Below are 144,179 nucleotides of genomic sequence, written 5' to 3'. Positions count from 1 at the left end.
TCGGTGTCTTTATTCCTGCACTTGCTTTTGTGATAACAATATAGATAGAAAATGGAGGTGCCAATATTGCTGTAGCAATTTTCTCTTGCTCTTTTTACTTTATCAAGGGAAAGTGAAGTATTGGGAGCTTATGATATTTTAATTCTTCTCTGGTTCGTAAGTTTGGATTCTTTTTTTTTTTTTCTCCTTACAAATTAGAAGTTTTTACCACTATTTGAATAATTCTCTTTTTTTTCTTACCTTAGAAATAATAGTTCATAATGATAATAAATGATACTATTTTACCATGTTGTCTCCTGTGTCTAAGAAAGTTCATTATGAACTCAGCAGAGCAGCCAGTGAAGGGTATCATAAAAGCTAGGGCAAGTGTGTTTAAAAAAGTATTGTGATATTTCTTGAAAAAGTCTGTTTTTTAAAGAAAGAATGAAGCAGAAAGCACAGACCTCATAAAACCAAGAATTACGTTTTGAGTAACTTGGCACTATTTTTAAGCATATTATAGATTAAAAGCACTATATAATTCACTTGTTTTAATGGTCCGCTAATGTCTGTCACTTTTGAATGTGATGCATATTAGGACATTTGATTTTGCTGTTACATGTTTTAAATAAAAAAAAAGCAAACAGACTACATTTGAAAAAGCAAGTAGCTTACTAAATTTAGAATGGATGAGTTCCCTTCTAGGGAAATTAATTCTATGTGATGCTTATGCATAGGTGGACCAATGAACTAGGAACCTGGAAATATAAGAAATAACACAGTAAGATTACTGAGATCTGTGTCTCTCTGTGGACTGTTAATTCAAACATTAGAACACAAAGTTTCCAGCTGATTATCTCTTTAGGCTCCTTAAATGAAGCTTGATCCTTTTTACTCCCTTTTGCCTTCTGTCAGTTTCATGGGAATGTGTGGAAGAATGAAACCTACAGAAATTCCTCTACAGGGAGCCCTTCAGAACTTTTCACTATTATCGGACAGGATGATTAAATACATTTTTTCTCTTTTTTTGTGTCCTTTTATAATATTTAATAATGTACATTATGTCATAAAAATATAGTAAAGTACATTGTATTATATAGTAATATTTATTTTTTGCATGTCTGGTCTTGCGAATGTTTTTTCTTATTTAATTCAATGCAAATTAGAAATGCAAAGGATTATCCTGAACTAGAAGGTTTACAATTAATATAAACATTTAGTGGAATTCTCAGTCAGACCCTTTTTTTTTAAAATAGCTGACACGTACTGCAGATGGCATTTTACATAACAGTTTATGTGACCTTTCATTTCTCCACTGTTTCAGTAAACACACACCTAAAAGAATCTATTTTCATTTCTTGAACAGATGTTCCCTGTGTATGCGTGTGCAAAACAATTGTCCCAGTGAACTATTAGGGGTGTACACATTTTAATGGCATTCACTGACATGCAGCAAGACATACGCTAAAATATTTCTGAGCTAAATGCCATTGAGCTGCATATTGCTGTTAGTGTGCAATAACCAAAGAAAGTGTATTATAGTCATGTCATTAGGGAGAGAATTTGCGTAAGTACTTGCAAGGTCGTAAGTATTTAAAAAATATACAACAAATAACTAAGATATTCGGAAAGAGAGCAATCAGAGCAACACAGAGGAAAAGCTGGTTACATAAAATAGTGACGGCCTTTGATATCAAACCCCCTGAACATACTTTAATTAGGTGCCAAGACTAAAATTTGTAACTTGCGAAGGGTTTGTGTGTCGTGTGCTCGCAGCTGCTCGGAGGAGTGCACAGATGGACATACAGACTGTTGTCCAGCTAGGCCATGGGAATATCTGCAAATCAAGCATTTGGTTACTGTTTCCAAATATGGAACATACCAGTCAGCTTTCAAAATAAACGGGTCTTTATGGCCAGATCCCATTGCTGCTTATGAACGGGGATGAATGGAGGGCAGGCTGGGGTGCCAGCCTGTAGGTAGGGGATGGGATTCTACCCAGTGAGGAGTGTCAGGGTCGGACACAGCCCCAGGACAGGCACCCAGGGATGTGGCACGACCTCAACTTGCAGCTGGGACCTGGCTCAGCAGTGCCCATAGCCCAGCAGGGCAAGGGCAGTGGTGAGCCTGGAGAGCAGCAACATTACTGGGCACCCCAGAGAGTCTGACATGTAGTCTTGGACCCAGGGGTGGGTTTTGGGGGGCACAAGTGGGGCTGATCAGGGCTTTTAAGGCCTATTAGTGCTCACAGGCCACTGAAAATGGCCAGCAGTCTATTTCTTCCAATAATTGGAAGAAAGAGGAAAAAAAACCCTCTGAATAGGGCAGTCATCAGAACAATACATGCCTCCCTGACATGTTTGCCCTTCATTCTCAGCCTAATGTCCTTTTTCATCAAGGTCTTTGTCATTCCCAGGTGCTTACAATTTAAATCAAAATTTCAGTTCAATCCTGCTAATTGTACTACTTCTCAATAGTTTATGAAATGATCTTCCTTTTTTTCATTATAAAACTAATCAGAATACTATTTCCCTATTTGATGCTTCCCCTTGATCTACCAATAATATTGCCTACATCAATTGCTACAAGCCTTTTTATTGTCATTGTTATCTTTAAATGTTTCAACCATAGTGAAGTCCCTCGTCCTCGGGCAGGAATCATTTGTAGTGGATGCTGTGGAAATATAAAGGAGGATTTCTGGAGCTTCCTTTAAAGTTTCCTCTGTGCTGATTATTTAGACCCTTTCTCCAGTCAAAAATCATATTGCTGTTTGAAAGTGAAAGTAGTTTTGATGGCAATAATATCCCACCTGAAAAACCTTAAAAGAGATCTTTTAATAATTAGCGTCCTTACTTGAAACTGATCACACGCACAGTTTTCCTATACTCTGCTGTAACAAGCACAACTCTTAAGAACACTTCAACAGCATGACAGTTCCCTTAAGATGATAATATAACTGGAGAAAATTTACCTGGCATAGACTATAGCTTGTATGGTGTCCCTGGAAGATATTTGAAACATTTTTGTTGCTTCTTCATCTCACTGTCTCAAAATCAGGTATACAATGTTTTTTAAACAGTACTGAGTGTTAACACTAACTTACATTTGGAGATGAGTCCTACAGCTCGACATAGGGGCCACACAGTGCTCTGTGCAGCAGAGAGCTGTCCTGCAGATGTCTTGAGTGATCACTGAAAGATTCCCAGAATCACACAGAATCACAGAATGATATGGGGCTGGAAGAGACCTCTGGAGATCATCTAGTCCAACCCCCCTGCCGAGAGAGTAAGATTTGGCAAGAGAAAGCACTGTGGTAGGTACCTTTGGAATCTCACTATTTTTTACCTACTGGCACAATCCACAAAAGCTCTTGACAATTACCATGGATTAAAATAATCAGTTTTTCCTTATCAGTGCCAGATGCTGGACACCTGCTGTACTGGAATGAACTTAAAACAGCCAGTATAGTCTCCTCCTCAGCAGTTCCTATTTAAATATACACCACAAAAGATGAAGTCTAAAGTCTGCACATTTAAAATAGAATCATAGAATCATAGAATTTTCTAGGTTGGAAGGGATCTTTAAGATCATCTAGTTCAACCATCAACCTAACTCTGATAAAAAAACCCATTGCTAAACCATGTCACAAAGTGTCACGTCAACCCATTTTTTGAATACCTCCAGGGATGGTGCCTCAACCCCTTCCCTGGGCAGCCCATTCCAATGCTTAATAACCCTTTCAGTGTAAACATTTTTCCTAATATCCAATCTGAACCTCCCCTGGCACAACTTGAGGCCATTTCCTCTCGTCCTATTCCCTGTGACTTGGGAGAAGATACTGATCCCCACCTGTCTACAACCTCCTTTCAGGCAGTTGTAGAGAACAATAAGGTCTCCCCTCAGCCTCCTTTTTTTCCAGGCTGAACAACCCCAGCTCCCTCAGCCTCTCTTCATAAGACTCCAGATCCCTCACCATCTTTGCTGTCCTCTGGACCCGCTCCAGCACCTCAGTGTCTTTTTTGTGGTAAGGGGCCCCAAACTGGACATAGTAGTTAAGGTGAGGCCTCACCAGTGCCGAGTACAGGGGGACAACCACCTCCTACTCACCACTATGTTCTTGATACAGGCCAGGATGCTGTTGGCCTTCTTGGCCTCCTGGGCACACTGCTGGCTCATATTCAGCTTGCTGTCCACCAGCACCCCCAGGTCCTTTTCTGCTGGGCAGCTCCAGCCACTCTTCCCCAAGCCTGTAGCATTGCTTGGGGTGGTTGCGACCGAAATACAGGACCTGGTACGTGGCCTTATTGAACCTCTTACATACCTCTGTAAAGCCTTCCTACACTCAAGCAGATCAACACTCCCACCTTGTTTGGTGTCATCTGCAAACTTACTGAGAGTGCACTCAATGCCTTCATCCAGATCATCGATAAAGATATTAAACAAGACTGGTACCAAAACTGAGCCCGCAGGGACACCATTCACGTTCAGCACCACCATGTTTCTAGGTACTCTGCCTGTGCTTCTTAAAAAACAATGAGTGGCATGGGATATGAGGTGAAGGCAACTGGTGTGGGAAGAAGCTGGGGAGAATAGCTTTACGTGCAGTAACACTGGCTCCCTCAATCTCCCACCAGGTCTCTAATTCAGCTCTAGTCTCTTCCCCTATTCTTTGATGTGCTATGCCCAGTGCTTGATCCTCCCCACTTTTCAAAATGTTCAAAATGAATTAGATTTAATTATGGCACTGGCTACAAACTGACCAAGATCAGTTGTGGGAACAGTAAAGGGTTCAGGCCCTAAATAAGTTGAAAGCTAACAGATAGAGAAATGTCAAGGGAAAATACATGAACATGAAAATCTTTCACTATTAGTCATGCCACAGTCCACTGGAACTACTGTGCATATTGCATAGAGAGATGTAATATAGGTTGTTCTTAATTTTTTTGTTTAGCTATAATCAAGAACAACATCCTAATGACCTATGCAAACTCATCATAAAATGTAATCCCTACCCTTAAAGTGTCTGATGTAGTAGAAGTACTTCCATTGAGCTGTTTGTGAGTTATTACAGTTTTGCAGCTGAACATTTAGTATAAATGATTCTCTAACTTAATGGACAAAAGATCTCCTATTTCTCAATTGAACTCTTCATTCATTATGAATGATTTACCAGGCTCTGTTCCTGATTACCTGGAAGTCACAGCAAGCAAACTGGTGACACAGCTTCATTCTTTTGATAGAGTCCTTCAGTAATCACCTTTGCCACTAGATATTCTTTTTTCCTCCATAGATACTCCATTCTTTCATTATTTTCTGGATTAGGACCAGACGCTTTGTCAGCCAGTGTTTTCCAGGATCTCATCAATAATACTCTGAATTGGCAGAATTCTTTGATACCAAATGAGGTCTTTGATATTATTGCTCTCCTAAGAACATTGCCATACCCTTCCCTAACACTTCAACTGGCATTTTGTTAGCTTGTTGCACAATGAAGTGAAACCCCACAGATTTAAACCCATGTAGAGACATTTTAATTATCTTTCTCATTTTTTAACCTCTTGCATGAGAATTTTTTTTTGTAAGATAAATTCTTGGCACTCTATTAAATGGATAGGTCCTGAATATTGAAGGGCCAATAGAGAAGAAAAGTGTCCTTTTATAAAGCTTTCAACCACCTTTTGGAAAATGAAAATCAACAGCAGATTTTGTGAATAATGAATTATTTCTGGGAAAGGCTAAGCAGCTTATTTGTTATTCAGAATGACTGACCTTCTGCACTTATTCAAACTGAGCATGGAAAAAAAAATATAATTGGGCTTCCTAACAATGGAATTTAGCATCAATATATAGTTAGAGTCCTCATTACTTAAGCTACAGATAGAAATGACATTGTAGCACTCTATTACCATACTACCATACTGCAGAACATTTTGAAGTTTAACTGCAAAATAACAAAACGATTCAGTGTATAGAAAATCCATTAGGGCTGTACAATACTTGAATGAAGATGTGTTTACAAAGGCACTATTCACAACATGCAAATGCTTTACTTTATTCACAATTCAGGATTCAGAGTCAGTGCATTTCTGCATCGCCTCTTAGCCCCTAACCTTACAAATATCAAAAGAGATTTTCCTCTTAAGTCCTTGACTCTGCAGTCTGATTATAAATGTTCCTTCAAAGTGCACCAGTGAATTTCACTGTTTAAAAGAATATATAACTGCAGGTTTTAGCATTTAGCCTCATTCATAAAATACAGTCCTATCCCTATCTTGCAATTTAAATGCAAATAATATTTAAACAAGACTAATCTGGAGGGCTTTCGTGTATAGAGTGATATGTGGGAAGGAGCTGTTTAAGATTTACTACTATGATTTCCTTTTCACATCATTCATCTTTCTGCATGGTTCAACAATTAAAATGGTTCATGGCTGCAGGAACTTTGAGCACAAGAAGCTGATAGAATAGTATAAAATGTTAATTATAAGCTGTAAGCAGAATGAAATCATCAACGACCTGCTGATTATAAATACCCAATACACATACAGGAAAACATTATTGTGGTGCGGGTTGCTCATATTTAATGCTTTTTAGTATAAATCAGACACGGCCAGATCTGCTCATTGCTGGGGGAAATACATTTTTGCTTTCCTTTCTCAGCTTAGCACAAGGACATAGGATAACTGTCTTTCCACCCAGAGAAGATATTAAAAAGTTAATCATGAAAGTGGGATTTTTCATCCTTTCATAAAACAGAATTACAATGGATATGTCATGATCAGCCACATCTCTGAAACACACTGCATGCTTTTGTCCAGTTCAAAAGGGACTGCTGACACTTATTTTTCCATCTTCCCAGATGGATTCTTAGCTTTGCAGTATCAATTTAAATTGATGCTGACACAACCCAAAGAAGGTATTTTTTCCCTGTTGCAATGAGAATAGTAATTCTGAATTGCATTTAAAATTATTCTCTGCTTTCCTTTCCCTTGGCTGTAAACCAATTCTCATTATTTTAGAGTACACTGTGACTATGGTCTAAAAAATATCGTGAGTCACTTGGATGGTCTATGTTATCTGAACTGTAGAAGTGAACTGTAATATTATCACAGGAATTAAGAGATCTAAAAAAGTATTTTTTGTTAAAATTTAGAATTAGAATGGATTTTTTTTTTAATTAAAAAAATAGACCTTATTGTAATCACATTTATACCCGTTTTCTATAAATATAACCTCATTTGCTACAGAAATAGTTTTCTGGTGCATATTTCCATGTTCAGTTACTTAAATTGCTATTTAATCTATATAACAAGGTGGCCCTTTTATCCTCTGTCTCTCCTGGAGCCTCCACCTGCTGTTTTTTCCCTAAGGATGGCAGGGTGCAGCTCCACCAGCCTGCTCCAGGTAACCCTGCTTTAGCAGGGGAGTTGGACTACATGATGTCTAGAGGCCCCTACCATTCTGTGATTCTGTAACCCAAAAGCATAAGAAATTTGGTTTAAGTCCCTTAGCTCTGAAAACGAACAAGTAAGGAGTCTTTGACTAACTCTTTTTTTTTTTTTTTATCCTGTTTGTACAAGAGAAAAAACTTACAGATCAAAAATCTTCAGATTTTCTTTGAAACATTGTTTCTAAATATTAAAACTGTATTTTGTGAATCTTCCTCACCTTACAGGTAACTACAGGTCCATCCCACTCATACTTCTATCCATTACCTCTGGATTTAGGGAAAGTAACCTTTTGAACATTCCTTAATTTGCTGTGATGAGTTTATGGCAATAGCCATCTGCTCTGGTTTGGTGAATCAGTTACAAGAACTGCTTGAACTCACCTCATGTTTTCCCAGTGCTCTTAGGTGTTGCATTGTAAGAACACTTCTCAGAGAGATATTTCCATCTCTCCTGGTTGAAACCATCTAGTACAGAGGTTTTCCTGTGAGAAGTTATGTGTTCTCGCACTTCCAGGTTGGGATTAAGATTAAAGGAACAGGGGAGCTGCTCAGCATCAAAGTTATAGTTACCTTATCTTGCCTTTCAATAGCTATTTAAGAACCAAAGCTCCTAATCGTTTCCTAAAAATCTTTGAAAATCCATACTTAAATCAGTTCTGTAAATGGACTTCATAGTCTACGAACATTTTTCTATACCAGTGAGAAAAGACAGGAGTAGGTAATAATATTGTAAGTAGGTAATAACAGAATAAATCCGTAATCACTTCTTAATTCATTTTAAGTGGTCAAATTTACACTTTGATTAATTCTTTTTCTGTCATTCCCATATATTGTTTGCTTGATTTCATTGTGTAAAGATTACAGTTTATTTTTACATATTTATACACAAATCATATGTAAATAGAACAAGTTTTATTCTTAGTAGGAAAGAGATACCTGGCAGGTACAGTTATGTAGGAAATGGAAGTAAAGTCTAAAAGGCTTCATTTTATTTATATCTGCAAAATGTTATATGAGTTGCTTTCTGTGCCTTATTTGTCATTCTCTGGTAAACAGGCATAACTTTTAATTCCTCTATATAGCACTTTTCTATTTCTAGAAGCTAATACTGCTTATCAAGAATCTATGAGGAAAATGTCTAAGTTGCATTTCTTTTCTGTGTGGGCTTTGCATTTCTTCTGTGTCCAGAATGTTAGAGAAACTGAATGATAACTAGATCCTTGGAAAATTAAGGCAATATGTGAGTTAGACTTGGATGTGCTTATTTTAGTGAAAAAGGTGGAAAATAACCTTAATCATCTCACCCCAAAAATACAATTTCTTGGTAATTCTTGATTCTTACTAGACCAAGATTAGGATAGTAACTACCAATCAATACATCACTGGTGACAGTTTGGAGCTTTCCAGTGTGCTGTAACGATTTACAGAATAGCAAATATTAAGAGTCCAGAACTGTATTTCTAAAAAAGAAATAATATTTTATTACAAAATCTATAATGAATACAGAGAGGAATGCAATATTTTTTTTATTTTGACAAAATACATTCAACAGAAAAAACAAGCAGTGACACTAACAACTGATTCTTGTTGCATTATTCAAAATATATTTCTCTGGACAATAGCTTCTGTAGTCTGGGTTGCTGTTACTGCATGTAAATTATTTATTAATCTTTATTGAATATGAGCATTTAAGAATCTAAATCACACATGCACAATACATATGCAACAATACTCAAACGGCAGATTTATTGCCTGCATTACATAAGAGAAATGAAGTTCATGCACTGTGTGCACTGAAATTGTAACAAGCAATATTCTGCTTCAGGGCAGTCAATGTAAAGTCAGATCTCAATAGAAAGGAATTCTTGATTGTGTCAGTTCATCACCTTTAAAATATGAAATATGAAATTAGAAACCTTCCTTTTTAATGTATTTTTTTCATATTTGATTAGATTGCAAATAATTTGGGACACCCTTTACCTATAATGTTCACAGTCCAACTGATTTCAGGTGGAGTCAATAGATGCTTCTATGGAAAACATAATTCATGTAAGGTCCCTTGGCTTTGAAGGGACCTTAAAGATCACCTAGTCCAACCCCTCTGCCATGGATTGGAGTATCTTCCACTAGATCAGGTTACTCAAAGCCAAGTCCAACCTGACCTTGAACACTTCCAATATTGGGACATCCACAACTTCTCTGGAAACCTGTCCCATTGACTCACCACCCTCATAAAAAATGCCTCCTTACATCCAACCTAAATCTAACTTTTTTTGGTTTAAAATCGTTGCCCCTTGTCTGTCATTGTAGTCCCTGGTAAAAAGTCTTTGTCCATCTTTCTTAAAGGCCCCTTTATACATTAAAAGGCTGCAATAAGGTCTCCCTGGAGCCTTCTCTTCTCCAAGATAAGGAACCTCAACTGTCTCAGCCTGTCTGTATATTGAAGATCTTCTTGTCCTCTGACCATTTTTGTGACCCTCCTCTTGACCAACTGTAACAAGTCTCTGACTTCCTTTAATTAATGTTCATAATACAAGTTTTATATACAAATTTGAAGGTAGAATATATACAAATGAATTTCATAAAAGTATATTTCCTTCCATAGTTCACAGACTACCTATAAGAAAAATGGAAACTGGAAATACGCAGAAGCCTGTTAAAAAAAAAAAAAGTGTTTATCCTCACTCTAAGATGTAAAACTGTAGTAAACGGTTGATTGTTAGCTCTGAGTTCTACTGATTTGAAACTACTTTCAGAATAATATTACTCATGTAATTTTGCAGAATCAGCCACTGAAATAAATATATAATGTGGCTATCTATACAGTTACTGTTATTAGCAAACCAGTGAAAGCTGATAGACTTACTACTGGCTTCTTGTCTGAGAAATATTTTGCATTGAAAAGCTTCCAATGCAAATCACTGTAACATTTAAGGCAGTTGCCTGGCTGAGCTTTTAGCAAACTATATAAAAATCTTGATGTATTGCTAACTATATAATCAAGCAAACATTAGATGATCATTCGGGTCATGAATGAAAGCTACTCGAAAAAATTTAATGCCAAAGTTGAATTTGAAGTTGCTCTTGGGATGATTAATACCTGAAAGAATGTATGAGGCTATTCGATGTTTTAGAAGGCCCTTAAAAATAACATCAGTGTATGAAAGCTAATTAAATTTCTGTATTTCCTCCTCCTTGCCAGTTCGTCTTTCCAGTTCTAACATGATGCTTTTTCTTTGCTGAGGTCTTGAAAACATCCATTGCTGAAGAGTTTGCACTTGTCCTAAATGAGGCAGACATTTTTCTATAGGAAAGCAGCTATAAAAAGCAGGCCAGTTAATGATAACTCAAAACAGAAGGGTACAATAAAACGTTTCTGTTTTCACAACTACACTAGCCAGCTTCTCTCCTATTGCTATAAAAAAGAAAGTGTACAGGGATAGAGAGTTATCCATTTACCTTATTAAAAGAGATATGTTTTGGACAGAATTCATAATTAGAAACCCATTTGAAAAAAAATCTTGCATTCACATTATGAGAAATAATCCTCCTGGAATCTGCTAAGGCACATGGAAAATGAGGTGACTGGTGACAGCCAACATGACTTCATTAGAGGCAAATCATGCCTGACAAATTTGGTGGCCTTTTCTGATGGCGTTACAGTGTTCATGGGTAAGGGAAGAGCAACTGACAGCATCTACCTGGACTTGTGCAAAGCATTTGACACTGCACAAGTCATTCTCTCTGTATTGGAGAGACATGAATTTGATGGATGGACCACTTGGTGGATAAGGAATTGGCTGGCAGCACTCAAAGAGTTGCAGTCGATGGCTCAATGTCCCAACCAACAAGTGGTGTTCCTCAGGGGTTGGTATTGTGACCAGTTCTTAAGTGCTCAGACTTCTGATGAATTCTTAATAACCACAAAATCTCTTGGCTACTGAGTATTCTTATAAAACTTTTTGTAGGAATACAGTGAGTGTTTAACATCATTATTGGCAACATGGAAAGTGGGACTAAGTGCACCCTCAGCAAGTTTGCAGGTAACACCAAGCTATGTGGAGCAGTTGGCACACTGGAGGATGATGTCAAGAACCTACACTTTCACTTATTGTAGAAAGTCGCCAACCAAAAATGAGATAACAGACTTTTTTTTCCCAAAAAAAATATTATGTCTTCAAAGAGAAAAAGAGTTCCCTTATGGTTTATCATTAAGAACATGCCAATTGCTAAATTATTCTTATCTTAATACACTCTTTGAAATTCAGGCAGAAATAACACTCTCTTGTGGAAATGGAGGAAGCAAATCTGAAATCAAATATACCCAAGTGATTAAGTACTTTAATAGAAATAAGTTTCTGATTCCAGATGGCTACAAGCCAAATGATAACCTCAGAAAAAGTTTGGATAAATTAATTAAAATAAACATCTTTAATATCCATTGAATAGTATTCTGCTGACTTTGCTCTAGTATTCTCTTGGCAAACAACTTGAGTAATTAAGGTTATAGCCAAATATCACTTCCTCCTTTATTTGACATATCATTTTGGGCACTGCGTTTACTGGATGTTCAATATAAAGTAAAAAGGAATTACTGCAGGTTTAAGACGGGCTTAAACAGAGAGTTAGCACTATATTTAAAACCAAGAACCAACATCTTCCTGCTGCAACTGTAACAAAATCTACTACTTGCCTAAGTAAATTTGGCACCTATGTTTTGTATCATAGAGTTCTCTGTTTACTTATATTCAGGTTTCTATGCTTGTTAGCCCTGATTTAAACTCCTTCACAAATTGGGCATCAGGAAGATTTGTGCCCATTGTCTATTTGTGTCCCTAAGAGCAATGTTCAAGTCACAGTTGCTTTCACTGAAAACACAGACCACGCCAGCAAGCCGGGATTGGATATTTGAGGGACTTAGATTTTTTATGTCCACAGTGATTTAGAAATGTTTAAGGGACAAAGATAACTGCACAAGAAGATTGTATTGTTTTAGTGGAAATAGATGTGCCACTGGAATGTGGCTAACCTATAACATATGGGTTTTGTCCTCATCTCCATGTTGTCCCATGCTGGGGATTGCATTAAATGTACAGATCTTTCTTTCTAGAAAAGAAGAGAAAAAAAGGAAAAATATTGAAGGTCTCATTTCTTTTTCCTGTCTTGATGCTCTGGTAGTGCTCTCATTATTATAACCACTTGATAACTGGAGTGAAAAATGATAATTTTTATGACATAGCTTTTCTAAGAACACAGTTCTGCTGTGCAGTAATGACACAGTTAAATCAATTCACAATATAAAAAAGCTATCAGTTTTCCTCAGATATTTTAAGGTCTGCTTGGTACTTAATTACACCAGAAAGCAGATTATCAATTATATTGATTTATCTGTCAACTTGCTACAATGCCAAGATAGCCTAGAACACAGGTTGTTATCTTATCTTAAAAGTGTTATAAAATTGATGAAACACTGACAATACTGAAGTAATAAATAGTAAGGTAAATATTTCTTTCTCTCTTTACTACATAATATTAATGAGTTAATTGCCATTTTCATCTACTACTAGGAGTTGAGAAACTGGACTTTCTCAAGAGTTATCTCCAATATTGACATGTTAACTTTAATTTCAGGGTATAAAGAAGACATAAACTCCGTTTGCTATCAGTCTTATCCTGCTTGCATTACTGAAATTGACTGTGATTGGTAAATTCAGGTAAATTCTTCTCTTAGAGAAATTCCCAAATTCTCCCAGAATTATTTTTTGAGACATTAGAAAAAATTAGAAAAAAGAATTTGCAAAAGCTTTACACAATTCTGTTACTGCACTTTTACTACTATTTCAGAAAACCATAATCATGGACTCCCTTGTTGTGTCTTATCAAACACTTTTAATTTGACTAATTTTCATACTGAGATCTGGCAAGGCAATAACTGGTTGATATCTTGAATCTCAATAGACTTAGAGAAAAAAAAAATATAAAGAAGCCCAATTAAAAAAAAAAAAAAGACAGAAGAAAAACATTTGTCTTGAATATTCTCTGAGGAAAGAAAAATAAAAGTCTTTAAAGTATTAGACAGTAATTTGCCTGTGAAGTTTGCACAGATAAAGGTGTCATTTTGCTTTCATCTCAGTTCTTTTAATTTTGACGTAATTTTCTCTCTTTTGTTCATTTTATCTTTTTTTTTTTCTTTTTTTGGGGGGTTATCTTTTGGAATATGTAACATAATTGTAAAAAACTACCATGTTTCTGATAAAAACAGACAGAGCAACAGCAAAAAATAATAAAAAACCTGTGAAAAATCTGATTAATATTGTATGCTGTGCAAAGCAAGCTACAGTATTATACTGTTCTTCTATCAGATTCATATATAGACAACAATAAGAATGAAAAAGCATTCAGGAGAATATTTCTGGTCAGCTGTAATGAAAGCTTATAAATGTTTTTGGTTTTGTTTGGTTTTGGTGTTTTGTTGTTTTGTGTTTTTTTTATAAAACTAAAAAAGCTGTCAGATTAAAGACATTTTTATTCATGTGAGTATATAAAGGTTAGACTGAGTGATGAGTGCATTAAATACAGTTATATTTCTTACAGAAAACAGAACTCAAAAGTTTAATGCCATATTTCAAATTCAGTCTTTTGCCTTACTTGCTTGTTTATAAATTTTTTTTCCCAAATCCCCTCTCCTCTGCACACAGCTCGCAGTGTAATTAATTAAAAGAATGCAAATTTCAGCAAACCAAAAAAAAAGTCCATAACAAAAAAGGAGTAGAATAAATTAATCTATTCCTCTGAATTTCTTTTTTTCCTTTTTTTTCCTTCTAATTTTAAAGGAATACATGAACAAGCACTGAATAATTTGTACATGTGAAATAATCAACAATAGTGTACACAAAAGTCTACAAACAAATTTCAACAGGTCAATTAAAGAAAAATTTAAGGTCTAAACAGGCTTTTTTGGTTTTGGTTTGTTTTTTTTTTTTGAGAGGAGAGCTATCTGTTTACTCTCCCTTTTCATATCGTAGATAATTAATTAGATAGTAATAAATAAGCAGAGTTATAAATAAGCAGTTAAGCAGTTTATAAATCCTAATATTGCATATTCCTTTTCTAAATCTTCTCTGCCTCCATGCTATCATTAGGAATTTTGACTAATTCAATTTGAATATAATTTCACTATTTCTTTTGCACACAACTACCCCATTTTGGCAGAGAGTAAACTAAAAAAACCAAACAAAATCAAACCCCTGACACCACAGGTGTTCTTAGAGACACAATAGGATTGAATGGTAATAGCGTTTTCCACATTACTTCTTTTGATAGGATGCAACAAAATTAAATTATGGTTAATTTTTTTCAGGGTTTGGGTTTTTTTATTATTTCTTAAAATTCTGTTTTACAAGTGTTGAGGTGCTTTACTGATAAAGTCTGGAAATCACACTATAGACTTTATAAAGCATGATTATCCTATTTAACATGCACAGTATGTGCTCCCAGTAGGGTCATTTATTCTATAAGCAGGATCTTAATTACTGTCTTTATGCTGATGACATCCAAATATAATAGGTACATCAAACAATTCATGATGACTTAGATAAATCTGTCTCTAGTCTGGAAGGATAATTATTAGATGTTAAGTGTTGAGTGTCTGCTAACATTTGGTGCTTAAACCAGAATTGATTTTATTTGGCCCATTGCCTGCTAAATAGCAGTTCCTCATTTATGGTGCCATTTGTTGGGAATATAAAATTGCCTCCTCACTGAATAATTTTGGTGTTATATTTGACCCTGAAACTTGTTCTGAGGGGCACACTGTTAAATCTTCATATTTACATGTCAGGAATTCAGCAAGGTTAAGGACTTTGCTGTTTCAGCAGGATCTATGGCTCTTCATTTATGTCCTACCACATCAAGGTTGGAATACTATAATTCACTCTTTGCAGAATTTTCCTAGCTGTTTGTTGTACACACTTCAACTGTAGAGAATTCAACACCTACAGCATTTACTAGAAATCAGCTACAAGAATATCTGAGGAGTATGATGGCTGTCTGTCAAAAAGATTCTGGGATACTTGTCCATGTTTAGAAATTATGCCACTCAGAAATTTTACAGAGTAGAGGTAGTTGATGACATCTAAACACTGAAAGCAGATTCTTTACAGAAGCTTGGATAATTTTTTAATGAGTGAATTTGTGTGTATTTCCAATGTTTCTCTATATGAATTCTCCAGAATTCTCTATGCTTTTATAGAATATGATTTTAGATATTTTGAGGAGTTGCTTATTTAATAGTTTATTTAATTCCTTCAGAAATCTTTCACTTCTGCTGATGGGAATTGCTCAACCACTTGAGCTACTACTTGGAAAAGTATTTATTTAATCTGACTTAGATCTAAATATTTGATCTGAATTTCCTTTAGTTTTTGTGAAACCTCATGGTTTTAGGAAATGAGCAATGGAGTTGAAAAATGATCAGCTGATATCCAGCCTTGAAAGTCAGGAGAGACAAAGATGAATAGTGGTCCTCAGTGTCATAATGAATCACAAAATGGTGTTAAATTATACAGCATTGTACTTACCAACAGGCAAACTTTACTACTCAGAATGCATTTCAATTTTCTATTTATTTTCTAATAAACGGAATCAATAGATTCCTGTCATTATTCTCACTGGGCCTATTTGCATTTTTTTTTTTTTTTTAATATATCCTGCTGTCAGCACTGATCACTGTTGAGTATGGGATAGTAACTTTTCGGTATTTTAATAAAGTATGAAGTGTGTGTTTCCGATGCTGTGTGAAACAGGCCATTACCACTTCACCCCTACACTCCCTGAAGAATCACTGTGTCCATCAAATCCTAGGTAGGTGCCCAAATGTTGCTGATTTTGCTAATCAAGCTGCACATTGTCAAAACCCTGTGATAGGCAAAATGGAACTTACATTAGCAGCTAAGAAGTGAGTGTTAATTCAGTTAATGTTTTAACAGTCTAACAAAATACAAATAGTCATTGTTTGTCCAGTATAATACTAAAAATACCCTTATCTCAACTCTATACAGAGCAGCCTCATTAGTTATACAGTTGTAATTGTTAGACATGAAAATCTATCCAACACCTACACCTGTGCACCTGTGTCCTGGTGTTATGTTCATCCCTCCGGTGCCTTTCTGGGTCCTGAGGCTGAAACTCCAGGCATACTCCAGAAGAAGTGAGAAGCAGAGAAGTGTAACAAGTTGTCAGCACCCTGATGCCTTTGCCAAGAGGAATGATGGTGAGAGTGCCTTCTTCCTCAGTCCTGGGTCTTCTTGGACAACTTTGACATATTCTTAACTCAGTTTGCTTCTTTCCATTAGTGCCAAGCTGAACTGTGAGAGCTGCACAATAGCTTCCCTCAGGTTTAGACGACATCTAGGGTTGTTGTTCATTAACATGACCCCCTGTGTTTGTCAGGCCATTTTCCTAGATGACATTCATGATGTGTAGAGTTATAATGTCATAGTCATTCATCACTAGACAATTGTTACAATAAAAAATATCAATTAAGTTCAAGGCAAACACAGAAAATCTTGAGATCCTGCATAATCAGATTAACACAGAGCCCACAGACTTCTAATAAATAAAAGAAAGATCATATTTCAGGACTACAACAGATAAGAGAAGAGAGTGTGGCTGTAGCCTTCTTCCTGAACAATCTTTGCCAGAAAACTGCTTGCATAAGAAGGGAAATTTATTCTTTCAGTGAGATGAAAAATTTCAAAGAAAGACTGTAGAAACAAATCATTACAGCAAAGTTGGACTTCTTTGTTGGTATTCCTTTTGATGGTATACAACCACAAAAAAGGACCATGCTTCCCACCTAGAGACTAGAAATATGATCAGTTGAAATAAACTGGAGCTATTATAGTAATGTTTTATCTGTATGACATTCTGCTATGCACATTGAACAAAACCTTTGAAATAATGAGAAAAAACAATTAATTTGAAATGCTGTTTATCTAAGGAAAATTTGACCTGAATTTATTATTGATTTATTATTTGACCTGAAATATTTTTCAACTACTAAAAATTTTTCTTAAGGGCTATTGGAAATAATGTGTCTAATTCAAACCTGTCGCCTTGCTCTTTGAGTGTAACCAGCCACTGAAACAAAAGAACTAACAAAGACAGCATCAATATTAATTAATGTTTATCTGATTTTAAATGTTTCTTTTTTTATTGCCATTAAAAAGAATAAGAGATTTCTTCATTTACATGTTACTTCAATCTTTGATTCAATTAAGTGTGCTTATGTAGAATAGATGTAGCATGTCTATCCATATGTTAAACATGTGCTTACCTTTAGCATCTTTTGAATTCTTTTAAATTACATATCCATTTTGTACATAAATAGATTAAAGAAAGTGTTTGATTTCTATCCTGTGCTGGGATATCAATGTTTATGATTTTTTTTTAACAGATACTGTGTGACTGAATTGGAAACCAATCAAGCTTTAAATGTTTTAAAAGTCGTGTAGAACATTGAACCAATGAGTCAATACACAAGTATACTTATTAAGAAAATTATTCCACTTAAGAATGACATAAAGTTTAAATGAAGTCTGTATTTTTTTATTTTCAGAAATACTTGTAGCATAATAAAATAAGTGGTTTTCTCCCATCCTTTATAATGCCTCAGGAGATGGAGCACTAGCATGTCTATAAATGAATAAAATCTTCTTCTTTAGAAGAATTTAAAGAGATAATATTAGTACTTTGCTATTCAGCAATGCCAGAAGCAACTCCATGAGTGCACTGTTAAACAATAGAGACATGTTGTTCTTAACATTACATAGAAGATTAATTTTATTAGTATTATATTCCGTACCAAGTATAACATCCTTGTGAACCCAGAATCACACTCACTCAACAGACATGTTATTAGATAAAAGGGAACATGACATATCCGTATTTAGCACAATATTGAGAATACCATATGAACATTATAATGAGGATAACATGTTACTGAAGGTAATTTAGTAAAAATGAGTCAAAATTAATATTTAGATCTCCCACATCTTTCTTTATTGTGGCTTATAGAAATAATAAAATAAACATCCTAGAAGACATAGCTGTTGCATTAAGTTCCTTTTATTGTAGAATGGGAAATAAAATGCCAGAAATTTGGCTTTCTCAAAAGAGTGGAGGCTTTAAGTGCAGTAACTGTATGTTGGTAAAACACCGCATGGAAGCTGTTAACTCACTATTGCTCTTGAGAAGCTCCAGTCAATCTGAAGATATTTTTCAAACATACAGGAGTTAAATAAGAGACACAGCTACAGCAAGAAGTTTAATATATATATGAGAAGAATATTTCTGCCCCATATATAATTTTCTGCCACTGAATGCAATCGCAGTTGAAAACCAGTACCTTAGCAGCTATAACTGACTGACAGAGGTGTCATGGTAAATATAGCAGCCACTGTATCTCTTATATCTTAAGACATGCAGAAACTTGCACATCTCTGATTTCCACCATCAAATGAAAAAAAAAGGTCTCGATGTCATGCAAAACCAGTCATATGTTCATGGTGACTTCTAAATCTTTCAGTAAACGAGTGCCACATTTTCAAGAAAAAGATTGGCAATCATCTGTATTATTTGTTAATGGTAACTCCACAAAACTGATCTGACCTATTTTCATTTTCTCAATTAGCACCATATGCAGCATAAACTTCACATAAACTAATCAATATAGAATATTCTAAGTTGTCCTCAACACAATTAATTTAATGAATGAAGCTTAATTTTCTGATACTGATTTTGGTTGGTTAACTTATTTAAGAAATAAATAATTTCTGGAACTAATTGAATATGGAAATATTTCATGGAAATCCAAGGGAACCTTGAATTTAATTCATTAATTGACATTATGTTTTAATTTTTAAGAATTATTTTTAATAATTTTTAATAATTTAATGTCACTACCAGTGCAAGAAATGAACACCAAACACCAGAACACAATGTTGTTACATATTGGCCCAAAATAAAAATTTGATATTGCCTTAATTAATCTAGACATCCACTTAAAAAAAAAATAAACCAAAAAAACCCAACCGTCTTCTTAGCTAAGTTTTGGAATGATTAATTCATTCTTGTCTCCATCTCCTATGGGAGTCCAACAGGTGTGTCTTTTCAGCACTCATCAGGCTTTATCAAATTATTATTTCGTTATTCTATAAAAATACTGAGATGGAAATGTATTCAGTCAGTATGGTTAAGAAGAGATGAAACTCATTCAGTATGCATACTGTAGTATTTCACCATTATTCTAGTACAAAAGGATCAGAATACTATTGGAGGAAGAATCATCTTGGAACATAACTTCAATTTAAGTATTTACAAGACCTAAATTTGTACATCACTTTTGGAAAAAGCACATGTCATAAACGCTAAAATGCTATTGAAAATTCACACCTGAATTAATTTCCTCCTTGATACCTTTCATTCATTGACATGTTCTTTTAGTCTGAATGAATAAGATTAGCAGAATACAAAGACATGTTGAGCTGGTTTATCTCATAAGATTTTGTTATCTGTTATTCATCCTTAAGTAGGAAAACTATCCTCATTTTCTTGGATTTCTTCCAAATTTAATCTTAAAAACATTAGTTCTTAATTCAGCACCACATATTATGCTCAGAAAAGTAATATCGCTTTATTATTATTTTTCAGATACAGCAGAGATGACCCAAGATAAAATCACTGTCCTTCATACACATTTGGAGAGAAATAGGAGACTGACATATTCAAGGCTATGGCAGAAAGCGCTCAAGCATATTAAACATCCCCACCACTATCTTAAAAAATTCCCATTAGACCGTTCAGATTTACTGATCTCCACCCCTCCTTGCTTTGTGCTGGTATGTTTTCTGGTGGGTTTGGTCCACAAGAAGGCCATGTTACAGGCACAGCCTGGACATGGAAGGCAGAGAAGAGCTGCAAAGCCTTTTGGTTCCCAGCATTTCCTCACTCTACTAGTGACTACCATCCTACTCTCAAAACAGTCCATGAAGGTAATGGAGAGCTTACCTTGCTCTCCTCTGATTATATCAATTAAAAAAGAGAACTTTGAGACCTTGGGCAATTTACGTGCTAGGCCAGAATAAATGTACATGTTAGAATGGCAAACCTTACCTCTTAAAAATACTTTCTCATGATTCACTGTCAAAAACTGGATATACGAATATGATGACATATTGGGTTGGAATATCTCTATTAAGACCAAAATTTCTTATAAGGATACAATTATTTGAAACACAGTTTTATACAACTCAGAGTTCACTAGACTGTAGTATAGTCAATGGAGAGATGTACATATTTTCAAACTTTTTTTTATAAGGATGCATCATTTCACAGATATTTAAAATGAATTATTAGCAGAACTACGTAGAAAAAAAGTTTATAGACCCGATTTAGTAGATCCAATAGTTCTATTTTGAATCATGTCTAAATAAAGACTGCAAAAGTAGCAGTGCACACAGGGTATGATGTGTCTTAGGGAAATGTATTGCTTGTCATTGCATGAGAAAGCAGAAAAACAGCTTGGTTTTGAGAACACAGGATCAATTTGAAATAAATGCATATATATTGTTATTTATAAATTGACCACATTCTGTATTGTATCACTGTAAAAAATAGAGGCACAGAATACTGTGAAGGCATCTTTAAATTCAGCTTTTAGAGTAAAACTGCATTAAAAATATATTCAATTTCAGTGATGTGTGGGTTATCAAACATACTATGGCAGGTTATACCAGCCTCTGAGACAGACTATACATTATGTAGCCTGTGGTCACCTATTCAATGAAAGGGAAAGGGCACATTGAAGAAAGAAAAAAACAAATAAATAAAGTCAAAGGATTTTTAAGAGGAAAAAGCCAAATAACAATAAAAAAGATTGACACTAGACACAGAAACAAGAGGGCAAAGGGTTTGCAAAGCCTGCATGTCTGTATATGTTATGATGACTTTCAGTCTTCTCAGTCTGGTACACTTAATTCATTTTCTATTTGTAATTCTATTGGCAACCAAGTTGCTACACCACTCATTTGTCACCACTGAATTGCATTTGCTTCATGTCAGAAAACCATATATAAACACCTTCTGCTATTTTTTTGTTGTCGTTGTTTGCCACAGCTCTGAATCTTGGTGTATTGAGTGTGCAGGGAATATGGGAACAAGTATGGGTATCTTTTAAATCTTCGTCAAAGTGAGGAATGTTACGTTTGAACTTGTTATAGAGTGACTTATGTGGGGGATTTCTGGAAAGTTGGTTTGTTGGATCTTTTTTGATTTCCTGTACAATTTTGTCCTTTCTAAAATTTCTCTGAAAAATAAAAGACTGCCTTAAAGCAGATATTCTTAACTTTCTAAAAGACCCTTTTGACTCAGAAGATTCTATCTACACAGAGTATCACTTTCTATTTTTACTACGTAATTGAGATTTAGTAGAAAATGCTTTTAGTTCTGGATTTGAAAAACAGCACGGTTTGTTAGTTGTATAGGGTTTGTATATGGTTCCCAAGGGTGCTACACCACCAAATACAATCTTCTGTGAACATGATTACTAACAGGTTTAATAATGAGCTAGTCTGTTATAAAGAAGAATCAAAAGACTGTGAGTAAAACCCTGTCCTTACTGCTGTCAAGAAGATTTTGGTTACTGTCTTCAGCAGTCTCAATTTTTTCACCCCATTACATTTTTTCATAGGAAAAAGACCATGGTTTTTTATTACTGCATGACAAGAGGTTTGTTTATAGTGTGTAGAGCTAGGCTTCTGTATCAGCCCATACTTAGAAACAATCAAAACTGTCAGAGAAAAGAAAATAATAATAAAAGAAAAGGCCCTCACCCACTATGTCTACCCAATATTCAGAAAATAAGGTAAATTAACTTCCATGCGTCTACTCCTGTTAAACTACTGCCAATATTGGAGCTAATTCAAGTATCTCCATGTGCCACTCAGTTTAGAGATGATGTCAAAGATTTTGACATAGCATTTGATACCAACTAGCTTCATCCTGGATATGCTGCAGTACCCTCTATCTTTAGATGAAACTTGATGTGCAGAAAATGCAGAGCCAAGTAAACTCCTGTTTTCTCTTTTGTTGTAAGAAGTATGTCAGTGTCTGTCATATACACCATCCACTGCAATTTCCAGCTTCCGATTTAGCAAGCTCATAGTGATTAGCTCAGAAGTTGATTAATCTTTTGTGAAATAGGTAAAATCAATCAATGATGTAATTGGCATGCTTGAGTTGATGCAGCCATCAAACAGAAATACCACACTCCTCAAAGAATTACATTACAGTAGAGGAGAAAACTGTTTTAAAATTAAATAGACTCCTTTAATCTTCACTAAACAGCCCCAGTATTTCAGGTGCTCTGAGAATATCTAAGCAGACAGTTTAATAAATTAGATGTAACAAATCTTTTTTATGATAATAAGTGGGATCCATTCTATCAGAAGGTTTCCAGGTAGCTTTTTTCCTCTGTACTTCCTAAACTTTGGTGTTTTCTTTAAGAATGATGATTTTTCCTTTTTTTTTTTCCCCTACCTGAATGTGTGAAAGAACAGAAATATTTCATTTAATTGCTCAACTTCCAGGGATGGGGTATTCACAACTTACCTGGGTGACCTGTCCCAGTGTCTCATCACCCTCGTCATAAAAAATGTCTTCCCTATATCCAGTCTAAATCTACTTTCTTTTGGTTTCCAAACACTGTGCCATGTCCTGTCACTGTAGGCCTTGACAGAAGTCTCTCTCTGTCTTTCTTGTAAGCTCCCTTTATATATTGAAAGGCTGCAATAAATTCTCCCCGGAGACTTCTCTACCCCAGGCTAAACAACTCCAGTTCTCTCAGCCTTTCTTCACAGGGGAGCTGTTCCAGTCCTATGACCATTTTCATGGCTCGCCTCTGGACCCAATCTAACAAGTCCATGTCTTCCCTGTGCTGGGTACCCCAGAACTGGATACAGATCTGCACAATATATAGAAATACATGGAAACAAACATACACCAGAGAAAAAATTTGTGGTACATATTTATATCTATATATATTATAAGTAATAAAAATAAACATAATGTGTTTTCTTCATGATTATGGCATTTGAAGAAAATCTCTCATGCTTGCATCTGGGACCAAATATGGTAAGTAAAATAATAAGTTAAAAGGCATGCAACTAAAATGTAAAAAGTGAACACCTCTCCCCCCTTATATTAAGTAAAAATATAAACAGTAATTGCAGTTGGAGAAGGTTTTAAAGTGTTCTTTTCACCTTGATTCTTATTAGTTCAAGGCATATAACAACGTTATTAATTCACCAGAGCCACTATTTCTCAGACTGGCTGAGTAGTATTTTCTTCATTCCTCCACCTCATATTCCATAGAAAATACATGCAATACTTTCAGAAGAAATATTTGCATTGATAACAATGTTTATATAACATTGGGTCCTGAAGCCCGCAGCCTCAAGGTGATTATGTACCTAATTTCCACAAAAGCACTTAATCCCCACTGAAATCAGATGTGGTCTCTCACAGTAGATACTATAAATGTATGGGATTGTAAAGAACTAGGGAGTTCATCTATTTCACTCATAAATTAATATCCACATAAAAATTATGTTATTTTAGATTTAGATTTAAACTTCTGTTTGAGATGTAGAGTTTGTTTATTTTCCTTTAAAATAAAGCTAATATATGTAAGAAGTATGTGATTCACGCTGCAAGTGGCATTTTCTAGAAGCTCCTATCATTAGTACTAAAAATGCTTTACCATCTGTCTCCTTCTCTCTTCACTCATTTGTTTTGCTGTCTGGAGTCGTGCTATTTACTTATTGAAGAAAGAGAGAAAGTAAGCATAAGGAATGCAGATATCCTCGTTTCAGCAAATACCCTCCACCTTCTGCCTCCTGTCCCCTGAGTAAGCTTCTTTTGCATGAAATCACATGCTTTGATGATGCATACCATCAGTAAAGACACAGACTAAATATGACTCAAACACCAGATTGCATCTCCTGTCAAATGTAGAAAAATACCAAACAAAACCCCCAAAACAAACCCCTAAAAATCAGCAACAAAAAACCAACCGTGATTTTCTGCTTTTTCCATTTCTTTCTTTGTCCCGCTGTCATGGATGCATCTTCACAACTGTATTGGGCTTCCTCCTCTTCATATGTCCTTTAGTAACATCCATATGAAAACTATTCTAAAATTCTTTCAGGGACAAAAAAACCCTAACGTTGCAAGCACAAAGAGCAATACAGCAGATACTAAGCTGTAGCTTAGTAAGAATTAGTTGAATATTGTAAAAGATATGCCACGTTTGTTTAAGCAACTGAAGAAATTAAGTGAATCAAATAATAAGTGTATAGATTTGTAGGTTTCAAAAAAAACCAACATTCCACTCTCTGGTAAGATCTCTTCCATTCTATGAATATTAAAACTGATTGTAGTGCACTCTAAACCATCCAACCTGTATTGTCTGGGTAAATAAGAATAGATCATATTTGAAAGCCCTACTAATTCAAGCATTCAAAGTTACTGACTTTGAACCTTACATCTTGGTTAGGATTAATCACATTGTTAAAAAAATGAGACCTCATATTTTTCTACCACTGTTCACTTTTTTTTTCGTAGGTAAAACCACCCTGCTCAGGAAGAGTTCAACAGAAATCTATGATGGATATATTAAGCTTTATGTTATACATGGTTTATCAGTACTTTTTTTTTTTTTTGCTAGTAGTGAAAGGAAGATGATACAAACCTGTAAAAGTGAGTCTTTCCTTTGGTTTCATTGAGGTTTGTAAACTCAAGTACACACAAAACCAAAAACATTCGTAGTTTAAGAAATTGCTCTTTAGTTATTAGCTTCTTATATGGCAATGTAAAAGAGCCATTATGGATGCTAAAACACAAAAAATTAAAATGTGTGCACGTATACACACAGAGAGAAACACACATATACACACATATATATATGAGTTGTAAATTATCAGGAATTAGGGTCATTTTTTTTAGGACGACATAGTCCTGAAAATGTCCTGAAGAAGTCTCCGAAGTCCATACTTCTGAGATGTATATGTACATTTTTTCAGTCCTTAACCAGAATATTCACAAATGGCTTTAATTGCCTGTTTAGGCAATTAACCAGTGCAAGCTGCACTCCAGCATTCCAGACTCATTTGACTGCAACATAATAAGGTTAGCTTTCCTACTGGCTATCAGACAGTTACCCACCTCACATCTTTTGTTATTTCATCTGCTTGCAATGAGTCAACAACGAGCCTGATATTTTAAAAACAGTTGCATCCATGTGATGGTAGAGTTCAGCAGCTATCTGGTCCTTGGAAAATGAAGCTCTGGGTACAAGCAGATACTATCAGGACAGAAATAAATAAGCTTTTAAAACAAATTATTTAAAATAAAGGTCCCTTCCAACCATGAAGATTCTGCGATTCTGTGAAATGTTATTTTAATTTCTATTTTAGAAAGCTTGATTGGAATGCTCAGCTTTAGAATAAACTGTTGGAAACAAATTGCAATTTGTACTAGTACTCAGCTTGGAAGATGTTATCAAGATAATGTCACAATTTGATATCAGTTTCAAACCTGCAAGCAATTTACCAGAAACACAAGGAAAACAAACAAACAAAAAACCCCCACTGAAATCCTGTCAGGAAACCACCTGATAAGCCTTTAAACACAGGAACACAACCATGACATAAGTATGATGTTTTGTTCTGATAAGCAATATATTGGAGAACCAGCAGAGCACTTGCAAAAGTGATGAATATGCAGTGATTGATGAGGATGTGTGCTCAGAGTGTGCTAATGAACAGCAGTTCATTAGTGTAAACATATAATTTCTCAGTCATTACCTATACATTAACATTTGATTTCATATCTTGTCAACATCAGGTGGGAACTAACACATAGCTGAGGAAAATTTCATTTGGATAACTCATCAGTAGAAAAAATTAGGATAAGTCTTAAAAGAGCATAAAAGGACACTAATTTTCACCCTCCCAAGAGCTGTTCCACTGAAGGTTACGGTATTGGTCTGGTTTATTGGTAGGACAGCTTGAACTGTGTCTGCCTTCTGCATGATTACTGGACCTTATTTTCTGTTGCTGAGACTCTTCTAACCTCTACAAATACCAATTCCTTTACAGTTATTGAACCTGTGAAGATGGATATTTAGCCTAAGATCCTTTATTCCTGGGAAATAATCCCAGCAGCAATGAGAGTGAGTAACAGATGGGATTACAAATACAGAAACCCAGTTACTGACAATAGATGCTCATAATAAACACTGTAAAGAAGAAAAGAACAACCAAACATGGGGCTAGGTCTTACACTACATTTCACAGGATAAAAAAAGCATTAGTATCCCCAAGCCTCCAAATTTCTTTCTGCCTAATGTGAACATGTAGTAAAGGAGAACATTTTTTAATAAACGTTTATTCATCACAGTTAATATTCTCGGTTTCCTGGGTGGCAGGGTCACGGTTTTTACTAACTTTGCATACAAATAATTTTTTTTTCAAGTCACCATCACAGGTTTGACTAAGGTTAAATTTCTTGGTAACGAATGACTGAAACAGTTAATGACTCCAAAACATGAAATTTTAGTTGTCAAATTTTGAGATGCTGAATATATAAGAAAATTAGCAATAGTATTATATATACTACAATCAAAAAAACTTTAAAAGGGAATACTTATTATTTTGTATGCAGTCCTGTACAGAAGACTGCATTTGCTTGGTTTTAAACTGTTTTTGAGCTACCAGAATGTTAACAGTGATCCAAGAAATGTCAAAATTTGCAATGTTATGTAATGATTGGTACACTGCAGAATAATTTCTTCATAAAATAGAACTTTGTCAACAATACCATCACAAGTATATTTTAATTTTCAGACAAATTTACTATTTGTGGGTTCTGCTTATTTAATTTCTGATGCTAACCTGGGTTCTCAGTCAGCTCTTCAAAGTCAGGCCTCTTTTTCTGGCCTCTGTCAGTAATAATTAGGTCCCTAGAGAGGTCTCTCTTCCCTAACAGCAAGAAACACTGAAAGAATAAATAGGCAAAATAACTGAACTACCATAAGAAATATTAAGATCCATACTAGCCCTGTTCTGTTCTTACAGAGTGATTCAGTCGAGACTTGACTCACATGAAATTTCAATTAATGAAATTTAACTAGTGATAAATCTGACAGAATTGTACAACATGTTTCATTTGAATCTGTTGATCAGGAAATAACAAATTATCACAAGATGAGTATTTGTACTTTCAAATAACATCAAATCAATCATTCCTCATACAATTCTAGCAGATTTTGTAAAGAAGATACACTTGAAATGAGGAATATAATTGTTGTTCTGGATGTTAGAACAGTTTTAAGGGGAACAGATATCTTATTCTTCATCTGTATGCCAAACATACTTCTGCCCCCCTCCCCAAGTACCAGGTCTGTTCAGAATTTCTAAATAGTATATTTCCTTAAAGTTTGTGGACTTTGAAATTATATTTACTAGCTACCTTCTATGGAGTTCTTAAGATATCAATTATCAGATGGACTATTTAGTCACTATTCCCTAGGTTCATTTGAAATTGAAGTTTGAGAGGGAATAGATCAATGAGTCATGTAGTAAACTACACTACAAATTGATTATTGAATTGCTTCACAAAATGATGATCTCAGTTTTTCACATGGAACTGTATAGAAAAAATGGATTAGATTGTGTTCATTGGAAATATAATTGGCTTTTTGATATAGTATATAAAATGTAATTTCTTATCTCTATAAAATACTTGCAAACTGCATCATAGTTGAAACAGTATCTATTTAAAAACACTACTAATGTAGCATATTGTGGATGTACTCAGAAGTTTTAAATATTTCATATCTAAGAAGTTGTAGAAAATATTGTAGAAAGTAGTAGAAATGCAGTAGTCAATTTTCCTGTCAAAAAATAAGTAATCAATTTACTGGAATCATTAAAATTGATCTAAGATTTATGATTGCAGAAAGATGAGTTTAGATGTCAGCCAGAATCAGCATTAGTTCCTTTACTTGAAAAATAGCATAGCTGATCAGCACTGCCACAGGAGCCATGGTCCAGCCAAATCTGGCAACCAGAAGTTACTTTTTGCAAAAACAGATATACCAAAATGAGTACTTATTCCTGTTATATCCCATAGAGCAATCTCTTCAGATCTGGATCCTGTGTTTTCTTCCCAGGTTAACAAACACTCTGTGGCATGGAAACCTGCCTGAGGTTGCAGGATATTAACAATTACAATTATTTCGAAGAGTAACAGAAATATTCAAATATTGATGCAAATTTTCCATTAGCATTATTCAGCAATATATAGTATGGCTGAAAAATGAAAACAGCGTTAAAAGCTTTCTTTCAGTTCACTCTGTTTTGATGATGGCTTATCACAAAGCCTCTAAACACAGCTGTCTCAGGATCAGCTGCTGGCTATAACACAAATTTCCTACCAGAAAGATCATTCCCAGCAGTGACCCCTGGTTAACCTGCATGCAGATGTTACTGCCAGCAATCAAATGCTAATGCAGAATCGGAGACAAGAACTGAATACAAAGCAGTTTTTTCCATGTCCACCAGGGTAACCTTCTTATCTCAAGGCATAATACATTTAATATTGGGTTCTACAGCTTTTGAGAAAAAAAAAATGTAAAAGGAAAAGAGTTACTGATGATATTCTTAATGCAGAGGCACTGCAACAGTGCAGGGTTGCCCAGCAACAGCAAGTAGCACAATTTAGAGTGAAGAAGGTCCGGTTAAATGGAAAGATGAGTCAGAGGCATATTGAAATGAGCAAGAGAAGTCTATGTTCTCAGTGATCTTTGATTAAAAACAAAGCGGAGAGGCCCAAACAACTGCCTCTCGCCCTTAACTCACAAGACGTGATCGTCTATGTGCTTCTCGCAGCGAGATTGAGTAAGTTCAAGTTGCACTGCCAGGTTGGAGCTCACGTTCGCATATCAATCTTCAGGAAAATGTTAGTGCTCAGAGCTACATCTCAATTATGGCAACACTTCTCCTAATAGCAGCTGCAGCACAAACAACCTTTCCATACTGCTTCTGCAACGCGTTTCAAATTTGTTCTGTTGGGAAAACAGAAAAAAAGACAGAGCCATTCATTTTCCACATCCATTAGATCTATTATGCAATGGCCAAGTAGCCACCAGCTCCATAAAATGGAAATCTATCTTTCAGACACTGAACTGCAATTTTCTTTTCCTGATCTTCGTTCTGTCATGGATGGAAACACATCTGAAAGTAACAAAGTGAATGTAGCGCCCAATAAAGGGAAGTCATTGAATTTCCATAGAAAATTACCACTGAGTACAGTGTCACTAATGAATACAAAACAGAAAATCCCTCCATTCAGAACTTCCTACTGAAGATTTACATGTTATACATGAGACAAATGGAACAAAAAAGAGCAAGTAGACATAAGGCAGTAATACTACCTACAGAAACTATTTTTTGTCTCTTATGAACTGAAATTTAGTAGAGATATTGAGAAGGAATGCCAGATGCAAAATAAAGTGAAAAAAAAGATAGTAAAGGACGGACAGGTTAAGAAACAGGAGCTGCTGCTAGTAAAACATTTTCATCTTACATCTCTAGAAAAAACACTTACTTTGAAATCTCAGGAGGTAATATTTTAGAGCAGCAAGCAAATACAGCAAGTCAGGAAAAAAAATCAGATGCAAGAAAGCAGAGCTAGAATCAACTTGTGCGAAGGAAGAATGAAAAAGGAAAAAACAGTAGCAGTATTAAGAGCTGTTATTACAAGTGATTAGCATATCCTTCTTATCTCCCTCCCAAGTAATGTTCTTATCCAGTAAAGATTCTATGTGCTGTAACAAACCTTTAAGAAAGACATGTTTTCCTGTTATATTCATGCAAGGGCTACTGAAATTATCCTTCAAGGATATTTCTGAATTTCATCTGAAATAGAATTTAAGTTGCTTTTTCCCATCCAAGTTAGCCTCCTGGCAATGCATAAGGTGTATGTTCTGATGAGAAATCGCTATTTTGGTTATGACAAAACTGTCAATCCAGAGCTAGATATCACAAACTTAAGGCTGGCCAGAGCCAAGTCTGAAGACCTTATGATAGTTTAGGCAATTCAAATTATTTGCCGGTTCATGTAAATGTAAGCTAAGCACTTGCTTAGTTTATCTTAGAAGCAGCAACTGAGTAGTACTAACCCCTGTGCTTAAGTATTTTGCCAGATAAGGATTATTATGATAAGTTCACCTAAGTCCAAATGGCCAACGGACAAATTATAATATTTCTTTCCATCTATACAATGTGTCAGATTTCAGATGTTCTCAGAAATTAAGCCTAAGCTTAGTACTCAAGTAGAAGGCATTTTTATTGAAAGTTTTTTTTCACGTAGAAAGTGTGAGTCAGTGTTTCTGTGTGTCTATGTAGATGTGTCTATATTTGTATGTATATATAAATGTACACACACAAATACTATATAAGGACATGGAATGTAGAAAGAATTATCTCATGTTCTATTTTTCCTTGTTTCTGCTTCAGCTACTTAAAGCTGGCAAGGGTAAGGGATGTGGGCCAATGGTTTTATATGAGAGGTAATTGCAAGCAGAAGCATTTGACATTGTGCTTTCACTGTACCTGCATTTCATTAAGCTCTGTGTATAATGATTTCCCATCTACAACAATGGCAACATGAAGAACTATTTCTCCAGTCATAAATAGCCTCATGAGAGCAAAAAGATAACATTTGCATGTGTCTGATATCCTGTTGTCCTCTTGAGCTCATTAAAAGCACTTACTGAGAATTGAGCTTCCAGCCACTTGGTCAATATAAACACATTTTCCCTCTCCCATCATTTTAAAATATTTTTCAGTGTTAAATTCAGAGAAAGCAGTTTCTACAGATACGTCTCAATGCCCCAGATGGATATTTCTTTTCGCTCCATACCTCTATTCTTCTATTATTAGTATTAGCATATATTAGTATTAATATTGGTATTAGTATTAGTATCAGTATTATGCTGAAGCAAATTATCAAGCATTGCTATGGTGGGGCATGCCCTAAAATTACAAATTTTCATCAAAGTCCAAAAGCGTCTTTTAACTGAGGTTGGACTGTAGTTTGACATATGGTTACTTTTCCTGCTACCAAATATTCCATACTTTTTCAGCAGGGTAATATTGGAGTGTAGCTGGAATACAGAAATTCCATTTATTGAGATAAGTTTTGTTCCTTTCAAAGCAGCTAAAGTAATCATGGTCGTATTGAATTTTATTGTCTGTATAAAACTTGCTCAAACCTACAGATAAAATGCACAAAAAATAATAAACTTGCTTCAATGTTTCAACTTGTTAAAATGTTCAGTATGTTCTTTTTTAATCTTTGTTAGAGATATGGGAAAAGAAAATAATAAAATCTGTATGCTAGGCACAGCTGACAGTTCCCTTCAAATATATTAAACTATTTGAATAGCAGTCCTTGTTAATGAGCAAATATCTTTTTATATATTATTGTTTAGAATTACAAGGAATTCAGGGAGCCTAATGAGGTAGTGACAAAGCTGAGAGGAACTGGTGCAAACAGTTGTAAGTAATCAACTATAATTGTACTTTCAGTATAATGAGCACTTTAACAGGATGAAGAAAACCTGGCCATCAAAGTTCTGGACTTGATTAAGAAATGTCAACAGTAAAGTACATGTTTTAAAATACATCTTTGCAGGTTTCCCCTTCTATAATGTCTTTGCTGGAGAATTTTGGCTGAATAATAGATAAAATTTAAAAATAACAAAACTCATCTCTTTAAAAAGACAAAGCCCAAGTGTTCAAGTTATAGCAACCAAGAAAGAAATTGGAATAATTTGGGGGATCATTTGTATTTCTGAGGTACAGTCATCAGTATTAAATTTAAACGACCCATTAACATGCCAAATGGTCACTGCCAAGAGACCAGCTTCAGGGCAAGTAAGATTGTGCTGCGGAAGGGATCTGCAGCAAAAAAAGGCTGACAAGAAGCTCTTTTGGGGGCTTTTAAGATTATTTTTTTTCTTTTTTTTAGCTGCTGGAGAGTGTCCAGAAGAGAGCCACCAAGCTGGTGAGGGGTCTAGAGAACAAGTCATATGAGGAGAGGCTGAGAGAACTGGGCATGTTTAATTTGGAGAAGAGGAGGCTGAGGGGAGACCTCATTGCCCTCTACAACTCCCTGAAAGGAGGGTTTAGAGAGGTGGGGGTTGGCCTCTTCTCCCAAGGGAATAAAGACAGGACCAGAGGAAATGGTCTGAAGTTGTGGCAGGGGAGGTTTACATTAGATATTAGGAAGAATTACTTTACCGGGAGGGTGGTCAGGCACTGGAACAGCCTGCCCAGGGAGGTGGTGGAGTCATCATCCCTGGAGGTATTTAAGAAGCCTGTAGACATGGCACTTCAGGGCTCTAGTGCCTGAGATTGTTGGTTTTTCTCTCTCTGTGGGTGGGTGTGGTGTGTGGGTGTGTGCGTGTGTTGGGTTGGGGTGTTGTGGTTGGTTGTGTTTTGTTGGGGTTTTTTTGTGGTTGGACTCAATGACCTCAAAGATCCCTTCCAACTATGAAGATTCTGTGAATCTGTGAAATGTGATCTGTTTAGTGGATCTCAAAAATCTTGAAGATAGGAAGCTCCCTCGGTCTTCATGGCCCTTACATGCCATGCATCCAAGAGCTTCCCACACAGTGATTTTCATCAGACCAAAATTACTTAAGTTGCAGAAACAATCTTAATGGGTGTGAGTGAGACCAACTGCTTCTTAGCAATTTTATGACACACTGAAAATTGATCATAGTATCATGAGTTGTATTAGTGACAATTTGGGCTCCCTGATCAAGAGGAAATATTCATATTACTGGTCGCTATTGAGATTCATAGAGTTATAAGACTGGGAAAACCAATCTAATACTTCCAATAATAAATACATACATTCTCATAACAAAGGAATAATCTTAAATGTTCTGCATAACGGGTTTCAGAGTATGACATTTCAAAAGGCTGACAATACAAGTGTTCTCAGAAAGGTAGAGAATATAATTGTGTCATCACACCTTTTAGAGGAGATATTCAAATATAAAATGCAGAGTGCAAATTCTGTACAGGGCAGATATTTTACAGAGTACCCCAGCAAATGCAAAATCTTTCCAAAAAGATAAAAAGTCTCTAGTGGCTTCAGCCAGCTCCTTAGTTATGGGCCACAGAAATGAGTATATAATTTAAATTGCATGGTAAGTAATACTTTTATTATTGATGACTCTCACTCTTTCCTACTCTTTCAATTTAAAAAGAAAACACATTTCAACATGGTATATTATTTATCCAGAAGAAAACTATCTAGGAGAGTACCAGACATTACCTATTTGAAAATTTGAAAAGTAAAAAGTTCTTCAGAATTTGGAGAAATCCTTTCACAGAAACTATATATGGGAAGCTTAGTCTGGAAACTGCAAATTGCTTTAAGCTGTAAGCCTACTCAAAAGTTAAAATAGGACAGTATTTACCATGGAGTGCATCCATTTCCACCCTGGGATAGAAAAGATCTCTGTTTAGATGGTTAGTAGAGAGCATATGCAATTACATCTTCAATACACTTAAGATTTCCTGGCTTAAATTACATACCCTGATGGAAAATAATTAAATCTTCACCTCCTTCAAATACCCACTCTGGGTTTCAGAAAGCTCTTACCAAGTGTTTATAAAGAAACACAATTTACTATTTTCAAATGACATAGCAAAGAAAATTTTGTCCCACGGAAGACGATAAACTACTCAACATATTTACAATTTACTACACTTTAAATGCAATTATTTAGCTTAGACCATATGTTTTTGTTGTTGTTGTTTTGACTGAGTGACTGAAATCTCCGAGAAAAAAAACAATGGATGTCAAACAGCAAATAATGAATGCTGTTGTTCAAGCAGACTCTACCTTGTAAAAATATGAATTACAATGTCCATTGTCCTGGTTTCAGGTAAAGAAAGACACAATTTTCTTTTCAGTAATTTTATTTTTCAGTTGATCCTCTTCTAGGTCTCTGAAACTAACAGCATATTTTTCAGACAGTGTCTGTATGTATGTAGCTATGTGTATATATATATATATGCACATGAATATAGACACACTATACACACCTACATACAACTTAAAAGGACTGAAACAGTAAAGTTCATGAAAAGTTTTTAATTTATTCTGTCCATTCTTCCAGAAAAGTGAGATGCAAATACTCATCAGCCAGAAAGCAAGAGTGGTGCGTAACGGTGAAAGGCAAGTCTGGTAGACTATGTACATTTACATTTCAGTCAAACCAATGTTCCTGACAAAAGAACAAACATGAACTTTGACGATAAATTCACCTTATGTTGATACCTTTATGTTTCCCCTAAATATTCATTCAGTCCTAACAGTCAAAAAAAGAATAAATATATATATGGACTGCAAAATACAGTTTTACTGTTTTATTTATTTATTACAAAGAGTTGAAATACTTCCTATATCTTCCTGCCATTCACTGTACCTTTAACTAGACTATTAGGTTCAATGAAAGGAGAAGAGAAGTAAGATTACATGTCCTTTTTAAGCGCAGTTTTCTCTATTGGTGATCCCAACCGATCTGGCAATAAGCAACATTTGTAGTAAAGACATCAGTCCTGATGAAATGGATGAAAATGGACAAGAAGTTTAATATAGATCACCAAGCAATAAGAATCGGTAAACAATATAAATTTATACTAATTAAGTTGACAGATAAACCACCTCTCTTTACAAAAATAAAAAAAAAAAAGAGAAAGACTACATAATTCTCAATGGTAAACAATCTTGGTTTAATGAAACTCACTGCTTTGTTTTGCACTTCTACATTACAGAGTACAAGTTACGTCTGCTACATATGGTTGTTAATACAATATTCAGTACACTTGACTGGAGTTTCCATAAGTGACTTCAGAGATATTTATGACCTTGAATAATTTTGAATGACCTAAAGTAGCAAGGCCTGCTTTCTCTCATTCTCCTTGCCACTCTCTGCCCATTGAAGTTAAAAATGAACCAACTTGCAGACCTTTGCTTTAAAATATATTGTGGTGGCCATGCACTCTTTTCCTGCTTGTCCTGATTTGTTTTATGTACTTTACTAGCCATCCTTGTATAAATGATACGGCATTACATGAAGCAGGAGACTTTATCTTTTGAACTGAGAGCAACTTTTTTTCCTAGAATAAGTCTATTTTCTGTGAGTCAACAATGTATACTAGCAAACTCTGAATAAGATTTGAAGTTATTTGGTACATTTTTGCAGTTCAAATTACAGGGAAATACCAGTTTGTTTCCTGCTAATATCACAGCATGTATATTCAGTAAAATTCTGAAACTTCATTTTAAAAAGTGCCAAATAAACAGGAAATGCAACAAAGAATTGGGAAATGAGGAAAATCTTTGGTTTGTTATTACAAAAGTTTAAGAAAGATGTGTATATTGAACAAAGCAACATTATTCCCAAAGAGGGAATAACTATACTAAGTCAAAATGTTTTGATTTTCCTGTGAAGTTCAATAATCCAGAGAATGACTTGCTCTATAAATCAGAAAATGAGGGAATCTAAAGTCACTCTACTCTCTATGTGATATAGTTTCTAAATATGAAATTCTCATTCTCTTTTTCCTACCCCATAAAAACTCCAGATAAAGGTTTTGCCTCATTTAGAGAAAGATTTAGGAGTCTGAATTGGCAGAGAGATAAAGATGACGACTACCCCAGGGATGATATTAATTTCGGTTTTATTAATTTCGCCTCAAAGAGTTATATTTAATTTGTTCCTGTGTTCTTCATCACTTCTTATTGAAGCTACAATGAAGGGTCAAGATTTAATTTCATCAAGTCTTCAGGTTTATTAGAATAGTAATCCCAGATATTGGACTTTATTAACTAGCCATTGGAAATTCTACTCTGAAATGTTCAATGTTGGAATCTAAAATTACAGCCATAGAAGTAAGCTTGTATAACCCGAGTCCCTGTAAAGGCAGACTTGTTTTCTGTTGCCCACTTGTTCAGTTCTGTGTCTTGGTCCACTTGTAAACACGTTGAATAGTGAGGCTTCTTCTTCTCTGAGTGTCTCTATGGCAGAAGTGACATTGTTTGGACACCAGCAAAGCTTCTGACTTGTTCTAATTTATTTTGGCTTTAATTGAATAAAATACGGAAAAGACAGGCTTATTTTAATGCACTTTGTAACATAAAACTAAACTTGATTTAGCTTTTAAATATTCAAGTCAGGTACATAGGTAATTTATAGGAGATGGCTGTATACAACTGATATATACAAAAGGATATATTTTTATATCCTTTACTAAGTATACATTACTAAGAATCAACACAACTTTTGCATACTGTAAACGTAGCAGCAAACATTTTAAAATAGTTTTACTGAGGGTGGAAAATCATAATGGTAATGCGTCCAATTTCCAAAATACTACATTTCACAAAGACATAATTCTGCTGTAATATGAAAAAACAATGCACACATTCTGTTTCAGATACTGAGCTTGAATTTTATATTTCAGAAAATTTCTACAGAGATAAGGAGTCACTCATCCATGCAGGCAAAATAAGGGACAAAGAGAGGACTAAATCTCTGACTGTCGTCGAGACTTTTGCCTTCCACTGGTTTTAAACTGAAAGAGCGTAGATTTAAATTGGACAGAAGGAATATATTTTTATGACGAGTGTGTGAGTCACTGGAACAGGTTGCCAAGAGAAGTTATGGATGACAATATGGAAGTGTTTGGGGTCAGTCTGGATGTGGCTTTGAGGAACCTGATCTAGTGAAAGATGTTGCTGCCCATGACAGGGTAGTTGGACTAGATGTGTTTTGAAGGTCCCTTCCAACACAAATAATTCTATGATTCTGTGAAAATATCTGCCTCAAGAAATACAATTAAACAGAACGTTGGACTAGATTACTTCCTGAGGTCCCTTTCAACTTGGGTTTTTTTAAAGATTATACAGTGATGGGCCAGGGTCTATTAAAACACTAGCTTTGTGATAATGAATAGTATATCAAATTAAAGAAGATCCAGTGAAGTCAGTATGAAGCAAGATACAATTCAGAGTGATGATGATATTATAATCTGATATTAAAGCACAGATTTATCTGCAAATAGCATAGAATTGCTTAAAGTTAAATTATCCGTTACCAGAAAAAAAAGTAATTAATACTGTTATTTAATTATGAACATCACAATAAAGAATAATGATGAAAAATAGAGAACACTGGGAGAAGTTATATTATATTCTTGCAACTCTGTAATCTCTTTCGAGAAGCAGAACTTGCCTTAAAACAGTACACTGATAGGGGAATAGAATAACTTAGGCCAAGATGTTCATAAGAATCATGAATCAATTGTAGGTGGTTCTGGTGGTGTGTCAGTTGCTAATATCTTTTGAAGCTAGAAATTAGTCTATTATTTTAGGTAGCTTAAAAGTAAATCTTATTTTTCAACATAAAAATTAAATCCACACTTAAAATTCTGGAATATCCACACATGTACATTGTGGATTCACATATGCTCTCTGTGCTCTCATTTGTCTTAATTTGGCTGAGATTTCTGAAATTGGTAGTAAATTTTTATTATAAGAAACTAATAGGATTTGACTATATGGGAACACTTATACAGTAGTGTTGTGAAACAGCTGCATTTCATCTGATGTTTAGACCAAAGAGGCAAGCATGATTAAACTTTCAAAGAGCCTCAACAGTGACAAGTGAAAGAGCTTCTTATAATAGCCTCAAGTCTGAAACAGTGAAGGTGAGGATTGTTTAAAAAAAGCCTTCAGAACTTATTGCAACCCATACCAAATATGAGTTTATAAGCCTCCTTGTATTATGGCAAATTCTCAGAATGGAAAAACTGTTTGAGAAAAAAACAGGGAAAAAACCAATATATTTATCCTAACAGCTGTAGAATATCCACCTCATCTCTGGGTACGTGCAATGATTGGCACCAACACAACAGAAAGGACAGGAGTTGTGAATCAATTGCTCTAAGAAATTTGCTTTTCCTCTTCTATGACCTCCAACTATCTGACTACAGTTGACATTTACCACTGGGAAACAATTAGCATCACTCTGGTATTAGAAGTATTTCCATGCTAATTATTTTCATAAGAGAAATGTCAAGATATCTGCAATACCTAACACTGTTGGGAGGAGGAGGATGTCGGGAATGGGAGACGGACCCGGAGTAACGATGTAACCTCAATATGAGTATGATCATTCTCCCTTTATTTATGTTTTTACAAAGTATATATAGACAGGCAAGCAGAGCACGCGCTAGCGGTAGCTATCTGATTGGCTTACAATCTCTGTTCACGCGACCAGAGCGCTCACACAATTGGTGTAGACCCCTTGTCCACGCGCAGCAACCTTCTCTCATCTTCTGGATATGGTCCCGTTCATCTTATCTACCAAGTAGCTGCTGCTGCTTACTTCTGCTTTTCCCAAGAGAGCTCATGGTCATCTACAGGCATTTATCTACATCAAAGACTGGGTTGCTCATTGCAATTAAATCATGGCCTTTTTCACACAGCCATTCCTCCACATAACACGTTGCCTTTTTTTGTACTGAATTACATCTAACAGTTTGTTAAAATGGCACTTCAGCTTTTTGGGGAGAAATTTTATAAGGCAGAAATGAGAAATGGCTGCTAATTCTAAATGTTTCTTCTCTTTTCCTTTTTTTTTCTTTTTAAAATGCTTTTGAAAAATAACATTGTCTCTGCATTGAATCACTTGGTTGAACATTCAGATAAGAATTACAAGACATGATGCTCAAAATGACAATTTTTTATTAAGCAAGTAACAGAAATAGGAATTATAACTAAAATTCAGATGCTTACAATTGTAAGAAAAGTCATTCATCATTAAGATTCTACTGATTTTAATTCATAGTAAATAACAATTTTATGCTTTGTCAAGGAAAATTGATCTTAATACTTACATAACTGCAATCTCTTAAAGACATTACTGCTTCATTTCTCACCCTTCTTAGGCTCAGATACTAGACCAAGTGGGTGATCTTTAAAATTGAGAGCCGCCCTTAGGCAGTGATCCAACCTAACCGCTCTGTTCCAAAATAAGCACATACTGATTGTTCAAAACTAGAACCTGATTCCCAAGTAGGACCTTGCATGTCATCACAAGGGAATAGACTAATACTGGAGTAATAACACAGCAATAAGAAAATAAATGGACTGAGCTTACATTCAAACCCCATGCATTTTCCCAAAATATCTAGTCACTATTTGTATGAAAAAAGCTAAGACTGTGCTTACTTTTTTTTTCTGTTATGTTTTACCTTTTGTGTTTTCTATCAGTTCATCATTACTGGGTTGGTTCCTTGCTTTTTGTCCTGTGAGGGCTGTGGATGCCCCGTCCCTGGAATTTGTTCAAGACCAGGCTGGATAGAGCTTTGAGCATCTTGGTCTAGTGGGAGGTGTCCCTGCCCAGGGCAGGGGGGTTGGAACTTGGTGATCTTGAAGGTCACTTCCAACATAAACCTTTCTATGATTCTGTAATTTAAAGAAGTATACTCTAAATCTAATAATACTGATATGATGAATGTACACTCAGTACATTTCTGTGAAGTAAAATCCTCTGTTATACTGGTAGAACTATCATATTTTATTCTAATTGAGTAAGACAAACAATTCCATGAGCTATGATGTCAACAAGCCTCTTTGCAATATAAAAAGTTTCAGAATACTTAGAAGCAAAAAACTAGGACACTGTTAATTTAATTGCTAAGGGATAACTTTGATCAAAGCTGAAGAATGCGAAATGCATTCTTGAATATAAGAAACTTCATTTAGAAAATGGACTTAATAACAAGCACATTTATTCATTGTTGGAGACTTGTGATTATTAATATTTGATCTAAAGAGTGCCTTATATTTAAGACTCTTCTATTATTTACATTTATTATCCAGTTTTCTCCTGCCATTCCTTTCTGGCTTCCCTATTGCTAAGAAATATGTAACCAAGATAATCATATTATCTTCCATCAGTGCCACAATCTGCTTAACTGAAAAAAACATACACAATATTGCAGTGCCACTACTGACAGAGGATTTAACTAGAACTGATTCTCCACAGAGCACCTCACTCCTTTGACTTCCAAAGAAAGTTTGTTAAAACTGGGAAGCTACCTCCATTCCACAGAGCTGAAACTTGTCTTCAGCCCAAAGAGCCAAAGGGTCCAGGTAGCACAAAGGAACTAGAAACCGTTTCTGCCTGATACAAGAGTCCGTTTCTTGTGGTGATACAGCCAACTAACATATATATATAATGCTCACTGAAGATGACTAGTCCATTTTACTATGCATCTCACTAAGCTCATAGTTTATTATACTTTGGGGTTTTTAAAAATTATTTTTATTGTGCAGAGGAGCATCACAATTTAATGACCACTATTCTACACATTTCAGCACTTTTAAAGCAGTAAATATAATTTAAAATGTTTGATATTCTGCTTGGATTTTTCAGTCTCATTCAAAGCACAGCAAAGATAGTTGGAGAAATTATCAAGATTTATATGAGCAAGGCCTTTTACAGCAACTTATTTGCCTTATGACTTTTGACTGAAAAGGATTTATTTTTCTTTCTTTTTAAAAGTACTCCTTTCTGGTTTGGATACAATTGCTCAGAACAATCAGAATAACCTGTTTCTACAGCCAGATAAAGTCAATCTAATATCATAAATATCTTCTTTCTCTTAAAATTTGCCTGCTGTGTAAGATACAGTAGTTAGAAGTGAACACATCTCCTGACCTTAAAATGACTACCCGAGGGCAGCCACGGCAACAAGAGGCGATATTTGATTTGACGGGCTCCAGCAATTCCTCTGCTGATTCCTGCTGCTCTTCGGTGTTAGCTATGTGCTCATAGGAGCCCTAGAGCCATATTTTATAAAGCCCTGCAATGCTTTATCCTAGTTACAACTTCCTACTTCAAGTAGGGAAAGTGAGTTCAGAAGAAGCCTGGCAAAGACAAGTTGATTTTGGAACATTCTTGGCTTCTGCAATAATAGCCTTAAAGCATGATGCAGGAGGAAATCGAGTCCAAAAAAAAGCTTTGTCGTCTTATGACAAAATAATCATTAAATTAATGATCTCAAAATAATCCATTCTAACTTCAAAAAACATTTTTGCCTGAGAAGGGTTAGTTATGTAGTTTGTATCTATTCAACTAATTACATCTCCAGCAACTTTTCTTGGCATTAATGAGTATTTTCAATACTGGTAGATAAACAAGCAGCTGTAAGTTTTGATTTAGGCTGTAACTAAAATTTCAGCCAATTTCATGCCCTGAAGATGGTTCACTTTCACATCTAGACATGGTTACTGGGGTAATGAGTTTTATTATGTAGAGAAAGAAACAGCATCTTCTGAGATGCAGCATCTCTCCAGGACAAACTGGAGCTGGAATTATCAATAATGACCTTTCGACTTCAGAGTATATCAAACAGGTAGGGATATAAAGATGATATGGAATACACCTTCTTTTCCAAGTCATATCTTGCTACTTATACTCAGAAAAAAAAATCCTCAAGGACTATCCATTTGATAGAATAGAACTGGGAAGCGAGTTCTTAATTCTCACTACCTCCATGTTTCTGACTGAAAGAAAACAGGAATGAAACAGCTTAAACTTCTCAGAGAGTTGTATGTCTTCAGTTTTCCTGAAGTAAATTCTTAATCCTAGTAGTGCACCTTCTCTGCTCACTTTGGAAATTCCTTTTTTTTTTTTTTTTAAATAAATTACGCTCCTTTGAATACACTCCAAATAAACAATAGCTTCAGTTCTACCAACCAAGAGAAAGAAAAGGATCCACATTGTTCACAGCATGTGTATGGGGAATAGTCAAGCCTGAATCGTTTTATAGCTTCTGTCAATTATTTACTTTCTAAAAACTGTGGTTACCATAGCTAAGATTCCCAAAATAAGGTATTTTTAAATTCAGTACTCACGGAGAGAGTAAAGTGTGGCATATCAGATCAAACTGTCAGGCCCAATGAGTTATAAAGCATGTTGAGATGGAAAAAGACACCTTGATGCAGACTGACTTTTTTTGAAACTACTTTAAGTCAAACATGTTTATTGTAAATGTTAAGCAATGATCAGGGGCTAGATACAAGAATTAAGAAGTGTAAATTATGTCAAATGCTTCAGAAATTAAAGCCCTGGTTAGCTACACTCTCTCCTGAGAGCTCTGTCTCAAATACCACTTATTTCAATACCTAAATTCCATTAAATTACAGTTCTCTTGGTTGGAATTTGTCATCATGACTGTTTTACACAAAACAGAATATACATAATAATTTTACTACATCAGCGCATTGCTTTTGTTTTGCATTTAAATGCAAACAAGAAGAATTTCCATTTAATTTGAATTAATTCCCTCATAAAACCAAAGACGGGCTCACATACTGGTGGGTGGCAGGGAAAATCAAATGCATTGGGCTTTAGGACCGTGGTGGCTTCACTCTGGCTGTAGGCCAGGTGCCCATCAAAGCCACCCCATCGCTCCCCCTCCTCAGCTGGGCAGGGGAGAGAAAACAGAACGAGAAGCTGGAGAGGCTGAAAGAGCTGGGACTCTTTAGTCTGGAGAAGAGAAGGCTGAGGGGAGACCTTATTAATGCCTACAAGTATCTCAAGGGTGGGCTGAGGGAGGAGGGAACCAGACTCTTTTCAGTAGTTGCCAGTGAGAGGACAAGGGGCAATGGGCACAAGTTGGAACATAAAGGGTTCCACTTGAATATGAGGAAGAACTTTTTCACGGTGAGGGTGAGGGAGCCCTGGAACAGGCTGCCCAGGGAGGGTGTGGAGTCCCCTTCTCTGGAGATTTTCAAGACCCGCCTGGATGCAGTCTTGAGTAACATGCTCTGACAAGCTCTGGATGGTCCTGCTTTAGCAGGGGAGTTGGACTAGATGATCTTTATGGTCCCTTCCAACTCTAAAAATTCAGTGAAAATTCAGTGAAGTTTGTGGGCTGAGACGAGGACAGGGAGAGATCATTCAGCAACCACACTCGAGGTCTCAGCAAGCTGCTGAGGTCTCAAACAAGCTGCCGGTTTGGGCACAGGCTAGCCACTCTTCCTGACTTTGAAAAGCCCCAAAAAGACCCTTCGCTGGGATTTTTTTTTGCCACATTTCCCTTCCCAAGTGTGGACTTACCTGCACTGGAGCTGGTCTTCTCAGCGACTACTCCAACCTTTCCCACCTGTCAAATATTCTGCTTGGAAATTTCCTGTAAAGTAACATGGCAACTTGGATGCACAGGCCAGAAAGGGCTCCGGACTAGATGGTCTCTATGGTCCCTTCCAACTCTAAAAATTCAGTGAAAATTCAGTAACAAGTGAGAAATCTGGCCCAGGGATGCAAGCAGGGTGCACACTCAGACATGGGAAAGCAGAACCACCTTCGGGCTGTACAGTACAAACATAGCTTCATTCTTCCTTTCTGGTCAGGAACTAGGGATGGGAATCCCTCTTTGGTTGGGAATCCTCTTCGAAGAGCTGGGAACTTAAGGTTTTCATCCTTAGGAAGATTACAGCAAGCCAGATATGAAGGAGCCTAGCCGACATTTTGCCTCTTAATTTCTTCCTTCACTTTGTTTCTTAAAGGTGCCTTACCTTTGTCTGTCTTGTTTGCCGTCCTCTTTAAGTCTCCTTAAGACTAATTTTTCATTTGCCTGCAGGTGAATTTTGTTTGAAAAATCTGAAGGACATGAGAGTCACACTTATGCCCCTGATCAGTCTGGTGCCAGCATAATAATTTTCTGTCCCATTTGACTTAGACTGGAAGGGGACAACTCAGGCCTTTATTTTCTGGTGGGATGCAGTTACATCACTTACTGAGCATATCCTGGGAGATCCTGAAGGTCAATATTGCCCCCAAACCCTATTAATTCTGGCTCATATCCAGCACCCCATCAAAGATAATCTGCTACCTCCTGAACTGGATAGTTAATTTATTGGCACTGAAATTATTTTTCTCTAAGGGCGCTAGCTTCATTAAACGCTGCTAGTTGTCAATAAGTACATCAATAATAATTCATAACAGAACCACTTTTCACACATAGCTCTGCCATCCTGTCAAACCCTGATTGCTGCTGTGTAAATGTCAGGAAAATAGAGTCCAATGCCTCCTTTCAGTAGTTCTAATACAGACTCTTTTATATGCATATATATCAATTTATTGTATACATATCCATAAATTTGTATATAATTATGATATACATATATAATAAACTTATATACATATATATGTATATACATTTTAAAAAAAAACCAACAGGATTTTGACATTTTCCTTTTAACCTTACTTATTCAGTGCCTCCCTGTGTCTCGGAAAAAAAATTGTCTGGCTTGATTACAATATATAACTCAAAAAAGATAAAAAATAGTGCCATTCTTATGGAATTTCTTAGACCTTTCTTTCCTCTGTAGTGTTTTGGTTTTTTTTTTAATTTGTTTTTCTATGGGAAGCATGCTTTAAAAAGCAAAGAAACCAAAGGAGGTAAAATAACAGTGAAAACAGAGTTCCTTAAGCTTCAATTTAATAAGTGTAACAGTATACTACATAAGAAGACTAGAATAGATAAACATAAATTCTAAAGCTGAACTGGCCTTGAAAATGTGTACTTCAGGTAAAGAAAGTCCAGGCAATGATCTCTAAGGAAATAAAAATAGCAAATGAAAGAAGAAACTATTTCTCTGCTGTACATTATTCCACAATAATTAGCATTTTTTATCACTGCATACATTTCTCCAATTAGCTATCTGAAAACTGTGGTCTAAGTTAATTTATTCTGTTATAATTTGTGTAAATCTCTGGTGTAGCTGATAGCGGGATCTGGTCAGCCATATGGACTGCTTTTGATCATTCTAAGCTGCTCATTTATAAACTTACAGTAACTAATAAAAAGTAATACAAGTATTTATCTACAAAATAAGGAAAATTGAACATTTCCTGTCTTACTGTGTGTAAAAATACCATCTTAGCAATATGATATATAGGTACATATAATGAAGTGGAAGAATAAATTTTGTTTTGGAAGCTTGTCCTACGACCAGCTCACTTCCCTATCAGGACCAGCATTTTATTGAGGCTGAACATACAGAGGCAATTGGAGCAGCTTGCTCTTTGACTTCATAGCAGGCTATTGAAAAGGTTAAAAGTACTACAATAAAGCACATGTCAATAGTTCAAAGGACTAATAAGGTTTTGCCATTCCATTGTTTCTTTTATATAGCAGAGACTGAAACAAATGTAGAAGATTGCGTAACATACGAATGATATATATTCTGGCAATGGTTTTACTAGCAAAACTTCCCAGAGAGTATTATTGAAAAAGATGTTTTCTTAACCTCCATGAACATAATAAAATTGACCTTGTCTTCAGCTGATACAAATCACTGATTTCATTTATTGAAATTCAGTAATTTGATCTGTTTCTACTGAGAATGGATATTATTTATGATTTGGATGGAAATGCCACTCTGATGTGATTTTTCTGATCCTTCGGAATCTTTAGATACATTTTTGTATAATGCATACGATAGTAAATTCGAAAAACCTCCTGGTATTTGTGCTTTTCTTCTCAGACTATGGACTACTTCAAGAGAGCTCCACAACATGCGGTTTTAGAAGCAGCTAAGCTATGTTATTCTGTGATAAAATGCCTTTTGAAGAATATGTTGAAGGGTTTTCCCCTTCAAATACTCTTCTTTTATCTAATTAGCTGGAAAAAGAAAACAAATGTGAACACATTTAAAAAAATAAAATCCATAAAACCTCTGAGGCCATCGCATACACATTACTATGCTGCCTTTCTTTTTGACAGAAATATATCTCAGATTTCTACGATGAAGGGTAGTGCTTAAAGCTACTGGACTCAATAGGGATTAAACCCATATCTAACAGTTCCGTGGACAGCTTAAGGCTTCTTAACAGTGTAGATAAAATTAAATGTTACAGCAGGGACCAAGTGGGCTAAAAGTGTGATGGCAAGATATTCATCTTCCAGTTAGTATGGATTTGGAAGGCAATGTGATGAGTGGGGCTGAGATGGATGGTAAAGGAGAGGACGCTGGGGCTCTCCATGGAATAGAAATTGGGGTCTTTTTTCTTTCCTACTCCTCTTTCTTGTATTACTTCTACTTTTCTCCAGAGCTTTCCTAGAAAGACGCCCCCTTTTAGGACAACCTGACTAGGAGCAAAATTACTTTAGAACACCGGGGCTTACCATAGAGGTGATTTTGGGACGACATTTAATAAAAATCATGTGTAATTATAAAGCTGTTCTTCAATAGCTTGTTATATAAGTATCTTCTCATGAGACATATTCTTGCCACGTAAGACTGATCCAGTTACACAAAACCACTTTCTAAATTAGTATTATTTATATTTAAAGGGAAAACCACAATTCATGTTTATTTCAGACAAATATATTATAGACATCAAGAGCTATCAAAGTAAAAATCTGAATGAGAATTTTCTTTTAAATGATAGCTTGTGTATTCTATTAAAACAGACAAAAATATTCTCCTGAAGATTGTTTAGAAAATAAACAGAACAAAAAATAAACAAAAATAACAATTCCTTCTGTCAGATTGCAAAGTATTACAGCTGGCAGGAAGTCATACATTTATGAACTGTTAATGTAATTTGGTTCTGACCATAAATAATAGGGGTTGGTTTGTTACTTTAAAACTGCTAAAGCAACAGAAAGCTTCAACATTCAGAAATAGACACAACTGAGTTTCTGAAATAAGCATTTAAGGCCATTTTATGATCTTACTTCACTGAAGCAAATATCTGCCTTATATATTGATTTTTTTAAGGAGCCGTGGTTTTTCAGAAGATACAATATATGGAGCTCTTAAATATAGAGGAACACAAAATTTGGACAAATTACTTTGGTTGTTCTGTGGGAAACTTAAGCTTGTCATTGACAAAATATGTATGTTTGCTGCTGTGGTTTTTTTAACTTTTTTTTTTTTTTTTTAAACAGATGACAGGTAGAAGAAGAAACCAGTTCCTTTAACTGAGATCAGTTTTAGTAAAACCTATTAAAAAATCTCTTAAAACCCCAGATTAAATTCTCAGAGCTCACTAGTGTCAGTGAACTCTCACCTATGGGTAGGTTGGGCTCCTCAAAGACTACATTTTTCCACTATTGCTTGCAGCTGGAAGTCATGGTCTGTTAAAGAGCATGAAGGTCACTTCTCATAGAGGTCAAAGGAGAGGTCCTGCTATAATGGAAAAGATCAACATATTTTTTCTCTTATTTTTAACAGTTCAGAAACAGTTTTATTTGTAAGTTTTAACTTTGTGACATCCAAAACTTATTGAAGAGAACAACCTCTTTTGTTTTGCATTTAATGGCTGTGTTTCTGCCCATATCTGTGTGACTTTCCAATGCAAATGTGTGTATTCAACACTCCTGAGCAATTTTTAAGTAAGTACACAACTGACTATGATATTAATCTTAATTTAATTGAATTTACCATCTCACTTGAGCTTCTGTAGTATCTATAGAAAATTAAATCAGATTGAAATATGAAGCACAATGCATTAATATTGAGGAAGTGTCCTATATTTCTTTTATTCTATAATATAACCTTTCTGCTAAAACTCACTTTATTTCATAATAATCTTTCTAATACATCTCAAACAAAATAAGAAATAAACTTGAAAACAAATGGCATTTTTTATTGTTCTTAAAACTGGGTTCCATTTTAAGTGTATAGTCTTGTTAAAATTGATGGCACAATATACTTTCACCTTGAAGCGTTATTAATTATAGTCAGAAGAAATAGAGATTGAATGTATTCTGCATACGCAATGCAAATAGAGGGTTAATTTGGGGGTATATACAATAAAATTTAGCCTGTAGGGGGAAAAAAAAAACACACACACAAAAAGCAAAACACCACCTCTCTTCATTCCACAGGAATTGAAATATTGATCTGGTATATGACAGAAGTTATTTCTGTTACATTATCCTCTATGTTCTAAAGGTTTTTCTTGTAGTAGCACACACTTGAAGATTTGATCAGTTCCTTTTTGGAGAGATGCATTATTAAGTTTTCAGATCATCTTTAGCTATGCCAAGTAAACTCATAAACCATAACCAGACATTATGTTATCTCCATATGCTACATATGCTGTGGCATGACTACTTAGGAAATGGTTTACTGATGAGAATGTCTGAAAATCAGACTTAAGAGATGACGAGCTGTTATAACTCACCGTGTTCCAGGATAAAAGGGGAAAATTTTATACCTTGCTGCTAAGTTAACCATTTACCATTCTGGGGATCTGGGGTTCCATATGGTCTTGCAAATGATTTGCAAAAACATCAGATCTTAATCTTGTTATCATGAAAAAAACAAATATTCTCTGTCCTGTACCTCAGGCCACTTTAACATATGGGCTGGTTCAGAGGGGAAATATTGAATTATTTATCTGGCATATCTTTTAAACTGCCATGTGTGTTTGAGGCTGTTGGAAAGTCTTAAATGGCGTAAGCAGCTCTGCAAGAGATGGATTGGTAGGCAGAACGTATGCGAGGCTGCCCAAATTACATGATGAGTTTACTTTATTGCTAGCTACTGATTTATTGCATGTTTTTCACCAGAACGGCAGAAAATCAGGGGGGAAACTGGTTTCTGGTTGTCCAGAAAAGGCAAATTCAAATCCTCTTCTTCAATCCTGGTCAAAGCACGGTGTGCAGAAGAACTGAAATTCTACCTGAGTATCTGAGTTTCCTTCCAAAAACCAAACCAAACAACAGCAACAAAAGAAATCCACCCAAAACTAAACCAGCACAAGAAACCTAAGAAATGAAGGAATGGATTTAGTGAAAAATTGTATCTTGTCCTCAGAAGGAGTAACACAGTAAGAAGTAGCACAGGTAAGACTCAGACCTGAATCCTGAACTTTAGAAACTGCAACGTAGTTGCAGTTGTAGTCTCTGAGTTGAGATATAGGTGAAGGAAATCTTGCAGGGCCAGATTTCAGCAGCTCAATCCAATGAAGTAATAAACAGTCAAGGCTAGAAATTAATATTTCACTGTCTATAAGGACAATAAAGGACATTGTGATTCCATACTTTGAGGATAAGGGATTCCTTAGTATGTTGGTTTTTTATTTTTCTTTGAATAATATCTTGTTAAGATAGTTGAAATGGTGCATGGTAAAATACCACTTGTTCTTCCAGTTTTGGTTTCTGAGGAAGAACAGGTCATATTAATATCACCTGCATTTTATCACTTAAAAAAAAGGCCCCCAAAAAGGAAAATTTGTCATGGAAGTTAATTGAGTGTTAATATTCTGGGAAAGTTCTTTCACAGCTATGCTATGTTTTAAGAAAAAATACTGCAGTAGTCAAACACTGAGGAAAGAGATGTCATAAAAGCTATGAGCAGAGCAAATCAAATGTGTGAAATACTGTATGCAAGCGTATGTGTTGGAGTTCAGTGGATTGCAGAGGGAAACATTTATCAGATTTGTCCAATGTGTTTAAATATTATAGTAGGTTGCTATGACACTTATTGGACCAATAGGATATTTTTATAAATTCTTATTATGAAGGCTAAAAACCCCTGCATTATAAATGCAGCTTTTACATGAAACTTTACAGAACAAAGGGGTGAGAGAAAGTTACTCTGTGGATCATCACTGAAGACAGTATTTAGTACTGCCTTTTTTTTCTTGAGAATGTGCTAAGTTTACTGAAGCTTGTTTTACTCAGCTAGGGTAATGCCAATAGTCACCTTCCAACATTTTTTACTGGAAACACTACACGAACTTTATTAATTTTACAGATTAGGAGAGCAAATTAGTTTCATCCATTTGCAAGACACACAAAGCATTTTCCAACTACTCTTCAAAGGGCCTTTTAACCCTTTAGGTTTCAAGCTTTTGCATGACCTTTCCTTGAACATGAACAGCTCGTGAGGGCACATACTGATAAAGTTGCATGAATAGGAAAATACCGATTTGGGTTTGAGACCTGGCTTCAAAAACAAACAAACAAACAAACAAACAAAAGTTCCTCTTTTGTTGAGTGGGTAGAATTTAGAATGTAGAAAAGCAAGTTTCATTATTTTTGGTATTTATTACACTGCAGTGCTTCCAGACCCTTCAGAACCAGCCCACACATTCCTTTAACCATAGTGTTGTTAATATAGTGTCTGCATTAAGAGTGTTTTAAAATTCATTAGCAAATAGGTTAACTTTCTATTTGAATTTTCTTTAATTGTTCCAGAAGATTTCAGGGAAAAATTGTTGTGGATATATGATTACAATCAATGACATCGTGTAACTATATCAATGACTATGTGTAACACTACAAGATTGTTTCTTAAGCAACAACAACAACATATATATGCTTACATATATACAGAGAGAATACAGAAAGGAGAGAGAACTTCAAATTTTGCTAGGAAGGACGTAAATTTAAGACTTTGATCTACTCTGTAAGAATTGGAGTGACAAAGTAAATATAAACTGACCCAGTTCTTCAAGTTTCATAGTTTTTCTGTTGCTTCCATGGGCTAAAATTCATTGGCTAGCAACCAAAATCTTTAAATAAACTGATAAACAAAATATTTTGTAAAAATAGAAATAATTGAATATAAAAGAGGGAAGAAGACACATGCTGTGTTTAAGAAAAAAAAAAGTACATTTTCAAGGTGGTTCAGATTCCCTTGAATATGAGACGAACAGACATAAAAAATCCAAACAAGCAGTAGGCAACAACAAATGTGTTCTATGAAATACTATAATGAAATACGTCACTGTAGCAGACACATATTGTGGGAGGCTGGGAAATTGTATTTGCAATTCTAAGTGAACAAAATGCATATGAAGCAATATACCAGCCTCTTACTCCCATCATTTTGGGAACTGTTAAATGAAACGAGGGCAAAATATCCATAATTTTAAAAAGATTGAAATAAAATAAAAACTGAATAAATATGAGGAAAAAAGTGCTACAGGAAGAAAGTTGACATTCCATCATAAAAAGCATTTAACAGTAACGAAGAAAGCTTAAACAAGTGTGTTTAGATTTAGGTTTTTGCATTTACTTTGTTCTCATTCCTTCTTGTCCTATGAGTGGACACCGCTGAGAAGAGTCTTGCTCATTTTTCTACATTCCCTCCCCATCATCTTTGTGATCTTATGCTGGACTCATTCCATAATTCCATATCTTTCTCGTACCAGTGATCACAGAATTCCAGATACAGCCTCACAAGTGCTGAGTGGAGGGGAAGGATCACCTCCCTCGACTTGCTAGCAACATTCTGCCAAGTATGCCCAGAAACTGTTGGTCTTTCTTGCTGTGAGGGTACGTTGCTGGTCAGCTTGTTGCCCACCAAGACCCCAAGGTCCATTTTGGCAAAGCTGCTTTCCAGCTGGTCAGGCATCATGTTGTACTGGTGCCTGGTGTTATTTGTCCTCAGGTGCAGGACTTTGCATTTTCCTTTGCTGAACTTCATGAAGTTCCTCTCTGTCCAGTTCTCTATCCTGTCAATATGTGACTGAAGGATAACGAAGGCTAATACCAGTCTTGTAAATAGATTGTAGATAAATAAATAAATAATAATAAATAGTAAATAATAAATAGTAAATAAATAATAGATTTCAAACAACTAAAGAGAATTTTTGCTATAAATTTTTATTATAAAGATTTTAATTTTTCTCTTTTCTGTTTCTGCTAACGCAAGCCAACACTAAGACATTAATTTATCTGGATTTGACATGGTGATGTGGAACAAAGAACAGGGAATCTGCCAGGCACCAATTGAATTTACATGTTAGACTGAGATAATCCTGTCTACTCAAAATGAAAAGTACAGATTACATTTCAATGCTTCACTGCATCTGAAGATAAGATAGTTCATTTAGCTTTTTCCTATCCCATGTTAATGTCCATTTTTCACTTTCACTAAAGGCCAGTCCAGTCATAATACAATATTTTTGTAAGAGACTGGCTGGATATTTTGAGTTACTACTGTCCAAACTTGTCTAAATCGAGAGATCTGAAGCATTAATGTCCATGCTTGAAGAATGTCCATTCTACAGTTTCTGGAATGAAATGTAAGCTGTTTCATCAGCATTTCTTCCATTCTATTCCAGTTTTCTTTCATTTAGTTTTCATTTTCCTACCTTGGAAAGAAAACTCCATTAAACCACAACTTCATTTCTTAACATAATAATAGCTTGGAAATAGCTACATATAGTTTGCTTTATGTCTTTTGGGGGAAAAGAGGAAGAGAAACAGGACAGAAGTCGTATTATATTGGTTATTTTCAAAGACTTGCAAATAAACTTTATATTTTGAAACACAATGAAAAACTCTGAAGAGATTTCACATGTATTTGTTGTTCAGTAACTATACATTCTTTAACTTCGATCATTCTTATCAGTCTGTTTAAAAATCAAAGTATCTGAAGACTAAAATGAACTGAGGTGCACACCTCTTAACAAAATTATCTTAATATTAACTCTCTTAAATTTCAGTCCTAGTATCAGAGTAACTATACAAAATAATCAAAACATTTCAGATAAGTTAACAATGAAGGAGATTTTAACATCATATCTTCATATAGCGAGTTTTAAGTCAAAATTAGTTTTATCTTGAAAAAAGCTATCAAAGACCTACATATTTCAAAACACAGAATCAGAAAGGAGAAATCTCAAAAATAAAAAAGCAAAACAAGAAAGGGAAGAAAACAAGCCAGCAACAGCAGCTAAGAGACAAGCTAAATAAAAATAAATAAACAGCAGACATTCCTGTAACAGAAGAAATCCACCTAGGTTTATGTGAAGCTTAATGATTTTTCTAGTAAAATATAAAACATAGTGTTTCTCAAAAATATGAAAAAAAAAATCTGGTCACAGGTGTTCTTCTAAACTGATGTTAAGCTGAGACATGTCCTTGAACTCCAGTCTTCATTTGAAAACCTGGAATAACATTTTTGTACTCATAGAATTTTCTGGTTATGGTGTCACCACGCTTCCTACCTGATTCCAAAAAGATGTCAAAAACTCTCTGAACTACTACAGGAAAGCAATGATTGAGTCTTACTGCAGAAAAGGGATCTTTATGAAAAAAACAAACAGGGGTCACAAGACAATTAGAAAGAGCTTATTAATTTTCCTCTTTTTTTTTTTTTCCCAAACCAGCTAGGAAAACAATCAGCTAAGAAGAAACTAGCATAATATCATATGCTTTTGAACATAATAACTGAAATATTCACACTTTTACTCAGTTAATAAGGCTTATTCCAAAACCTTTTTCTTTTATTAAATTCTTGTTTTGACAGTCATTGCTATATTAGGTCCACCAATACAAAATCTGTTCCCGAATTGTTATTTTGCTAACCCGACCTTCTCAAACATGCAACATTTTGGATACACTTTCATGTATAGTTGTGGTACACCACAGTGTGATATTTCAATTGAATATGACAGTTTTACTGTGTCTCCTTCTGCCTAGGAGTAGAGTTTATGAACACAGTACAATAGCTAATAAAAATTGTATAATAAAACAAAAACAAAACCAGGCAAATTTGTCATGGGGATGTACTAAATCGCTTAAGACAAATACGTAAAAGACAAAACTGAACATGTTAAGAAATCCTGTATTACATATTTCTAGTGTTATATTAATTTTTTTTAATCATCCCATAGATATTCATAGCTAGGGTATCTTCCAGCACGCTCTGTCGCCACAAGCTACAAGCAATTATAGACAAAATATGGAATTCAACAAAAGCCTTAAGTACTGATCTCAGCAGCCATGTGGCAAAGGACACATCTCTTAAATGGAGCATCCTTAGATCCCATTTCTTGTCTCTTACTCTGATCATCTCAAATGCACGTTACATGTAGCATCTACATATGTGTCTCAGGTGAAAAAAAGAGCATTCTTTACTAACAGGCCAGAGCTCAAGCAAAAAGGACTGACATGGCTCAGGCACTCCTACACTGAGTTTATAATCTGTATGATAGCATATATTCATGAGGTACCATGATGGCAACCAGAGAATTGAAATATCTTTGTTCACTGACTCTTCATAGCTCTCTAAAATTCTCTATTCTGCTTATAAGGTCTACCAAGGAGGAAAACTATCTGAATGAAGAGAGTTTGTTGTAACAAATACGGATTCCCAGAAAGTTTTATAATGAACCACTCTTATATTGCAGGCACAGGGTTTTCTTGCAAGTCTCCCTAATTCTAAACACAGACAGATGGCATTTTCTGCTTTTTTCACAGCCACTAAACAAATACCTACAATTTTTTAGATCATTGCTGAAAGCTTCTCCACTGTTACAGAAACAATCACAGAAAATTTACTAGTTAGCTGCATAGACTGAAATCTAGAAATCATTTACAAAAAGAAAATTTAGGTCTCAGAAAAGTTAATAACTCTGATTTATGGTCCTACCTAAGACACTTAACACAATTTTATGAAACTAATCCTTCTGAAAGTAAAACCACTGTGGTGGGTAATCTCTCAGTGACATCCCCGATATGAGCCGCTGATAAACAGGAATGAAAGTGCTGATAAACCCCTGATAAAAGTGCACATCCCTAGAGAGTGCATCACGCTGGCAAACGGGTGCCTCTGTACCTCTCAGAAGAGAGTCGTCTACTGCTATCACCCATCGCCTTTTCTTGGTTGTGCTGTTATTCGGGGAGGAGATGGAGAGCCTCACTCAGCTCCAGCACCCCTCCTGATGCAGTTGGTCTTTCCTCTTCTCTCTGCAGAGCAGTGGAGCACTTCTGCAAAGGCGCCTTAGGCTTCAGGGGAAATCTTTTCTTCCTGCTGGTCTTTGCAGTTACAAGCTTCCATTCGTCCATTGCTGGCCTTTCCTTCTGTGCCTGCCAGTGTGGGAGATTTTGACTGTTTGGCTGTGGGTTGTGGGTCCAGTGCAGGCTGCGCTTGGAACCAGCTGTCTGTCTTCTGCTCATACTCCCTGATGCTACGCCTGATGCTACTCTGATGCTGCAGAAGGTCCTCCACCTGCACACAACTTTTGCAAGTCTCCTGCCTGTCTCTGCCCCAGGAGAAAGGCTGAGAGAAGGCACCTCCTGCAGTCTGAGGTCTCCATGCAGCAGCTTCATCTGAGCGGAGGCCACTGGGGTGGAGGGTGCAGACCCTTTGCCTTTGCTCTCTGAAGGACACCCACCATTCTGCCTCGAGCGTGCTTGACCCGTGCGGGTGGTCACAGGATGCTGCCCACCGGGCAATCTCCGCAGCAGCTCCCCTTGGCGACCGACCAAAATGTCTCAAATATTTTACCTCGCAGGCTGCAAGCTGCCAAGGTGGAGGCTGCCCTTCACAGTGGAAATTCATGACCTTGCAAGAATGAGATTTTTTTTTATGACGCTCATTGAAGTGTAATGCCATTAAATTAAATGTAATACATTCATTTCATTTGCATGGTAGTTTTATATAAGGTACAGTGTAGTTACATCATGGAAGGGCTAGGTTTTTTTTTTTTTGTAATTAACTCCAATTCACAGAATTGGGATGATATTTACATGGCAGATGCCTTTTTTATTTTCTATTTTCTATTTTAATTTTTAAAATAACTATCGGAGTCCAGGTTACATTACCAAGACCATAACTACACTTTATTTATTCCCATTAATATAACTGCTTTTTGGTCAAAAAGTGTAATTGCAGTGTAACTACTCCAAAATTTCTACTTGCACATTACAGAGCTGAAGAAAATGTTTTCACTGCTTGTATAATTTTTTATGGCAACAATAAGAGGCAAAAGAAGAAAGGTAATTTAAAACTTACTTAATAGAAGAGATTATCTCCACTCCCCTGTCCTTTACTTATTCTCAAGTAATTGGAAGAGCAAGAATGAGCGCTGTTTGATCAAAACTGTGAATGGACTATTGGAATTAATGTAATATAAGAGCAGAAAGATTTAAAAGGGAGAAGAGAAGCAGTGCAGTAAACAGCAGTGCCTATCTCGGAACTGAATTGAAAAATATTTTCCAGAACAATTAAATTGTTGTGCATCCATTGATTGTGTTACTTGATGCAAAAAAATAGATTGATGGTAAAGTTATCCTGAATTAAGAAACTATTAACTCACTGTGGCTTTGTTATTAAAAAAGGTATCTGATGTAGGTTGTCCATTGGGCAAAATTTTTATCTGAAGTGGCACATGAGAGAATTATGTCACCAAAATCACAGCTGGTCTGTTTTGCTAAAAAGCCCAAATTGAGCTGGGGTTATTATTTATAACTGGGCCAAACAAAAGTAGCTGATGTGGCAATCAAGAGCAAAGTTTTACCTGCTTTGTCTGGATCCATATCAAAATGTCCCTGGAACTGTGGAATGCTCTGGTCTAGAAGAAATTGTATTCTGTGGCTTATCTGAAAGACATCAAGATTTGATATGTTGCACTTTGCAATGAGCATAGAAAACTTATAATTTCATTTTTCTATTATAAAAAAAAAAAAACCCAACAGGAAAAAAGCACCTTGTTTGTTCTAAAATGCCTCTTTTTGTTGTACGAATACCATCAGACAAAGTGTAAGATATCACTGGAACCTACATCACTTTGCTCCTTGCACCGTGTTGAATGCTGTAACATTTATTAGGGAGAGCTCTGCTCTCCAGCTAGTCTTTCACTGGCTAGTTGGCTGTCCTCTGCTCTTTTAAGTAGCAGCTCATGAGCCAGCTGTTTTCACAGGCTAATTTTCACATTTTACAGGCCAATGTATATCCTGAAAATGTTCTCAATAAAATAAATTTTCATTCATTTAAATAGTGTATCAGGTCACCATAGGTTTTCTGACAATGAGAAACTACATATATATGTATAGAAACATACTACATAAACAGAGACAATTTGGAAATGTATAATGGGACCTACATCTGCAGATGGGAATATGTTTCAGAATTTAGTGGAAGGAGACAAACTATAGTAGGAAGGGTGGGGCAGGGGAGGTGGGGGGAACAAGGAGCATATTAAAGTTTGCCTGAATTGGTCTTTACATTATTTTCTCGTATGTTTTCTTGCAGACAATGTAATATAATAAGGTATTTAAACAATATTGTTGTCTTTCTTAAGAGCACCCTTGATTCTAGCTATTCATTATGACTACTATCTTTCCTTGACAGATCATAAATCATGTTTTCTGCCGACTAGCAGACCATACTATATAGGGCTGTCTGACAGCTAATTTTAGCTAAGTGGACAGTTTTGATTTGTATTGCACTGTTTACTGGTTTTGTGGACGTGATGTTACTCATTCCACCTGAGCACTCATTTCACCTGAAAAACAAAGCTTTGGAATTCTGTGTTGTTTCTATACAGCATCACTTTTGAGTTTTTTTCTATTCATAGATACTTGTACTGAAAAAAGCAGTACCAAGTTGCCTACAGTCTTTTAGAATTATACCAGACACCTGTTTGTACATGCAGCTACCTAACTATCTTTGAAGAGATCTCATCGAGAAAACCTAATGATATTTCCCTTTAAAAGTAGAGCAGAAAATGTTTCCTTTTAAAATGTGTGCAATATTGCTTGTCCTGTTGGTGCTCTCTTGTTAGTTGCAGATCATAAATCATTGCAAAATTACTGACAGGCTGTATCACTAACATGCTCTACCTTATTCTGGGACTTAATTATATTAGCATCTGATGGCAACACTATCGAAGGGGTTTGTCAGCATTTTCAGTACACATCAATTTTTTTTTTTCCAAGGGGGATGAAAACTTCATATGCCAGTAATTTTAAAATTATATCTGCTTGAACAGATACAAAAGTTGTCAGTCAGGATTTGATTTTATTTGTCCAGAACATGTTTTAGTCTTACTTGGGTTTTGGTTGGGTTTTTTTTTTTCTAATAGGGATTGAGAATAATACAGCAGCTTGTGAGTACTTTGAAAAGTTCCAATTAAAAAACTGATCAGTATTTTTCATTTATTTAACTACTAATTATAGGTAAGATAAATGGCTGTTGAATAAGGAAGTGTTAAACATATTCATTGTAAACACAAAAGTGCTCTAGGGTGGGAAAGAAAAAGCTATCAAAAATAATTACCTGCTAGCTATGCCCCCTGGGATCACAGAAAGGGAAATGACATTACGATTTTTTTAGAGAAATTTTAGAGAGCTGTGAAAAATCCAGGAGTCTTTACAGTAACATGCATTAAAACAGATGATATTTCTTCCATGTTTGCACATCAAACTTTTATTCATTTTTGATTTCTCCCCTGGTAATTTTTTTCTGTCATACTGAGGAATTTATATTAATATAACATCTACTGTAGGTGGTTCTACTTCTATAAATTACTATTTTAATTTTTACTGTGATTAAAAACTTTAGCTATTTCCATGCTGGTTCAATTTTTCTGAATGAGGCAATAGCTACAGAAAAGAGGATAGATTAAATCAGGTAGCAGAGATTGTTGTAATGCTGAAATATCAAATTAATCAATGAGACTCACAATTTGACAGGTGAAAACAGTACTGATGGTGGCGAATACTAATTACTAAGTGTTGATAGTCCTGGGAAAGTGTCACTTATGGCAGCAATAGTAATAAAAGGAATCATATGTTGGACATTTTGCTGCCATTTCATTCTGTGGTACCAAAGTAAATGAAAAGCATTGATATAGTTAGCTGTTGGCTCAGGATAATATCCATCTGGAGCACTCTGGCTAACACTGTTTTGTACCTGGGTTATACTCCAAATTCAATTTAACAAGAAAGACTTCTCAGCACATTTGGTAGAACCGGCTCCTCCACCTTCCTCGGTCAATTTGCCTCAAGTGCAACGCTGCACTGCTTCTCTTTCTGTATATTTTGGACTGTTAATACTTGGGTTTTTCCTCAAAATTGTCACACCAAACCAGTGAAAACATTTCTGATTTTTTTTTTCTATACTGTATCTGATTCTGTGAGAGCTCTGCCACTGATGCTTTTCGTCTCAGTGAAGTCTTCCCAAGCTTCAATGCTGTTGTAACCATTCTTGGCCCGCTTCTCACCTTATATTTAGTATAAATTGGCAAAAATTTTGGGCTTAAGTTCCCAGTATTGTGAGGCAGTCTCCATGATGAGCAGTGTATCTACCTAGAGCCAGACAACAAAAAACACTGTGTGTTAGTGGAAAGTCTAAGGTTCCTCCTTTCCTTGCCCCTTTTTCTTTTGATATGCCCTGTTGAGGAAGCTAGAGGAAGACTTTCCAGAGCCACTACAAGCAAACAAGAGTCATGAGCACCATAATAATAGGACATTATGAGAAAAAGCCAGGGTTCCCTGTGGATGCTGTGTGCAATACCTACCCTGATACAGAGCTTAGACAACCCACCTTCACTGCACAGTCTCTCTTGAAGAGAAATCAGAGGTGCAACTGGTGATAAATTCATGTGAACAGAATTTCTCACTTCTAAAGTGTAAACTAGTCTTAACCTCTTTCCCATATTCACAAAGGACAGAGTTTAATGACACATTTCCACTTACCTCTTGCACCACTGAGATGTTACTTCTGAGACTAGAGCTCAGTCTCTTTATACCATGTAGTTATGTCTTTTTATGTATTACATCCATGGTGACTTCCAATCCATGCAAAGGGATACCCCGGTTCAGTTTCCTTGTTCAGTTTTACTCCAAAGGTATTAAAATCCATCCACAAGACCTGTACCACCTTTCACATCTCTCCACTGAGAGAACTGCTCTTACAGCAGAGGTGATCATCAACCCTACTGAGTTGGTCAAAGACTAAAAATAAACTCAAGCTCCACAATATCAAAAATTAATTTTATGAAAAAGAAGACATGGCTTTTTGCACAGTTATGGGAACAACTCTTGTTTCTTGCTGGTGAGCATGGGACCGCTTCCTTCCTCGAACACTAATTACATTAATGCAAAATATCCAGAGTCTTTGGAGCAAAAACTATGAGGCAGGTCTTCCCTTGCCTCCCCTTTGTATTCAGAAGAATTCCTGTACTTCTCTTCCTATTGCTCTTTGGTGGCTCAGCTTCCTGTCAGGGATGTTTTGTAGGCAAAAGAAAAAAATATTTTTCCCCACATATTTTTTCTGTGAAGACATATTCTCAAGGACCACAATTGTGCTCCAAGTCATATTATTGTAAATTGGCATCACTCAGGCTAACCAACATGTTTATTCTGGCTTTATGACATACCTTTCAAAAGCAGAATTCAGCAAAAGAATTAACTTTTAAAAATGATAAATATTTACTTAAATATTTCATTTTAACTTATATTGGTCTTACAATATAATCTTAGGTGCCTAAGGTGCCTTAGGCACCTTACAATACAATCTTACAATATACAATTTAACTTACAATTGGTCTTGGGGTGGGTTTTTTTTGCCACTGATGTTCACGTTAGACAAAGTAATAATTACAATACTACTGTGTTAGAGACACTTCTATTTGAAAGACCAAACCCATTCAACTAGAGTATTTCATGTGCTAATAGAAGGAAAGGTAAAACAGCTTCTCAAAAAGAATGAAACCCTGACAAAAATTACAACTCCACAGATTTAGCCAGGCTTCCTACAATTTTCTTCTAAGGTGGTGTCCTGGTTTGACAGGTAGTAATCAGCCTCATAAGGGGGTCTGTAAAACTTTGACAACACAATGAGAGCACAGCTGAATCCCAACCATGATAAATCACCAGGGATCTCATTGCAATGCTTATTATAGCTCTACCAAACATGTCTGAGCAACTGAAAAAATCAAAAAGTCCTTGTGCATCTCAGGGGAAAAAAGCATTAAATGAAGCCCATAAAGGGTAACTACACAGAGCAGTATCATATTCTTCTGTCAGAATATCTTTTCGGCTTCATAAAAAATCATATATTTTTTCATTTCTCAGAAAATTGCCATCTCACAAAAGTGTGACATTATATAAAGAAAAAAAACACTTAATGACTGGGCTTTGTGTTACAGAGATCAGGTACAGGAAGCAAGGAAGAGTTTTCCTAACATGAGTTTGCTTCATAGGAGGAAATATACTCTCAGATACCATGACTTCAGTTCCTAATCCTGGTGTTCTATTTCAGACAAAGTTCTGTTTCAATTTAATCAGTTTCCTAAAGTAAGGAGCAAAATCTGAGGTCTTCTTTTATTCGGAATGAGAGGACTGCATGAGGATGAGCAAAAAGCAAAATCAAATTATATACTCTACACTTCTACTTGCTACATATTTTAAAAGCACCTACTTCAGTGGTGCTTTGTTGATAATAACAGCCTAAAGATTGTCCATGTGGCATTTATACAAAATCAATATTTCAGATGAGAACAGGCTGTCAAGTGATGAGGATTCCCCATGGGAAGCCAGGTTTTCAAAAGAAATCAGACTCTTATTTAGGCACCTAGGTAGGGACTAGCCTTCTAAAAGTGCTCCGCTCTCAGCAGCAGTCACTGCAATTCCAGTAGACAAATTTTCAAAGAGCTCTATAACCTAAACATGAGCTCATCTGAACATGCAGGATGAAACCACGTCACCCTGGAAATCAGTGGGGATTTTGCCACTCGTTACAAAAGATTCAATCCAACAAAGGGATTTCACCACTTTAACCAATAGTAGGATGCTGAGCTTTTTGAATATTTCTGGCTTTGGTGCTTTTATCTGAAGATACCCTAAAAGTTTTATGAATGGTTTTTATTATGATTCTCCATACTAGGAAAAAAAAAAAAAAAAGAAAAAAATCTATAATAATTCTGAAGTATTTGAGGTATGAAATTAACACAATTCTATAGAATTGAAATGCAGCTTTTTGAAATGGATTTAAAACCTGTCCTATTGTCAGTAAAATACTTTTCCTTTCATTTAGTAAACGTTTTGACAAAGATCTATAGAAACATATGACTGTATATTAAATTACAGGTTATATTAGAAAGTCAGCATGATCCACAAGAATCCGGAGGTTAGCAGTGCCAGCAGAGTGGTGACAGAAAGAAAACCATGTTTTCCCAGAACAAAAAGGCATATCAACAGTGATGTGACACACAGCAGCGTCAGAAATGAAATCTCAAAAGAGAGTGACAGATTAGATTCAGAGGATGGTTTCCTGGCAACATGCAAGCACCAATAGCCATGGACCCACACACTAGACTTACATGTGTTTCCTCCCACCAGAATCAAGGACTACTCAATCTATTTCCTTTAGGACTTAATTGTAAGAGGCTGCAATCTAAAACAAGCTCTTCCAAATCCTGATGACTTCTTATTTCTATATATTGAGAAGCTGGCACGCATCTGGCTGATTTTTTTTTCTTGCAATAAGCTTTAATGGAGCTCCACTGAGCCCTGAACCTAATTAACGAGTGCGTCTTTCCCCCCTCTTCCCCGCCCCCTCCCTGCCCTGCCCCTCCCAGCTGTATTCAATAAAGTGATAATAATTTAATGTGCTAGACAAGTAAACTGCTTACGTAAAGCTGTTCCGTGGGCTGATAGCAGGAGTGGATCTGAGCCAGCACCCATGGTTCCATTATAAATGATACTTATTTTAACCCCTCCTACTACATGTTATTTCAGTACAGTTTCTAGAACTCTGTTTTAAATCTTCCACTCGGGTATTTTAAATAAGGACTACACTTCAGGCAAATGGCAGTCCTGATGCCCAATTACAAAAGAAATCAATCAGGTGGTGTAACTGGAAGGCATAGACTACAGCACACTGAATTGCTTACAGCAGGACACAGTTTCAGTTTCATCAGTAAACCATTGGGGATTTTCCTCTTTCTACCAAACATAATTTGTGAATGAAAAACATTCCTGAAGATAGCTAAATGTACCACAGCTTTATGGCTTGAGTTTCATTATTTTATTAAACAGCATGTCATTAATTACCACTGGCATGTTTCTCCCATATACAGTAGCTGGAGCTGTATTTCACAGACGGGAGGCAGTAAATTCTGAATCTAAGATTAAAGAATGCAAATAATAGCTTGTGTTATGGTTTTTCGGAGTGTTACAATGTACACAAGACCACTAGACTGCCTGATGCTGCACAGCAAAACGTTAACAATTTACATTCATTTGCATCTTGCTACAAACCTTCTGTCGACAAGCAAGGTCAGGAGAGTTCCCTGGGGAGTAAGGCCAGGACAAAAATGTTTCTTCCTAAGTTTATGGCAAATCACAGATGTCCCACACTACATTACCACTCAATACAAAGTGAGTTTAATATATATATAATGTAATTAAGGCTTTGGTTTCCAGCTCTGCAAACTACAAATATTTTGTAGCACAGTGAAAGTACTTACATTGAAAAGTCCTTCAAAAACATAAAGAAAAGGTGACAGAAAATACTCAGCATTAAGAAATTACTTTCAACAGAGAGAAACCTTATCAGATGGGTGTGAAATTCTTGTCAGATAGAAATAGTTATTCAAATATATATGTAAACCTTCAGATTGGACCTCCTGGTTATTGTCTCTATTTTGGTCCCAGTCTATCAGAATTTGCTGAGTGCAGCTGTGAGAAACAGCTTTTAGGTTTCCTTAATCCTATTTTTAGTTTAAATGGTGGCACAAACTACAGGATTTTTTTGCAGTTAGTGCACTCTACCCTGGTCTTAGATTTTTCACAAAGCCTTTCAATTTATTTCCAGGACCAGCAAACAACAAAATTGAGGAACCCAGGGTCTTCCTAGCAATTGTAGAACATGTACTTATTGGAAGGCATTGAAGTCACTACCATAAAGTATATACCAAAAGGCAGAACAAAGTCTTCCAATTTAAGTTGGGGTAAAATCATTTTGAGGCAAAAGACTTTTTTTCTTTCTTTTTTTTTTTTTTCTGCATGAGTATTTGAAAGTTCCTGAGGTTCATAATTTTTAAGGAGCTGGGCAAGTTTCATGCATCGATTACTTGACCAGTACAATATTAAGCTGAAGGAAAAGTAGATGACAAGATGTGCTACATATCCTCTGAAGTAACTGACTTTTCACTATATCAACACATTACTATAATTTTCAATCATGTATTTTTGCCTTGATTTTAGAGAAGGAGAACAGGAAGTATAGCTGAAAACAGATAGCTTTGTACCGATATATTTCATGTTATATAGAGAGATAAAACAATGAAAAATTGTATGAAGTTCTGTAAACAATTTTTTCTTTTATAGAACAAGTGATTTGTCTTTGATATAATGAGGTATGATGCTGCATTATTCCTCTAATGAATGGAATAATTTCAGAACTGAGCAACAGAACTAGATGTTAGCTTTTTGTAGCAACTAGCTAGAAATTGACTTTCAAGCTCCTTTGAACTTGATGAAAACAGTTGTAACGACTTAAGGAGTTCGTTAAGTTTGTTGTGCCTTTTCCTACTTGGGATGTGCATCTATGCCTGGCTCTAAAATAGGAGAGAGATCTTCTCTGAGTGAGAAGTATACGATTTGAGAACTGCAAGCAATCTTCTGGTTTTAAGCTCCCTCCAGACTGGTAAGTGATTGACTGCTTTACTATATCATGTCTTATTAATATAATTTATTAATCTAGTAATTCAGTTCAAGTTGGCACTTTACGTTGCCGAAAGGAATAAAATAAAAAGAGCATTGTGATAAAATATTATTGTCTCCCCATTGCTGCAAATCTGAATGACAGCAGAAGTGAAATTCACACTGATGAACTGTTACGTATCTCACAGTGACATGGTTACTATACCTTTAGGCCAAAAGACACACTGCACTGTAAATGAAAGATTACTCCCACAGTTTTAGAAATATTAAACTATGCTGCGTATCTGGACTGCCATGATAGCACAGCCTGCCTGTGTTGGTAATAAATATGCAGCAGTTGTGAAATCACCAGGTTGTTGAATCAGCCATGGACATACACAGATATTTCTGAATTTCTTCCCTTCTCCTCAGCCAGATGGTCGTTTTTGAAAATAGGAAACAAAACCTGGAGCCATATGGACGATGATATTTCTCTCTTGATTTTTTTTTTTGGCATTGACCAGAGCGTCAAAGAGGTACCCTTTTTCTTCTATGCAAAAAACAGAGGCTTCAGTCTCCAAATCTGGGAACCTCAAAGATCTGAAAAACTATTACACAACCTTCCAGAAAAGCAGGAGAGTCTGCATAAAGTGCTAAATATCATCCAGAGTCCACTGAAGGGAGCCTGAGAGCTTTCAGACTTTTTACTGGTGAGTTGAAACTGGTAATGTGATACAGAGTCCACGTACCACAGAGCAACCAAAGCCTTCAGATGGCTGATGGTTTTGGTCTCCAGAAAAGCAAACCCCAAAACTTGGGAGTTGCCTTATATTTGAGCTTCCCAGAACTATGATTATGGAATACCAAAAGTGGTGTTTATTGTGGATACTTCTAGTTACTGCTGCAGAGCCCGAAGCATTCGCAGAATTAATATGAACTCGAATTTCCTAGTTGCTTGGACGCAGGGATCACATTTTATTTCTGAAATACTGTCTTCCAGTATTTCCTGAAGTGAGTCCTCTTTGGGACAGTTAAGGTGTGAGGGGATTTTATATTTTTATTTTTATTTTTTAATGGAAACCAAAATGATAATTCAAAAAGTGAAGTTACTTCCAATATGTGATTCCCCCCATGCAAGCTATGCAATCCTATATTTATTATACTTCAGCAATTTCCATGTAAACAAAATAAGATTGTGCACCACTGCACTGGCATTCATAAAGATTGACCGGCATTTATTTCCACTAATGAGATAGAACTGCTACATACCATGACATTTCATGGGGTTTTTTTCCTTTCAAGTGTTCACTTATCACCCCACATGCCCCATTGTGACCACCGCTTTTTTTCCACAGGTTGCAAAGACACGTATTTCCACTGCCTTGCCTACACTGCAGACTACGGTGCAACACAGCTAAGAGGAATTAGGTTCATTGTAAAATTACTTTGTTGGGGGACTGGAAGTAGTCCATGATAACCCAAATCCCTTACAAGTTAATTCTTTACTGTGCTTACCTTCGTGAAACAAAATACTGAGCAAAAGCTACGTTGGATTGACTTTATATGACTGGTTCATACAACTTTACCATCTATACGATTATATGGTAGACTTAAAAGAAGAAGAATATGGACTTAAATTTTTTAAAAGAAAATTTATAGTTCTTTCCTCTACCACAACAAAATTCTACTAATTAATTAAAGCAGTCTTTAACAGTGATATAGAGAGTTATTACATTCTGATCTGGCTATTACGATGACAAATATCTTATTTACAATAAATGGTAATATGGGTAAAAGCAGTTACCCTGTCCTATTACAAAAAGTTATACTGCTATTAAAAAAAAAAAAGAATAAATAAAAAATAAAGGGAACAAAGCATTTTTTTTTCTGTAGAAGACGAAATTAACCCAAAGACAAGTATCCAGCGGTTACTGGCACTTTTATTATGGGTCAATGACAAGTATGAATAGCATAGTGTCTCTTAAAAGTCACACAATAATGATTTATGATGAAAAATATGATTACTCTTAATTTCACGTAATGAAAGACATTCTGTCTTTTCTATACTTGCATTTTTTTCCGTGATGAATTTGATTTTTTCCTAATATATATGTGTTGTTTCTTAGTTCAATTATTACTCTCTTTCTCTCACAAAATGCAGTATATTGTAAAAAATCTTTTAATATTCTACAGCAGGAATGTAAGAAACACACAATTAAAAATTGTTGCCCAGACCAATGCCAGAAAAATATCCATGCATTTGCAGAGCTCCTCTGCCAAGGAGTGGGGAGATGATCAGATTTAGGTTAACTTCTACTATAGTGTATGCACTAAAAAATTTAGATACCTGTAGTTAACTCATTAAAAATAAAACCATTAGTTTTAATAGGAACTCCAGTAGCAAAACTAGCAGGCTCCTAATAATGACTCAATGAAATGAAAAATGACCAAAAGGAAAGGTCATTTTAAAAGGAAGTCATTTTACTGAGATAAGAAAGCAGTGTTGGAAAATATTTTCAACGTCTGCGAAGGCTGTGAGTTTTGCTTCACAATACAATTTTTGTCTGAAATCCTTCATAGAAAAAATCTAATGACACGAGTCAATAAAGTAATTTCATGGGAAGCCTTCATAACTCTGCTGTTATTCACTGACTTTCCTGAGTCTTCTACTCTGCTAACAATTAGGCAGCAGTATTTTTCCTTGTATAGGTTTGAGAACTACTTCTATTACAGCTGGTGCTCTTGCTAACCAATGAAATCTATTAACAAAATACACAGATTGTATAATTGCAAGGAAATGTGTGAACAAAGCTGAGACCACACATTGGCTCAATGAAACACACCTCCTTAGGAGTCAAAGTCTAAAAGATGGGATGATTTTTTTCCTGTAGCTGAGTCAGAGGGAACATATGACATTCACACCCAGAAGCTAAAGGGAATGTCACAACGTACAGAGATCTAAAAATCATCAGAGGGAAATTACTACCTCTCATTTCCTTTGAATATCTTGATGATAAAAATGTATATTGTGCTGGATACATAAATCAGAGATTAATTGGTATAATTGGTATAAACAGGGATATATGTCAGTGGTCAAGAAGTCTAAATGGAAGTCAGATCATGCTCCGTTTCTCTAATATATGGTCAGTTAACTACTTCACAGATAGGTCTTATTTCCTCCTCCAATTTCTTTTACGACTACACTTTCTCCAGAAGTTATCCATAAAGAAAGGAGAGCAGGTAAGAGTCCTGGCTGCACAAATCCTTTTCAGCATATCAGAGGATTTTTGAAGTCTAATGAGGTAACTATAGGGGGCATGAAAGTTATTCTAGGCAGCTCAACATAACACATGAAGCAAACTGAAATTCTTCCATAAGTGAAGTATTTCAAGTTAGGAATGATAAAGATTATATTATCAATTCATTACTTATGCTTCTAAGTCACTCTTGGTGATAACTCAATGGACTAGAAAGATGAAAATCACCGCGTGTGCTAAATGTTTTTCACACTGCTGGTTTCTTCTCTCTTCTGGATCAGACTTTCAGAGTCAACGTAGAATAACTCTTGTGTGTTTCACATAGCAAATCCATATCTGTTCTACTTTAGTGAGGAATTTTAAATAAATAAATAAATAAATAAATAAATAACTGTGTTGCTAGCCCTTTTGACCAATAGTATTGACAATCTTCTTTTCAAACGCATTTTTCTACTGTCAAAACAAATCATCTAAGAAAGTAGCACCATTCATTTCACTAGAAATGTAAGTCTGTAATAGTATAAATGACATATCTCTAGATTACTGCTTGCCTCAGAAAGCAGATTTGCAATAAAGCAGGTCTAATCCTTGAGAATTTATTTGTAGAAAAATCCATCAAGTGTAAATCTGAGAACCCTCTATCAACATCAAGCATAAAGCAAGACCTGACTAAAACATATGTTGTCAAAGCCAAGTCTTTTTTTACTAAAAATTACTTCTGAGATGCCAGAAGGCATAGCCACCAGAAGATTTCTATCTCTGGGGGGTGCAAAAATGTATTTCTTTAATTGAAACAGGTATAGATTTTTGTTGAGCTTTTACATTCTTCACAAAACCTCCACGACTGTCAACATTATCTTTCAATCTATGGCTTTGCAGTCAACATCCACAAGATTTTTTTTCAAGCAACATACTTTGTAAGTCTTTCCGATTTTCTTTGATATTGAAAACACAGTTTTCCTTTTTCACAGGAAAAGAAAGAAACAATGTTTGTTTTTTACATATATCTTCTTCATTTACTACATATATTACCACATGACTGGATCTGAACTAATTAAAAAAGATTTGTAGAGAAAAATGGTATCTTCCATGTAACTTTTTCTCCAGTATTAGTCCAAATGATGTAATTGGGAAAAAACACATGGCTTTCAGGAACAGGAGATTTTCCAGAAATGGAAGAATTTCTTTTTCTGATAGTCTGTTTCCATTTATAGGATGTTAATTCAAGAAAGTTTCTGCTAGTATTTATGTAGATGAGTAGTAGGTGATATTTCACTAATTTGATTACACAAAAGTAAAAGAGATGAATTATTATGAAAGTAGTTAGTACTTTCAAGTAGTTTTAGTTTCTGAATTAGAAGGTAGTGGGGGGATACATTTGCAAACTATGTTGTTGTGGTAAATTCACAGTAGGTGGAATGTGTTATCAAATCCGCTGTTTATCTTACAAACAGTGGGTAAAATATAGACAATAAGAACTTATAATATAGTGATTGTGTAGAAAAATATAATTACACCAATATAAATACATGATTTAGTGGAGCAAATTTAACTCTTCTTGCTAAGAATTTACTTATGTACATTATATACTAATACTGTAGGTTACTTGTTCAAAGCCATTATGGCTTGAACTTCAGAAATGGCCCTTCTCGTAGCGGCTTTGATATGTGTTTTCTATTTGTGATGTATTTTATTAACAGAATGTCCATTTCAGCCTGAAAAACTCAGAATGGTATGAACTGCAGATCTGGAATAAAAATGGTGTCATGAGGTGGTCAGTTGCATTTTCAAAGGAATGCAAGATCTCACACACACACACACATATAACTACATTACATTATAAAAGGAAAGTAAATATTTTGAGTCTGTTCCCAGGAATGAGTTGGGGTTTGTTTCTGTTTTGTTTTGCTGAGCTGTTTAGTCTTTCAGGGGTGTTATCCCCTCTATATTTATATTCAGCTAGCAACACCAAACGTTTTAAAGACAGTCCTGTGTTTTGCCAACAAGTATATTATTTAGTACCAGAGTGGAGATTGCTTTACCTTGGCTGTTCATATCCTAAAATTATTTAACTGGCACCTGGGATGCCTTAAGAGCTTTGCATTTGATTAAATCAGCCAACAACAGTTGATTGCTTCCAAGATCTTAAAATGCCTAAAATACCAGAAGAAAGGTAGTTCTTGTGGTCTTGTGCTTTTACACCAAAAGGCCTTTTTTTATTTATTTCCCATGTACTATTATGAATATAATTAAATGAGATTTACTGAATATCAGAATAATTAAGGAAGAAATTGTTCAGAATGATCATGGAATCACGGAATTGTTGGAGTTGGAAGGGACCTCTAGAGATCATCTAGTCCAACTCCCCTGCTAAAGCAGGGTTGCCCAGAGCACATCACTCAAGGCATTCAGGCAGGGCCTGAAGATCTCCAGAGAAGGGGACTCCATGACCTCCCTGGGCAGCCTGTTCCAGTGGAATCAAAAAGATCACAGGAAGAGTGCTTTGAAAATGACCATTGACTGCCAAATATTTTCTAAACTTCAGTTGAAACGAAAGTTGGAAGCAAATCCTCATTGCCAGCATGACTTGGAAATATTTTTCCAGTTATCATGACAGGATTGGTCACATTCCATATGAAATGCTAGAAATGCATAGTTATAAACGTGATTTTTTTTTCCCCTGTACTGGTATCCAAGCTTTGTTTCACGCTGAAGGCCTTATACTCATGTTGTTTCCATAACAACATGAAATAAAGCACAACTGAAGCTGTTAGTGTAAGGGTATGTGAGAGTGCCTGCTCCTTTAAGGATATTTGCTCAAGGACCTTTTTCAATGCAAAAAGGGAAATAAAAAAAGTAGAAAGCCATAAACAGGAACATACAAGGACAGAAACCTGATGGACAAATGATAAGGGAGGCAGTGGTGAGAACCAAACCTGGTCACTCGCAGTAATTAATAAGGGCATGTGAGAGTGTTTGTTCCAGCAAGGTTGTCTGGTTGCAGACATTGTATATTAAGAAACTAAGGGAAAAAGGTAGAAACTAGAGACAAAGTATACAAAGATACAGAGCTGACAATACAATCATGGAGAACAATGACAAGAAACAGAGCTCACCACTCACACTGATTGTTGGGCTATAGAGAAATTACAGGCACATCTCTGCTGGCAGCCACTGGGGGTTCCAGAGCAGCTACTGGAGCAAGAGTGGGTCTTCAACCTCCAGCCACAGGGACAGGAACGGTGCGTGTCCCCAAAACCAGATGCTGGGGGGACCAACACAAGTGAGATGAGTGAGGAGCTCAGCACCATTGACTGAAGCAAGACTGCAAATTTCAGCCTCACCTAACTGGCAAGTGGGGGATCCTTGGGTCCAGGCAGGATTATCAATTGGGTGGAGGGATCTGTGCTGGTACCCAGGGGACTTGCAAATGAGGAGTATATGAGGGATGAGTTTCTGTTTTGCTTGCAAGCATCAAGCTGGACTAGCCAGCGAGTAGGAGTGTCTGGGATCCGAGCAGGGGGTGCCAGGAGGAAGGAAAGGCCATGCCAGTGCTTGAGAGGTCTGTGTGTCTCTGGAACACGCGCACGGCTTCATTACTGGTTGAACCTGCAGATGGGTAGGTGGCAGCCAGCTCTCTCAGCCTGGGCAGAGATCCCAAGTATGTGGGCGCTGGGCTGAGGGAGGTGGCTGAGTGTACACCACTTAACAGTTTGCATCATTGCTGAGGTATCTGTAAGAGCAAGAAATCAGTCTCAATGCTCAGGATAACCTTAATATAGAGTTAGGGCCCATGTCCTGTTACATGTAATACTAGAATGTCTACCAATTCCACAGAAATCCCTCCCACCTTAGTCTCAGTTACATATTGACCAAAAATTTGATACATCAGTTCACTTTCACAGTATGTATTTAAAGCTTTATACATATTTATAGGTATGAAAAAAAACACACCATTAAAAAAACAACCAAGAAAGTCTCTTAATTTTAAATCCATATTAACATCTGTGGTGTCACAGTTAAGCATGTAACATAATCCTTGGGTTTGGTTCTGAACACTGAAAATATGCAGAGGAAAGAGTACAAGAAAAACAAAAACACTTATTCTACTTTTTTTCAAGGCTATAGTTTGATTAACCATGACTTCATGAACTGTCTTTTTAAAGTATCCAAAAGGTATTAGATGTGGGGGAAAGCATACAAAAGAAAAAGGAATATTAATCCTGTTAACAGAACGTTAATCCTTCCATGTGCTGAGAAAACACAATTACTAGATTACAATAGAAATAATTACTGAAGATACCAGCATAACTAAGGCAGCATTTTTTTTTCCCTACAAAAAGCTAAAAGGTCCCAGTTGAATCCCAAGTGCTATCCATCTTAAGGAAAGTATTCTAAGAACATTACATGCAGGTACCCACTCAAGCAACGAGATTTTGAAATGTCCTTCAGATATCCTTAATGGGAAAAGTTGATTCCTCTATGAGACTGTTAAATCTCAGAACATTCAGTTCAGCACTTAAAGAATGGGACGACACAATTACTCACTACCTCCAAAACAGCTAAGTGAGTTTCTTACCCTCTTATATGATCTTATAGCACAGTCACGGAGAGAAACCAATTTCTGGGCATTTACAGCTTTATTTGAAAGTCTCCTTTCTCTTCTTTCATTTCCCTGATCATTTATTTAGTTTTGCAATAATATGAAAGATATATTCAACAGACGATAGTGTTCCTTAGAATTTAACAATCTCATCCCACAAACCGACACTATGTGCACTGGAAAAGTAGAACTTTGATATAAAAATCTCATCCTAAAAGCAGAATAAGCTCTTTTCTCCTTCTTTAGTCTCATTTTCTTCATTGATGAGCAAATCGTTGTGCAAGGAATTGACAACAGAGAAAACAGAAGAGTCATGCACTCGATTCAGGTATCAGACCCGCATCCTGAATGGCTTAGTGCAAACAACTCCAGCTTAGTCAGATAAAAAAGACTGTTCAGAAGAAATAATTTCACTGTGAGGGCAGTGAGGCACTGGAACAGATTGCCCAGAATAGCTGTAGATGCCTCATCCCTGGAAGTGTTCAAGACCAGGCTGAATGGGACTTTGAGCAACCTGGTCTAGTGGGAGGTGTCCCTTGCCAGGGCAGGGAGGTTGGAGCTAAATAATCTTTAGTCCAACCCGAGAGATGAGAAAAAAATATTACCTTTCCTTTCAGGGAAAACCAAAACAAAGTAAAGGTAAGGATGAGGATATGTTTTCTTCCCTGTAGACACATTAGCAGCATAAAAACTAAAGAACAATAATATTGACAGAACAAGAAATAGACAAGGGAATGTGGCATGAGAATGAATCTCAGATAGAAATCAGGGTCAGGACTGCAGCCATACATAATGAATACATTAAGTGTCTGGACTTTAAAGTCTACATATGTCTTTATGTATTAAGTGTTGTAATAGCACCATTAATATTAAATCTTATCATGTCTTCCCAAGCAAAGTAGCAGCTAATATTGTTGTATATTTTGTTGAGTATTTAAGAAACAAAAACAACTGGGAGAGCTTCAGGATGGTAAGTGGTATCCTTCTAAGTAGTTTATGTTGGCTATTAATCCACCTGACTCTGTTGAACATCATAAATCTAGGTCTTTTTTTGCCAGAGAGAAAGTGGTTCTCTACCAGAGGATGACCATTCTGTAAATTCACAAATGAACACTGGAGCTGCAAATTGTTATTCCCTATCTAAAATGAAGCCAATTTCACCCCCTATTACTTCCCTATTGCTGTGGCAGCACAGGAAATTATGACAGCTCAATATATTGTTCTTGCCTAGAGCTTGACACTAGAGGTTAATAAATAACTTATTTGTCTTTCCTCTCCTGTAACTGGTAATTAAACAATATATTTGCTATAGTTTGCTTAAAGATACTTTGTTTCTTTGGGACATCCATCTAATCTTGCTAATCTTTTCCATATCTATATTTCTGATAGCTATATCAGGCTTTAATTTATTTACAGTTTGTGTAAATAAATAGTCTAGCTTCATACCACTGATTTTTCTTCCTGTGATTTATGCTTACTACACTCATCACAATCATGTCTTTGAAACAATTATCTTTAAAGTTCAGAACTGCAAGAAAAATAAATGAACATACATTGACAACCCAGCTGGGCCAACTCCAGAAAATATACTCAGGAACATTTATTTGAAGAAGAGTAATTTCAATAATATCATATTTGTTGCTCTTCCATGAGTTTTTAAAAGAATTTGAGAATGTAATTATTCGTTTGTAAGAATGTTTATGGAAAATTGTTGAAAATATTCGTGCTAATATTTATTAAGAGGAACACCCAGATAACTCAGGTACATAATTTGACTGTATTTTTGCAGTGTCATACATCAGCAAGTCTAAGTATCATGAGCAGAAATCAGTTAAGAACAGAGAGAATCCATTATGAAAATTTTGCTGCAACTGAAACAATCAGTTAAAGAATCTGATCTAAAAATCTTTATTTAAAACAGAGGAAAAAGTTTGGGAGCAGAGTCTGTGAACTAAAAAATGCTCATCAGGTTTGGTGAATACTCTCACACAGTCTACCTTTTGCAGGGGAAAGCAATACTTTTTACTGGTGCATTGAACTCTTCCCTCCAGTAGCATGGCTTCAAAAGGATTGTAGTGGAGAAACACAGTGTAACAGCCTATAGAGTTCTCCCCTTACCTGGGTGAGCACCTGAGTAGACACCGTTAGCAACTCAATTTTCTCTTCTTCTTCTGGATAGCTCTTAAAGGGCATTTCTAGAAAATCAACATAATTAAAGGTTAAATTTCTTCTCTTACAGCAGACAGCTAAAGCTAATTAACTTGCCTTTCCGGTAACGTTTCATCATCAGCTGGAAAAACAAGAACATAACCACTGAAGAGCTGAAGGATCTTTCCCACAAAACAAACATTCTATATGAAAATGAACTATTCTAATGCTTGTGGAATTAATGAAGGATTTTGAGGCCATTGGGATTTATACAGCCTGCAGTTTGTGCCAACACGACAAAGCCTATCAAAATTCAACTATGTGCCACTTATAAATGGTAGAGCAGAGTTCTGCTGTAGTAATGAAAAGCATTCAGCACCTTGGCTTTTTTGCTTTGGGTGGTTAAGCATATGATAAACAGACATATATTCACAACTTTATGTTTGTGAATATATCATTATGGTGACTGTTAAGACAGAACTAAGATCCTCTCGCTCGGTATAGGTCCTACTCACTGAGCTATGGAAAATATCATATATTTGATGTCGGTACAGGACCTCAGCCATTCCTATCACACTCAGCTGTGCCAGCTACAGACACAATCATTTCACTGGAATGCATTCTCTGTATTGCTTATCACCAACATGTAATATTAGGTTTTAATCAGTCAGTTCATGGCTTTTTACTAAGGTAAGATTTTTTTGGATATTTTCATAAAGTAGATCATAACTGGTGTGCCCAAAAGCCTGAAAGACTTTTTGGAATAATATATTTGGAAAAAAATTGCACTTCTTTTGTATTTTTTAATGTACCACAAGCATCTGAATTGAGTGATTTAAGTATTATGGAATTAGAATTACAAGATTTTCACTCATTTACATCTGTATTATTTTCATCTGCATGTTTGTAAAGCCACATTTAGGGAACATTGCTAACACTGCAATAGCCTGAGGAACATCTTGGCTCAAACTCAGTGTGTAAAAATCCATGAAGTGTTTTGTATACCAAATTGTCTCTTACAAAATCCAGCAATACAGCAACTAAAGAAATGAGGAAATATGTGCCTTGAAAACCCATCAGCAGGTGTCCTTACACAGGGATGTTATAGTACATACTTCATACCATAACCATGTATAGTGAAAACAGAGTATTCAAACATAAAAGCAGAAATGTTTGATGCTGTGACGAAAGGGAAAAAGGACTTCACCGAGAGGTTCAAATTAACAATTCATTTGGACTTCACTCACAGGTCCAATATGCCACTACTGCAGGTTTTATGTGCACAACACGATTACACTATTGCAATTTAAAAGCAGTTTGTGGAATACACTATTACAACCTGCAAGTGATCCTGAAAAGCAACAACACAAACCACAAGCACACTCAGTATTAATAGCTTAAAAGAGTGCACTAATCACGATCTTATTAGCATGCCATATACCATATGTATGTTTCTTAATCACTTACCCTCTCTCTCAGGTAAGTTACCTGGGAAGTTACCTTGTACAGCATCCTGGACAAGGGGGGATGAATCTCCAACAGGCCAGCTGTATTGTTGGAAGATTCCCTATTTTTGTCCCCAAACCTTATGGTTTATATTTCCTGATTCGATGGATAATGCCTGAGTAGATTACACTATCTGGGATATTTGTCTCTGGTGGTGTCATGGCTCCTAAGTTTCTATTGCTAATTTTGTGATGTCTAGCACTCAGAGTCAAGGGAATAGTGGTAAGCTGGGACTCGGGGCATTTTGTTTTTAAGGGAGTTCGTTAAGGCTCCATTCGGGTTTTGATTCTTATTGTGATGCAATCTTGAGACAACCCCGGGCTGAGCTGTTTTGCAGCTCCCCCCAGGTTATCTCTGCATAGAGGAGGCAAGGAGGAGATGAAGCTGAGTGGGATGAGGACTCCTTGCATCTCACCTATTGTGCCCTGAAACCACTTTGGCTGGGTGCTCCTATACAGATGCCCATTGATCACTGATAATTTTTGTAATGTATCACAATTACATAAACACCTGTGCTAAAAAACTTTGCGCTGATAATGACTAAGAGCATGTACAGTGTTCAGTACTGCTCAAAACATATACCTCCCTACTATTCCAAATCCTCTCAGGGTTTTTTTCCCTGCTATTCTCTTCAAGACTGCTAAAATTTCTTTATGGCTATATTCTAGGGTAAACATCCAGATTTTTATAAAAAAGTTACATATATCAGACATTTGAATAGTCCAATTGGCACATCTCCAAATAACTCAGCTGCTAAACTGGCTAAAGGAAAAAATAAATCTTAAGATAATCGTCTTAATCCCTTTCTACTTTTCACCTAGGTTTCAAGAATTTTACTATCATTACTCTCATGAACAGGTTTATTGGATACAACTGCTTGAATTCTAAACTAATTTTACTGGAGCTGGATGATGTTCCCAAATGCTGTCATATCAGAAAAATCTGGTCAGCTTGCTGGCAGGTACCCCCCAGCACAACCAGGCAGCCTGTGGTTACGCTCGGGCTGTTTGGTGCTGTGTTTACAACATACAGCTGCTCGTCAGCCTTGTGGGGTAAAATCCATCCTGCATATTTTCAAGTTAGCAGTATTAAACTGTTTATATCTTCTACAGGCAAAAACCATCACAGCACCTGCTTTGGAACTGCTACATTTTGACATATACTTTGTACTTCTAACCTGTCAGTTGAAAAGATAGTATGATCCTGCAGAGTGAAAAGAGAATATGCCAAGACTTACCAGTATGCAGATAGTTTATTATCTGCTGGAGCAAACAGCTCAGATCAGTAGTTCACACAGATGATGTTCAACAGCTTTATAACAGCCACCCCCCCTCCTCATTCCTTTTACCATAATACAGGTTGTGGCGTTTCAAACACTTGATTCAATCTTAAACAGTTTAGAAAGGTTATCAGAAGTATGTTGTCTGCTTCCTGAGTAAATACTGTGGCCACTATGGCAATTCATAGATAAAGCAACATCCTTTCAATCTTCAGTGATATTTTTTTTTAATGGTTTAGGGTATTTGAAACAGTTCAGTTCTCTGTTTTGCAGAAGGCAACACACTTACTTTAGAAGTATTCCATGGCAATTCAGATAAATTGCTTGGGTACAAATCAGTTGGCTTCAAGATTTTTATTACTTCTTTGTAACTGACTTGACTTTTCTCACTCAGTTATAAACCCCACCAGGTTTAGGTGAGGTTTAGATTATCTGTAGATAACGTCTGTCATCTATAACCTTGACTTCATCACAGAATTGCAAAATGATATGGGGTTGGAAGGGACCTCTGGAGATCATCCAGTCCAACCCCCTGCCAAAGCAGGGCCACCCAGAGCATGTTGCACAGGAACGTGTCCAGGCAGGGTTTGAATGTCTCCAGAGAAGGAGGCTCCCCCACTTCCCTGGGCAGCCTCTGCCAGGGCTCTGCCACCCTCAAAGTAAGGAAGTGCCTCCTCATGTTTAGATGGAACTTCTTATATTCATGTTTGTGCCCATTTCCTCTTGTCCTGTCCCTGGGCACCACTGAAAAAAGACCGGCCCCGTCCTCTTGACACCCTCCCTTTAAGTATTTATAGGCGTTGATCAGATCCCCCTCAGCAAATCCTAAATGCCTGTTGCAAAATACTGATTTCACAGTTGCTGTGTAAGCCTTTAGATAATGTCTCATGCATTGGCATCAAAAGTCCACATTAAGATTTGTCTCAAAAACTGTAGGCAAAACCTGCTGATAATATACGATTTAAGACTGGAACTGTAATAGAAACTTAGTAAGAACTATAAAACCTGCTTGGTTTTTACATGTGACTGCCAACATGACAGAAACCTCTATTTAATATGCCCAGGGAAAAAGCTAAAAATCTGGAATTAAGTTCACAGAAGTTATTCCAATGCGATTTTTTTATTCTATTCCATCTCAGAAATGCTTCTCTATTAATCTTTAATGTCCTGTTGCCTCTTACATTATGGCTTCAGATAATTGGCAACATTAGTTAAAAAGAAATATCTTTCCAGAAGATGAATATAAGTTTTATTTCAGCATATTTTGAAAATCTGGGATTCTGAGAGGGAAAAAAAAAAGTCTGAAACATACTATTCTTTTGAGACTTCTGGTGGCTTATTCATCAAGGAGACAGAAAGGCAATATCATAAAATACCATGCAAGAGTGAAGATTGGATTTTGGCTCTTAGATTTATTATTACAGTAACAGTATTGTGGGTTTTTTCCTTATCTGTACCCAGCATAGCAACTGTCACTAGACGAGTAAGGAGGAACCTGTTCAGAAGCTGGATGAACAGCGAAAAAAGATGTCTTTGCATTTGGTGCAGCATAATGAAAACAAAATTTGTGATATTTATAGGTCAGGAAAACAACGTGTGATCCACCTTGTCAGCACCCCAGCCATGGCAGAGTGCCCTCTGAGTGGTCACCCCCATCCTTACCACCAGGAAACACCACCACATGTATAAATATGAGATGTACAAATAGCCCCTGGCTATTAAAGAATAAATTGATTTGCTATGATTTTATGCAAGATTTGAAAGGCCTACATGGAAAAGCATCACTGTTTTAAAAGCTGGAAGTACTGACTGTGTTATGAGTAGATTTACAACATAAACCACCAACAGTGATTGTGGCCTGTGATCAAAAATCAAGTTGCAGAGCAGGTTTATACTTCCTATGATATGGAGTGTTTTCAGGAAACTGGAACATGTCTGAAGGCTGTTTCTGCCTTGGACTTAGAATTGAAGCACCATGTGGAAGAAGAAACAGTAGAAAAGAAAGCAGAAGGAGAATGCTTTTTTAAGAGAGGACACCTACCTCCTAAACTTTATTTGATTGTTTAAGAACACAGTTTTGGGACTACACATTCATTGTCCAAAGGATGTGTAACCCTGGAACCCTAACATTTTTATAGCCTCCTGCACCACCCCATGTGTGTGAGCTTTATGATCACTTCAATATAAAAAGTGTTGTACTTGTATGGCACTTTCTTCTGAGTAGTTTGACTATAGTCAATAACACCACCTATGGAGGCTGAAGCAAATAAACCCAGGTATGAGCGAAACTGGACATGAGAAAAGATCAGTTTCTAGGATGTGATTATGTCCTCCTGGTCCATACGTAGATGTTTTCACTGAAGGAAGATGCTTTATTTCACTGCCCTGTCAAAATACTCATGCTTTCCTCATATTAGGGAATGTCGGTCCTGGAAGGACTTTTTCTTTTGCACAAATTTTTATTCTATTATTTTTAAATATACAATTCTATTTATACATAAATTTTAAATATAAAATTCTATTTATTATTTTATGTAATATGCTAATAGGGAAGAAATGCAGCTTTAAACTTATGTTCTGAAACTTCCAAAATACTGACTTTCTGTAATATGTTAAAAGGACTGTGATATGTCATTCACTTTGTTTTATGACAACTACCTGGAAAGATATTTTATATGTTCTGATTTGTGTCTCTTGAAATTCACTGAAAAGCTACAAATTACTGTAAACTAAGTTATAAATAATCTAACTCTAAATAATCTAATAAATAATATAACATGAACATTAACTGTCTTTGTATAATTCTTTCTGATTTTTTTTTGGTAACAAATTATTGTAGTGAACTACACCTGATGCCTAATTAACAAAATAAGACCTTAAACAGCAATTAAAATGAACAAAATGATGAATGCAGCAGAAAGCAAATATTTGGAACTATGTACATGGTTCTTGAAACACAAAATTATTGCCATCATCTTTCTTGACTGTTTCAACATATATTTTAGGATGCAAATCCATTTACAGTAAGGAGGATACTATTCCAGGGGGATAATGAAGATATAAACTCACGGTGGTTTGTGAGTCTGTGAGAGGGTTTACAGGAGCCTTGTTGTAACGGGGAGGTCACAACCAGGCCACAGCCAGATCTTTCCTGTGAGGTCTGCTTCCAGATGAGCATCTACCATCTGGCCCAGCTGAGCTGCAGCCATGCTGCGTCATGTTGTGCCTATGCTCTTTCCATGCCATGTATATTTCTGTAAGAATTGCGTTTTTCTTATAAAGCAAAATTAAAACTACCAAGTACAAAAAAAAAAAAAAGATTCAGAAAAAAGACTTCAAAAATATTTGTCACATGTAGTAACACTATGTCAAAGTAATCACTTTTTGTCTTCATCTGTAATTTAATAAAATAATATAGTTTATAAAAATTGCTGGAAAGTAAGCAGTAGATTAGATTGTTCCTCAGCAATTTATTTTTTTTCTCCATTAACTGATTTTATACCTGTTTGAAGGAGACTATTTCAGCCTTTCAAGTCCCATTAAAATCCCTGGCAGTCATATGGCTGCTATGTTTTACACTATTTACAAGACACGTGAGGAGATTTTCTGACAGTCCTTCAACATTTTCCCACCAAACAACAAAAAAATACAGTTAGAAAAGAAGAGAAACCATACAGACAAATTTCCTTTTGTTGCAATTTTATGATATGTATAGTGAAGACACGACAAAGGTGCCCAATGTGCTGTGCAGTGTTAAATTGGGATTTTTCTGCTTTGTTTTCTCACTGACATGGAAGGAACTGATAGAGTCAGGGAGACTTCTCCAGTCACATGGCTGGAGAAAAACAATGAATAATTCAACTGAGAGAAATTTATCTCATATTTGTTTGATGAACACAGTCTACTTAGTTTTCATCTGTGGAAGTTAGAGAACAAACCCTGTTTCTTGACTTGGATTGTACATATTTATCATTGGTGGTATACACAAGTTCACAGTTGGTATAGTTTTGTCCTGACAGAAGAAAAAGGTGCTAACAGAAGCCAAAAGACAAACGAGGTTGAAAAACTATGTACATGGAGAATCACAGTTGTCAAGAGTACATGGGGAACGGCTCTATTCCATCAAACACTGGGGGGGTTAAATTTATTTTTTTTTTTAACCTTTCATCAGAGGAGCAGTCTCACAGATCTTTGTCTAACTATTGCTTTATCTAAAATGTTGTGCTCATCAGTAAAAATTAAGAGAAGTGTCATCTGTGTTTTGGAGTCATGTAGTAGGACTGTTCAGATTCATAACATACTCCTATTAACCTAGTTCAATCCCACTAATAAATTCTGAAAACATTAAAGGAAAGCAAACCCATTTTTTCCTACAGGAAGCTAATGCTTCATCAAGAGTGCATGGCAGAAGCCCTTCATTGATTGGTGCTGAATAACAGGTACTGAGAAAACAATTACTTCTCTCTAAAGCAAGGGGTCATTTGACATAAAGAAGTGATGGGGAACAAATGCAGAGGAAGTAAAAGATGTAATTGGCAAATGGGTCCACTACATGAAATTGATTAACATTGTTAATGACTTTGGTAAAATAGTTCACTGAGTTGGAACCAATGAAGGAAAACGATAAAGGATGACAGCATCTCACGTGCACTTTGTCAAGTCACTGACATACTTATAAACTCCTGAATGAGGAGCCTGCAGTTGCCACAGCCTCACAGGCAGAAATCAGCAGAAGCAAATTCTGTGTCATTAAATACAAGAGGTAAACACTGTTTTCTTTAGGGTCAAGAAATGTAATTGGACTATCAAAGCTCAGGTAAGCTCACTGTCTTCTCGGCAATGAGCAAAAAATAAATCCACTCCTTCCTGCCACATGGAAGTTGCTTGTAAAATTTTAAAATATTTGCTTAAAAAAACCCCCAACAAACCTTTTAAAAGAATTGTGTTTTCCCATGACAAAGCGTGCAGACTATCTGTACCAGACCCTTTCCACCTGTGTCTAGTCTCTAAAAGTGTTTGCTAAAGGGGCAATCATTTATTAAAGAAGAGCAGTTGAGTTAAAACCTTATTCACTCTTTCTGTAGCTCCTTAACTTTAATTTCTTTCTTTAGTTGCTGCAGAATATTGGCAGATAATTTGCAGGTGAATGAATTTTAAAATTTAAACCATATTACTATATTTAGAGTTTAAGTGTTTTCCTGTATGGGTTCTATAAATTATAAACTATGCTTCCATTCTAATTTTGTCACTTAGCTAATTTATTTATAGTATAGTAAGGACAGCTGTATCCCAACAGGCTATCTAAAAAATAGGACAAAAGCCCTCATAACCTTGATTTGTTACAATGATCTAAATAAATCCCTAAAACAAAATGAGTGAAACACAATATCAAACTATACACAAGCATATACAGAAATACATTCTTAAGGTTTTTCAAAATTAAACTGACCTTTATTAGAAAACAAATATAATTTGCTGTATTTTCTGTAGCTACTCAACTGCATTTAATGGGATATTCTGCTACAATGTAGATGCAAAAGACACTAATGTTATAAAGTGATCTTGCTGTTAACTGCATGTTCTCTGAACTCTGACTCAAAAATGATATGTATAAATAACTAGCTGAAAAGAAGCAAACACTACAATTACATTTTAATTTTAGCATTTAGATAGCTATTGCAGATAGACAAATGATGCAGCACAGGCACAAATTTGATTTCCAGAAGAAGCCTGATTATGATTCAATTAGCCCCAACATAGCCACCAGGTGTTTTTTTCCTGATAAATCTAAGCAGATATAGTAGACAATTATGTTCTTACCAGAGCTAAAATGGGAAAAAGCAGAAAGCTTTGAGGACCACAGTGGTGGTTCATCCTGTGAACACCGTTAAATTATACTTTAAAGTTTATTGGGTTCAAAGAACTAAGTTTCATATTTATCTGTCTAGAAAATGTTAAAACAATGTCAAAAGCCAGAAAACAAATGTTTTAATTGCATTTTAACTAAAAAAAAAAAAAACCCACAACAATACAACACACACCCCTCAAAAAAAAAACCAACCAAACACAAAACCCACAAAAAAACCAAACCATCCCAAAGGCAAATTTACAACAGCCTGACAAATAAGACACTTCTGAAAAATATACTCTGGCTTAGAAGGCTTGTGCCTTTTCGTTTGGCTCCAATTGAACTTCCCCTTCATTAAACAATAATCTTTATAGTGAATTCCAATAAAGATAAAAAAAAATATTCTGAAAAGAACGCATAAATAATTCTGGTTGCCTAGCTGTGGCAATGAATTCCTGTTTGTTTTGCCACTGAAGGGGTGAATGCAACCCTTTGAGCAAATGGGAATTCATTATTCCAGTGACTGAGAAATGATCTACTTAAAGAACCTAATTGGTTCCACAACAGTGATTTCTTTCAAAGCAACTTTTCCGGAATAAACAAGAAAAAGACGACAGTTCTTTGATGAGTACAGGGTCTACAGAGTACATTTGCCTTCCCATGTTTCAGCTTTAAAAAGAAAATGTCACACATACCCAGGACAAAGGAACAAAGACCTAGTATTTTAAAAGGTACAGAAATATAGCAGGTCTTTCCACTTCTTTCAGCTTTCAGTAAAGCTGAATTTCAATAAATATAAGTGCATACTCATGACACTTGAACTGTTGGTAAGAAAGAAAATACTGTACTGACCACAGTTTCAACTCTTTTCAAGACTGATCATTAGTAGCTAAAAGCTACTTGAATATTTTACTATGCAACTGAAAAGTAATCATTATTTACCAGTAAGTGCTATAGAATAGGTGAATTAATATGCCCAGTATGTTGAAGCAAACAGAATTCTGTCATTTATTTTTAACCTAATGAATTAGAATATGCAAAAAAGAAACTCAGACACACAGATAGATACAGTTCTCATTTACATCTCAATAGTTACGCTGGAAGAATAAAAATCATATACTGATTGTTTCATTTAAATGCAGAATCTTAAACTTTTCTGGAGGTAAGGTGCAGTTCAGAAACAAATCTGATTCATGTTAATGGATGGATATTTACTTCAAAATGAGCTTCAGAGCAGCAAATTCACATTCATACTGAAATCTGAGAAAAATCTTCCAGTTCTGTGCAGATTTAAGAAGTGATTTAATGTTATTTTTAGAACTGCCATGAGTGATATAAAAGGAGTTAGTGCATTATTTACACATCACTTTCAATGTTGATATAACATTGATATTAAATACTATTGATATATTTTTGAATATAATTGATATTAAATACTCAGATTGAAACAGAAATCTCTCCATCCCTGTTACTCAATGTACATCCCTATTATTAAATGTACACATCAACGCAGTTGTAATACACCCAAAGCAATAAGAATAATTTCTGTTTTCACAGTGCAGCTCAGTATTTCCATTTGTGCCATGAGAGAGTAGTCTGGATGGCTGGCAACAAGAACAGACCACAGCAGTCCGTGACATAAAATCTAAAAATTATGTAGTAAGCAGGATTGCAATTTATATTCTGTAACACACACACACTCATGTATGACACACCAACCAAGGCCCTATCCCTCTGGTCCAGCTTAGACCTGCACCACAGACCCAGAAAACACTTGTCTGGGACATTTGTGTCCCACCTGTAAATACATCAAGCCCTGTGCTCCATCCTTTCGCACAGTGTTTCCATCTTGAGTACAAACACCGAAGCATTTTTGCAGGCCCACAGATGTGTTACTTGCACCATCCTTTACCCCAAAGGGCTAATGTTTTCAATATTTCTTACTTTCTGTATTAGCATAAGCAAACAATGGTTTCGCTCATCCCATAGCTGATCTAATTTCTTTCTACATATTTAAATCAGGTTATTAATTGCTTCAGAGGTTTCTCCTACCCTCTGGACTCCTCCCTGAATGTGTTAAAAAAAGTTCAAAGTTTGTCCACTGCTGATACGAGCTCCAAATCGGAATAATCCAGTCAGATGGAGATGGGCAAGTGTCATCAAGGTCTTATCTGGATGATGTTGTGACAGCACATATGTCCTTTTGCCTGCCTCACATCTAAAAAGCTACTAAACTGTTAAGTGGCTTAGTCTTTTCTGTGTTCATTTCTTGACTTTGTCTTCAGAGACAATTTAGAGACCCTCTGCCTGAAAGCTCATGGAAATAAAAAAGTTGCAGATGCTTATCCTGTAATCTCAGTTATTCTACATAACCAAACTGCTAAGCAAATTGTTTCTTAGACACCTGTACCTTGACAGTGGATCAGCATTTTGTCCCAAAATGAGTCTAGGTGATGGCTATTGAAAAGTACACAGAGCAAGAAACTAAGAAATTCAAAGGAACAAAGATGCGGCAATAGCTTAGCATTATTGCTTACCTCACAAAGGATTTTTCCCATTCAGTTGGGTATCTAAAGTTCACAAAGACCTGTGAGACCACACCAGTGTGGTCAGCAATCAGCTAGAGGCACAACAAGAACTTCAGGAGCACATTTGAAATATACTGAAAAATGCTTGCACTAGTAATTGCATCTGATATCCTGCTTATTTAGCATATGCTATATATATATAACGAAACTTCATTTGTTTTTATACCTACTGACTGAGCATACCACTAGCAAATAACACTCATGCTTCAATTATTCTGTGACTGAAAAGTACTTCTGCCTAATAGTGCATTAGCACTGTAGCCACAGTTTTCGGTTTCCATCTGTTGCAATAGTTATGCCAGGTCAAATGAGATATTGAATATACCGTGATTATAATTTTCTTTAACTTTTACTGGCTGAATTTTTAGGTAATTCTTTTTCAATCCAATATTTTTCAGTAATTATTTCTACAGTGATTCTCTAGTAAAAGTTTTTTTAAGTTTTATGATAGACTGACTTGTATCTGCACCTTATCTGACTTGTTTCACACTTCTTACATTGCTTTACACTTATATGCACTGCTTTCAACCAGTTGCTCACCTTAAATATGATGCTTGCAGTTACATCTTTGGGGAAAGCCATGCTTCAGCAGACAGATGAATCCTGTTATTTGAGAAAAGATATTGAAACAAGAAGGTTAACATCTCTGCATGACCATGTATTCTAACTAAATATTTAGTGGAAGTTCCACTTCAATTGGTATGTCAACCAAAGACAATTCTCACTATCCTTTCAATAACCACTTAATGATTTAAAAAAACAGGCCCCTGAGACATCACGAATTCCAAATGACAGTTGAGTTATTACAATTTTCCAAGTTAGTTTTTGTGCAAACATACAAACCCCCTCCCATCAAAAGTGACATATCTTGCTTTATCCTCAGTGGTAGGTATTTAAACTAAAACATTTTAGGTAACAATCACAAGCTAAAGGCTTTGCTATCAGTTTCCATAGCTGACCTAGCATACATTGCAGGAGTCTGACTGTACCTGGGCATTGGACTAGACAAGAGTTCCTTATTATTTAAATCACACCATAGTAAAGAAACATTAATTACAGTTTTATTTCCATTATATTTCCACATAACAGGGGTTATCTTCACATTTTATTATTATTAGACTAACTCTGATGACTCAGTTTAACAACAAGCTGAATCCTTGGCACATAGCATGTTTAGAATTTTTTAGACTTTGGAAATATGTTTGGTGTTTGAAGTAGGAGTCTGAAACTCAGTATACCTAGATTTAGTTTCAGATTTCGTTGCATAAATTTAAACAGTAGTTTCCAGTCCCTCTCAGTTCCCCTTCAGTGCCATGATGATAGTGAACGTCCCAAACTTTTAAAGTGGATTTGAGATCCCTACATAATGGATTAAATACTATTAGTAATGCACTCTAATTTAATATGCATAATAAATGTTTCACAATTGTGACCCTAGCTTACACTCATCTAGCACTTAACTGGAACACAAAGTAATATCACAGCACCAATTCATTAGGTGTAACAGGGACTGATGAAGGCACAGTCCATTTTATTGGAACTAAACTGAAGTAAACAATTTAAAATACACCGCAAGTGTCTCCTGGACACTTGATTAGCAGGGAGATGCTAACTATCATCTGTCCATCATGAAAACCCAGGCAACAGTGCACAATTAAACTTTCAAACAAGCTGAAGTGAAATCACATTGCAGTACAAACACATTATGCAGTAATTAGCACACTTACTCCACAGAAATGTAATAAAGCAGCTCTCATTAGCATGCTCTGATGAATTAAAAATCTTCTTTTTATTTAATACTGTTTCACAGAGTAATGAGCAATTGTACAAAAAAATTACAGAACAACACATTCAGCTTAGCGTGCCATGCAAGGGATGTGCATAAAGCCAGTTTCCAAAAAAGTATGTAACCTAGTATTAAATGCTAGTGACAATTTTAGACAAGCATTTTTCAAAAGGACTGAGCTCTTAGGGAAATTAGTTGAAACTCTGTAATTGGTTTTGCTTCATAAACATGATAGAGGATTTCTGTTTACATTTGCAGAAGATTTTGATTTACAAATTATGTTTTGTGTCTTCCTCCTCAAGGAATTAGCACATTTTCAGCCTCCATGGAAATAATCTTCCTGAAGCAAATGAGATGTGCCCAAATATTTACTGAATTATATACAAAATACATGGCTTTTATTCAACTATTCCTTAAGTAAAACTCCTTTTCCTTAAGAAAAATTGTAAACCCTTCAATCTTATCTACACATGACAATGGACAAAACAATAGTTACAGAGTTAAGAAAGCACAAGAATCACACTCTTCAAATGGCACAATGCAGAGTAGCACAAGCAGTTAATAGAAAGATCCAGAATACTAGCTGTTGGAATAGCTGCTAGAAGAAACTGTCTGGGGGGAAAAAAAAAAAAAAGGAAAAAGAAAAAGGAAGTATTATGCAACTAAATTTGTTGCATTTCATGGAGAACAAAGTGGACCTTTTTCTTTGTAAGTGTTGAAAACTGAATTTGTTTAAATGTGACTGATCCCTGTCATTTACCTACAACAGATGGAAAATATTAAAGGATATACTCAGAACTAGTATCAGAATCAATTATAAAGTACATTATATGTAGTAGTGGTGGAGCAACACTCTCAGCTTTAAAAAAGGTAGATAAACTATGCTATGATGGCAGGCGTTACTTAGGTGAAGGCTGGAAATCAGTTGCATTACCACAGTTCTCACAGAAGTCCTGTGAGCTTCACAGGTTCCCAAGCTTCACTGTCTGGTGAAATTAGGTGCTGTGGGTATCTGGTTTTTTAATCATCAAATCAGTGCAAAACATATTGAACAAACATAATCATTTTTATTTTTTCTTATCTACTGTGAAGAGCAAATGGTTTTCACTGAACCATATTGGCTTTTAAGTACTTAGGCTCCAAAGTGATAATTTTCCAGTGCTAATTAAATGTAGTTGGAAACAATTACAGAAATAAACAATACAAACATGCTCTGTAGAAAAGAGTTTGAAGTGGAAAGCAGTTTCACTCCATCAGTATTGGTTACAGACTGTCATACAGTCTGTATGTCTACACTATGCAGACATAGTGCTTAGAGATATGATTTAGTGACAGTTTTTGTCAGTGCTAGGTTGACAACTGGACTAGATGATCTGAAAGGTCTCTTCCAACCTAAGCAATTCTATGATTCTATTTTATGATTCGATGTTCTTAGGTGCCGATAAGGTCCATGAACAGGTTTAAAAGCCTTTTCAAGAAAAAGTCATTTATAAATACACACTCTGTCGTTCTACTAAGCTTCTCATGCTTATTAGCAGCATTAATTATCATGTGTTCTCCTACAAATTGAAACTTACACAGATGTGATTATCTCTGAAGTATACAACTGGTTGATTCCTGTTTTGCAGAAACATTAATTACCATGAGCTGTTACAAGTCCAACTGGTGATATAGCTTATGCAGATTTGCTTCACATCAGAAAATTCCTTTCCTCTTACCTGGTTTGCTATGTTAATTAACAACACTACAGAAAGAGAGAGCCTAACTATGAAGCTTTTACTAGAGTGGCTTCTATTGTAAACCCAAACATCAAACAAAGAAAACAAAACCCCCTTCCTTTTTTTACCTCTTTCAAGTGCAACAGTGCATCTAAAGACACTGGGATCATGCAAACAACTGAAGCTATAAAAATATTGTAAAAGAGAGAATGCAAGTTTGTTTAAATGAGGACAAATATTTGTCTACTGTGGTGACACAATATATTGTCTGAAAATAATTTACTGTCTTATAGTACATGTAAGCAGGGGTTTTGGGCTTCCGCTTTTCAAAGACATTAATTATTTTGTTAGAAAACTCAGTCTTTGAAAAACTGCACTATTGTGCAAGATGCTATTCTCAAAGTATCATCCTTCTAATGAATTTAAAGAAGAAACCTCAAGGAGTTTATGATACTTATCAATTTGCAATATGGCCCACTTAAGGCTCAAATCTGTTCCTGTTTAAGACACCTAAAAAGTACTGTTGATGTCTATGCAATCAGGTCAGATTCTGCAGGGTGGGTTTTTTCAGAAGATGCATGAGAATAGACTTGGTTGAAAGAGTGTTCCAATTCATGGAAAGGCATCGTTTTTTAAAAATTTGATTTGAGTCCAGACTTTTAGTTTATAAGATGAAAATAATTCAAGCCAGTAGAAAAACCTGTAGAAAACCTGGGGAAATGGGCATTCTCATTTGTTTAATCTAAATTACTTACTTCAAGTCACTCCTGCACAAGGAGACCACCCCTGGGGATTTATAAGATTTACTGATTCCTCAGTGTTGATAAGTCCTGGCTGACGGTACAGTAAGCACTTCAAAAACTTGACATTTCCAGAGATTTAAGACACCAGGTTCTCCACAAGGCTCCAGAAACACTGGGACCTGAGTTCTGAGCCCCTTTATGTCACGGACCTAGGTACTCCCCAAATCTAACTCCAAGTCAAAGTCAGAGTGACCCAGGAACTTCAGTACTTTGTTCATTATCACAAGCCTAGAAAACTTATCATCATGACTGCTCCAGAGTCCCAAATCAGAAGATATCAGGGTCCTGCAGCATTTCAGTTTAGTAGTGTTTCTATGAAAATCCTGTCTTTGATTTTGCTGGGATGTTTGATATATATATTTCCGTTACACACAATAATAAAATGGTTTAAAAGCAAATTTGCTTTGTTGAAAATTTTCCTTTGGCAATAGTTTGACACCAAGTCTGCTTTAAATCGTTTCTCTATCACTTTTAAAGCTTAACACACAGATATAGGAGGAAAATTAGAAGGAAAGTAAGTTGTCTGTTTTAGATAAGGGAAGGGTGTAAGGCTACAAAAGAGTCACTACAGTGTCAAAGCAAATGATAAATTTCTCTTTATACTGTTCTCTTTAATAGAAATTTTATAACACTGCCAATATAATCTTGTTAAAAATATATAGCAATTCCTTCAGTAATTTAAAAATCAAATATCTCCATTACTATGTTGAGTGTGATTCCAGTAAAAACTCATTCCAAATGGTTACAACTAGAAGAATATATTTTTTTCTGATGTTTATACATCACCAATTTTAGTCCATGATTATCATTCTTTGATCTGGTTTCCAGACAACCATGTTATCTGTTCCACATCAGTCTCAGCAGAAGAGATTCTCCTCCCCTCCAAATCATCCTCATTTTGATTTAAAATGTGTCCTTTCATTTTTAGTGATGGGGAAAATTAGCAGAGTCATGATATATATTCTCTCAGTAGGAGATACCTTATCTGCATGCATTATTCTCAAAGCTGTCTTTCATTTTTCCTACTTTATTTTTTTTAAATTTGTCCGTTCAGAAAAAAAACATCTGTAGACTTTGTAAATATTTAGAAAGTGTGTGCCAATTTAGCCATTGGAATAGTCATGTTAGGACCAGTATGGCGTAATGATAAAGTTCATGTAAGCCTTTGCATTTTAATAGATTGCAATTCACACTCAGACTTTAATATCACACTTGAAACAATAGATTTGGGAAGTAAACATCATATTTAACCTCATTCTGTACAAAGTGTAGATTCATGTCTGAAAACTTAGTCATGATAATTTAAGTTTAAATGAGATTTCCAAATGTATCAAAAGTTTTCTGGGCTGAAGCAATGTCAACAGAACTGTAATTTTTCTCAAGAAAAATAATTCCCTCAAAATGCCAATTTCTACCCTTTGTGAGTTAATGTAGAATGACTATTTTTATCCTGTAGTAGCCAAATTTTGCTAAACAATATAGTTTGGTTTAATGTATTATACATTGTAATTTTTTTTGACCCCAAATATCTGTTCAAACCACAAGAGTAGAAAAGCACCTGAGCTCTAATTCAGATTGTTCAGATAACATAGGATGAAAAAATATTCAAGGAAATTCAAATGTGCTGTAAGAACTTGGAAAGAAAACTCCACTTTGGATTGGAAGGGATGTATAGAAAACACTTCTAATACTGAACATACAGACTTGTTTGAACAAATATACAGTAAAGAAACAAAAGGATAATAAGCACACAATTAATAAACAAAACATGCTGCCTGCCTGCTTCAGTACAGCAACAGACTCAGTTCTTTTCTTGAAGTATTTCTAGTTACAAAGATGTTTTTCCTTGGTATATATGCAGCACTGTAGCCACTGTGCAGCCTCTGCAATAGCTTGAGCTGCAGCTGCTTTAGGAATTCACCACTGAAACCTGTCTATCTTCCATTCTTCTGACCCAGATATTGTTAATGCAGAGGTCAAACCCTGACATGAGATTACATATTCCATACTTGAAATCTTTTTAGAGGATTTTCAGTTCTTTTCTGCATAGATCATCTGTGAACTATGAACTGTGTAGCATATTTCAACTGAACTGTAAAGCTAGAAGAGAAATAATTCCTATATAAATATGGTATAAGATGAAAAGTAATAAAGGAGTGATGGATATATAGTAATGAGAAATGGTCGTTGATTATATTAATGCTTACAGCAAGCCAGTATGAATTCTAATCTACTGTAAAGTCTCATCAAGAGACCTCTGAATATCATGATTTTTATTATTGCTCAGATCAAATTAACTTGCATTTTATTTTCTGCTGAATTCTTCTTTCCCAGCAGCTAATTTAAAAAAAAAAAAAGTCTTGTGTTCCTGTTTCCATTAGGCACACGCATACTTAACATTTAGAATAAAAGGAATTGCACCAAGAGAGTAAGATTGTGAGCAGAAGTAAAGGTCTCTGACAACTAGACCTGATTTTCTTCTTTCCTTGTGTCAAGCCACTTCAGGAAGTTCTTTTTTGCATATTCATTGGAAGTACAAGGTCTACATCTAACATTTCTGAGAGTTAATATCAAGTATGCATGAGACCACAAAGTGAAAATACATGACTGATGTTTTGCTACTGTGCCAGTGTGACACAAAGTACATATGCATCAGTGAGTACATATACATACAATGAGTCGTACTAATGGGAATCAAGCAGGTAGCAGTTCTCTGCCAGAGGTGATGCAGATCTGCAGTAAACCTCCATCTCCTTTATTTAGATTAAAAAGAGTCTTTTGTATGTTTTATAAAAGTCCAGTTGTACTTAGAGTCCTTTAATGGAATTAGAAAGACATACTATCAAATTTAACAGATAGCTTCACTCAACTATTGAAATTAGGACAAGACAGAAATGATGACTACAATAACGATGACTTCAATGTTGTAAATAATAATTCTATATAGTTTTAAAATGTTTTCATAGAATTTTACACTTTTGCACTTCAAATTACCAGTTTCAAGGTTTATTGCATTGTGAAGTCAAAGATGATAAAATTCAGCAGCTTACTACCTTCATATGCACTATCCAACAGTATATGCTTACCTTAAAAACATATGTGCAAAATTAATAAGGCTGAAAGATTTCGCTAATCTTCTTGAAATATTCTAAAGTGCTTTTTAAAAAGCAGATAAGAGAGGTCCATCATCAAAGCCAGAAGAAAAGTCAATGCAATGTTTTATATGAACACAGTTCATATCTGATTGATCTTGTTCAGGAATGATGCATCAGCTGAAAAAAGGGGATTTAGAACTGTGATACCTATTCCTGTGTTCAAATCAACACAGAAGGAGATGATTATTTTGAACCCCCATTGGCAACTGTGCCACCATGTCACCGCAGATCAGCCATGCTGGGATTTAGCTTCATGCCCCAACGATAGATTTCATCTCTTATATGACAAAACAGTAAAAAAAAGAAATCAGATAGCAGAATCTGTGACCTACATGGCAAGCAGGCTAACTAAACTCCAATCAAGTCTTTACTGAGACTGAATGCCAAGACCTACATTAGCTCTGCTCACCCTTGTAGAATTTCTGGAAGCTTACAGCTGGAATTATGGGACCATACAATTTCTATCTTAGTGTTCTGATAATCCCCAAAGGTGTATATCTTTAAAGGTTCTAGAAAAAAGTATTTTCCCTGGATATGTCACTGTTGCTTGCCTTACACTCAAGGTAACCCTTTGTTGTTCAGAGGAAGAATAGTATGTCATACTTAAACTACTTGATAGCTTGCATCATGAAGATCTGCAAAACAATTCTTTGTCATTTAAACAGATAATTTTGTAATGCTTTCTGAAGTGATAAATACCCAATGGAGAAAATCTTTCTTAGTGAATTCAGGCTATAGCATGTGAGGGATATAATCATTCGTTTTAACAGTGATGGTTGGAAAATGGATATTTGTTGATCTCCCAAGAATAATTTGAAAATGCCCACAAATTGAAGAAGTTACAGAAATGAAGGGAAAAAACTCAACAACCTGTTCATGCAATATTATTCAAACAGTTTCAAAAATGCCTTTTCTATGTCCTGTTAACTGCCATTTTGGAATGGAGCAGGACATACATTCAGGAAACTGAGACATGCAGAAGTCATATTTTTTTCTACCAGTCTGCAGACCCAATACTTGGAGAGAGGGGAGACAGTCGCCAATTTGGAGATTAATCCTGAATATGGTACAGTAACAATTTGTGCTTTGTTCACTATTTCAAGCTGAAAATCTCAAAGCAATTAAAGAGGCAGCATAACTATGATTAAACATTACAGAAATAATTATTTTTTAATAAAAAAATAAAAAACCACAGTAGTTTATAGATATGCGCACATATATGCTAAAAGGAAAGAGTATTTTCTAGTTTGCATCCATTAAAGTAGCCTAAATCAGCCTTAATTCTTTAAGATGTCCCTGTTTTTTTTAATGTTTTTTGATCCCCAGCTGTGGTGCATTGAAGGTTCAGAAGGTTAAACCTCAGAAGGTTATGGAACAGATCCTGAGTGCCATCATGAGGCACATGCAGGACAACCAGGCAATCAGGCCCAGTCAGCACGGGTTCATGAAAGGAGGTCCTGCTTGACAAACCTGGTCTCCTTCTAGGAGAAGGTGATCCACTTAGTGGATGAGGGAAAGGCTTTGGATGTTGTTTACCTGGACTGTAGTGAAGCCTTTGACACCATTTCCCACAGCATTCTCCTGGAGAAACTGGCTACTTAGTGCTTGGACAGGCATACTCTTCACTCGGTAAAAAATCTGACTTGATGGTCAGGCCCAAGGAGTGGTGGTGATTGGAGTTAAATCCAGTTAATGGCTACTCACAAGTGATGTTCCTCAGGGCTTGGTACTGGGGCCAGTTCTGCTCAATACCTTTATCAATAATCTGGGCGAGGGGATTGACTACACCCTCAGCAAGCTTGCAGAGCACAGCAATTTAGTAAGGCTAGAATATCATCTCTGAAGTTGCAAAACAAACAATTTTCAATAGATTTCAATTAAAATTAAGGAATTCACAAGATACTATTACCATAAGTTGCCTAGAGGAGTGGGAGCGCGTGAGTTGTCTCGTTTATATTTTTCCTTTTTAGCAACTGGGAATAAGATTTTTTTTTTGTCTGCATAAAATATAAATGAACTGTAACATTCCTATAAATAACAAAATTCTCAAAGGCCTCTCAACAAATTGCCTACAAAATTTAATTCTTAGAAACCAGCAGATTAGTAGTATATGCTTAGCTCCTATGGGTTTTTCTGTTTTGTGGTTAATTTAAAACTTTTGTACCCCTGAGGAAAAAAAAGAAAAAAGAAAAAAGGGGAAAAAACCGTGGCTAATATATCTCTGTTGTGCCTGGAAAATAGCTCTGCAAAGTTTGGAAACAATCTGATAGAGAAAAAATTTGGCTTGAATAGGGGCATCATATAATCAACACTACATTAATACAAGTGAGAAATATAATTGCATTACAAGCCTTGGCCAAAAATGGTATTTATCAGGCTGAGCATGTTACCAAAAAAAAAATAATATGGAAAACCACAGTTATGGTAGCAAATTTTTTTGTTCAGAAAGGAAGGAAGGAGGGAAGACACCTAAGGAGATATTGCTTGAAACTCCCTTAGAGCAGCCCTGAAGCAGTTATATAAGGAGGAGGAGAGGAAATAAAACATTCATGGGCTATAAGAATAACAATTATGCATCCTCCCCTCTCTATCCTCCTCAAAAGGAGGAAACAAATGGCAATAAAAATAGCTGATTAAGTGGGAGTATCACTTTACACACAGTTGTATGTAAACATGTCAAAAACCATAGACAAAAGAAGCCAATTATAATTCACTACACTGTAAGGCATGTAATTTCAAAAGACCTTCAACATTAGTCATGTTCTATTCTGTGTTGTTTTGAAATTATTTCAGCAGATGTGTACTTACACCAAAAACTGAATTATTTTTTAAAATTTCTATGTACAGCTAATTCTAAAATAATGATGTGAATATAATATATTGTTAATTTACATCAACATATTTCTTTTGCAGTTAAACAGGCAGGAAGAAATTGTGCACTAGGAAATGAAGCCAGTAAAACAAAATTTTATCTGGTAATTAAGACTCCATATCTTTTCATGCTTAATAATCATATTGTTCCTGCTGTTTTACCACCAAAATTAATCCTGTATTGATGCAATATTTCCTACAACAGACACCTCACAAGATACCCCTTTTCAGAGCCATTACAATATAAAAGAGAACAGTCCCGGTAGATCACATTTCTAAAGAAAAGTGAAAAATTGTGGCTCTCATCCATGTCATCAGCAGTACTTTGGGCACAGACCACTATAAACACCACCTCATCCAACAAAAAAGTAAGTCACAATTTTACCAGTTTCATTAGCCATACACATACCTTTTATAAAAAGGAAAAATCAACACAGAGTTTTTTTAGAAGGTGATTTTCTACAGATTTTTAAAGTTAATAACTAGTTTGTCATAATTCCCATACTGATGCAGAGATAAAAAAATACTGCTTCAGCTGGCAAAAATAATTAGACCTGAGTGTTTTCTCTGAAGTTTTAGGCAAGAATTCCCTACCAATATTAAGCCCACTTTATAGTGGTGCATTTGAAATTGAATAAATCAGATTAAAATTATCATTTTGGCCTTTTCTTCTTTATGCAACATATGAGTAAACTGGTTTCGTAAAGGACTAAATACAGGAGGGATGAATAAAAATGCTACAGTTTTAGAAACGTGGCAGCTGCAACGTGACTATAATATCCCATAGCATATAGGGTATCAAGAGAAGGATGGAAGCTCAACAGAAATATTCACCTGACACACAGTCTGCCCTTTGTTCACGTCTGCATGGGTCTCAGAAAGACCATGACCTGAAGGAGAAGAAATAAATTTCTTCACACACACCTAGCCTTTTCCTGAAAGAACAAGGAAGCATTTAAGGAATTGTATTTTTGTAGGAAACCAGACAGAACAAACTCAATTCCCCCAGGACACATCGGATCTCCCTGGCATCACTTGGCAGGTCCTTTAACGGGAAAGAGATTGACACTGCTGTGTAACACAGCTATGCCTTGGGTACCAGCTCACAAAATAAGGTCCACAGGAACGAATTTAAACTTTACTCTGTATTATGCAGAAAGAAGCATTGGTTACACATTAAAAGAGCCAGTAAGACCACTACTAGATTGACACAACAACCAAAGAGCATTCTTGCCTGCCCAAGCAAAGATAGAGGTTTTTTTTCCAGTCTAGACTTCAGCATACCTGTGAGACTTACTCGGGGGTGGCTGGAATACAAGCATTAACACTTCCATCCTGCCAAGTCCAACAGCTGAGAGCTACCTTTGGAATTTTGTTTTTTACAAGCGAAATGATAAACCAATATAGAGCAGTAGGATTTTTCAGATGTATACCCTTACATTCGAAACCAACACAACTGCAGTGGGAGTTTGGAGAATGCTAGTACAATGAATAAGCATTCCTTCCCCCCCATCCTCTCCTCATTCCCCTCCTTCTGCCTAGTAACAAGAGGGCAGGGGATCCCCTGCCTCTCCTGGAGCCTCCACCTGCTGTTTTTTCCCTGAGGATGGCAGGGTGCGGCTCCACCAACCTATTTCCCTGTCACATTCCCAGACGGTCCTCAACCTTCCCACTCCCTCCTTCAGCTCAGCCCCCAGGCCGAGCAGACCATTCCCCTGCTCACAGCGCACACAGGCGCTGCCTTTGCTGTCCCCCTGCCGGAGTGACAGGCTCAGACACTCCACGCAGCCCCTCATCACCTGGACAGACGCGTGTTTCTGTGGGAGGTCAGGTTGGGTGGCTTTATTCCTTTTGGCTGTGGCTACAGACCTAGCGGAGACCACCTCGGGGTGTTTTCTTTTTGCAGGCCCGGCCTGCCTGCTCTCCCCTTGGTCCTCCCCTCGCACTCACCTGTCACCGGCCGCCTCCCTGGGGCTGTGAGTGGGGGGTCCCTGAGCTCGGAGACACCCCCCTCTGTGCAGCGCCATCCCGCCCTCCCCTCGGCTCTCGCCGCCGCCTCAGCGACCAACCGACCGCCTGCTCTTTACCGCCTTTACATCTCCGCGCGGCTCCTGCCACGCGCCCCCTCCGCGCCTGATTGGTTGCCGCGCACTTCCTGCTTCCGGCGGGGTCTCGGGCTGTGAGGAAGGGGTCTCTGAGCTCGAGTACCCCTCAGTGCAGCGCCATCCTCCCCCACCTCGGGCTCACCTCAGGCCTCGCCCCCTTGCTGCCGGCTTTATTCTGTCAAGAAATCATGCTAATTTAATTGGGAATTTATTTAAAGAAATCAAGTGGAATTTACACCCTAAAGTGAATTTTTAAAATCCAGAAGGTAACTCAGTTATTATATGACGCTGCAATTTCAGTGCTGGGCTCCAGACAATTCTAGAAAAATAAGTCTTGCACTGTCAAAAAATAGCGCAGAATTCCATCCACAAAATGCAAAGATGGAGAACTGTAAACAGCAAGTGCGGGAGGTGGGTTTTTTTGTGGTTTTTGGTTTTGTTTTTGTTTTGCCAAGAATAGCTGTAAAAATAGATGAGCTTTTGATATTATTTGACATATGTCAGTAGCATAAAAATGCTCAAATAAAACAGACAATCATCATTCATGAAATGTCTGTCTGCTCCAGGCATACTCCATGAAAGGACTCATTCACATAGACTAGGAGTGAATATTTACTTATGGCGAACTCCAGCTTAAAATATTTTCAAATTACTGAAATACCAGAAAAAAGGTATTCAATATTCCCTCAAAAATCTATATTGAAAAAATGTCTTGTGCCCAAAACATATAGTTAAACAGTAGGAAAAGAAAACATTTGCACAGAAATAAAGCCAAATATCTGAATAAATAAACTCTAGCTTATGAAAAAGACTGTGAGAAATCATATAGCTGATAATCTGATTAAAAATATTACTATATTTATGAAGAGAATAACATAATGTCTAGAATTGTCTAAAACCAAACTAATCCTCCAAATGTCAGTATATTCTCAGTGAGCCATTAACTGGTTGAACTTCATCTACTGCGTTAAATTAACTATGAACTCCACAGCACTGTACAAAAATCTGTGAAATCTGGATTCCTTTCAGCAAAAAACACTCTGTCAAACAGTCTTATCACCATGTTGGTGTTTAGATTCCCCACACTTCATGTGCTTGCAGACTTGCAAATATCTTCAAACTTTGAATTAACTACTTAAAACTCTTTCAGGTTGTTGGTGGTCACTACTTCCTTTCCCAGGGACACGCATGGAACTAAGAGGGACAACTTTATTCTGTCAAAGTAAGAGAAATAACATGAAACACTAGATAAATTCTTTCACCCATGAACCTAGCCTGCACTTTGCATGTATGCCAGGTCTGTTTCTCTCTCATGACATCTGTGATATGTTCTACCACATAGAGAGTAAGGATCTACAAGTTCATTAACGTGAAAAATTTAAGTTAACCTTGAATTTGTTGAATTAATCCTGCAAATCTTAATAATGGTAACATAGTTTTGTCTTTTACATAAGTTGGTTTGCTCCCTTTGATCATCACAATGAAAATAGATTTTTGCTGCTAGTGAGAATTAATGTATCAAAGTTCCATGGATTGTATAATTTACAGTCACATCCTATTGTATAGAAATCTAAACACATTAAGGTATTATTTCTACAGATTACTGTAAAGCAAAAATCCATTCTGACATTTAAAAGGATGTCAAGGACCTTTATATCCAAAGCAATCAAAAAATCAAGAGTTGTTTTTTTTTTAATGTTAGTGTTAGTTGTGTTAGGTATTTTTGCTATAGTTTATGACAAGGTAGGTAAAATCACGATTTGATTAATGAATCTTGTTGAAACAAGCGCACAGAAAGATGTGAGGAATATCAAAGCAAGCTGCATAAATGTTTTGTATATACAAATCCAACTTATTTTCTTTGTATTTGCTCATGCTGTTGCAAGGCCTCTTGTTATCATCGTTGAAAGAATATGGTAACCAGGGGACTAGGGGAGATTCCTTATGACTTGCAGTTTTGCAAAGGCAAAAATGACAATCTGAGGAACTGCAAGTCAGTCAGCTCACCACCTGCAGCAGATATCATATGAGAATATGATATCCTATATCTTCAACAGAACATTTACTCAGTTTTCTAGAAAAGATTGGTCTATGTCATTTTAGAAATTTGGTACTTGTTCTTTATATTTATTGAATTACAACTATCAGTGAAACAGCTACCCTTAGCTGAGATATGTTTAAGGTGTCCTCCCGGATTGAGTCACTATGCACGGTGGCAAAACATCTTTAGAGAGGGACACATTTCAACAATAGTGTTCTGTAATTTATTGTTATATATAAAACAGTCATGAACACCGCAGAAATGATCTGAAACTTGCTGAAACTCAGACTCTTTTATACTTCATTAATGTCAGTTGATCTGTTAAGTCTTAAAACTATAACATATTCAAAATCTTGAATACCTTGAGTTTGGTGGTCCATGTGTAGAACCCAGTCTACTTTTGTTGTTATTGTTGTCAGTAAATGCAGCCAATGAATGTCATAAACGTTTATTCCTAAACTGGCTATTGATATTTTTTGTAAAAGGTGTAATTAATTGTAATTGACTGATGTTGTAAATCAGTGCTTAGGCAGATACTGTTAAATGAAGAAAAAAAGTGATGATTTAAAGACTTAATTAATTGGGGAAAAACGGCAAAAGCCCTTGAAACCATAAAATACATTTGTTCATAATGTCTATTATATTTTCAATGCATTTCTTATTCAAGAAGAGAAAAATAGTTTATCAGTCCTTGAACTGATTTTTTTCCCTGTACATTGCTGTACATGTGTAGGTGAACTGACTTAACTGCTTCTTAGGCTGAAAATCTGGATTTCTGCAAGGTCATGACTAAAGATGAACTGTGGACCTTTTATTTCTGTAACACCCTTGATCCAGCAATCACACAGCAATCCCTTATCTATGAAGGAGGAAAAATATTATGAATATTCTCAAATTTAGACCAGACCTAGTTAAGCAAACAATTAAAAATTCAGTTTGAACAGAGCTCACAACTGAAATTCTTATCTCTGGATGTTTATCTCCAGTGGAATATACAGGAAAACAATAAATTAATGTTCTATTTAACAGTGGGGACACCACATTCTGTGAGCCAGAGCTCTAAAGTATGTGCTCATTTTACTTAAGGCTTGTAAGTAATGAAGATAGTCAAAGAAGCCTTGAGATCATCAAGCAAATCTCTACTAGAGTTGTTACTGTCCTTTGCTCTTTTGCGATCCAGGATTTTCCTGATGATATTATCTTTTGTTAATAACCCTTAAGTGTCTGCAGATGGTACGTTATTTGTAATCCTTCTGTTCTTTTCTCACTTGGTTTTCCACAAATCCCCCATTGGATTAAACTGATATAATTATATAATAAACTACCGAATAATCTTTTCTATGTTACTCACAAAGTCTCATAGAACGGATCTGTTTCTGCCACATCCACTACCTCTCTGGGAGTTACTAGGAGGGGTCTAAGTTTATATTACTGCTGTTAAAGGACAGTGGGGGGCTAAAAAAAGAGTGTAAGGAGAACAAGACAAAAGCAAGAACAAAAGAAAATGCTTTATGGCAGATAGCACACTGTTTTGGTATTTTAAGAGGCTAGCCTGAAGGACCTACTTCAATGAAGGCACTGTAGTGCAATCCCCAGCAATATCGTTTAGGTCAGATATTCGGGACACAGAAAATAGGACACACTTTGCAGATCATAGTGTGTCAGGTAGGATACTTCATTCTCTGACTGACTTCTCCTGAAGGGGAGAAAATCCAAAGAAAATAAAATATCATAACTTAGTACAGGTTAGTGTGAAGTGACTCTTGTGAATACCAACGACAAGAGGTCATTGAATTACTGCGTTAATGCAATTTGCATTATTACATCAAAAACGCACATAAAATGTCATTGAAATTGTTTGGGTATGGAAAGACAGAGGGAGAAGCACAGAGTAGTGGGCTGATCACAAGAAAGAGTTCCTACTTCTACACATTGAATTCCAGCACAATGAATTCCTAATTGAATAAACCATTTAGTAAATAAATGCATATACAATTGTGCTGGATGTGTTTATTCTACAGGCTGATAAATTGCAGAATGAATAATGTATTTTCTCTTAATATGTTTTGGTCAGAAAGGACAACATTTGCCGTAATGCTTATTTACCCTTAGTTGAATGACAGAAAAATCCTGATAATGAGCAGTCAAAGTATTTCAAGTATCATGATTTCAAGTATCATTTATAGCTACTGCAATCAACTATTGTATACCTGTTACCACAAAAAGTGACACTTCCAGACAGTGGATTTTCTAAATCATCATCAAAATGCCAAGATTATTTAAAATGGAATAGATTTTTACACTCTTGACTTTTGAATGATGGCAGTAATTTTGAATTGCTATTCTCCTATTCCTTGTAAAGAGCAGAAATGTACAAATATAAATGTTTGAATAGACAGTAGGGTAGCAGTATTCTGGTTGCTTTACCTTTGTTTTCTATCCATATATATATCTCCCAGGTTTTCACCACCCCATTCAAACCTTTCAACTATTTTTCATCAAAGGAACAAAGGCATAATTTCCATTGAAGAAATTATAGTAATTCAGTGGGGAATATCAATAGTTAAAAACGTACTCTCTGTAAACATCCACATCTTCAATCATTGTAAAGCTGAAAACAGCTTGAGGAAGTTGCCAGAAATCTTTCCTTAGACTTCAATGGTGTATGAACAAAACATATTTATCACCTACAGTGGCAAAGCAAAATACCTAACAATAGCCTCATGTGTATTCTGAAAGACACTTTTAATGAAGTTTATCATCAGCACTGAAAGTATCCTTTCCAATAACAATGAATCAAAAATTGCATTTGAGGGAGCAACTTACAGTGTTACAACAATGAACATAATATAACCTCCTTTCTCCACAAAAGAAAAAAAAAAACAACAACTAGTGAGCTACACAGCATAACTGTAGATTTTCTATTCTGTGGCAAAAGACATGCCACTTTTTAAGTTACAGCAACGGTTTGAAAGTTTCTTTTTATTCTAGACATGAGCATTTGTCGTTTGTGATCCATAGTTCAAGCATCTGTGATTTCATGTTATTCCTAGTTCAAATCAGTCAACTGAAACATTTGCATGTTTTTATGGGTATAAGTCTTGAAACTAGTTCTTTTTTTGCAATGAAGGAAAATTTTGAGATTCACTTCTAAAAGTCCCTATCTGTAGAAAACTTTGCAGGAAAACAACGACAACAAATGGTTCATTGATGAGAAACACCTGCTTTCTTGCACCTTCTTATTAGCCTGGTAACAATACTCCTGCCCCACTGAAAAGCTCCATGAAAGTAACTGTGAGTTTGAATGCTTGCAGACTGGTGGAATAAGCCTTCATTGCATTCTTAGTTTTATAGCTTGTGATAGACCCTCACACAACCTTTCTCTACTGTTTGAAATGTTAATTTCCTTAATAAATGTTGGATGATATACATGTGCAGTACGCGACATAAGTACAAGATTAGTGATTGTTAAAAAGAATTTTAAGACATGGTAGTTGAAAACTGTCACGGTTTGGGCAGTGGCGTAGCTTGTGCCATTAACAGGCAGGGGAGTGGCTTTTGATGATATGGGAACCACCCCTGTAAGACATGCAGGAAAATCAACAACAAAATCATGATTTTATGAAAGTAACACTCCTTTTCAAAACAGACCAAAAAGTTTACATTCCCTAGCTCTGAACGCATCATCATTAAAGGGTGAAGTAAACCTTCCCTAGGTAAAACCGAAGGTGTAATTAGCAATAGAATCGATCATGTGATGCCCAAGATATGCAGGTAGAACCGTTATCCAAGTAATCATATTATACATCTGAATGCCAATCCACACAAAAATAGCATATTTAAAACACCACATACAAACACAAAGAGCAAAGAAACTGAGCAGCATATTTGGCAGCTTAAGAAGCATTCTATCAATTACCATAAAACAAAGCTCTCTAAAGGCGTGATATAACATTTTGCTTAGGAATGACATGATGTGAGCTGTCTGTTTCAATCTCTGAGGAAGCTGGAATTCAAAATATTCAGGCAATCTATCAGAGTCCTGGTCAAGCCCCACTCAATCCCCACGTTGGGGGACTGAATAATGAATATCAGAATAAAGAATATCAGTAATAGATTTTTAATTCAAACTGCTGAATGTCTTTTAATCATCAAGAACAAGGTTTATAATTTCTACTTCTTTTACTTTAATTCCAGCTTTCTTTCCACATAGATTCACTTTAATGAAAAACGGAATATGATGCACCGTATTTATTGTAAGTAAATTTATTCATTTACTGTAAGTATGGTTACCATGTCACAATGATTTTCCTCTGAGACTTGTTTTTGGAGAAACAATTTTTCAGTGTTTTTTTGCACAGCATATTCTCTATATCCCTTAGCTTTGGTCATTTTGCTGACATACCTTATTCCTGGCTAGTGCTCAATTTTTCTTATCTCTTAAGTTTTCATTATTATTCAAAAGCTCACATTGCCTGTTGATAAGAAGACAAAAAGACAAGTAAATATTTTCCTTTAAAACATGTAACATGAAATTTTTGATCTTCTAAGAGAAAGAACAGTTAATTAAAACTTTCTTACAGTAGATCTCCAAATGCAAGGGTAAATTTTGCTTGGAATCTTCCTTGCAGGAGCTATAGTCCATCGATGCTGAGTGGAACAAGTGAAATATAGACAGAGGAAATGGAAAATGTCAATCTTTAAAAGCTATTTCTTTTTAATCCCTGTTAACAGGAAAATTATTCTGGGTGGATTTCCCACCCTGTCTGTGGGGAAATTTAAAGACTATTTTATTTCTATTGTTACTAGGTTATCTGAATCTATCTTTAAATGTCTTAAGACTTGAGTTTAAAATTAGCTTCCATAAATGAAATTAATATAGTTTGAATTACTAGCCCTATACTTAAAGCAGAACAAAAATACAGCAATTCATCTAGGCCTTTAAATACATCATGCCCTTGTGCAATATTACTCACTTTAAGCCAATCTGAGCTAACACGGGAGCATCCAAATGCAGATACACTAAGATGAATGATATGACTGCAGTTGTATCATTTTCACATTTAACTCTTCTTCTCTGTATACCTTGAAAACATTTCTTTCACATTGATGCATATCACCGAGGAGGCTTATGAGCCTCTCCAAAATGCTTATCTGTAACCGACTAAAGATTTGCAACACGGAACAGACAGGAGATTTCCTAAATCTGAATTAGGAATTTTCAATTTAGGATTGAAACTTTTAGTACTACTCAAGTCATAGTGCTAACCATGATTTTGTTATTTCCTCATTCTGAAAGTTAGTAAGGTCAAAAGATACAAACCAATGGCTGGCACATGGCATTTTTTGAGGATGTAGCCCAACACCAGTTGAACACAGTTACCACATGCACTCTACTGGTGCAGGGGGCTATTCCTTCCCAGGTGCAGCACCCTACACTTGCCCTTGTTGAACTTTATCAGGTTCCTCACTTCCCAACTCTCCAGCCTCTCCAGGTCTCACCGGGTGGCAGCACAGCCTTCTGGTCTGTCAGCCACTCCTCCCAGTTCCATTTCACCAGCAAACTTGCTGAGGGTACACTCTGTCCCCTCATCCAGGTCATTGATGAATATATTGAACAAGAATGGACCCAGTACTGAGCCCTGGGGAACAGTGCTAGTTAGAGGCATCCAGCTATACTCTGTGTTGCTGATCACAACCCTCTCAGCTCTGCCATTCACACAGTTCTCAATCCACTGCACTGTCCTCTCATCTCACCCATACTTCCTGAGTTTACCTATGAAGATGCTGTGGGAGACTGTGTCAAAAGCCTTGCTGAAGTCAAGGTAGACAACATCCACTGCTCTCCCCTTTTCTACTCAGTCAGTCATGCTATCATGGAAGGCTATCAGAAGGCTATAGAAGGCTATCAGGTCAAGTGTGATTTCGCCTTTGTGAATTCATGTTGACCACTCCTGATAACCTTCTTTTCCTCAACATACTTAGAGATGACATCCAGGATGAGCTGTATCACAACCTTTCCAGGGATGGAGGTGACGCTGACCAGCCTGTAGTTTCCTGGGTCCTTCTTCTTGCCAGTTTTGAAGACAAGTGACATCCAGTCCTTGGGCACCTCTCCTGTTCTCCAGGACCTTTCAAAGGTGATTGAGAGTGGCTTAGCAATCATCTGCCAGCTTCTTCAGTACCCATGGGTGCATCCCATTGGGGTCCATGGATTTGTGGGTGTCAGGTTTGCCTAAATGATCTCTAACCCAATCATCCTTGAGCAAAGGAAGGTCTTCCTTTCCCAGACTCTCTTACCTCCAGGGTCTGGGGTTCCTGAGGGTTGGCCTGACCAGTAAAGACTGAAGCAAAGAGAGCATCCAGCAACTCCACCTTCTCTGCATCCTCCACCACCAGGGCACCCACTTGATTCAGCAGCGGGCCCATATTTTCCCTAGTCTTCCTTTTGCTACTGATGTACTTGAGGAAGCCCTTCTTGTTGTCCTGGATATCCCTTGCCAGATTTAAATCCAAGTGGTCCTTAGCCTTCCTCATTGTATCCCTGCATACACTGAAAGCGCTCCTATATTCCTCCCAAGAGGCCAGTCCCTTTTTCCACATTGTGTAAACTTTCTTCTTCCATTTGAATAAGTTTATTACCAAGCAATAAACTGGCTGCAATGATATTATGATCTCAACATGGACTATGTTATAGCCAGGTGACTTATACTACTGGTTTTAATAGCTGGGGCATTAGAACATGATCAGATGCTTTTGCATCTAAACTTTATTGAACACACAGATAAGACTGCAGCTAATACTCCCTTGGAGAGTTTATATAAATGGAATATCTAGCTAGACATTCATGTTTGCCACCTTTTTGTTTTGTTTTGTTTTCAATAAAGCATGATTAATGAATAAGCAAGAAATAAATCTGGATTCAGTGCCTGAATAACAACAGTAGCAAATGTTTTAGTCATATGGTTTCTTGCTTCCTTTTACTTTCAGTCTTATTCTGATACAGCTGAAATAGAGCACTTTGGAGTCTTTGGATTAATTTTTGGATTACTGTGGTAATCATTACTTGCAGTTTTCTTTTGCTTTTTCTTTTGGAATAGCAAAATAGTAGCTTCAAAGAAAACAAATGACTGTAGCTGAGGTGGATATTCAATGGCAGGTGGATTTTGTGACTGTGCAACAGTTTTCCAAACACAACAATAATATGATGGCACATTTTAAAAGATGTGGACATATTACATATTTATTCTAAATGAACTACATAAATTAAAAGTGTGATATCAGAGTATAGTATTTAAATATCATTAAATGTTTCTGCGGGCACTTATCCAAATTAAGGCAAATCTTCAATGATTCAACGCTATTTAGAAACAATTGCAGATTAACTTTTTCATTTTCTTCTACAGGAAAACTTTACAGTCATCCACTACTTAGAGCAGTCAGATGTACACACACCAAAAAAGTCCCAATCAAAGAGACACCAGTACTATTAAGTTGCAATGAAACAGTTGTTATTAAATGCAAAGCAGGAATTTGGAAGTAATACTTTGGTCTAAAGAGAACTAAAACCTAAACAGTTCCTAAAAGGAACCTCAAAGGACTGCAATATGTACATTCTGTTTTGTTTCTAAAAAAGACAACAACAAAGTAATTTCCAGAGGACAAATGGATTTCACTCATAATGATTCTAAGCTTATTGATTTATTTTCCTTAATCACCATTTCTTAATCACGAAATCTCTGGATTTAGGCACATCTTACCTCTCCTTGTTTGGTACTATCAGAAGTAATTCATGATCAGTGACAGAAAATACTATATATGACACAGAATTATGGAAGCGTGAAGAATGCTAAAATGAACACTTAACTGTGAATTTTACATATATTTCTCCTCAGATCTCAAATACCGTGTTAGCAAACAAAGGTGACAGTGATCTGTAGGGATGACATTTAACAAGAGAAAAGAAAGCAGAAACAGGATTTCCAGCCTGTCATTCAGAGACTGTCAAGCTGCACTTAAGTTAAATGAGAAAAAATAACCCTTAGGGAAAAGAAATAGAAGGAAAAGAAAAAAAAAAAAGCCATTCTTTGTCACTGGTAACCAAGTGAAAAGGCAGTATTATTTGTCAATAGCAAATAATAACAATTCGATACCAGGACTTCATGAATGTCAGTTTGATGTGGACTAACTTAAAGCCTGGTAACTTCAAGAGAAATGTAGACAAAGCAAACAGAGATAACAAAGTCTAAGTTAGTATTGACTTTAAGTCCATCTCACTTCTTATCAAAGTGTTAAAAGGAGTGATCAGAAAGACCTCTTTGCAAGCACTGAAGGATCCTATAAAGCAGTTAAATGCCCAAACAATAGCACTTCCTCAGTAAATGCAATTTGCTTTTCTTTCTTGAGATCAACCCACTACTCTCTACTTCTCCCTCTGTCTTTCCATGCCCACGTGATTTCAGTGCCGCTCTGACAGTGCCATTCCAGCAGATACTTTTTATGACTTTTTAGTGGGGTTTGGGGTTTTGTTAGTTGGATCTGGAATGTACAAAAAATGCAACTGGACTGAATTCAGAACTCAACAAAAAGGTTTCCTGAGCTCTTTTTTTTTTCTGCAGTGAGACATCAAAAGAAGGAAACTCTTAAGAAAACCTGATTTTTATTCTTAAAAGGCTTAAGGTTCTATGACACATAGATGTAATAAATACCCTCTCTGAATGTTTGTGTTTTTCTTCAATATTTAGCAAGCGGTTTTGCTTGATAGAATGATAGATTAATTACAGGTAAAGTTGTATCACAGCAGAACCTAAAAGTTAGGAGACTTTTCCCACTCAATCTACATTAGGTCTTAAAAGTACTCTCAGTTTAATGTTCAGATATATTCTTCTGCTGAATGAGGAACATACAATGATGTTTTTAAGGCTTGGAGCTATTGCCAATATTGCATATTATGGTGTTAAAAGCAAATTAAACTAGAAATGACAACTTTTTCCCCACAGGAGCAAAAAAGAACTATGTTTAAAATAAAAACATATGGGGCATAAAACATGGTTGAATTAGCTCAATTAAATATTATGTACATTTTTTCTTATCAGAATGTTCTCATAATTGAGATATAGAAGGATTAGCATATCAGTCATTCTTTTGTATTGATCTAAGATGATTTCAGAACATGTCTGATTCACTGATACACTCCATATAATTTAAAGCAAAATTTCTAATGACATTATAATAATTATGTGCCAATACATTTAAATTGTCATAAAAAAATACGTTAGATGTGTTTCTTTCATAATGTATATTATTAAGATGCTGGTATATAAAATCATTACTGTTTGATTCTTAAACACACAACTGACATCATAGTTGCTCCCACTGATACTGGTGATTCATACTACTTGTTTTGACTTTCAGCAGCTTGGTATAATTCTATAGTAATGTTGATTTGTGTTTCTGTGGAGTTTCCGTCTGTCCAGTAATAAACTCTCTTATTGACTTGCATGGACACTTACTTCAGAGGCTAGAATTTCACAGGAATTATATGATCAGTTATTGCTAAAAGGCATTCCTTGAGAATTTAAACGGCCTACAATAGCATGGAAAAGTTTGCTTAGGCACACATACAGTGAAAATCCAATAAAACTGGAATTATTATTTACCATTATGAAAGTTTTACCTTAAGGTCATGCTTCAACTTAGACATCTTTAGTGACATTGATATCAAAGCAGCCGTTGCTCTCATCTCAAACTTACCTGTTTCTAATCTTCATCCTAACACACCACTATGACCAGGAAAAATAGTATGTCATAGAATCATAGAGTTGTCTAGGTTGGAATGGACAGGGACCTTCCAGATCATCGTGTCCAATCATCAACCTAATACTGACAAAAAACATCACTAAACGAAGTCACTAAGCACCACCTCATCCCATCTTTTAAATATCTCCAGGGATGACGATTTCACCACTTGCCTGGGCAGCCTGTTCTAATGTTTGATAATCTTTGGTGTAGAAATTTTTCCTAATATCCGTTAGTGCTTGTTGCTTTGTTGGGTTAATATTTCTGAGAACTGAGTCCTTCAAAATGAAATGCTGCTGTTATATATAAAAAAAAGGTGGATTCAAGTTCAAGGATGTTTATCACCAAAACTATGTGCTATTCAAAGCCTAGGGATAATGTGCTCTCTATTTTATAATTATTCATTGTTTGAGAATTATTTTTTAAATTCTGAAAAAACAGCAAAGAATAAAATGGATGATGAGATAATTAATTCAGGGAAGCACATAGTGAAACTCATTAAAAGGCAACAGATTGATGATATCTGTAAAGCATTAAATATATACCCACAAATCAATAATGTTGGTATTTGATCCTTTTCTTTCCAGCCAAATGCAACAGATTTTTTATGGACCTTTAATTTTTTTTTTTCCATTCAGATTAGTAGGAAGTAGACTACAATGTCCTGGTATTTGTTCATAAATAGGATATACTTGTCTTCCTCATCAACATAAGGAAGGTAAAGTAGTAACATAACATGTTAAAAGTATAAATAATCCCTTCTGTTGAGCTTAAAAATAGTCATTCAAAGTCACAAGTTAAGCTGCATGGAATGTAGGCTCTCTAGGGACCCGAGCCGAAATTAATGAATTTAATAGTAGAATTGCAAATGACATTACTACACATTAAGTATGACCTTTTGTCACAGACATTTAAATATGATTTGTAAGTATAATCCTTAAAGATCTATCACTGAAACATAAATCTTACTATTTTCCCGTGACAAAACCTTTAAGAATGTGCCTACACTGTCTTCCACAATAACCTCACAGAGACACTGATGATGTATGGGCTAGATTAGCGGGCAGTGAGGTGGTCTGAAAACTAGCTGAGCTGCCAGTGTCAAAGAGTTGTCATAAACGGAAAGAAGTTCAGCTGGACACCAGTCCCCTGGTGGTGTGGCCCAGTGGTCAGTCCTTGGGTAAAACTGTTGAACATTTTTATTAATGATCTCGATGATGGGGCTGAATGCACCTGCAGACAGTTTGCAGGGGATACAAAACAAGGAGGAGCGGCTGTTACACCGTACGGATGTGCTGCTCTGAAACCTGGACAGGCTGGAGAAATGGGACACTGTGAACCTCATACAAATCAAGAGAGGGAAATGCAGAGTCTTACACCTAAGAAGGAATGACTCCAGGAACAGATACAGGATGACGAACACATGCCTGTAAAACAGCTTTGCAGAGGACCTGGGGGTCCTGGTGGACAACAAGCTGAAAAGGAGGTGAACAGCAGATTGAGGGGGCGCTCCTTTCCCTCTACGCAGCACTGTTAAGACACCTATGGAATGCTGGGCTCACCAGTACATGAAAGATATGGACTTACTGGAGGAAATTCAGCAAAGAGATGACTAAGGGACTGGAGCATCTTTCCTGTGAGCATTTGTTAAGTGAGCTGGGACTTCTCAGCCTGGACAAGATGGAAATCTTATCAATCTGTATAAATACTTGATGGAAGGGGGGTTGATGTTAAAAAGAGCCACACTTGTCACTAGTAGCCAGCAACAGGAAAAGAGGCAATGGTCACAAACTGAAAATCAGAAAATTCCATCTGAACACAGGAAACCTCTTTTTTTTTTTTTTTTCTACCGTGAGGGTGGTCAAACACTGCAACAGTGTTTGAGTATCTCCAGTCTGTGGAGATATTAACAATCTGACTGGCCACAGTTTGGTAACCTGCTCTAGGTGACCCTGCGTGAGCAGTGGGGTTGGCCTAGATGTGCCCTCCAACCTCAATTATTCTGTTAATCTATGATTCTCTTTCACGTGCACAGAAATTACCATAGTGTAGCACTCTATGAAGTTACAGAGGTATGATTCACACTAAAGCACTAGTAGAATCTATGTGTTATGTCATCATGTGGATTCCTTGGAAAGGATAGTTCCAGGTCATGAACATGGGGATTAGATTCTGGGAACTTTAGTGCAAAATACCATAACTTCCATGGAAAGTATAGAGGTGTTGACTTGAACACAGATATATGTACTGTACATTTAATACAGAATTCCTTGTAGCTCAGTAAACACAGCATGGCTCTTTTTTAGAATTTAAAATTTCATACATCATACCCCATTTCTTTCTTGACCTGAGAATTAAATAAGCCTATTCCTTTTTCCTCCCATAAATGAGAAGATTTTCATGCTTTTCAGGATAATTTTTTCTTTTCCTTAAAATCATAGCTTCTGAGGTAATGTGATTTTCTTCATTTACTGCAATAATTACAGCATTGTTAAATATCTTGGAATTTTTAAGCAATTCAATGTTTGCTTTTCTATTTTATTCTATTTTAATCTAAGGATTTCTTTTTTAATCTAAGGAACTTTCAGCATTTTCTGGATTGCATTCTGGCACTAATTTACAGGCATTTTGTGTCTAAAGTTGCATTTGTTAAGAGAGCGAAAGGTGTAGGTGTGTTGCTACACCAGTATTGGTGCTTATTCAACAGGTCCTAATAGATGCTAAAGTACAGCATTTTATAGCATATCAGTCTGCTGACTGTTCAGGGGCTAGTGATTATGGAGTCATGGAGAAACTGAGGACTTTGGAGGCTCTTCAGACTAGCACTGCTGTCTGAAGCCAGTCATCATTTAATCAAAACGTGTGGGGTTTAAATCCGAGGCTCTTGTTTGTGAATAACATGCACTACACTCAACAGCCAACTGCCCATTTCTTCTTAGCTTCAGTTAGACCTTAAATCCATTAAAATATGTGGATTCAGATGATATTCCAGTATCAGAGGAGGTCACACACAGTTATACAATGTGCCATGTTGTTCTGCAAACAATTTCATACTGAATCATAATCTGCTACTTCAAGGTAAATATCACTACTCTTTTCTATGGGCCTACTTGCCTGGGAAGATACTAGTGATTATTAAGAAAAACTGCATGGCCCCACTGCAAATAAAAGAAAGTATGCTTCCACGGGAGATCTTAAAGCTGCAATTGTCTACCTTTAACATAAATTTTAATGCTACTTCCAATACTCATATAGAAAAAGAAAGTCTCAGTAGACATTTACTCATCTGGTGTCAAAATTGGCAATTTTTGAGACAGAACGGGAAGAAATAATCCATAAAGTTTCATCATTATTAGCTATCATGTGTTGACAGAAAGTGTCACATTGTGATTTATATGTTAATGGAATGCCATCAATGATAGCAACTAATAGCATCACATTATAGTGCTACTAGTAAATTGCAAAATCTTGCCATCAAACATCAAAATGACAATTTTAATAGTAACATCTGAATTTTAATGCCCTAAAATTAGTCTTCTTTCCAACAGTTTTCAGTGTTCTGTCTTATCAAGAAAATCACACTGCAATTAGCTTTCACTATGACTCGCGCAATGTCACAGTACAAATATTATCTTAACCTTCAAGCTTATGATGCAACGTGCAATGCATTGATACTTGCTTTAAGCTTAATTCACTTTTTTTTTTTCTTCTTCCTGCCAATGAAGGCAATCCTCTACTTACTGAGGAAGCAAATTACTTCTCCATTATAATGTAATAATGCAGGAGAGTGGTATTTTAACAATATACCAATGTAACAATATTAACAATAGAAAATAAAATGTAGCTGTCTTTCTGAGTAAGAAAACACTTCACAACTATTAGAAAAAAAAAAGGCAAAAAAAAAAGGAATCAGGGGGGACTATGCTATAAAGCAGAATAAAATTAGCTTCCAGCGGGTATTATGATAAATAACAAATTAATGCCAGAAAGAAATTTGCTGCTAAGGGTCCTGTTTCTGTTGCCTTTCTTAAATCAGGTTTCGTAACTAGAATTATGCCCAGCTTCAGAGATTGGTAGAGGAGAGTGGTGATGCATTTGTTCAGGGTAGGAATTCGATGTTTACAATTTGTTCAGCCTGAGAGTCACCATCTGTCTTTTCCAAACTTTTGCTTAAGTTGGTGATTTCAGAAATACTTTTACTTTGAGCTAAAAACTGCTAAAGATAATTTTTAATGACAGACATGATTGCAAGCCAAAGTGGTAAGAAATACATTTTCCTCAAGCAAAGCTTCTGGTTTTTGTTAAGATTTAAAAAATATTGTCACTTAGTCATAAATATGTATGGGAAATGTTTTCTTGTCCTTCTAAAAAGGTAAAAGTTATCTTAACGTTCCTATTCATTATAAAAATCTTTCCAAAAGGTTTCTAAAAAAAAAGAGATGAAGACCACTTTCTATATTTCTGGTAGCTTGACACTTCCACGTTCACATTATGATACAAAATTCAAGTCTCTTTTATGTCTTCTGCCTGTAATCAATTATTTATGCAGCTTGGAACAGAGACTGAAAGCAACTCAGCTGAGATCAGCAATAACATGGCACTAGGGCAAAATAAGTATTCAAAGCTAGATTTCCCACAACACAGATATATGTCCTTTACTGCCACTGACCATTGCATCCATCCTGGTCTCTTCTTCTTCTTCAAGTCATTCTCTCCTTCTCTCTTTGAGAGAGAACTTTTTTACTGAACCTAGTAATTTGAATGCCTACAATTTTGCAAAGCCAGTTCATTACAGAACACAATATAATTTCTGTTTGAAAATGAACAATTTTCCACTTGAGAGATGTATGTCTTCATAATTTTTTACATCCACACATACCTATTGCTTAGTCTTAATGTCCCACATTGTCAGCTTTCATGTTGTTGTGTTCTGTATTACTAAGGTGTAGAAAAAAGATCCAACAATTTAAAACTGACTTTAGAGTCCTAGACTCTAGTTTTAACACCTTTTTTCACATAGTATCAACCTTGACCTAAAGGAACGTCAATCATAACCCATCATGCTGCCGGTGGCAATGGCCTCTGTCCTACTGAAAATTTTACATAGCAAGCTATCCCACTAAGAATCATTTCAGAAATAGGTGAGCTGAGGACTCTTATGCTGGGGTGTTCCTTTCCAACCACAGCTGAAAAACTGACACAGTACCTTCTGTACCAATGCCTGGCAAAGACTGCTCTTATCAGGTGGCACGGCAAGAAATTAATTTTGTTTAATGACACATTTTTATAGCTTCTGAGAAAACTATATGGGAACTGGAAAAAAAAAACAAAAAACAAAAAAACAAAAACCCAAACCTACCTAAAAACCCAAAAATACATCTAAAGCCAAAATATTTCCTCATCTATAATACATTTTGTTCAGCAATTAGATGACTTCATGATGTCAGTCAGAGCATCCCTGAAGAGGTTAATTTTAAAAGGTGTCTTCCCATTTGCATTTGGTTACTGGACATATTACAGAGGTCACAAAGAGCCTGACTGCACGGTGATCACAAAGATATTTCTACATCAGGTGTCAGGAAATTTTTTATTTGTTTTACGTGATCATCTCCTTACAATTATACTAAATGTATAACAGTTTTCTCTTGCACTGAATCACTGGTAGCAATCCTACCAAACTATTTAAGGCAGCAGATACAATAAAACGTACTCTTTTCCTCCTTAGAAAAAGTGTGAAATCTTCTGTATGACTTCAGCAGTATAAGCACAAGAAGTGTATCTCATTGTAAAAGAAATCTAAATATGCAAGACTAATGGAAAATCGTTGTTAGTGCCAGCTTGAGGTAATTTTACTCTGTTGTGGCACCATTTAACAATCACATAACTGTGATTAATACAAAACAATGACATGGATCTGAGCCTGAATTGACTGACAGGCATCAGTTGAACAAATAATGAAATAAAAAATAATTCCTTGTGCATAATGCTAAATCTGTAGTTTAGAAACATACATTTAGAAAATTGCATGTCTACATACAAAATCATGACTTAGTGAATCTACAGAGTTTAGTTTAACTGCAATTAACTCACTATTACTTAACAATTTGTGGCATTTAATTAAGTATAGTCAAGCACATAAATACAAAATAGGAAAACATTAGGCTAGGATTAAGTTTTACAGAAAAAAACCACCAAGAATCCCCAAAGATCATGTATAAGATATATGTGTTTGCCTTCTATTAACTCTACTAGGCTTTTGTCTTAGGAAAATAAAATTTATTCAATTCACCCCTCCTTTCTCTTCTTAGTGTACACTTCATATGGCAATATTTCTGAATGCCTATGATCACTCAAAAAAAAAGGAGCGTGGAAGAGAGTAAGAAAAGCACTAAAACCCATTTACTGGCCAATGGAATAGAAATTTCTAGTCCAACATCAGTCTTACATGAACACAGTTATTTTCTGTTCAGATCTTTTATAATGTTTATACTTCAATATCTTGCTTTTCTGCCACATTTCATTCACATGATTTATAAAACAATGAAATAGTTACAAATGAAATAATTTGCAATTTCATTAAGATGTTAATGTCATTAAATATTCATTACTTCTCTCCCCACCCCTGAAAAAAAGAAATTAAATGAAATTGTTGGTACCAATTTCTCACTTTATTAGAGTTCAGGAAGCAACAGTGACTATACCACATAAAATAATCTAAGAAATACACATTTATACACTTGCTGTCACTTCTGGTCCGTAAAATATGAATCCACTTCATGCTCATGAGCTAAGAAAAGCGGTGAGAACTTCGGAGCCACTACTTTTTTTACACTTATTACTTAATAGACTTCCTACATATATATTCCCATTCAGCAGGCAAAGTACATTTCAGCTCTAAAGTCTCATACTTTGGGATTATGTACTTCTTTATTATATCTTTAAAGACCTTCTATGCTATTATTCTGCTAATGCTAAACACACAATGAACATTCAGTTCCGTGTCGTTTTGCCAAGTGCCCTCTTTCTCCTCTTTCAAATCATTCATTAAACTGACATCTTCCAGGAATCCTTCCTACTTTGTTTTTTCTAATCATTAATCTCTTCATGCTTTTCACTACTTTAAATCCTGTTCAAATCCTCATTCCGTCCCTATCGTTAAGTGAAGCAGACTGCTTCTTGTAGCTTTGATTAAGGATAAAATGTAAATTCCTCACCATGGGGAGCTTTTGTTTAAACAACCAGGAGGAAAAAACAGTGGTAGTTTTTCTCATAACTTACAAAGTGAAAATACTTGCTCAAAGGAGTTCAGATAGACAAAAGGACTTTTGCTGATGGCTTCTGCCACTGTGGCTTCTCTTGGGGGAATTTTTTACTCCTGGTATAATATTTATAATCTATCAAACTATGAATGACTTGATAAATCATTTAGCAAATTTTTCAAAAATCCTTTAGAAGTTTGACTGGAGCAGCAAATTGTTTTACTTCCTTGTTATATGGCTACTTTTTTCCATGCACGTACCTGTCATTACAGTCAAAATTTTGTCACAAACAAAATAGTACTAATTTTACTTGTAGAGCTCACAAATGATTGTTAGGCGAATTAATCCTTAGACTGTCTAAACAAAATCCAGTGGCTTTTATTTGTAGTTCTATTACAATATAGTATATTAGTTATTATACATAATACATGTTATAATTGATATGTTATACATATCAGTAGAAGCCGGTATGTAAAACCTTCATGGCATCTGTCTCATTTCTCTGGTGTTACATTCACCCTTATGGTGCTTCTGAGAGCCCAAGGGCCATCACTTCCATCCTCCTCTAGGAGGATGCAGATAACAGGGGTTATGAGTAATCAGATTACCAAGGTCTCCTCTGGGAGGAAGTATGATGTTGGTGATGGCGTTTTCTTCCTCCTCAGCCATGGGTATGCTTGGATTTAGACATTTTACTTACACATTCTGCTTCCTTTTCATTGACTTGCAGCTAAAGTTTGAAAGTTGCAAAGTTGTCTTCCCCAGCCCAATTTGTTACCCAGTGACAACCTAGTTTTGCCTGACTTTTATTGTATGTGATGTTGGCTGACCTGAAATGACACTCATTAGGCAATAGCCACTTGACCGTATGCAAATGTTACGTCAGTGAAAAAATACTAAAAGCAACTCTGTTGAAGGCAAGTCCTGACAAGTCCAACATTGGCACCGTCAGGTCAATACAAATCCAGTGACCTCTGGCTGGTCAGAGAAAAATCAGAATCACCAGCCTGTATCCTATCCACTTGTCAATCTTAAAGTGATGGAAAAGAGAGGGTTTATACTTATGTTCAAAACTTTCACTATTGACAATAGTAATGGGATACCCAAATTTGTATCTACGTCTATTCTGCACATATACATGATCCACTGATATCTAAGACACATCTTCCCAACCATTTAGGAGGGATACAGGAATTCTGAAGATGTCCCTTACTGTATGTCTCTCATTTCTTCCACAGTATTCTCCTGTCCACAGCTATTCAAAAGAGGGAGAGAGACATACTTTGCCTTGTAACCACTTACTATTTAGCAGGTGAGGATTTCAAGTGAGCATGGTCCTCCACTGCAGTCCTATTCCTTCACAAGCTGAAATTGATGGCATTGACTTCAGAAGTCCATGTCCCTCGCACCTTAATGTATCACCAAGCCAGACTTAAGGCCATCAGGTCCAACAGTGAACTAGACAAAAAGAATATTTAAATAAAGGTTTAATTATCTGGGTATGTCTGACCCTGAAAAAAGGCAGGAATAATGGGAAGGATTATACTTCTATCTCTCAAATATTATGAATGTAAAATGACAAATAGAATTGATTTTTAACCCAGACTGGGAATCCATGTCATCCCCTTCACAATGAAAAATAGTATTACTTCTTCCACTAGATACTGTCACTTCGCCTTTGTACTGCTCTCATTTGAATAATCTTGTTCACCTGCAGCCCTCTTCTCTTTTTGTTTTAGTCTTCTCAGTGCAGGGTACTAGCAATTTCTCCCCACCTCTGGTGATTTAATAACCCTGAACTATCTTTTACGACAAGTTCAGCAGCGAGGTTATTGTTTGCATATTTGATGGTTTTGATGCTATACTAATGCTAAGTATTGGTCAAAAATATTTTTAACATACTTCAGTCTGTTATATTCTGTTATATTATATTCAATGGCAATATTCAATTCATTCATATTCAATTCTAATGGCAATTCATTTTAAATTATTTCCATACCCTTATATATATCCACAAATAACTACTAAATTGCAGTCAGTGGCTAGATCCAAAGGCAGCACATATTGTTGACAATAGCTAGAGAATTTACAAGTTTTCACTTTAGAAACTCTTTGAGTTTCTCTTAGCATTTTATACCATATATATAGAAACTTTATAGAAAACTTTTACTATAACTCATTTATTGGATTTTTCCTTTTAGAATTTATTACCTTGCATTTTCCCACAAGAAATCACACAGCCTACATACTTAGTGAGGTTTTCAGTCTGTCCTCGCCACAACTAAACATCACTGAAATTACAGCTGTGTTTCTGATAATGCCTCCTGTCACCTTCTCTCCTTTGTCTGGTTTTGTACCACTTACATTTGATGGCTTTTTACCAGCCTATTAAGAAAGAGAAAATTGCTCCTTTTATGACCCTAGGACTGAAGATATTCCATTAGTGACCTCCATCTTTATTAAATCACTTCAAATTGTGGATATTGGAAAGCTTTAACATGTAACACAGTAAGTTTTAGAAGAGTCTTTCACTACTAAAGTGATACTAAAGTAAGTGGTATTATACAGAAATCAGTAGTGGACTTCCTTGGGGTACTGGCTCTGCTCTGACCAATTCCTAGCTCTGCTTCACAGCAGTGGTCAGAGCAACTCCTGAGGTCAATGTAGGGCCCTAGGAATCTCCCAAGGATGGTTTGTTTTAGCTTGAAGGGAAACTTACTCAAGAACTGAGATTCCTCCTGGATAGCAAGCATCTAAAAGCTTATCTGCACACCCGACTTCATTTGAATTTGTTTACCTCTGCGGAAAAGAAGATTAAAAATGAAGCACATTTTCTAGAAAACCACTGAATTAGTTCTTGTTGGTACCATTGGAAACAATTTCTATGGGTAAAAATAAACCAGTGAAACATATTCAAATTACGATGAACAAGCAGGTTCTTTTCTAGCTGCAATACTGTGCTAGTTAACTTGGGGAGCAGGTAAAACAGAATTCATCTCTCTCTCTCTAACACTAGTTTATGGTTTTACCTCCAAAAGTGTCAGAATCTCTATACTGAAAATAAATGTCAAACAGCATGATGATGATTCACCATTTTCCTGCTTCTGTTTTCTGGGATTAGGCTCTGAAATGCTGGCAATAGCTCACTGTATTTAGCTTATATAACATTTTCCTACTCACCTTTTAAAAGACTAGATTAATCTTTTATCATGAGGAGTATTTACTGTACCTGTATTTTGTTTAATTTATTACCTATAATGCAGTTGTATCTATTCACAGAAAATGTGGTATTTTAATCACACAGACAACAGACATGACAATTAGGTTGCTATTTCTTAGTTGCTTACCTTTGTTGCCCTCTTTCTGTTAGCTGCAGGTCTTATTTTGTCACAATATATTTGATAATTTTGTCATGGAAGGTTTGTCTGGTTGTTGGGTTTTGTCCTTTTTTTTGTGTGGTGGTGTTTTTTTTTTTTTTTTTTCTGCAAAAAAGCAAATGATTTAAAGACCAAAGAAACGTGCACAAATCTTTTGGAAAGAGATGGTCTGACTGGAAGTGCAACTCAGCAGCTTCCTTCAGGGAAGATGTTTGTCATATGCATTCCTCCTTGTGAGGTTATCTGTGATACAATACAGAGTGGAAAAAAAAAAAGAAAGAAGCAAAATTTTACGGGAAAAGGTGGGCTTAATCAGGGGAAAAAAAAAAAAAAAAGAAAAAAAAAAGAGGATCCTGAAACAGATTAATTACTTCTACATAAAGAATATAAAGCTAAAAAAAAAATAAAAATATTCAGCTAGGAGTTGACTAAGAAGCCATCCAATTATTGTTAGGCCATGGCTGCATTTCTATTGGTTTTCTTACAAACTATTTTTGCAGATTTTAAACTTATTTATTCATTCATTTGGATGTTGGGCATTATTTGAGAGAAAAGGTGAATTGGGATGAAAATAACAGCGTGAGACTGCATTGCTTCTACAAAAAGAGCAAACTGAAATAATGCACAGCTTTATCCTTTTACAAGTGCTGCTCTTTTGGGAATATTTTCCCTGGACAAAACTAAGGCAGCTACTCAAGTAATGGAAAAGACACACTTTATAGCTGTGGCAAACCCTGGAGAATTACACTTAGCTCACCACATTTTAAAATTTCTTTACTTATACTTCTTGAAGAATATCAACATCATATCTGATAAGACACCTCAATCCTCTTCCCTCATCCAAGGGAGAGAACTGTCTGTGTTTAAAGGTAGGGAAGGCTAAGATAGAAGCTGCAATAATTACTGCCAAGCCCACTTTACTGCCAAATGCTAATCTTGACCAAGGAGATACGATTAAGAAAAGGCAATTAAAAATTCCAGCAACATAATTTAGTATTAATAGGGAAAATACCATTATAATTATTAAAAACTGCTGAAGCTTTTTAAGCACTATATCTGGGTTAAAAAAACAGCTCAGAAAGAATCCCATATTTTCCTTAACAACTGTCATGAGTGGGTGTGCTGGCAAGATTTTCAGTATCAATAATGCAATTCTGTATCTAGATCAAGATTTCCATTCTAGAGGAATGGCTATTAAGGAGACAGGTGAAACAATAGATGCACTGCTAGTAATCTGTCAGGGACAATATTTCCTCAAAAGCTGTGGATAGGAAGCAGAAGCAGGCATCAGCCATCAGGATCAACCTGTTCCTCCTCATGCTTTTTGCCTGTATCAGCAGGATTGAGCAGATCCCTCCACAGCCTTGGATCTTCAGCCCCAGAGCCTTGTAGTTACTCCTGATGCACTCAAGGTCCCTCCGCTGGCAGTATCCTCTGCAGAACCAGAGGTAGAGAAGAAGATTTACATGTGTTGCCCAAAGTAGGGATTATCCAGCCTCCCACATCTCAGGAATTTCCACTTATCAGCTGTCCCCTGCTTTCCTCCTTAACAGTGCAGGATTCAGCTTCTTGGCCTTGACGGGTTTCTGCAAAGACCCTGTCGATCTCCTTGTTCATCCTTCCCAGCCGTCACCACTTCTCACAGCTCCTTCACCTGGTGCCTCAGCACCTCGAACAAAGTACACCTCCCACAGATGAAGCCAATGCTGTCCTCAGTGAAGCCACCCAGCACATTCTGCACAAGACTTGGACATTCCCATCCTCTTTCAGGAGCTCTTTCTGGTCAAGGCCTATGATGTGTTAAGGACACACTGTGTCTCCAGCTCACGTTGGCCACAACATGTGGCACGTCACTGAGCTGTGCAGCCTTCAGTGGAGAAGGTGCAGGTTCTTCTTACCAAGCCAGCTCTCAACTTGCTCAACACACTGCAGAAGCAAACCCTCACCCCGAGCAGCCCCCATAAATCCCTGAAGAAGCATCCTGGAAACTCTGCAACAACTGCTGCTCCCAGACTTAATAATCAAGCTTAATGATCTTCCTTAAGTATTGCATGTGAGATGCCTGTGATATTAATCAATGTTTAACAAAGGCAAAAAGTGCTGCTCACTGAATATAAATACTTGCATAGAAAGATTTAGCATTTGTTTAGTGAGCTTAATTAAAAAGCTCTACTTGATGTGTGTAGTGCCCTTTTGAGGATCTAAACTCCTTGATAAAGAAATAAGCTGTTTTCCCTCACTTAGAGCTTCCTTTTCTTCGTAAGTGATGAATGGTTTCAAAGATCAAAAGGTAAGGTTTCATCTCCTATATTAATTTAAAAGCTATTTTAACATTCTGATAAGCCCAGGAGTTTTGGAAGGCTTCATTTTGTTTGCCTCAGTTGATGAACAAAATTAAGGTAATTAAATGAAGTTAGATGTCTTAGAATCAGCCTTAGTCTGTGCATTTAGCACAAGAACATGAAAATTTGCATAGGAAAGACCACATCCACTAATGATTAAACTGCTTTGTTTACTGTTTAATGCAACTGGCTAATTTCAATGAAGGTCAAGATTGAGAGAGGAAGGCACTGTACTGCATTTAGACTGAATCATGTAGAATTTAAAAGATTCTCTTCAGATAGAAGAGAACTCGATAACATTTTCCCATAGTTGTAGCTAAGGAAGATCCTGAACTTGTCTGAACAAAGACCAATTGATTAAATTAAGTAAAAAGTTTGCAAGTCTTTCTGACCTTGCAGTTTCTAGTTTCTGTGTGCAATGTTTTCTGTTAATACAAAACCTATCACCAGTTTACGCCATGCCCGTGATATGCAATAACAATAACAAAAAACCCAAAGAAAAATTCCTTTCATGTCATGTGACTTAATTGTCCCATAGTGTCAGTTGTCTGACTGTCTTATTTCAGGAATAAAGTTATAGGATATTAATGTCCAGGATTAAAGGGAACAATGTACTTGTTATTAACAAAAATGTAGAAGTTATGGGGCAAATAAGAAACTATAACTCCATAATATTTATACTGGCAAAGGGTTTTGCCATGAGTATACACAAATAGACATGGCTGTAATCTCTACACTACATTAGAAACATTTCAAAAAGCCTTTTTGGAGATACTAATGACTTGTCTAAGAAGAAAAAAAGTAAAAAATCTGAAACTGTAAAGTATACACACTGAACAATTGCAAAAGAAATTATGCCTTTAAAATGTTGTAAATATTCACAGAATGGTAGGGGTTGGAACAGACCCTCACAAATCATCTAGTTGAACCCCCTTGACAAAGCAGGGTCACCCAGAGCAGGCTGGACAGGAACATATATAGGTGGGTTTTGAATATCTCCAGAGGAGACTCCACAACCTCTCTGGGCAGCCTGTTCCAGTGCTCTGGCACCCTCAAAGGAAAGAAGTTCCTCCTCGTGTTCAGGTGGAATTTCCTGTGTTCTAGTTTGTACCCATTGCCCCTTGTCCTATTCTCTTGATGAAGCATCCTGGAAACTCTGCAACAACTGCTGCTCCCAGACTTAATAATCAAGCTTAATGATCTTCCTTAAGTATTGCATGTGAGATGCCTGTGATATTAATCAATGTTTAACAAAGGCAAAAAGTGCTGCTCACTGAATATAAATACTTGCATAGAAAGATTTAGCATTTGTTTAGTGAGCTTAATTAAAAAGCTCTACTTGATGTGTGTAGTGCCCTTTTGAGGATCTAAACTCCTTGATAAAGAAATAAGCTGTTTTCCCTCACTTAGAGCTTCCTTTTCTTCGTAAGTGATGAATGGTTTCAAAGATCAAAAGGTAAGGTTTCATCTCCTATATTAATTTAAAAGCTATTTTAACATTCTGATAAGCCCAGGAGTTTTGGAAGGCTTCATTTTGTTTGCCTCAGTTGATGAACAAAATTAAGGTAATTAAATGAAGTTAGATGTCTTAGAATCAGCCTTAGTCTGTGCATTTAGCACAAGAACATGAAAATTTGCATAGGAAAGACCACATCCACTAATGATTAAACTGCTTTGTTTACTGTTTAATGCAACTGGCTAATTTCAATGAAGGTCAAGATTGAGAGAGGAAGGCACTGTACTGCATTTAGACTGAATCATGTAGAATTTAAAAGATTCTCTTCAGATAGAAGAGAACTCGATAACATTTTCCCATAGTTGTAGCTAAGGAAGATCCTGAACTTGTCTGAACAAAGACCAATTGATTAAATTAAGTAAAAAGTTTGCAAGTCTTTCTGACCTTGCAGTTTCTAGTTTCTGTGTGCAATGTTTTCTGTTAATACAAAACCTATCACCAGTTTACGCCATGCCCGTGATATGCAATAACAATAACAAAAAACCCAAAGAAAAATTCCTTTCATGTCATGTGACTTAATTGTCCCATAGTGTCAGTTGTCTGACTGTCTTATTTCAGGAATAAAGTTATAGGATATTAATGTCCAGGATTAAAGGGAACAATGTACTTGTTATTAACAAAAATGTAGAAGTTATGGGGCAAATAAGAAACTATAACTCCATAATATTTATACTGGCAAAGGGTTTTGCCATGAGTATACACAAATAGACATGGCTGTAATCTCTACACTACATTAGAAACATTTCAAAAAGCCTTTTTGGAGATACTAATGACTTGTCTAAGAAGAAAAAAAGTAAAAAATCTGAAACTGTAAAGTATACACACTGAACAATTGCAAAAGAAATTATGCCTTTAAAATGTTGTAAATATTCACAGAATGGTAGGGGTTGGAACAGACCCTCACAAATCATCTAGTTGAACCCCCTTGACAAAGCAGGGTCACCCAGAGCAGGCTGGACAGGAACATATATAGGTGGGTTTTGAATATCTCCAGAGGAGACTCCACAACCTCTCTGGGCAGCCTGTTCCAGTGCTCTGGCACCCTCAAAGGAAAGAAGTTCCTCCTCGTGTTCAGGTGGAATTTCCTGTGTTCTAGTTTGTACCCATTGCCCCTTGTCCTATTCTCTTGATACCCACTCTTTAGATATTTATAAGCATTGATCAGATCCCCACTCAGTCTTCTATTCTCCAGACTGCTAGTTACACGCCTCCAGCTATACTCTGTGCCACCTATTGACGCAGATATTACTAGAAAATCATAATAAAATAGTTAATAATACAGTACTGCAGTAAAATAAATTCACTTAAATCTATACAAATACCCTATATTTCAAAATTTTATTCCAGAGAACATTTAGATTTATCAAAGCTTACCTTTTCCCCACTGTTGGGTAATTAGTTATTTGTTTTTAGATTATAGAGTCTTGCTATGAGAAATAAAACACCTTTGAATCCTCAAATTTTCCTGGAATGGAAAATTATTTTAATCTAAGCTTAATTAGTTTTCTTTTTTTAGCTTGAGCTGCCAGCAGCATTTGGAGCTTACTTCTTCTTTTCATTAGGAAAAAGAATTTATGACAGTCAGGTATTTGGCAGGAGCCCATTCAATTAAAAATAATGCACAAAATTTCTATTTGTCTTAACACCAGAATAAAATAACACTACACAGTTCTTCTGTGCAAAATTCAGTCCTTGTCAAAGCCCCTGTCATGCCATCATTTACCTGTATGGAAGCTCATTAGCAACCCAAAAGGATTTTATGACCCAGTGGTCAAATTCAAGTTTGCTTTCAAGTCAACTAACATCCTCACGGAAGGCAAGGGAAAGTCATACTCACAACTCCATCTCTGTAGTGAACCTGGGAAATGTTCCTATGATGTTACTGGAGGAGACTCTTCTTTTAAAGTTCTGTATTTTAAACCAGTTTTTACCACAGAAAACAGTAGTATCATTGAAATGAATCTAGAGAACCATTAACAAGTCTGTACCTTCAGTTTCTAAATAGCTGTGTGATGGCAGCTGCAAACTCACAGAGATTGCCTTCTCCAAAGAACTTGTATAGGACATACACATTGGACTAAAAGTGAGTAATCATTACTATTATTTTTGGAGAGGTAGAAATGTGGCCTAGTAAAATTTTTTTAGGAATTTCTTACAAGCTTGTACTGCAATCTGAACCAAGAACTATAATTTTTCCCTAATACTTTTTTTCCACATCAATACACCCCTCCTTCCCAACTGTTTCAGACAACAGAGACTATTTCGGAGACATTCAGATTACTTGAAATAAGTAATGACTGCCAGTTATACTGATTACAGCAGCAGTAGTAGCTTTTCTTTTTTTCTCCCAGCATGCTCAGATTAATTTCTGTATTTTATTGTCAGGGTTCGTTCTTGCTGATGAATGTTTTTTACCTTGTAAGCTTCCTGAGCAAAAAGGCTGAATAAGTAGGGATGGATATATTCTCTTGGTGCTATCTTCAGTCTCAAAGTTGTACTAAAGAACAGGAAATTTCAAACATAGACAGCTAATCTCTTCCTGCCTCCTAAGGACAACCAAAAATAGAATGGTCAAGCTTTGATTTATATTTGATTAGAAGTGTTGAATCAAAATGCGGACATCTCTAACCCCATGCAGTCCCAGTTGCAGTTAGGAAAGCTTCCTCTCCTTGTTAAGACAGAACATTTTAGTCCATTTTTGCTGAAAACAATGAAATTATTAACCATCTTCCACTGGCTGATTTTGGCTGCAATAGCTGTTCATTGGGACTAGAGGCAGCAGATTAAAGAGTGCTGGGAACTCAGAAACTTCAGACACACAGCATGTGTCACTTGGAAGATATATTTCATTTGCTTGGTCATATAGCTAACAAACACTGACTTATCTTTATGTTATTCTAGTGTATCTCAAATGCCACCCAGCATGACAACATCTTCCTTCTCATACCATAGCAAGAGATCTGTAAAAATTCACGGACTTCAGACCACCCACAGGACACAGATGTTCACTCCTTCTTGTAGGCCAGCTCACAAGCAGCCTCTGCAGGCTGATTGTACAAGTTCTGACATACCACTAGCTCCCAAAATAGCACCAAAACTGTTTTTGCATGTAAAAGGTAACTCTACGCCTTCTTTCAATCTGCTCTCTAATCATTTTACTTAATGCTCCCCATTCTTGTATTAAGAGGATTGTAATTTTCTTCATCTGTTTTTTTTAATCCTATAATATTCCTTCTTTTTATTTTGTTTTCTTTTTCTATCTGAGGAGGCTAGTTTCTTTGAATTCTCTCTATGAATATCATTCAATATCTTTGTCAACTCTTCCCATTTTTCTCTTCTAGCTGTACTATAGCTTCCCAAGAAGGGAAATCACTGTATTTCAGAATCATGTGTTAGCACCATGGCATAACTGTTATGAAGGAAAATGACTACGCCCTGGCCTGAGTCTTAGCTGAGTAGACCATGGGAAACTACTTCAGCTGACATGAAAAATTGCTGGGACCATCAGAAACCAGAGAGAGAAGCTTACAGGTGTTACAAATACATGGGGGATGGCCAGATATCACAGGTGGTGGAGATGGGCTATGTACAGGAGTGACAATCGGGCTTCACAGATAATTATGGAGGAGCATTGAGAACACTTCAGGAATACAATCTCGCAAGGCCAACTTTTCCTGGGTGACTGGACCAGTGACACCATATAAAAGAGGTCCTTGTTAACAGTAACATAAATACGAAACTTCAGTGTACCAAAACCGAAATTGAATGGGAAAAAGTAATTAGGGGCATGACACAGAAGACAAGGGTGGAGAAAGGGAGAGATGGAAGTCAATGGGAGGAAGATAAAGCATAGGCAAATAGAGAAAAAGGGATGATATGGGCTAGTGCCATGTGGGCAGACACAGGTCAACGTTTGGCTGAGCCCTGCACCTCATCACCACCATCTGCCCTCTTCTTGTTACATCCTATTCCTAAATATTTCCTGTGTGACCTCACTTTCTACTTGGGGAGGGGTGAAAAGGTCTCAATGCCATTTCCATAGATCTGGGTGTCGGCAGCTGGTGGGACTGGGGTGCAGGTGTGTTTCCCCAGTGAAAGTCAGTAATCTGTGTCCACGTGCATGTATGTACTTGCATGTCTGAGCGTGTTTCTCTCCGGATTACATGTTCTTCCGTTCTCTTGGTCAGACCTGCACAGGGGAACAGCAACAGCCACCTCCATTGGGCTGGAACAGGATATTTTACTACTCTGAATTAATTCTATACTATCATTAAACTATTTATTTCCTTTTTTCAGATAATGAATGAACACTCTGAATGCCAGATATTTCAGAATAGCTTTTTGGAGGATTTCACTGATAACCTGTTAACATTACAAAAATGTTACAAAAACTATTTAAAGTCTGTCTCTGTTTGTCTGAAACCTCTGTAAAACCTATTCAAGCAACTTTTTTTTTTTTAATTCAGTACTTCATTAGTACTCACCACTCAATGCCTTTTGAAATGGATGGCTTGAGACTGTATGTGGTTAATAAATATAAAGACCTAACATTTTTAGGTATTTAGAATACGTATCTGCCAGATTTGTGGCCAAAGATTTGATTTAAGGAAATAACATATAGTGTTTTTCCATCTAAGACCATCAATGCCCATGTACTTCAGAGCACTTTTTCTCTTTATAGTTCTTTGGCAGAGGGCATGGTCTCTCTTAAGTGAAACCTATTATCTCTAAAGCAAAAGCAATAAACTTTAATCAGGTTATTACATATCACAAAGAGGTTATTGAAGCTCTTCACTGAAAATATATTTAAAGTAGTACATAAGAAGGTTGAATCTCCTGAGATTGTCTTGTATGTTAAAAAAGTTTGGAAAGAACTTAATGTGAATTCTATTTTTAAATGCTTTCAGAGTCTGGAATGTTTGATCGTTACAGAACATTAAAGTAATGAACAAATAACAGCAGCTATTGCAACTGATCATTCATTCAGCAATGGATCTTGATGTACTTAACATCGTGTTTCAGAATCATCTGTGAAAATTGTTATTGCTTAAATTGATGCCATGGCTTTGCTGGTGAATAAACATTAAACAAAACAAACAAAAAGAAACACTAACCTTATTCTCAAATATTGGTAGCTAAAAAGAAAGACTAAAATAATGAGCTGGTTTTCAGTTTCCAAGTATGTACGTTATCTCATATACACAAGCATAAACACATAGACAATAACATTTTTCCAAACTTATTTTTTCTTCTGTGTACAGAGCTGTCAAGTTTCACCCAAGATAATACCAAAACTTTGAGTACTGAAAACTGAGGAAACAATTCTTATAGAAGCATCCAAAACCTAAATTAGCTTTGTCAATACAGAACCATGAAAGCAGATTTGAAAAAGTACCAAATGCTAAGGATTTAAATTTTTGTTACTATGTAATGTTACTGGAAAATTCAGGATCCTGCCAACCTATTCTTGCATTGTTGAAAAAATAACCTGCAGTAATCTGAGTGGTACTTTTTTTTCTGCTTTCTAAAGAAAGTAGTTACCAACTGTTACTTCTAAAGAAAAACTGTAGGACAATCAAGGTAATGAGACATTTAGGCTCTCAGAAAAGAAGAATAAACTTGAAGACATGGCCTCTGAAGTCCTATACAGCCATCAAAAGTTGAACATGTTTGCAAACAGGTACAGGTTTGCATATGGCTTGTACTATATGCAAACACATGATGTAGCTCTCTCTACAACCCTTCCCTGAAAAGGAAAGGCATAGGAAAATTTCCTTTTCACTATCTCTGTTAAAAAAATAATAATACTTACTTTCCTGAAGAAAACTAGTGCTTAGACAAGGAACCAAGGGGTAGCTAGAATTAAATGTCTAGATGCTATTTTATGATTAAAAATAGTCTTCTCCAAAATTTACATCAAAAATCAAGATCCATTTTCTTAATTGACATATTAGTTTAGCTTTCTTTTGTTGTAGGGGCCTAAAAAGATAATTTTCCATTTTTTAATTAAAAATCACAAGTCACTTCCAACAGGAATGAATGAGATCTCACCCAGGAATGGGTGGCTTTAGATAGGAAAAAAAATAACTAAAGATTTCTATTGAGCATGTTCCCTTTGGCACTCAGCACTGCTTCAGAATCCTGACCTTCCAGACACACCATCGCCTCTCCAGCAGCATGTAAAGATAGTGTGGTGATAAACTTTAATGCTATTCTCTACTCAACCTAATGAAGTATGCTTTGCTATTTATTTCCAGCAGAACAAAAATTGGTGCTATAGATATTCTTTTATTTTTATTTTTTTTTTAGTAGTGCTCTTTATTGCACTACAGCTGCAATACTAAAATACTGCATTGTTCCTCTCCCCACAATGCCAGACTCCAGGAGAATTGGTTATTAACTGCAAATGAGTATTGCAGGACTGTCTTAAAAGATTTATGCTCTTAAGTGTTGAGATGGAATGAAAATGGAGTGCTCCTGGGTGCCAAGAATTTCCACGCAGCTGTGCTGTGGCTAGAGAAATGAGCAAGTTAGCTCTGAAGGTTTGTAGAGGGGGGGTGCTATGACTTATATTTTGGCTTCAGTTTACACAGTATGTATTTCCTGACTCAGTAACATAACCTGCAATAACCAAATTTGGTTTTCATTTCAAGACTGAGATTATGAAAAAAACATTGTTGTAATTTTCACTCCAAATCACATATTTGTCCCTAGTAAAGTTGGAGGGAAATGAGCAAAAGTCCATAAACTCTGAAACTCATTTCATGTTCACTGGAAAATTGATATTTTTTTTTGTAGCTTTGAAATGAGTATAGAGCAAACTTTTGTTTATTGCATGACCTGAAATTAGATTCATTTTTGAAAGTTTATATTACAAAAAATTATGCATTGCTATTTACAATACAACTGCTAAAATCCCTGGGAATAACAGATTGTCATTTTACAAGATTTTCTGAAGAGGCAATGACAAGAGCAGAACTCTGCATGAGGCACAGCATCACTACACTTTATATGCATCAATAAGGATTGAAATAAGATCTCTCCAGTTTACACAAAATGCAAATGCATTGTCCTCTCACGGCATTCTTGATTTTAAAATTCATATAGCCTATGTGTACACTTTATCCTTGCTTATGAAATGCCTTATTTACTCAATGTTTAGCAAATATGTTTTTCCCTTTTTGTTCCACAAAGGCCAAGCATCCTACTTGGATAATAATACAATTTGTCTTCAAGTAATACTACAGGAGGAAGAGATCTTAATCTCAGATAATGTTATTGCAAATACTAGTGCTAGCTAATTAAAGAACATAATAAAATATGGATATCCACAAGGAAGGAAAATTTAGGTATCATTAAAATATTTCATTAAATGTAGTCATTTTATTTAGTTTTTATCAGATTATAAAAATAAGATATATAGTTATTATATTCATATGCAATCTAATGAAAGTAACCCAAGCAACACAGAAACAGAACTTGTTTTTTTCTTCAAAAGAAAATTGACCTTTTCCCCAGTATAACTGAAAAGGGCCATTGAAACTAGCACACTATATTTTTTGACAAAAATATGAATGTAATTTGTATCAGAAGTACTTTGGCCAGCTCTCATGGCGATCTGTGTTCTACCACAATGCCATTAGCTCTTAAAGTCACTAACAGATGCAGGAATATTTTAAATGTGACTATTGCCAAAGAAAATAATAATCTTGCAACTGTATTTTTAATTCCTTGCTTCCATGAATGTTTCTTTATGATCTACTCCCTTTTGTAAGTATTATATAATTGTATGGTGCAAACATGTTCTTGTCTTGCATTGGCTGCCAATTGCAATCACAGAATTCAGAGGAAATCCAGGTAATTCTTTCCCCTCCCTGTATAGCAAAGCTAACATCAGCTTGTAACAATCCACCTCATCTCCATTTTTTTCCTGCAATTTTAAAATAAATCTTTAGTGTACATCAAAAATATCAAGTAAGCAGCCAAGTATCACGAAAGCTGAAAACTGTCCAGAGACCACAACTAATTTCTGTTAATAATGGTTAAAAGACCCTTTGGAAACATTTGCAATGATGTTTTTAGAAAACTATACATTGGTATCTGAGTTTATGTTCTAAGCATAATAATGTCAAACAGGAAAGGGTGAGAAAATAATAAATAAAAACTTGCATAGTTACTTTCAGACATAAAAAACCCAACCCACCAAAAAAACCCCAAACCCTGAATGTTTCACTCGATAGTGAGTATGTGAGATACAGGTATGTGTAATTTTAAGACTGCAATATCATCACTCCAAGCAAGGGCCAGCCACCTCCCAGCAGTTTCACCTACCAGGTGGAACAGATACCAGATGTAATGAAAAAATAAGTTAGGACTATTGTGCTACAAACTGAAACAGCTTTGTTGTGTCTTATTAAACAACAAAATGGGTTAGTTGGGTTTCAGTATTTGTTATTCCTGGATTTATCTAAAATGTGTCAGTGTTGACACAACACTCCTGCTTCATGTTACTGTGTGAAAAACGGGAGGCCCTTTTTGTGTGGCTGATGAAATGTCTCTGCCATTGAGAAGGGCAAAAATGAAGGAAACTTAGAGCTTCCTGTTTCAGGAAGCTAAGAGATTGTTTTAATAACTGAAAGCAGCATCTTTTGTAATTCAAATCTTTCTGCCACATGCTCCAAATTTCTTTCAGCAGAAATAAGCATATCCTGCAATCAGAATCTTAAAAAACCCCCACAATTTCAGAGCCAAAAATACATGCCAGGTTAAATACATATTTGATTAATTATTCTATTTATAGTTTTTGTTGCATTTGATTTGGATAGGGGTTTTTATATCTGCATTTGTATTTGGATGCCTTATTAGTTTTTCTGTTGGGTACACGAACAGAAAGCATGGATTTCCAAGCTAAATTATTTATTTTACTTAAAGAAAACAAGAACCCAATAGTAGAGAGACAACGCATAAAGGACTGATCTATTGTTTTTAGTGGATCCATTCTAATTTGTCCGAAGTCCCTGTGGAAAAGTAAAGGTAGTTATTTGCTAGCAGGTGGATATTCTTTGCAACTTTTTGTCCTTATGCACAATCACACTGGGACAGATGAATATTCCCATGCACTGAAGCCAGGGAACTTCAGCTGCAGCCTGACTTCCCATATGCCACAAAGGCTGTTAAGCGGCACAGCACCACAGTCCACTCTCAAATCCTCTTATCATATTATGAAGCAAAAGCAAGAGACATTAGGAGCAGAAAGAAGAGGCTGAAGTGTGAATAAGCATGTTGGCAACCTGTCAAAAAACATCCCAATGCTGCTTTCAGTTTTTAGTGACTGTATACTGTTGAGATAAAGCTTGTTAACTGAGACCCCCAGGACATGAGGCTAAGCTGATGGATCTGCCCAGGAAAAAAAAAAAAAAAAACCAACAAAAACATTTTAGCCTCTCCTGTTTCTTTTTTCTGGCTGATGAATTAAAAATAAATTTTCCATGTATATATTCTTCCACATGAAAAGAAAGGCATCTGGTGAGTCTGTCGTAGAGGAGAGACCATAAGGAGGAGCGAATTTATTTTCTTGGCCAGGGAAGACACGATGAGCAAAAATATAGAAACAAATAAAAGAGAAAAAAAAAAAAGCAAGGAATAGAAAATACAAAGAGGAAAAACCTCAAAGAACTATTAGGTTGGAAGAGCCATAGAGAGAAAAATTCCAACTCAGTAACATGGCTGAGAGAAACTGAAGACAGGATCAAATGCATCACCCTTCACATTTTGTGCAGAGGAGATGTGAGCTCCAGGTACATTGCTAAGGGTGAACATCTCTCTCTAGAATAGTTGATCTTTGAATACAAAGCTTTTCTCTTCAGCTTTTTCAGTTTTATCCCTTTAGAGAAAGGGATTTCTTGTACATGTAGGTACACACACACACCCGGTAAAACAGATTAAGAAGCACACAATGCTATGAATGGTATTGACAAGCACAACATTAAAGTCCCAGCTTGTCACCATACAAGCCCTGATTGACACTTCAGATTTTTCAAGGCATAAACGATCCTTTCAATGAGCTCACTGTTGCTCACAGGGTTTGTCTTGCGTAACTGCCCACAGGCCAGTAAGGGCTGGAGACTGTTACTGGAAACTACAGGGCCCACAGACGCTCAATCTGATACTTAGCAGCAAAAAGACCTTTCTGGTGGGAGTACAGTTGGAATAATTTATTAGTATACCAATCAGCGTTTTCACCGTAGGCAGTTATAAGCAGCTGCTTCGCATGTAATGGGTATTTAACTATACAAACAGATCTTTCCATCAGCACTCATAAATGAATCTGCACGTAAAGATGCCCGGTGTTGATCTGCTGGTAGCATAAATCAGAGAACCTCTCTTCATTTTAAAGATAGAAACAGAGCTTTTCATTGGCATAAGGAGAGTTAAATTCTTGTATTCATATAGTTCAATGAGTAAGTCAGCTCAGTAGGAGTCAAAAACAAATAGGGTATTAAAAACTGAGCAAGTAATGGAGAGCTTATTTGCAACATTATGCCACTAAGTCTGTATCAGAATTCTCATCTGTTATGTGTAGCTTTGTTTTATAGCCACAGAAAAAAAAAGGTAATATAGCTAGAAGAGATACGGAGATGGGCTGTGGGGGTGATGGTGATGGAATTAATTCTTTTAGGTAGTGAGAGAATGCTCCTTGTCTAGAAAAGAAGTGGTAGGGGATGAAATAGTGCTAGGAGGAGAGAAGTGTTAAAATACAAGATCTGATAACAGCAATTTAGCAATTTACAGTATCAGTGCACCACATTTAAATACAGTAAGGAAAAAAATAAACTTTTCTCAGGCTAAATAACAAAGCTGTAGATATCACTATGAAAATACTCCATGGGATCTAATGCTCTTGACAGGTTTGATGAGCTAGAAGGAGATTCTTGGTTAGTCAGGCTGATAACAGTTTGCAGAGCCCTGAAGGGCTGACTCTTACCTTACATTCCTGTGTGCCTCCTGTCCAAACCACAGTAGTGAACTATACAGATGTTTGTTTTCATTTAACAAAGCTTCTCAGATATTCTTACTTCACTTACTGGCCTTCATTTGTTAAATAAACCCACAGTCCCCTTTACTATATACAGTACTTTAGTTAAATGAAAACCCAGTTTTACCTGAGCTACTTTATAGTGTTTTGTTGTAGGGTTTTTAATGTTCTATTTTATTTCAGATGGTTAATTCCTTTAACCACAGTATTTCAAACAAAACTATTACTTCAATTAGTGTGCCACAACTTCAGTCAAATACAGTACGATAGTTGAACTATAGAGTAAAATCTATGAATTTACTGTGTTCTTTTTCTCACCAAGAATACAAATCACTAATATTTGCTAGCATAAGACCATCAGTCAGACAATATATGAAATGCTTGTTATTTTTATAGTTTCCAATGTGCAGAACATTCTATGGAATAATCACTCACTTCCCTATATTGACTAAGCAGAATCAATAACAGAAAAAGTAAAAAGAGAGAAAAAGATGCCACCATTAACTGTTCCTTTATTAATATAAAATGGAATTTAAAATCAACATAAATGCCATGTGTCATGGTCTCAGCTGGGATGGAGTTAACTTTCCTGCTAGCAGCTGGTGTGGGGCTACGTTTTGACAGTGATGTTGATAGTGCAATGATGTTTTTGTTTTCTGTTAAGCACTCAAGGCTTTTTCTGCTCCTCATACCACCCTGCCAGCGAGTAGGCTGGGAGTGCACAGGAAGCTGGGAGGTGACACAGCCGTGACAGCCGAACCGAACTCGCCAAAGGGATATTCCATACCATGTGACATCACGCTCAGTATATAAAGCTGGGGGAAGGAGGAGGAATGGGGGAACATTTGGAGTTATGCCATTTGTCTTCCCAAGTAACCATTGTGCATACTGGAGCCCTGCTTTCCTGGAGATGGCTGAACACCTGCCTGCCAATGAGAAGCAGAAGGTAGATTATTTGTTTTGCTTTGCTCATGTGCATGGCTTTTGCTCTACCTATTAAACACTTTAACTCAACCCACAAGTCTTTTTTTCCCCCTTAGTACTACTCTTTTGATTCTTTCCCCCACCCCAGCTGGGGGAACAAGCAAGCAGCTGCATGGTGCTAGTTGCTGGCTGGGGTTAAACCATGACAGCATTAAAGATGCTTTATGGTGGAAAGGGGCTTCACTGCCAATAAGAATACAACATTAAAATAATTTTTTCAAAACAGATATTCATAGAAAAATATCTTATCTGATGTGAGATTTGGTTTATCTCTCTTGAGTTTCTCCGGAGCACTGAGGTCTGTTACTGACTCTCAACCTCCCTGAAGAATGGGTAATAAAATGTATGGTACATGATAAAACACACATAAAATTATCTCATTATCTTATTTCAGTATCTATCTCAGTGGGCATGGTCTGAATTAGCATCACTTTAGTTACAAATCTTTACTTACAAAGCCACGTGGGTACTAAGGGTACTTAGAAGACTATCTTTAAACAGATAATGCTTGGAAAGTTTTAACTAATTAAATACTTAGCATTTTCCTGATATACAGACCAAGGATGGTATCAATGGAAGAGGTACCATCCCTTATTATTATATAGAATTCTTTACTAAAAATAACATGAATTTGCAGGTTCCCTTTTAACCCCAGTTTCATCTTTCATAGCCCTTGGAGATGGGCACATCCCCAACTGTAAAGGAAAGGCATGAGCTACAAAACCAAAAAGGAATCCCTGCAGCAACAAATACTGTCCTCTCATGTTAAAACTTAAAAATAGTCAGTCTTAGTGCAGCAAGTTCACAAAAAAAATAATCTCCCCTTGTCCAGCTGTATTCTTTTTTTCATAGAGCTGATCAAAATCCCCAGATAGATTAGAAAGCAGTAGTTCTCAGAAAGCAAGGCCCTGTTTCTCTGCATGAACAGCAAAAAAACCAACATGCATATTCTACCTGCTTTCTGTTCAACATCCATCCAAGTCTTCTCATGGTGGGGCCCTAAAAAAAAATATCAGCAACGACAATTTTTACATAGTGATTCAATTTAGTTTTAGTCTTGCATTGTTTAAATCAGCTGGAGTTTTACTACACAATACAAAATGAACAAGTTCTTGTTCCTTTAGTGGACTGTTTCAACATGAAGAAGATATATACATAGCCAGAGATTTCCTGGCCTTGAAGAACCTTTATATATTCCTGGAGATGAAATTGATGCACTGTAGGAGATTGCTTACCCATTACAGATTGCTTTGAGAAGTATCACACTTATTCTCTGTGGGGCTTAAGATTTGCATTTTTCTTTGTACATTTTTTGCTTTAGTTCCATGGAATATACATTTTTTGTTCTGATTTCCCCTCCCAGCTCAGAATGAACAAGAAGTCTTCCTTTAATAGCTAAAGTCAGTAGCAAACCGCATGTAAAATATATGCTGTGTATCCTAGGGGTCCTGCATAATGTGTGCTTGAAAAATAATGCCTTCTTGTAAGTCAAAAAATCAGCTAAATATAAGAATGTCCTCAAATTATTTTAACAGGCAAAATGCCCCCAGAAGCATTAACATCTGCCATAGAAACTATAAAAGCTGATGCAATAGCTCTGTTCATCAGATTAACATTAATTCTTGTATGAATTTTTGAAAACAAAGTAATGAGGCTCTTAGATGAGGTTAAGTCTAGACTGATTTACACAATTCTACATCAGGTTCATCATTTTTCCTATACTATTTCAGGGCTACAGAATGAAAACTTCAAACAAGGGTTGACATTAATGGACAACAGAGCCCCAGTGAAATATCAGAAATGATATTTGAGCTGTGCTGATACAGGCAGCCTGGCCCACTAAACCCAAAAGCAGAAACAAAACCCCAGCCTCACAGGAATACATGCAGGGAACAACCAAAAGCCCAAAGGTGCTTCCTAATAAGATTGCATGTATTAAAAAAATGTACTCAGTCTTTTCCTTTTATCAATTATTTAGCATGTCTATAGTCCAGCATAAACTATAAATACAGAGATTGAAGGAAAATTTGTGTATAACTTCCTTGACTTTCCACTCAAAGCCAAAGATCTGAGCATGTGATTTAAGTGTATGCACGAACCAGGTACAGAAAAAACAACTTTGTGGCTTGTGTTATTTTTCTATTATTATGGGTCTATTTTAATACCTGAAAAAATTCATAAACATCTGCCTAATATACATGAAATTTATTGAAATGTACCATCTGAGTTCTTTTCAATAAAAAAAGGGAAATATTAAAGTCTGCCATTATGTGCTGAAGGTGCCAGACAGTTCCCTGTTCTTTTTCTCACTTCTAAATTGGGATGGGGGGAGGAACTCCATCTCTTTCATAATTTGCCCCTGCTGACAGAATGTTTACAATTTATTCTTAATTAACCACAAAATGACTCTGTAATCGGTGGCAAAGTTCAAACCATAGTAAATAAGCCTTTTGTGAGTTTATTTTAAATTAATTTGTTGTGGTTTGTTCTCAAGCTTTCCACGTTTTGCAAAAGTGTAGAAAGCTGAAAAGTTTCAGCATACTTTTGAAATAAGCAAACAGTTCAAAGGTAAAAAATAGCAAGGTTTCCATGTATTTATTTAATTTCTAAAACATTTGTCTGCAATAATCAAAATAATTGTATGTGTGTCTAAAAATATGGATGATCCTTCTGAAAGCTAAACGCACTGACACAGGCTGAAGTAACTTACTTACATCAAATAGCCTATGACACCAGGTTCAGGCTGCCACTGGGCTTTTTAATGGTTTCTATGTTCATGTATATGAGAAGTTTTAGACTGGATTAAAGAATGGCTTTAACATCATGTCTCAGTTGCCTGTAACAAAGAACCAGTATATCTATCAGGTATCAGGTATCATGACACAGGTATCAGGAATGACATATACAACCTTGGAAAAAGACAAAAAAAAAATTACAATTAGATACAAGGAAGCATATTCCAAAGCATGAAGGACATGTTCATAAACCACTTGGAAATGCCCAAAATCTGTATATGAGTGTTTTAAAACAGGAAACCTTATAGTCAGTGTTGGCAGCTCGGACTAGCATGCAGCTCAGGACTTTTTGCTTGACATATAGGGAGAGTTAAAAAAAAAAAAACACGAAACAGCTCTTTTTATTCTCTCTCTCTGAAGATCTATGTGCAGCTGATAGGCCAGGCTAGGACACATCACCTGGAACTGCCTGAAAATAAACCAGGCTGCATTAGAAATGGGCAGACAATTATCAGGTGTATGTGTCACTGTAGATTGCCTGCACCAGGGCTGGGGCAATCACCAGTGTCAGTAGAGACTGGAGGATGAATGGATTGAGAGTAGCTCTGCAGAGAAGGACCTGGGGATACTGGTGGGTAAAAAATTGGACATGAGCCGTCAGCGTTCAGTTGCAGCCCAGAAAGCAAATTGTATCCTTGTCTGCATGCAAAGAAGCATGGCCAACAGGTTGAGGGAGGTGATTCTGCCCCTCTACTCCACTCTCATGAGACCCCACCTGGAGTGCTCCATCCAGTTCTCGGGTCCCCAGTACAAGACAGACATGGACCTATCAGAGCAGGTCCAGGGAAGAGACACAAAAATGGCCAGAGGGCTGGAATACCTCTCCACAGACTTTGGGCAACCTGATCCAGTGACAGATGTCCCTGGTCATGGCAGGAGGGTTGGATTAGACAAACTTTGAAAGTCTCTTCCAACACAAACCACTCTAAGATTCTGTGATTCTAAAATTTTCCGTTGTTTGCAGTGCATTTGTGCCATCACTCCTCTGTTTAACATCCACTTTCATGCAATACTCGTGTAATGAAGCTCTTACCATGCACTATTTTCTCCTCCAGAGTCCCAAAGTCACTTTCTGCCTTCACTAAAACCTACACAGTTCACTTCATACGGTGTCACAAGCACCAGAAGTGAATGCAGAACCAGGGGCAAGAAGTTTCGGCTCTAAGTATCTTTTTTCTATCTTTTAAAATAATTTTGCTTAGAGAGTTCTCCACAGCAACCAGCTGGTATTGCCAGTAGCTTGGAAAACTTAAACTGTGCATTTATTCAAATGAGAATCAAGGGGTAAATATTAAAGGAGTCCAAATGCATTGAGACAGATGCTATTATAAGAAAGCTTAATAAAAATAAAAGGATATTTTTTGGGGGGAAAAAAAAGCACATTAATAAAAAGAATAGCCTTTGGCAAGGGTAAGGTGTCTGAAGCAACTCAATAACAAAAATTCATGAGGTGTTTAATGAACCCTATGCTATTATAAGGAAAAAAAGTACAGAAGTGTTAAATGGAGCTTTCAGCTGTTTTGCAGCTATCTCCAAGCTTCTGTTATTAAGAGTCTGAAAGTCTGAAGGGAGGGACAGCTAAAAAGGAAAGTTTAAACATTAAATGTAACATTTGAAAAAAAAAAAATCAACAGCAAACTATCCATTATTTTGCCTGGTTACTGAACAGCTTGTTTTCTGTGGTTACATTGGGAAAACTTTTTACATACTGAAGGGATTGCCACCCTTAGAATAAAAGAGATGCTAGATCACACTTCATGCGTTACTCATGACCCCCAGTCACCACTATGCTTCCATGCTCTGGATTGGGGAGTGCCCAGAGGACAATTTTTCCATCCCCAGCCTGATCGCCAGAGACAACCCCCTCCTTTTTTCCTTCCTAGTCCACACACACAGAGCATGAACATGGTCAGCCACCCCATTTGCTTTGCTCCTGGGGCACAGGCATACCCTTCACATTCATCTTCATGCTTGCATCTGCAGGTTGCTCAGTCCCTAGAGTTGACCTTAATCCTTTCCAGCATCTGTGGGTGTATTAAATACACATAACTTGGGCTCCTTTTCATCCAGGTCCAAATTTGAGCATTTCAATATTCTGGTTTTTTCCTCCACGCCAGCTAGTCCAGATTGAATTTTGCTAGTGAATCACACACACACAGATGCAGACAGTATAAACTCTCAAGAAAAAAAGTCAAAACTTAAAGTACTTTTTCATGTCATTACTCAGATATCCTCACAAACCAGATGTCCTTGCAATTCACATATCATTACACTCTGATATCCTTAGACAGTGTACATCTCTGTGCTGACAACTTTCAATTACTTCAACGGCATTTTTCCTCCACTGCAGACTCATTATGTTTAATGCATTACACCTGCCATTCATTAATATTTTACTATGTCATTTTTATGAGTAGTAAACACTGTAAAGCCCAGAGGAAACATCTCATAACCTGCAGCTGCAAAAAATGCAAGCTTCCCCTAACTGCTGTGCCTTTATACCTGTAACTCTACCATTGAGGCAATGTCAGGGTTAATATTCACAGTTATTCCTAAACCTTTCTGCACAGATTACTAGCATGTGTGCTAGTGTGTGTTTTCTCAGGAATAAAGCTCTTTCATTCTTGAAATTCACTATGAATTTCTTTCTTCTACAAATAAAAACCCACATCATTGGATAATAAAAATGAGTGCAGTGCCATTGAATTTAACAGACAGATATTGACTGAGAACATGAGATCTTTGTTGTAACTTGTTATCCACTTGTTAGATTGAAATAATGTTAAAATGTCTGTTATATTATACAACATTTCCATAGTATTGCTCTAAGCTATGTTTTGGGGGTAGCTATCCAAAGCTGGCTGTCTACTGCATCTAATTTCTAGTCACTACATGATTTAGGCCCATTATTTTTTTCCCCCATATTTTTCCCATTAATCCTATAACTTTACATAAAGCAGGGTTTTCAGTTTACATGTTCCTATAAGGAATGTAGGATTCAGTTTATACAGAAGCTTCATTGTGAGGTTTGCACAGCACCCAACTTAGCATGAAAGCATTTTATCCTACTAACAAATGTTAGATTGGAAAGATACATTGCACAATAAACTCAGGGGGGAAATACCAAATCTGCAGTCATTTTGCAACATGAACATACTTAAAATTGACTAAAAAACAGCTGCAACATTTATACTCTCAACTTGCAAGTGTGGAAATAAATTTGAACTTAGAACCAAAGAGCTTCTGCCTTCAAGGAATCTGACATTTGCATCCCTAATAGTACCAAGAATTCTAATAGAAAAAAATCAGAGCATCCCTATCTGTACATTAAAAAGTGGAGATATAATTATAAATATATATGTTTGTTTATATATGCATTGGTTAGAAACATTTTTAACTACCTACAGCCTATGGCAAGACAGAATTTTCACACGGGTATTTAAAGAGTATTATTTATGCTGCAGAATGTGTCAGCACAGATGTAATGCTGAATTGTTTCATGTTTAATAACCATATTAAAATAACTGAATATTTCCTAAATAGCATTTTTCTAAAAGCCTTTCAAGTGTAGTAATGTGTCCAGCAGTGTTAGAGGTTATTACCCAGAATAACTTGTGAAGTATACAAGACAAATAAAAAAAAGAACATTTGCAACAGCAATCTGGCAGCAACACAATCATCCAGTTGATTTCCCCGAGTATTTCTGAAAGTCTCGGTGCAACGATTTTTTTTTTTTTCCAAAGATTTTTCTCCTGCTATTTTATTATGAAAAGCCATTTGGTAAAATGAAGTAGTGAAGCTCCACATTTACTTCCAAAAACTTTTTAGTTTAAACGTTCTCAACCGAAATGAAGAATGCTATTTATTTGGGGGTTAATCCTTGATGCAGCCCCTAGGTCAGATGAGGTCATCTAATGTACAATTCATTTTACATGCACTTCGTAGAAACAGTCCAATGAGCCTTCAATGAAGGTTCATACAGACTTTGGAGACAGCTGGGACCAGCCTGTGCAGAGCTGCACACCCTGTGTTGGAAGGACAGCCTGGTTTGCAACCAAGTGTGAAACTCGGTGTGACTGGAAGTTATATCATTTCCTGATACTTTGGAATAAAATGGGAAGAGGTCACCAGGGTTTGCCAAGAGACAACCAAACATCTGCCAAAAAACAAAGCCTAAAACAGTCCTGAATTTCCAGGGGAAGCATATAGAGCATCCTCTATGGGATGGGAAATCTCAGGAACAGTGTGTAGATGTGCTGCATGCCCAGGTCTGTGAATAACCTGCCATGCAAAAGGGA

At 36.1% G+C, this 144,179-nt stretch overlaps 1 long non-coding RNA gene across 1 annotated transcript; it reads right to left on the bottom strand.

Moving 5' to 3' along the window:
* Positions 1–50,738: 50,738 nt before the first annotated feature.
* LOC106891554 lies at positions 50,739–98,732 on the bottom strand. The gene is made up of 6 exons (XR_001412717.1): positions 98,580–98,732; positions 86,837–86,899; positions 75,046–75,122; positions 59,640–59,724; positions 56,934–57,015; positions 50,739–55,978 (listed from the first exon to the last, which is right to left on the bottom strand). It is a non-coding gene; the product is annotated as an uncharacterized LOC106891554 (long non-coding RNA).
* Positions 98,733–144,179: the final 45,447 nt, after the last annotated feature.

Source organism: Calidris pugnax, unplaced genomic scaffold (genome assembly GCF_001431845.1).
Source record: "Calidris pugnax isolate Ruff unplaced genomic scaffold, ASM143184v1 scaffold30, whole genome shotgun sequence".
Taxonomy (NCBI): domain Eukaryota; kingdom Metazoa; phylum Chordata; class Aves; order Charadriiformes; family Scolopacidae; genus Calidris; species Calidris pugnax.
Note: the sequence above shows the minus strand (reverse complement) of the source record. Positions and strands in the feature narration are given on the sequence as shown.